At 44.0% G+C, this 135,125-nt stretch overlaps 8 protein-coding genes and 1 long non-coding RNA gene across 22 annotated transcripts; 5 read left to right on the top strand and 4 right to left on the bottom strand.

Annotated features, from left to right (window-relative positions):
* Window positions 1–1,520: 1,520 nt before the first annotated feature.
* tmed6 (transmembrane p24 trafficking protein 6) lies at window positions 1,521–22,609 on the bottom strand. Of its 2 annotated transcripts, none has more exons than XM_040038759.1 (5): window positions 22,437–22,609; window positions 5,723–7,624; window positions 5,375–5,501; window positions 3,416–3,586; window positions 1,521–3,179 (listed from the first exon to the last, which is right to left on the bottom strand). In XM_040038759.1, the coding sequence occupies exons 2-5, from the start codon at window positions 6,146–6,148 to the stop codon at window positions 2,854–2,856; spliced, it is 1,050 nt and encodes a 349-aa protein (XP_039894693.1). In that variant the 5' UTR covers window positions 6,149–7,624; window positions 22,437–22,609; the 3' UTR covers window positions 1,521–2,853. The 2 variants fall into 2 exon arrangements, with proteins under 2 accessions (XP_039894693.1, XP_039894692.1); XM_040038758.1 differs by lacking the exon at window positions 22,437–22,609 and adding an exon at window positions 19,329–20,116 and having other exon boundaries at window positions 5,723–10,189.
* Window positions 11,797–14,130, top strand: LOC120737858 (transcription factor Adf-1-like). The gene is made up of 4 exons (XM_040038760.1): window positions 11,797–12,312; window positions 12,454–12,705; window positions 13,274–13,363; window positions 13,535–14,130. The coding sequence occupies exons 1-4, from the start codon at window positions 12,183–12,185 to the stop codon at window positions 13,792–13,794; spliced, it is 732 nt and encodes a 243-aa protein (XP_039894694.1). The 5' UTR covers window positions 11,797–12,182; the 3' UTR covers window positions 13,795–14,130.
* Window positions 22,610–23,210: 601 nt separating the features above from the next.
* Window positions 23,211–27,468, top strand: LOC120737838. The gene is made up of 3 exons (XR_005696854.1): window positions 23,211–26,100; window positions 26,183–26,446; window positions 26,784–27,468. It is a non-coding gene; the product is annotated as an uncharacterized LOC120737838 (long non-coding RNA).
* A 7,019-nt stretch (window positions 27,469–34,487) lies between these two features.
* Window positions 34,488–45,195, bottom strand: LOC120737844 (mixed lineage kinase domain-like protein). Of its 2 annotated transcripts, none has more exons than XM_040038737.1 (11): window positions 45,074–45,195; window positions 37,697–38,129; window positions 37,449–37,526; window positions 37,131–37,308; window positions 36,865–36,965; window positions 36,560–36,695; window positions 35,621–35,705; window positions 35,399–35,541; window positions 35,094–35,143; window positions 34,857–34,997; window positions 34,488–34,756 (listed from the first exon to the last, which is right to left on the bottom strand). In XM_040038737.1, the coding sequence occupies exons 2-11, from the start codon at window positions 38,121–38,123 to the stop codon at window positions 34,701–34,703; spliced, it is 1,395 nt and encodes a 464-aa protein (XP_039894671.1). In that variant the 5' UTR covers window positions 38,124–38,129; window positions 45,074–45,195; the 3' UTR covers window positions 34,488–34,700. The 2 variants fall into 2 exon arrangements, with proteins under 2 accessions (XP_039894671.1, XP_039894670.1); XM_040038736.1 differs by lacking the exon at window positions 45,074–45,195 and adding an exon at window positions 41,542–41,892.
* On the top strand, window positions 44,484–52,426 carry LOC120737843 (mixed lineage kinase domain-like protein). 2 transcript variants are annotated; one of them, XM_040038735.1, is made up of 11 exons: window positions 44,484–44,583; window positions 45,895–46,327; window positions 46,498–46,575; window positions 46,716–46,893; window positions 47,059–47,159; window positions 50,185–50,320; window positions 51,175–51,259; window positions 51,339–51,481; window positions 51,737–51,786; window positions 51,883–52,023; window positions 52,124–52,426. In XM_040038735.1, the coding sequence occupies exons 2-11, from the start codon at window positions 45,901–45,903 to the stop codon at window positions 52,177–52,179; spliced, it is 1,395 nt and encodes a 464-aa protein (XP_039894669.1). In that variant the 5' UTR covers window positions 44,484–44,583; window positions 45,895–45,900; the 3' UTR covers window positions 52,180–52,426. The 2 variants fall into 2 exon arrangements, with proteins under 2 accessions (XP_039894669.1, XP_039894668.1); XM_040038734.1 differs by lacking the exon at window positions 44,484–44,583 and having other exon boundaries at window positions 45,722–46,327.
* A 2,218-nt stretch (window positions 52,427–54,644) lies between these two features.
* Window positions 54,645–79,434, bottom strand: ankrd27 (ankyrin repeat domain 27 (VPS9 domain)). Of its 3 annotated transcripts, none has more exons than XM_040038732.1 (28): window positions 79,114–79,434; window positions 74,456–74,578; window positions 71,972–72,082; window positions 71,523–71,831; window positions 70,817–70,876; window positions 69,327–69,380; window positions 68,917–68,982; window positions 68,505–68,581; window positions 67,862–67,983; window positions 66,363–66,441; window positions 65,369–65,495; window positions 65,180–65,272; window positions 63,619–63,740; window positions 62,861–62,943; window positions 62,612–62,727; window positions 62,058–62,150; window positions 61,728–61,925; window positions 61,144–61,254; window positions 60,710–60,829; window positions 60,509–60,553; window positions 60,306–60,422; window positions 60,041–60,235; window positions 58,935–59,054; window positions 58,686–58,859; window positions 57,985–58,078; window positions 57,786–57,864; window positions 57,099–57,162; window positions 54,645–57,003 (listed from the first exon to the last, which is right to left on the bottom strand). In XM_040038732.1, exons 2-28 carry the CDS (start codon window positions 74,555–74,557, stop codon window positions 56,473–56,475), a joined length of 3,462 nt encoding a protein of 1,153 aa, XP_039894666.1. In that variant the 5' UTR covers window positions 74,558–74,578; window positions 79,114–79,434; the 3' UTR covers window positions 54,645–56,472. The 3 variants fall into 3 exon arrangements, with proteins under 3 accessions (XP_039894666.1, XP_039894665.1, XP_039894667.1); XM_040038731.1 differs by lacking the exon at window positions 79,114–79,434 and adding an exon at window positions 77,816–79,106; XM_040038733.1 differs by lacking the exon at window positions 79,114–79,434 and adding an exon at window positions 77,816–79,106 and having other exon boundaries at window positions 61,195–61,254.
* Window positions 79,435–79,771: 337 nt separating this feature from the next.
* On the bottom strand, window positions 79,772–112,043 carry tdrd12 (tudor domain containing 12). 9 transcript variants are annotated; one of them, XM_040038727.1, is made up of 37 exons: window positions 111,907–112,040; window positions 111,632–111,794; window positions 110,724–110,885; window positions 110,505–110,641; window positions 105,810–105,929; window positions 105,677–105,732; window positions 105,496–105,581; window positions 105,247–105,409; window positions 104,793–104,860; window positions 104,598–104,707; window positions 104,456–104,521; window positions 104,322–104,373; window positions 103,843–103,868; window positions 103,682–103,750; window positions 102,516–102,590; window positions 101,402–101,462; window positions 101,113–101,220; window positions 98,836–99,018; window positions 98,609–98,762; window positions 98,378–98,505; window positions 96,738–96,926; window positions 92,090–92,218; window positions 91,301–91,418; window positions 91,045–91,184; window positions 90,308–90,525; window positions 89,962–90,043; window positions 89,609–89,790; window positions 89,291–89,498; window positions 88,510–88,602; window positions 88,168–88,334; window positions 87,852–88,070; window positions 87,233–87,297; window positions 86,722–86,794; window positions 86,506–86,619; window positions 83,704–83,857; window positions 83,503–83,566; window positions 79,772–82,743 (listed from the first exon to the last, which is right to left on the bottom strand). In XM_040038727.1, the coding sequence occupies exons 2-37, from the start codon at window positions 111,653–111,655 to the stop codon at window positions 82,661–82,663; spliced, it is 4,146 nt and encodes a 1,381-aa protein (XP_039894661.1). In that variant the 5' UTR covers window positions 111,656–111,794; window positions 111,907–112,040; the 3' UTR covers window positions 79,772–82,660. The 9 variants fall into 9 exon arrangements, with proteins under 9 accessions (XP_039894661.1, XP_039894660.1, XP_039894655.1 ...); XM_040038726.1 differs by lacking the exon at window positions 83,503–83,566 and having other exon boundaries at window positions 104,456–104,518; window positions 111,907–112,043; XM_040038721.1 differs by lacking the exon at window positions 83,503–83,566 and having other exon boundaries at window positions 111,907–112,042.
* A 1,464-nt stretch (window positions 112,044–113,507) lies between these two features.
* faap24 (FA core complex associated protein 24) lies at window positions 113,508–116,874 on the top strand. Its single transcript, XM_040038748.1, has 4 exons — window positions 113,508–113,737; window positions 114,820–114,962; window positions 115,042–115,197; window positions 115,588–116,874. The coding sequence occupies exons 1-4, from the start codon at window positions 113,635–113,637 to the stop codon at window positions 115,834–115,836; spliced, it is 651 nt and encodes a 216-aa protein (XP_039894682.1). The 5' UTR covers window positions 113,508–113,634; the 3' UTR covers window positions 115,837–116,874.
* Window positions 116,875–117,199: 325 nt separating this feature from the next.
* Window positions 117,200–132,966, top strand: slc7a10b (solute carrier family 7 member 10b). Its single transcript, XM_040038741.1, has 11 exons — window positions 117,200–117,465; window positions 122,249–122,453; window positions 123,331–123,482; window positions 127,874–127,999; window positions 128,086–128,239; window positions 129,986–130,109; window positions 130,797–130,900; window positions 130,991–131,087; window positions 131,886–132,035; window positions 132,139–132,316; window positions 132,395–132,966. Exons 1-11 carry the CDS (start codon window positions 117,324–117,326, stop codon window positions 132,523–132,525), a joined length of 1,563 nt encoding a protein of 520 aa, XP_039894675.1. The 5' UTR covers window positions 117,200–117,323; the 3' UTR covers window positions 132,526–132,966.
* Window positions 132,967–135,125: the final 2,159 nt, after the last annotated feature.

Genomic DNA, 135,125 nt, shown 5'->3' with positions numbered 1-135,125 from the left:
GATTAGCTAGTAATAACAATTAGCTAATGGTTTGGCATGAGACCTAAAGTCATCTCAACAAAGCTCATTACCGAACTGCCCTCTTCTCCTCTCCTTCTGATCTAGACTGAAGGTCTTCTAGCCTTTCGGTTAGTTTCCTTTGCTCCATTAGCGATTGTCTCAGCGCGTCATAGGCCACCGCTGACCAGCTTTCAAGCCGGTCAGCCACTCGTGTTTCGGCTTCCTTGAGTTTCTCGCCGTGTTCTTGGAGCTGGCTTGTTAGCCGATAGCTGTTGGTTTGTGTCTTCTTTGAATTTCTTTAGGTCGTCTTTCAACTCACGCCTGAGGTCTTCTTTGAATGCGTCGAAGTCAGCTTTCATCTCTGTCCGGAGGTCAAAGATTTGTTGGCTGATATTTTTAATGCCCTCTTGCAAAGATTCGAGATTGGCCCCCTCGCCATTTTCTTCATCTGACACACAGACACAGTTACTCCTGAGCTCCTAATTGTCCCTCAAACCTGATTCAGGGATCCACTCCTCTACTTCACTGTCCTCACTTTCTGAGGACAGAAAGTGCACATTCCCTTGGTTTCCCTCCATAAAAGGTTTTTTACATCCATGTCCTGTAATTATGAGTAGATTGTAAAGTAAAAAACATTGACTATGATCATATAAATGCACACAAACACATCTCTACACGCAAATGCAAATGCATTATATTGTCTGAAAAAAATTAGGCTAACTGCACAGTGTTGCCTTGAGGCAACGAATGAAAATTAACAGTTTTACTGTATAAATAAATTTTAGTGGCTACAGGAAGAGGGTGATAGACTGTCTGAAGCAGTTAGAACAAGACAAGGCTATTGACCGGACCTCATACCACAGGCTGTACCCAGGGGAATCTACACCAACCACTATGGTTTACCAAAAATACATAAACAGGGTGCACCTTTAAGACCAATTGTCTGCATGATCAACTCGGTCACCTATAACATCTCCAAGTTTCTGGCTTCAATCCTCAACCTGCTGGTGGGCAGCTCTGAACACCACATCCAGAACACCTGGAAGTCAAGGTCAAAACCTTTTTTTAATGTAAAAGTGTTTTCGGAAATATTATTTTGTTGTTGATGTTGTAAATGTGATTTGCACTTCCCAGCCACCGTAGGAATCATACTTGTTATTAATCTCTGTCTCTCTTCCACAGCATGTCTTTATCCTGTCTTCCTTCTCTCACCCCAACCAATCACAGCAGATGGCCCCGCCCCTCCCTGAGCCTGGTTCTGCTGGAGGTTTCTTCCTGTTAAAAGGGAGTTTTTCTCCCTCGTTGTGTCCTTGGGACACTTCACCCACCGGGCCCTCTGCCTACCGGTGACGCCAGTGTTCGGCAGCCTCGCCTCTATCAGTGCGCCCCAGGCTACAGTGTAGCTGCCATCACCAGTGTGTGAATGGGTGGATGACTGGATGTGTAAAGTGCTTTGGGGTCCTTAGGGACTAGTAAAATGCTATATAAATACAGGCCATTTACCCATTTACAATAATAAAGCAACTTGAGGTGACTGTTGTTGTGATTTGTGGCTATATAAATAAGATTAAATTGAATTGAATACAGATGCCTGCAAAATACTATCATCCTCATTTTAGGTTTGACAGCATTTCTAGTAGATAATGGCTTGAGATTGAATTGAGGCTGTGGTTTGGGGAAGGCCTCAGAGGGGACTGGAGGCAGGTCCCAGGCTGTGCAGATACTAATGAGCAGTGAAAGGCTTGAAAAGGGGAGATGGTGTGGGGCATGGAAACAATAACGAACAGGTTATAGTGCCGGCAGGCGAGGGTGTCATATAGACATAGGTAGAGGAAGTGACGTGTATGGAGGTGTGGTCCCACTCCTGAAATTCAGATCAATTATAACTGCAGTGTTCAGTCTGGGTCATTTATTATGTACAAAGTCTGAAGTCACACATAATTCTGTGGATCTGGTAACATTTTAACAGGAAACACAATTCCAGTTTCTACCAGCACCTTTATCAACAAAGTGACATTAACCACTGATTTCTGGACTTTACAGTTTTTCAAACCTCAACCTTGAAATTTTGTTTTGTTAACATTTAGAGACTAACCACCCCTGCATTTTTAAAACATGCGGTCAGTTTTATTATACTTGGCTTCTAGTCTACTTCCTTAAGCAACATCTGCCTCTAGATGAACTTGTTCTGCTCCTCTGTCTTTCCCATCATATATTTTGTGTTCTGGTGGTGGATGTTCATGTGAAACATGGTTTAACATCTTTTATTTTACATTTTTAATAATAATGCCAGTGCATGTAAGCTAAAAGCTCAGGCTTCAGACTGCTCGAAACACTCAAATTTGCAGTTTATTTGGTCCTTGGAGTTTAATGTCATACAGAGCAGATGTGAACACAGAAGCCCCATAACCTACTTGCAACACAGTCTACTCATATTGTGTCACAAAGGCCCAGAGACCTGTAGGAAACCATTGAACCACCAATCATTCCCAACCCGTTGTAAGTGCTTGGTGATTAGCTGCTATTGCCCCGTCATGCTGGCCTAGAGACCGGTCATTAACCCCTCGCCAACCGCCCATTGCTATGCCAACGTGTAGATTCTGCAAACAGCTGATGAATGGTTTCTGGAGAGTACTGGTAGCTATCAGTATAATATGTTTACATATTTTTAAAATAACCATCACATATATGTTATTGTTTTTATTTGTTATCAAACTGTATCAATGCAGTATGTTGTGAAAAAGAAAACGTGTTAAGATAACTGATCGAGTCTGTTTGGAAAAGCATCACAAAGTCTTAACATGATTATTTCTAATATTTATTCATTCAAAGAGAAAGAACCATCACTGCTTTTCAATTTGTTCGTGTCTGCCTTTCCTCCACAAAAAATCCAGACATTTTTATTTTTTTTAATTCTTTTTTCTTTCGGCTTTCGTTTGAGTCTATCAGCATCGAGGCTTCTCGCCCTCTCGTGCACGGTATTGTTGACAAAGAGGCTTTTGAGGAAGAGTAGCTGCAGGTACCCAGAGGTGACGATGAGGAGGCTGAGGGCCATCGACCACCAGGTGATGTACTTTGAGTTGGACTGCAGCAGAAGTAGTCTACGCTCTTCTCATCCGACTGAAGCCGTAGTGCCGGAACATGTGAAAGACGTAGGTCTCCACTTTGTGGGTCGTAGTCTGACACAGCAGAACAGACGCAGGTATAAAAATCTGTTTATTCACTTTTGATGTGTCAAACTCAAACAATCCTGCCTCTGCTACCAGTTACTGTTTTTAATTCATTTTGGGAAACACTTTGAACTTCAGTGTGAAGTTAATACATTTGACTTGTTTTGGCTCACCAACTGCTGTCAGTACTGCCACAGATCCCACAACACTATAAACAAACTATAACAGCAGGTAGCTATGTGTACCTCGATGACGCTCAGTGTGTTGTTCAGCTCTTGCTGATCTCCTCCTTCTTCTTCTCCTCCTCCTCGCTCTTTGGGGATCTTGGTAGGTGTCATAGTAAACACCAAAGCTGAGGGAAATCTGCATCGAGCCGAAACGGTTGTGGAAGTTGCTGAAGCACATCTGATAGAAACCTGGAAGTAGACAAGTCAAGATGTTTTTCTTTTTTCCATATAGCACAGTTAAAGTAACACAGCAAACACAAAAATGTTTCCAGTTAAAGCAAACGTATTACGTATCACAGAATCCTGTGAAAATTGAGTTTATCCTTAATGTTTCCATAGGAATTAAAATCAGTTGTATTTGATTGGTGTATCCAACGGCAGATGTGAGAACCTTTGCAAATGCAGACGTTTTTGCAGTTTGCTGGTCTGCAGCATTTCAGTTGTGTGTTAACACAATACTAACAATCATCTCAGGAGTGGATGTTCCAGCAAATTCAACCTAAGACCATCCAAACGCTCAGAAAAACTGCAAAACCCCAAGAATTCTCATTCTCAGACTCTACAGGCCTCATGTTAAATGTTAAAGTTCATGAGAGTACAAATAGAAACAGACTGAACAAGTGTGACTTGTTTGGAAGGGTTACCAGGAGGACGCCTCTTCTCTTTAACTGAACATTGCAGGAACGCTCAGGTTCCTTTGGACAGACAAAACCAAAGTGGACATGTTTGTCCATAAAGGAAAAAAAACGAAACACATCAGACCAGCTGTCAGCACTGTGGTGGAGGGATGATGATCTGGGCTCCGTGCAGTGACTCAGTAAACCATGAACTCCTCTGTATACAAATGTATTCTAGAGTCAGATGTGAGGCCATCAGCCACAGGACGATGATACCAAGAAGAGTGCCAAACCTCCAAAAGAAAAAGAATCAAAGTGGTGCAATGCTCCAGCCAGTCCAGACCTCAGCCTGACGGAGAAGCTGGTGGGACCTTCAGAGAACGGTGTTGAAACCGACTGAAGAGTTGAGTCTCAATGATGAGACTAATAACATCTACAGCAGCGGTCCCCAACCCCCGGGCCTCGGACCGGTACCGGTCCGTGAGTCGTTTGGTACCGGGCCGCGAGAGTTGAGGCTCAGGTGTGAAATGTATAGTTTTTAGGGTTTTTATCGGTTTTCAGCGTTATTTTGTTATCGTTTTTATCGTTTACTCGGTTTTCCTGGGTCTTTTCACGTGTGTTATGAATAAATTTTCTTTTTTTCGGTACCGGTACTAGTTTTATTTTGTTGTATTTATCCGCGACACCTTAAAGGCCGGTCCATGAAAATATTGTCGGGCATAAACCGGTCCGTGGCGCAAAAAAGGTTGGGGACCGCTGGTCTACAGGGTGCACACACGAGGCATTGACGATGACGTGACCATGAGCAGAGACAAATAAATAATGAGAGGATGAGACACAGGTGAAAACATGGCTGGAAGTAACTAAAGAAACAGGAAGTACACTCCACATAACAAGCACAGGACAAAAGACTATCAATAAAATAACAGGAAACAGACACAGGAAAACTAAACACTAACAAAATGTCCAAACTTAAAACACTGGCACCACCCAGGCACCATTACAGAAAAACATGATGAAAATTAGAAGAGTTTATTGAACATTTCTGTAAAACTCCTGCAGGGTGAGATGCAGTGGGACGACCTGTATCATGAGAATAAAAGATGGAATCTCAATGGAAATCTCAAATGCTAATCTACCAGCTAACGCTAACAAGGTGTTTTAATGTTTTAATAATTATTTGGCTGCTCACCTTTAAAACATGTATCTCTCTGACTTTATATCCTCTATGAGAGTTTGTGTTGTATCAACATTTAATGTTAAAGTGAATATCTAGACATAATTTCCTACAATCTGTTCATCGCATTCAGCTGAAGTGAAATAACAGCATGGAAGAGCTATCCATCAGACAGACAGCTACCTGATTCTGCAGCCTCAAAGTTGATCTGGCCTTTCGCATCATCAACAGTAGACAGCAACAGATCACTCGGAGTGTTGACGGTGACAGACAGGTGTCTGTCATGGCCGACTCCCATCACCCACTGGACCTACAAAACCAATACAGAGTTAAAAACCACACAGAGCATCCACACACTGCAGGAATCACGAGCAGCTCTGTCAGTGTAAAATATCCTGTTTGATGTTACCACTGTGAGCTCTTTTCAACAGATGGTACCGATGCTGGTGTCCATGCTAATCTGACATTTGTGGGAAAACAGACTACATGTCAGGTGGCTTCACTTAGCTTGACACAGAGTTTTCTTCTTACCATGAAGTTCAAGTAAAATCTCTCTCCACGGTGAGCAAAGTGCCAGAAACACTCCAACCCAGCAGCAGGAAGCACTATAGCAAAGTCGTACTGGTCAGAACCCCAGAACAGCTCCTGGTCTGTGACGTCGGGGCGGGCGTTTGTCTGGGGAACCCCATGAGCTGAGCCCCAAAATAAAAAGCCCAGAAAGAAGCAGGGAATCCAGCACAGCATGTCTAAAACATGGAAAGGTGAGAGTAGAGTCTGTGCTGCAGTTAGATCAAAAATGATTAACCAGCCCTGAAATGTCTCCTCCTCTGCTGGGAAAACTGGACGGGCTGCACAGATGGAAGCACTGCTGATAGAGAGGAAAACCCTGCAGGAGGGAAACTCTCCAGGTGATCCAAACAAATGAACCTTGAAACTTCCACAGACCGATCCCGACATCCTGTGGAGGTTTGGACCACCGGTTCAGTAATATTTGACCATGTGGTGGATGTACATTTAGATTATTCTCATGGCCGTCATTCACATTTCAACATATCCATGAATCCATTGATCCACTGGTGAACAGGAAACAGCAGACATATGCCAACAGGAGAGTGGGTGCAGTGCTGAGAAGAAGGTCTGATTGATGTTTTACATGATAAAACGTGTTTCCATTCTAGACAAAGATCATAAAGAGAATACAAACAGTATTGTTTAAATGATGGTTTCATTTATAAAGCGAAAAACTCTCCCCAAACCTGCCCTGTGTGCAAAAGTAACTGCCCCCTAAACCTGATCACTGGTTGTTCCACCCTCTGCAGCAGGAAGTGCAGTCACGTGTTTGTGGTCCTGCAGTGAGTCTTTCACATCACTGTGGAGGAATCTTGGTCCACTCTTATTTGGAGGATTGTTGGAATTCAGACACATATTTAAGGTCACGCTGACGCACCTCAGTCTGATTTCAGTCCAGACTTTGACTCGGCCACTCCAAACACTTCATCTGTTTTTGGACTCATTGAGAGGTGGACGTTCTGCTGATCGTGGTGCTGCTGCGTAACTGGAGTGCTTTTGAACTTCAGGGCACAAACTGATGGTCAGACATTCAGGACTGTCAGGTAGAGAGTAGAATTCAAAAGGGTCAGAGCCTCTCTTTAAGAAATGTCACTTGACATCTGCAGCACTCAGTCTGCTGCAGGAAGCGTGCTGCTGCAGTCTGTTGGGGGGGGGCATCATCAGGAACAAGGGTGCAAGGAGAGGAGACAAACTAGTGAGAAATGCTGGCTCTGTAATTGGAGCTGGTACACACACACACACGCAGACACACACACTCACAGACACACACACGCACACACACAGACTCTGTGTGAAGCTCGTCTATATTATATTTGCTGATCTATCAAACAGCTTAAACATATTCCTGGTTATATTCTGATCAGTGCTGAGCAGTTTAAACATAATTAACTATCAATGAAATCATGTATGAATTATGATTCTGTGATTAACATACACTTCATATCACTTCTCATTTTCAAAATCATGTCGTTTAGCTTTGAAATGTCTGCATTTGTGAATAAAACATTCTCTTAGTAACAACATTTATTTAGATCCAACCAGGCAAAATATGATTTTTGCCATTTTTCAAGTGGTCTTAAAGCTTTAATCAGGACTGCATCTGATATCACTTCAGTTTAATGTGAAAAAGCTGCATCAGTGATTTGCTGGGATGTGTCTGCTCCTCTGGCTTTCCTGTTAGCAGTGAGTGCATCGATGTCACAGAGGTTTTAGTGCAGCATAAACTCCAGCACATATTTTTGTCACTCTGGAGCACATTTCAGGAAAATAACAAGAAGTAAATGAAGGAAAGCGACAGAAGCAGACAGGATAAGACGAGCGTCATATCTGAGACAATAACCAGGGCCGGACCGTTTCTGACAGCTGCATCATTTTTATTGTGCAACACCACGGCAGCAGAGGACGGTTTGATTTTGTCTTGGGAATAAATCACTACTGGAAATCACAGGACTCAGATCAAACACATGTCTGCTCTCCAGAACCAGGACGACGTGCTGAGATCACGGTGGGCGACAAATGTTCATCAGCAGAACGACGAGACAGAAACACAGAAGAGCCGTTTGGAAAGGCAGGAGGTACAGTGCTAACAGGCTGCAAGAAATATGAATACAGACTCACGTCTGTCTCTATCAGTACTTATCATGCAAAAGATACGACACACACGTGTACAAAGAAGTGTCCAGGTTCATCCTGACCATCAACCTTTCTGACTGAAGGGCATTTCTGCCAGCAGGACTTCAGATATAAGCAGTGACGTGAGATATAAGACAATAACACTATCAGTCATGGCCTGGCATTCCCAGAGCACAAAGCTCAGCAGGACATAAACAGTGTGGAGTCATCAACATCATCAACAGAAGGCAGAAGAGCTTTGAATGTCCTTCAAGAAGTCTGGAGAAGTGTTCCTGCAGGTCCTCACAGAGACGCCAGAGAGCTGCTCAGAGAGTTCAGAGTGAGCTGAAGGATGAAGGTCAGACCATAACATTCCTCCAAAAGTGCCTTCATGGACCTGCAGCCGAAAATAGAAACCGATGCAAAGTGTTTATGCAGGTGAGAGAAGTTCACCTGAGGGCTCTTTTTCAGCGTGCATGCCGAGCGCTGAGAGACGGAGGTTGTGCTGCAGGCAGACGTTTGGACGGCGACTCAGACTTCTCTTCTAGACGTCGTCAAATATTTGTCTACGAGATGATGACGAGACAGGTACCGTCCTCCTGAGTGCACAAAAACACACAAGTGAACACAGCAGCACACAAATCCACACGTCTGTGGACACGTCAGTGCCTGCAGACACTTTAGAAACGGCTGTGCTTCACTCCAACACTGAGGAAATGAACAAACTGACAGTTAACAATATGGAAAAATAAAAGGATCTCTCTGCTGCTGAAAAGTGTGAAATAGCTAAATGCCTTGGACACGTAGTGAAAACCTGAGATATTTCATGAAAACTTAATCGTGATCACCGCAACGTTAGGAGATCTGTGGCTGAGTCAGACCACACACGGGTTTGTGCAGATAAAGGCACAACGAGGAAGGTTTCTGCAGGACAAATACATCCCATTAAGAGAGCAGCTGCTAAAAGGCCATTACAAAGCAGCAAACACATATTTGAAGCTGCTGGTGCCTCTGGAACCCCACCAACATCAAGGTGTAGGACATTTTGGACAATCTATAATCTTCTAACACAAAAACATACAAGTGTTCACTGAAGTAAACACACAGAGCAGTAGCAGATTTTTTTAAATGTGTTTTATTTATTTAAATTTGCTGCTAACTGCCTTGTTTTCATTTGTAGTTTTTGTAGTAGGAAGAACTACAAAATCTACAAATAAACAAAGTGCAGTTAACAAATGTAGTGCTCTCCACTATGTGAACCCCTCATCTGAATTTTTAGGTTTTTCAGTTCAAGCCAATTAAATGAAATCCAAAAATTCAGCCCCAACAATCAAATGATCCCCTATGAGCAAGCACTCTGGCAACGGTGGAGAGGAAAAACTCCCTTTTAACAGGAAGAAACCTCTGGCAGAACCAGGCTCAGGGAGGGGCGGTCTTCTGCCATGACTGGTTGGGAGGTGAGGGGCAAAATTAAATCAAACATAAAGGAGAGCACAGCGTATTTATGACAGGTCAGTGGACTGTGGCTCGAGTTCAAAAGATGCTCGAATCCCGCCTGAGGTGGTATGGACACGTGATTCGAAGCGATGAGAACTCAGCAAAAACGACTATTAAGGATCGACCCAGACGGACGCCGGCCTCGAGGCAGACCGAAAAAAACGGTGGATGGACAAAATCAGGGAAGACATTAAGACCATCAACGCGTCACCTGAGGACGCCTTGGACAGAACCAAACGGAGAAACCTTTGCTGAGGAGCGGACCCTGCACCAGCGGGAACAACGCCAGGATGAAGGTGGACTGTGGCTGGAAAAGATCATTACTGTTTTTAAAGGGTAACTGGTCCACATCCACAATGACAGTAGAGCTGTCATTGTGGATGTGGACCACAATCCACAATTGTCGATGGGACGTGCGCATGCAAGCATATGCAAGCGATCCACAGAGCAGGACATTCGCTTCAGCCGAAAATCTTAGAGGCGACCCAGAAAGCTGCAGGAAGCGCAATGACACATCCGGCAACAGTTAAACCTACTTTAAGTAGGTTTACACCCCACGAACCAGGCGATTCTCTTTCTGTTGTCTGTTGTTCATGTACCGCTGGGCGCTGAAGATTTTCCACACTTTGTCTGAGTTCTGCGATCTCTTGCCTCAATTGTGCGTATGCTTGCCCGAATTGTGCGTTTGCTTGCCCGAGTTGTGCGTTTTCTTGACTGAGTTGTGCATTTTCTTCCCTGAGTTGTGCGTTCCCTTCGATGAGTTGTGCGTTTTCTTCCCTGAGTTGTGAGTTTTCTCCACTGAGTCGTGCGTTTCTTCGACTGACTAGTGTGATATGTTGACTGAATTCTATGCACGTTTGTAGTAACCTGTAAATTGTAAATACTGTAAAACTTTTTTCTGTCATTTAATGGTCGGGCATTGTACAGCTACAAGCATTTCACCCCCATGTCATACTATGTATGGTTGTGTGTGTGTGTGACAAATAAAATTTGAATTTGAAACATAACAACATAGCAGAAGTATTGTAATTCAGCAGAAATGTTCATATTTAGCACAAACATGAAAACTTGGAAGAAATGGTGTAACAGTAGAACTTAGTATACAGTAGTATAATTTAGAAATAGAAACTCTTAGTAGAACTTAGTAGAAATGTAATATAGTAGCAGAGTAGTAGAAATACTATGATTTAGCAGAAAAGTAATAACTTAAGCAGACATTTTAGAAAAGCAAAATGGCCAGCAGAAAAAGGTTTTCGCAAAACTACTTGTTTTTCAACTGTGAACAATTGGCAGAAACATTAGAAAAGCCAGAAGGAAAAGCCAGCAAATACACAAGGGTAAGGCAAAACTGACATGCCTAACAATGTTTACAAATATGGAAACACACTCAATAACTCAGTGACACATAAGACATGTCCAGAAAACAACGTGTGCAAACACGGATGCAAACAAACAATATAATAATATAGCTTCATAATGATTACAGGACATCAGACTATTTGTTCTTATAGCTTAATGATGCAGAATTATCATATAGAAATAAAAAACTGAAGTTGAGCGCTATTTGAACACGTTGCCTGCAGCACTGAAGGACTCTGCGACAGACGTCTGTCTCGCCCTAGCAGCACCTGTCCTCTCCTCCGCTTCAGTTCGCCTCAACATAAGCTCGTCATATTCTGTGATATGATTTACTCGGAGGTGTTTGACGAGGGTAGTGGCGTTGCCACAGCACCTCACTGTCTTGCCACATGTAAACATGCAAATCGCGTCTTGGCGGTTTGTGGAGGTAAAATGCATCCTCACATGACTCCGTTTAGGCTCAGCCATCCCATATGGAAAAGATATTTATAAATCTTATAAAGTTTGTATCGGTCTACATACAAGAGTGAAAACAGATATAAGATCCCTTGAAAAATTATATAAATGAAACTTGTATGTTTTGGATACTTACTAAAACAATATATGAAAGTAATAAGAAAGTGGCCACTTTGATGAGTAAATCATATAAGTTTTTACTATTTCTTTTCCATATGGGATTGTTGTGAGCGCACACACCAGGGGCAGTGTTGCCAACTTATTTAGCGAGTTTTCAGAGCCCCTTAGCAACTTTTTTTCTAAAAAGCGACTAGCGACAAATCTGGTGACTTTTTCTGGTGTTATTGGAGACTTATTTATGACAACGTTTTGATGTGAAAGGGCGTATCGCTCTTCTCACCAAGCAGCAGTGCTGCCGTGGGCACCTCGCCCACGCCAAAGCGCTCACTGCTATCAGGACAGGAAATGTTCCCACTAGTGATGTGTCGGTTGTGAACGAAATGGCTCTTAGAGCCGGGTCTTTGACGTGAACGACGCGAGCCGGCTCCTTATCGCGAGCCGTGGGTTGTTTTTTTCCTTTCTCTCACCCTCTCTCTCGCACTTTTTTTCCGCTTCCGAGTCTTGTGCTTAACGGTGTGTTCACACCAAACACGATGGACGCGAACAGAGCGTCAGGTTTACATGTAAAGTCAATGGAAAAGCGCGATGACACACGATTGCGGGTCCCGCGAAAATTCGGAAGCAGAAGCGTCGCGAAAACGCCTGAAACGTGCGTCAGTGTAGCGCGTGTGGCGTGTTTGACTTGCGAAAAAAGCCAGGCACGTGAGTTTTTGTGTTGCATTTTGTGCATACGCGCATTTCGTGTCTACCGCTCAGTTGAAAAAACTGAACTCCGGCGTCAAATCGCGCCGCGACAACCAATCAGGAGCCTGGTGACGTGGCTCTTACCTTGGTCAAAGGGGCAGATCCAGCCAAAGCCCTTCATTCTTCATTCAGTATGGAGGAAAAGCTAATCAGTGCTGTGGCTAATCACCCAGAGCTGTATGATGCTAGCTGCTACTGCTACCGAGACAGGAATAAAAAGGACCTAGCTTGGAGGCACATAAGTGAGGAGATCGGGCAACCTGGTAAGTTCATTCATTCTTCTTTTTAATTTTCAGACTGACCCGATGAAGCTGTGCAAAAGCTTGCAAGCCCGCCTACTGTCCCGCTATTTTCCCACTGATGTACAAATACCTTTCCGCTAACAAGATAATGCATTTATTCAGAGGACATCTGCAGGAGAAAGTGGAAGAGCCTCAGGGACACCTATAATAAGGAGAAGAGGACAGAGAAGGAGAAGAGGAGTGGGTCTGCAGCAGGATCGGAGAGGAGATGGAAGTTCTTCGCGGTCATGGGGTTTCTGGACCCCTTCCTCACCCCGCGGGAGACTAGCGGTAATATGGTGCGGACCGTGGGGAACTTCTCCCCCGAGGACCAGGGACAGCCCGAAGAGGCAGCAGGGGAGTGTCAGTCAGAAGGTATGTTTACAATGAATTAATGTAGGCAGTTAATTTATGCGTGTTGTCATACAGGAATATATTTTGTTTATTAATAAACAGTATACAGTAGTCCCGCTGTTCATCCGTCACCGCCTCGCCTTTTCGCTGATTTTTTTTATTGCACCGTACAGCTTTCAACAATGCGCATTGCATTCTGCAGCCCAAATGACAAATCTCCTCCGTGTCGTGTCTCCTGCGCTTGCCAAACTTATCATGTTTGGTTTTGATAACCATCACGTCCAATAGAAAAAAACAGCACAAAAACACTCATAACTATGCCCCTGATTCAGAAATAGACACCTGCACCGGGAGCGAAAAAGGCGCACAAAAGTGGCGCCGCAGACGGAGGAAAAGCGCGGCATAATACTTTTACGTTTTAAAATCGACAAAGGTTTGCACTTTGAGAATCAACTTGTGAGAACTGTGAATACTGTTCATGTGCTGCAATAAATGAGAGACCACTGTATATAATAATAAATATATAATAATATTATATTCTCTATGACTATTGTCTTCAACCTGTTAACATTTAATATTGTCTTGATAGAGTCAAGTAATCATGCAGCAGAGTCCTCCCCTGTTGCTTCTCCTGGCTCCCCAGTCCCTGGTCCCTCAGCTCCTGCTGCTGCACCCACAGGTATGAACATCAAGCACTGATAGCTTTTTACTTGCTTGGATTCCCTTGTGATCACCTTTACTAAATATCTACAACCAATCTGTTCATATCCTGGTTTTTTTCAATTTTGAAAATGAAAATCTAGTAGCAGCCTTCTCATTTCTTTGTGTTGTTTTGTGCTGTGTTTTACAGGCCCACAGAGGAGGACAGCTCGAAGGCGGGCGAGGGACGGGTCCCAGGACGGTCCATCGGCGGTGGAGCTGGCCATCCTGGAGTCCCTAAAGAGGCCACGCCCGTCTCCAACAGAGCATTTCCTCCTCAGCCTTGTTCCTGCTCTGGAGAGCATGCCGCCTCAGACACGAGAATTCGTGAAATTTCAAATTTATAAATTAGCTTTTGAAAACAGCATAGGTGTGTTAAATTTGGAAACATTGGACCCTAATGATCAGTAGTTTTGTGATGAGGCAGCAGCTCTCCAGGGCAGAAACAATGTTCTCATTTTTCTCCTCCTTCTCCCTGAGGCGCTTCCACTCCAAGCTGGGTCCTTTTTATTCCTGTCTCTCTGTAAATAGTTAAATTTCATATATTTATGTTTAATGTTTTTGTTACTGAATTTATATATTTTTTCAAATAAACATTTATAATGACAAATGTCTCTGTTCTACTACACAGCAAATATTGGCACCCGACTTGACACAAGTAGAATTTATTTCATATTATACTAATGACAAAATATACTGATACAGTGGGATGCAAAAGTTTGGGCAACATTGTGAAAAGTAATTATTTTCCTGTACAAATCATTGGTTGTCACTAAAAATTGTCAGTTAAATACATCATATAGGAGACACTGTAGCAGTCCCCCGGACCAAGGAAGAAATAGAGAGAGCCTCGACGGGTGCAGTAATTTTTACTTTGAGATTCATTCAGAATCTAACAGTGCGCCAGGTGCGCCAATGCACCGTGAAAACTAAACAGAAACACAAAATACATTTTCTTAGACGCTTATTACAAATATGAACTCAAATAAAGCAGAAAATACAACAAAATATCAATTAAGCAAAGAAATACAACTTAAAACATGTACCTCGCTCCGCATTCCAAGGGCTGCAAATTGTTAATTTCGCTAGAGTCCGGTATCACGCTGCTTCACGCTTCATTGAGAGCTGCCTACTGGGACATGTGCGCCACAAAACCGGTCTGAGCTGGAAGTGCAGCTTGCCGCTAACTAAACAACAGAGCCCTCTACTGGACACTACGCGTAGCTGTTCAGGCTTAGATCAATAAACAAAACTGGACCTTTACAGACACACACAGTGATATTTGAGAAGTGAAATGCAGTTCACTGGATTTACAGAAAGTGTGCAATAACTGTTTAAACTAAATCAAGCAGGTGCATAAATTGGCAACACAAAAAAAGAGAAAATAAATATTTAGTGTATATCAATGCGTGTCTCCTATATGATATATGCAAGTGACATTTTTTACTGTAACAGCGATTCATAAAGGAAAATAATGACTATTAATAAGGTTGCCCAAACTTTTGCACCACACTGTATATAGGAACATAGTGAAGACAAGTTACTTAAGAGAGTAAAAAGAGGTTAGTTTATTTTTTGCAGTAGAGCTAAATTTATTAAGAAAATTTTTAAAAAGACAGGAACACTCTTTAGAGGTTGTGGGTGGCTCTTAAAAGAGCCGTTGTGATGATAAATACATTTTACAGTGTTTATTTATCGGATAAAATACGTTAAATGTCACCGTTATTATTAGCCGGCCCGGAAAACAGCGGGGGTGTCCAAATTCAGAGGCTGCTTCCACCTGAGGACGCGGCCTTCGCGGTCTAAAGAAAGCCGGGTAGTACGTCACGAGCTCCCTCAGTGGAGTGAAACTCAGCCGTCTGCTCCTTGCTATCTAAAATATAACCGGGCGCTGGCGTAAACTCTCGACCGTCTCACACTTTGTTCAATTAGTTTTCTGTTTGATGTTTATTCAGCTGTGTGAAAACCCCGGAGGAACCCACCCGAGGGATTAATAAAGTTTAATTTAATTTAATCTAATCTAATAACTTAATCTCAGCCAAACCGATTTTACTCACGAACAAATAAAACACTGAAAAAGCCAAACAATAACATTTTTAAGTTATCAAAGTGACTTATATATCATGTTTAACCCGAGTAGTGAAAGCCCGCGGGGTTTGAAGACGATGTGTCGATCGGCTCAGATATTTGAAGTTTACACAGCTACATTTCTCACCTGAAAACATGTCAAAAGTTGGGGGTTTTTTTGCGACCCAGAAAGAGAAATAAGAGTAATATTAAAGCTAAGTAGCTGCCGCCATTGTTGGAAACTGGAATTGGCTCGGCCGTGCTATGAATTCTGCAATATGGTTTTTGAAACTTAACTACTTCCTCATGCTTTCACGTAAAAACTCCATTCAAACTTAAAATGTTCTCAAATTATTGGGCTATTCATGTATGATTCAGCTTTTTCATATCTTTTACTGTTTTTATGTAATGTTGTTGAACAACAGTTGAACAACAAGTAGTTTTGAGGGAACTTAACCATGTTCACTTTTTTTCAGCTGTCCACTTTGCTTTTCCAATATTTCCACTTACGTTATCTATTCTTTTTAATATTTGTGCTAAATATAGTATTTCTGCTAAATCATACTATTTCTGCTTAATTAGTTTCTGCCAAATCATAGCATTTCAGCTACTTTATAGGATTTGTGCTAATATAGCATTTCTGCTTAATCAGTATTTCTGCTTAATTATAGTCTTTTTGTTAAATTATTCTATTTCTGTTACTTTATAGGATTTGTGCTAAATATAGGATTTCTACTAAATTAAAGTATTTCTACCAAATCATAGTATTCCTGCTAAATCATAGCATTTCTGCTACTTTAAAATCTTTGTGCTAAATACCGTATTTCTGCTGAAACATCCTATTTCTGCTTAATTATAGTGTTTTTGTTAAATTATTCTTATTCTGTTACTTTATAGGATTTGTGCTAAATATAGTATTTCTGCCTAAATTAAAGTATTTCGACCAAATCATAGCATTTCTGCTACTTTTATTTTTGTGCTTAATACCATATTTCTGCTAAATCATACTACTTCTGCGTAATTATAGTTTCTGCCAAATCATAGCATTCAGCTACTTTATAGGATTTTTGCTAAATATAGCATTTCTGCTAAATCATAGAATTTCTATTTTTTAATTTTTGTACTAAATACCGTATTTCTGCTAAATTATACTATTTCTTTTACTTTGTAGGATTTGTGCTAAATATAGTATTTCTGCTTAATTATAGTGTTTCTGCTAAATTATAGTATTTCTGCTACTTTAAAGGATTTGTGCTAAATACCGTATTTCTGCTAAATCATAGTATTTCTGCCAAATAATAGTATTTCTGCTAAGTTATTACGTTTGTCTTAAGTCACAAAATTTTTCCTAACATGTTATGTTAACGCTCTATGTCAGAAACACTTTGCAGACAGCCTGTGTCTCTTTCTGTGTGAGCACTGACTGAGCAAGGGATGCAGCTGCATTGACAGGAACAACTACACAGCCTGATGAAGCAGACAGAAGCAGCAGCTCTGATTGGTGGATTCAAATTGAGCAAATCCAGGCTGTTTGACTGCCATAGATACAGCTGAAAATATAAAGCTGAAAATAGCTGAAGAAGCTGAAGTCAGTATTTGAAAAAGTTTTTGAACTTCTAATAACTTTACAGAAGCACGTCTGTGTGTGTGTGTGTGTGTTTATAATTTTGTGTTTCTGCCGGGTGTTCTTTCTTTTTTTTCTAAAGTTTGTGCCACTTTGCCTTAGTAGCGCAACAAGTAATTTTGAGTGAATTTTACCTTTGGTTAGCTTTTACAGCTGGCAATATTGATTTTCCAATATTCCTGCTAAGTTACTTCTTTCCTACTCTATGAGGACTGGCACATTCAAATCGACATCTCAGGGCCTGCACGGCTTCCCAGGAGCCAATCGTTTGTGAGGGCAGTATTGTGGAAATGACACAGTCTTCACCAGTGGGATAGTTACAAAGCTTTCTTCGTTATGAATTAGTGATACATGTTTTTATTGAACATTTGAAGATAAAAAAAACACTATGATTTGGTAGAAATACTTCAATTTAGTAGAAATGCTATATTTAGCACAAATCCTATACAGTAACAGAAATAGAATAATTTCACAAAAACACTATAATTAAGCAGAAATAGTATGTTTTAGCAGAAATACTATGATTTGTAGAAATACTATGATTAAGCAGAAATGCTATATTAGCAATATCCTATAAAGTAGCTGAAATGCTATGATTTGGCAGAAACGAATTAAGCAGAAATAGTATGATTTAGCAGAAATACTATATTTAGCACAAATATTAAAACGAATAGATAACGTAAGTGGAAATATTGGAAAAGCAAAATGGACAGCTGAAAAAAAGTGAACATGGTTAAGTTCCCTCAAAACTACTTGTTGTTCAACAACATTACATAAAAACAGTAAAAGATATGAAAAAGCTGAATCATACATGAATAGCCCAATAATTTGAGAACATTTTAAGTTGAATGGAGTTTTTTACGTGAAAGTATGAGGAAGTAGTTAAGTTTCAAAACCAGTAAGTTTTTGCAGAACTTTTAAATTCCCATTCATTTAAATGGGACAAAATTGCACAAAAAGCTTATCATGACCCCACAGAGCGTCACGATGATAATCATGACCCCACAGAGCGGGACATTTGCTTCAGCTGAAAATCTCAGAGGCGACCCAGAAAGCAGCTGGAGGAAGAACAATGACCCGTCCGGCAATACTTAAACCTATTTGAAGTAGGTTTCGACACACCACGCACCAAGGGATTCTCTTTCTGTTGTAGATTTGTACCATGTACCACTGGGCGCCGAAGATTTCCACAGTTTGTCTGTGAGTCCTCTGCGTTCTCTTGCCTTGAATTCTGGTGTTTTTCATGCCTGACGTTGTCACGGTCCTGGCCGGCAGACCGTGGGGATGAAGGGGAATGAGGACCAGGTGCGGAGCTCTGTGTGCAAACAGTGCGTTTATTTTACAGTGACGAAACTGATACACAACAATACATTCCCGTGTGTTCCCAACTCGTTAGCAACCTCAATTACACTTGTAAGCTCACACTCACAAACAGACCAGCTAGAGAACTGACGGGAAGTCCCACGCAATGATCCTGCGTTGGTGGGAGCTCAATCGGTTTCTTAAATAGCTCCCCGACGAGCCTGATCAGCAGCAGGTGTTTGTGGGGCTTCAGGCGTGGCCAATCCTCTAGTGGGACCACACCCATCAGGCCTGCAGGTGCTTGACATCCACACACATATACGCACACATACAGACACCCTGTCTACACACACAATAAGTGGAACACCAAACAGAAGCATAGAATAACAAATACATAACACAATATAGTTCATAACTGCTCGGGGACCCTGGGTCGCTCCAACTCAGGACCCTGACAGACTGGTGTGTTTTCATGCCCGAGTTGTGTGTTTTCTTGCCTGACTTGTGTGTTTTCTTGACCGAGTTGTGTGTTAAATTCAACGACGTCTGCGGTTTGTCTAATAACACCACGTAGAACTTCAAATGTCGTACGCTGCAGTGGGTCTGACTGATCTCTGCTTCCAGATGGATTATTCAATGTTCCCTGTGACATTTCTTTAAAGGTTTAAAGCTCGGACAAATGTCAAAAAAGTTAAATACGTTCTCTGAAGTGTTAGCTTTGTCCAAACTGTTAAAGGAGCTCCTCTATTTAACCCTAACCCTTGGTGGGTGTGGCAGAGAATGGGATGTCGACCGTGACGTCACGATGATCCTTTGAGAAGATAAAATGAGCGCTGTGGATCATTCTGCGCATGCTCAGATCAATGAACAGGAGTTGTGCGTTTTCTCGACTGAGTCGTGTTTTCTAGACTGCGTCGTGTGACATCGTGACTGAATTCTATGCACATTTCACTGAGTCGTGCGTTTTCTTCCCTGAGTTGTGCGTTTTCATGCCTGAGTTCATCTCTCGTACGCTGCAGTGGGTCTGACTGATCTCCGCTTCCCTGTGACATTTCTTTAAAGGTTTAAAGCTCAAAAGTGTCAAAAAGTTAAATCTCTGAATGATTTAAATGCAAAGGTTAGCTTTGTCTAAAACAACTGTCTCTTTCTGATGTAAACTGTTAAACGAGCTCCTCTATTTAAGGTCTTGGTGGGTGTGGCAGAGAATGTGATGTCGACCGTGACGTCACGATGATCCTTTGAGAAGATCAAAGGAGCGCTGTGGATCATTCTGCGCATGCTCAGATCAATGAACGGGAGAATTATTTGTAAATACTTTGCTAGCTAACAAAGGTGCTTTTAGCAACAGCTGGTGGTGATTCATCGTTATCAACCCTTAAACTCGTGAACTGGCTCTCTAGCTTTTCGATTGCTACTGTTGTCTATCACATATGTATTATTTGGAACCCAGCTTACCTGTAAAAACAGACAAACAGCAGGTAACAGGAACTACTCTGTGCGCCAGCTCGGCACCACTCTTCTTCTAGCGAGGTGTCGGCTACTGATGCGTAAGACACGGGGCCCTCTGCTGGCGGAACTTATATTACAGACATTAACAGTAGTTTTCCCCAAAAGAAAGTGACTTGAAGCATAAAAATAAAATGGGAGGCTGCAATTTTCATGTACTCATCTATATCATAGTGCACGGGTCGGCAACCTGCGGCTCTTTAGTCCTTATAGTGCGGCTCCACATGTTTTGGGAAAATAAATTAGAAGTATTTAGCTGAAGTGTATTTTATTTATGTTAGTTCTTTTTTAACTTGTAGCTCTAAATTGGAAGATTATTTTGATATTGAAGTATAAAAATAAAATTATATTCTATTATTTTTTAATCGCTCAAAATAAGCGTCACACTGGCGGAAGCCGGTATACCCGCCGAAACGCCGTGCATTTATCAAGACTTTCAACCCCAGGTAGGCTAATGTGGATCTTCGGATCCACATTATGTCAGCTAATCAGCTACTATGATTTAGCAGAAATATTATTTGGTAGAAATTACCATAATTACATAAAAACAGTAAAAGATATGAAAAAGCTGAATCATACATGAATAGCCCAATAATTTGAGAACATTTTAAAGTTTGAATGGAGTTTTTACATGAAAGTATGAGGAAGTAGTTAAGTTTCAAAAACCAGCAAGTTTTGGCAGAACTTTTAAAAATTTCCCATTCATTTAAATGGGACAAAATTGCATAAAAAGCTTAATATTTTAAGAAATATAATAGTCATAACTACCAGAAGTCATAGCACCCATCTCCAGAAATAGCAGAATATTGTGAAATTTGAATGGTGAAAATCACACAAAATTGTAGTAGTTCAAGTCCAAAAAACGTATGGAAGCAACTTGAATAATACAAATAAAGTAGAAAGACAAACAGGAACTCAATAGTGCCTACAGCATCCACACTATAATCCATAATTATGTGGATATGCATATCCACAGACACAGATCAGGGGCCCGTTCTTCGTACCTCGCTAAGTAAGTTAGCTGGATTTGATTGTTGACTTGGACTTGCTGTCATAGCAACAGAGCCGTAAGCGTAAACCTGCTCGGGAGCAGGTTTACTTTATGTAAACAGGATTAGATCGCGGCCACGCAGGTATGTCCGCTTCATTCATACGAAAGCAACAGCGATATTCCACCACTGTGTCACCATAAATAAATAACATCAGTGTAACTAAAGATAATGCAGCACCTGATCCATTTATTGATTTCACACAGATACATACAGGTCATTTCCTAAAAAAGGGAAATGTACTATTAACATTCTATTACATGTATGTGATTATTACAGATGTAATTCATATGTTAGAGTAGTAATTGCAAATTACTTCGTGTAATCAAGATGAGAGACCACGGCTATAAAAGTGAAGGTGGATTTGGGAAGCCTGTCGCAGTCATATCCTGTCCGTTTACGCGAGCAGCCCATTGCGGAAGGTGCAAGATTGATAAGGAGAGTTATCAGAATTCAGCGTATATTGCGGGATAGACAGGATCCTTTAGCTCAGCGCGACAGTGTGCTCATAGAGAGATATCGATATTCCCGTGAGGGTATTATTCACTTAACCAACTTGTTGACGAGGGGGTGCAGGACCACCACCTGTCTTTTTGTGCTCTGCCCTTTTCTTGGTTGCTGTTATGAACAAACAAACAGATTATTTCAGGGTCTCTTTCCAAGAGACGAAAAGCAATATGAGTGATAAATATTACCATTCTGTAGAATATTCTTATATTTCACTTTTACTTGTTCCCATGTTCTAGTGGGTCCTGTTGTGGCTCTAATGTGAAAGGGGATATAATATAACATAATATAATATAATGTAATATAATATTGGATAATATAGTGTAATATAATAAATCTACCCTACCGCCTACTGGTGTTGGCCAGAGGGGCCGATGGCGCGATATGGCAGCCTGGCTTCTGTCAGTCTGCCCCAGGGCAGCTGTGGCTACAACCGTAGCTGCCTCCACCAGTGTGTGAATGTGAGAGTGACTGAATAGTGGCATTGTAAAGCGCTTTGGGTGCCTTGACAGGCGCTATATCAATCCACTCCATTATTATTGTTATTATTAAATTGCTTACGAGTTTAATTTGTCAGCAACTTTCTGCCAGCCCTCTCTCCTTGCTTTTGCAGCCTTTGCAGTGTTCCCTTGCGTTCTGATTAAACTCTGAAACTCCTGAAATCCCTCACTCAAGAGTTCTTGCTCTGCTGCCGAAAAATACCGAGCGCGCTCCTTCGACATTTTCGCCGACCAATCACAGGGTTGCCGATCAATGTTTCTACTATCGATGCGTAGCCCCTTTTACGACACCCAGTGATCTCACATTACTTCATCCAGCTGTACTGATCGTCAACAGCAGGTGTGTTCGGGGAACCGGATTAGCGAGCTCACGGTTAGCGCGATGGTTTGGTCTTGGATGTGTCATTTGATCTTGGATGTAGTAAGCGACGTACGAAGAACGGGCCCCAGATAGGATAAGATGAGCATCATATCTGAGACAGTAACTAGGGCTGACACCTCCATCATTTTTATTGTGCAACAACACGGCAGCAGAGGACGATTTGATTTTGTCTTGGGAATAAATCACGACTGGAAATCACAGGACTCAGATCAACACACGATCTGATCTGTGCCACAGCAAATCTCATGCAGTGCTAATTTAAAAACTCTGACATATTTGGACAATCTATAATCTTCTACCACAAAAACATACAATTGTTCATTGAAGTAAACACACAGAGCAGTAGTGGATTTTCTTTTCTCTTTTTTGATTTGCTGCTAACTGCTAGGTTTTTATTTGTAGTTTTTGTAGTAGGAAGCACTACAAAAACTACAAATAAAAAAAAGTGCGGTTAACAAATGCAGTGCTCTCCACTATGTAAAACCCTCACCTGAATTTTTAGGTTTTTCAGTTCAATTCAATTCAATTTTATTTATATAGCGCCAAATCACAACAAAAGTCGCCTCAAGGCGCTTCATAGATACAGAGAAAAACCCAACAATCATATGACCCCCTATGAGCAAGCACTTTGGCGACAGTGGGAAGGAAAAACTCCCTTTTAACAGGAAGAAACCTCCGGCAGAACCAGGCTCAGGGAGGGGCGGGGCCATCTGCTTAAGACCGGTTGGGGTGAGAGAAGGAAGACAGGATAAAGACATGCTGTGGAAGAGAGACAGAGGTTAATAACAGATATGATTCAATGCAGAGAGGTCTATTAATACATAGTGAGTGAGAAAGGTGACTGGAAAGGAAAAACTCAATGCATCATGGGAATCCCCCGGCAGCCTACATCTATTGCAGCATAACTAAGGGAGGATTCAGGGTTCAGTTCAAGCCAATTAAATGAAATCCAAAAATTTAACCCCAACAGTCAAATGATCCCCTATGAGCAGGAAAAACTCCCTTTTCCTTCAACGCCAGGATGAAGGTGGACTGTGGCCCGAAAACATTTCTGTTTTTAAAGGGTAACTGGCCCACATCTACAATTACCACAATCGTTGATGAGTGATCCCCGCTCTGTGGGATCATTTACTTCATCCGAAAAGCTTTGAGATGGCCCAGCAAGCTGCAGGAACAACAATGGCCGCTGTGGCAAGATCCGAACCTACTTTAAGTAGGCGCTGATTATTTTCGACAGTTTTCATGAGTTCTGCGTTGTCTTTCCTGCTATTTTCGAGCTCTTCCCTGACATCTGCAGTTATTCTACGGTTGTGCTCAAATTTAAGTCCTACGTCTTTGTGAAGCTGAGACTGTCACGGCTGCCGAGGCGAGCCGTGTGGTGTTGGAGGAAAGGAGGACCCAAAATGCGGCAGCTCTGGTGCAGGTGAAAAGGTGGCTACAAACAGAAATGGCGAGGGTGAGCATGAACTAAGAAAACCTAAACTGGGAAAAACTAACAGAACTAACCAGAAACCAAGACGCAGGGAGGTGCGCGGACATAAACAGGGAGACCGAGGGGAACAACACAGACAAACCAGCACTTAACAGAGGCAGACACGAGGTTTAAATACACAGAAGGATAACGAGGGAATGAGACACAAAAGGAGGGCACAGCTGGGAGTACCTGACGAGACAGGGGAAAAGTAAACTGAACATACTGAGATCAGACACGGATCTTCAAAGTAAAACAGGAAGCACATACATGTAATGACATAACCCACAACCTTAACACAGACTGGGGGACACAGAACATAGGAACATGAACCATGAAACAGAAGAGTACAAACACCCCAGGTAACCAAAACCACAGAAGATTCACCTGAAGATTTCTTTAAAAATGCTTTTGTGTGTATGAAAATGTTGTGTTGGTGCCTAATCACAGTCTTCTTCGCCCTATTGTTATTATATTATATTATATTACAGAACCATGTAAAGGATCATTGACTCAATCCGTACCGTATTTCATGCTTATTGCCATTTTGAGGCTGTGACTGACACAGATCACATGTAGACCTGCATAAACTGTGGATTTCACCCCCCCTGTGGTAGTCATGGACTTACACAGAAAAGGGGTGTTCAGCTTGGTAGGTAAGTGTTATGCACATTTGTGTTTATAGTTCATGGAGTATGTTACGTGCATGTTCCTAATGAGTCCATTTATTGTAGCGAGTGACCTCAAAGCCCCCCCTGAAGACTTTGATGCTGAGCATGACAGTGAAGGTTTGTGGAACTCTGTTCACCTGGAAATGATAAGCCGTGGGGTTTTTCCAAGTGAGTGATTGCAAAAACTTATTTACAGTTATTCAGTGTTTTAAAGTAATTTAGACTGTAAGTCAAAGCATACCGTTTTCTGTAGGTAGTGTGAAGAATCCATTTTCAGTTCTTAGCAGCTTAGCAGTGTCACAGAAGACCGTCTGTTTGACGAACTCACCAAGCTAAAGGTAACATTGCTTTGTAGTTTCCAGAATACGTGACATAAAGCTCTGGGGTCGTTCCATGTACAGTTTGCCCTAATGACTTCAGTTTGGAGTGATGAGAAACCTGTGCAAAGCCTGCAACATTTCCAGCGGCGTGTAAGTCTTAGTTTTTTGACACATACAAACTGTTAGAAATTTGCTGTGTCTGAGATGTATTCAAACTTTTGTGACACGTGTTCAAAAGTCTGTTTATGATCACTCGCAATGACAAAGTTTGAAGTCATGAGTAACTGTCTTTTAGGTACTGAAGCCACGTAAAAGAGAAATCCTCTTTCTTGACCCAATAAACACAAAGGCATGATTTGGTGGCCATGAGGTCACATGTTTATAAGCACTTTTGGTTTGTTCCAGTTTTCAGGAACCTGTTCAGTGTTCCAGGTTAAGTGCATCATGTTCTGTTGATCTCGAGTGTTCACACATAGAGTGCATTCACATACTTATAAACTATATCAGCCTGATGCATCACCATTTGATTCTTTGTCTCATCTTCACACTCTGATCAAGTCAGTGATGCTGTCTTTAGCTGTTTCAGACATAAGTAGGCTCTTCACAATGTTCTAGTTTAACATAAAACACTAACATTAAATGTTAGTTTATAAATTACGCCAACCTGAAAATAAAGCTGAAACTGCTGTGTGTAACACACTGACCAACTGTGAGCACGTGACTGTACTTTTTCATTTTGCGTCGAGGTCGTGTTCCTCAGGCTTAAAGTTGGTGCTATTAGCAATTAACATTTGACCCCCGTCATGATGCTGTTAACTTCTCTCCCGGGCAGTGGTCAGTGAAAATAGCTTTGACTTGCAGGTAGTTTGAGTGTATGGTGACATTAATTATGCCAGTCTTTTTTGAAGGGATTTTATTAATGAGTCTTTATTTTCAATGTAATACAGGATTTTCCAGACCAAGACTTTTGAACTGACTGTGGGAGCTTCATGCTAATTGTTATTTTTCTCTTCTGTTTCTTGAGATTCATACAAAACTTAATTTAAGCTTCAAAACAATGAAATTTGTGTTTTTTGTCCAAAAACAGTCTGCTCTGTACGTGGCTGTCACGGCCTGGGGGTTCAGCTGGTCGCTGATCAGCTGTCTCCCCCTCTCTCTCTCTCTCTCTCTCTTCTCCTCTCTCTCACCAGGGCTGAACTCATTATGGGTTCACGCCCTTGGCCCATGCCCTCGGAGGAAGAAACACCTGTGCCTCATCAGTGTGGTATTTAAGACGGGAAGCAACGACTGTTCTTCGCTGGATCGTTGTGAGAATCGCGTCAGTGAAAGTCGAGCGCCCCAGCAAGTTTTTTCCCATGCAGTGTGTGTTTAGCATTTAACAAGCGTCTCTTTGTGTACAGATTCCCTGGACTGTTTTCCTGGTGTGCGAGTAGATTCGTGTCTGGATTGTGTGGAGAGAGACGAGCGTGTTCCCCTGGATCTTCCCCGGAGCCCTGCCCCCCTCACCTTTTGTACATAGCACTGCCCCGTATCTGTGTTTATACACTCATTGGACATTGTTCTGTAATAAATTCTCTTGTGTACATCATCCCCGGAGTCCTGCGCGTGAGTCCACCTTGTACGTCGTGACAGTGGCACTGGATGCACCATTTGATTATACCGTAGTAAGTATTCTGTTTCATTTTAGAGCAATGGAGTCTTGAATCTTTTGAAAGTTGTTAAATATGTTTCACATTGAATTTATATTTTGACTTCTGCACTATGTTGTGTCAAGGTTTAGACACATTAACAATATCAACATTTTCTGTTAAGCACAGAGAGGAAGCACAACATGTGCCCATTTTCAGACTAATAAAAGCACAAGTTCCAGGAAGTCAGTCAGGCCAGTGTTCACTTTAAACACTAGTGTAATTACATGGTTAGTGACACGTGACTCACTGTTAAAATAACTGTCCTGCATCAGAGAATAGCTAAGTTTATATCCCCGTTTGCCCGACACAGGAGCCAGCAGTTGTTGAAGATCTGCCTCCTGCTGTGCAGCAGGTTGTTCAAAATAAGGCACTTTTCTGTGGACACGTAACAATGCCAAAATATCTGTCCTTAAATAAAGAGGACCAGCAGGGGGTTAAGAGACATGTCGGAGGAAGGAGACACTGGAACAAGGGACTTCTTCCTCTTTGTTTTTCAGTTTGCAGAGGACATGGAGCTCTTTTTAAAAGCATGTGCTGACTACGGGTCAATGCGATGTTTGACATGTAACGGACAGATGAAGGCACTGGCTGTTTGGTTTCTTTATGTCTTGTTATTTTTTTTCAGTGTACAAAATCCAATTAAAATTATTTCAAAATGTTGTTCACTTGTTTCCATGTCCATACTTCAAAATAAAAAGCTTGTTGCTATTAACAGTAATGTATTACTGTCGTGGTCCTGAGTCTGAGGACTCGGTGTTGTGTGTTTCTTTATATTCCTCTATATTCTTGTTTATTCTGCCTTGTCTTTTGTTTAGGTTTGCTATGTGTTAGTGTGTTTGTTTCATGCCTGCCTGTGTTCCCTCTGTCTGTCCATTGTGTCTGCTCGTGAGTCTGCCTGCCAAGTTCAGTGTCCTGTCTGGTTCTCTGTGTCTGTTAGTTTCCTGTTTTATTCTGAAAGTTCATGTCTCATGTCAATGTGTTCAGTTTTACCTTTCTCCTGTCTCGTTAGCCTAATTGCTCCCAGCTGTGTCTCCCTCCTGTTGCCCATTTCCTAACTACTCCCCTGTGTATTTAAGCCCTGTGTTTTCCTGTGCTCCCTGTCGCGTCGTACCCTCAGATCCTGCCTGTGTGTTCCAGTTAGTGGTTTCATGTTTGGTTCCTGTTTTATTGGTGCCAGCAATAAAGCTGTGGTTTTGAGTTTCAAGTTAGTGTTTGAGTTCTGCACTTGGATCCACATTCTCCACCTGCCTGCACACAGAGCCCTGACAATTACCTTGTAATCAATAATATTTTTATACATTTTACACATTAACCCTCTGGACTCTATGCTGGCCATTTGTAGCCACCTCACTTTTCTATTTTTGACCATTTTTGCTGTGTTAATGCAAATGGAATTAAACTTCCCAACGGTCTAGATTTTGTTTTTAGCGTTTATAATGTTCAACTTCAGCTTCTTAAATACATAAAAAATATATACACTAAGCATCATATTATCTATCATGGCAACTTTTGGCCAATTGACCCATTATAACAATTTTAAATTCCCTGTTATTGACACTTTAGGTAAAATTACTTTCATTGTAAACTCAGCACATGAAAATTGTAGGGTTTTTTTGTTGTTGTTGTTTTAAACCAAATTACAAGAAGAATCAAAGCTGCAACACAAACAGCAACAAACACTGTTCGTAAATGTGTCCTGGAGTTCATGCAGGTGCAGAAAGGGCTGCTGCTGTAAGTAAGCCTAACAGCTTCCAGATCACTTATTTTCTGGCAAGAAGGCAAGAAGGGCATCACTGCTCTTTTCTACAATCTCCTGGATGATGTGGAAAACAATGCCTTTGTCCCATAAAACCACTTCACAGTAGTAGGAGTCCTCTAAAACCTACAACTGAAGAGTGATCCTCAAAGAAATGGGGCGCACACTGGTGACCTTAACAATTAACAGCCTTGTCCCCGATGCTGAGATGAAAAGAAGTTAGTTTCATCAATGATATGGTGAAAGAATTTGAACTTTATCACCTTTTTATCTGAAAAGTTACTGGTAATATATAATCTAACTGGCATTTAAAGGGTAAAAAATGGATTTGGATAAAGTTTTGATGACAAGGACTGGTGCTAATGTAAAGAGTCAACTCGGTCAAAGTAGAAAAATGTTTTAATAAATATTAATCTTGTAGCATTTTGTGAACGCAAACAAAAGGTGGCCATTTGTGGTCATGAACAAGCTGAGAGGGAGTTTTATCTTTTTTGCTCTCATAATAATCAATGTTGATGGTAATCAATTACATGTCCCAGACTCTACTATTAATAACACAAGTAGCACTGCTGATACAGGGAGTGCAGAATTATTAGGCAAGTTGTATTTTTGAGGAATAATTTTATTATTGAACAACAACCATGTTCTCAATGAACCCAAAAAACTCATTAATATCAAAGCTGAATGTTTTTGGAAGTAGTTTTTAGTTTGTTTTTAGTTTTAGCTATTTTAGGGGGATATCTGTGTGTGCAGGTGACTATTACTGTGCATAATTATTAGGCAACTTAACAAAAAACAAATATATACCCATTTCAATTATTTATTTTTACCAGTGAAACCAATATAACATCTCCACATTCACAAATATACATTTCTGACATTCAAAAACAAAACAAAAACAAATCAGCGACCAATATAGCCACCTTTCTTTGCAAGGACACTCAAAAGCCTGCCATCCATGGATTCTGTCAGTGTTTTGATCTGTTCACCATCAACATTGCGTGCAGCAGCAACCACAGCCTCCCAGACACTGTTCAGAGAGGTGTACTGTTTTCCCTCCTTGTAAATCTCACATTTGATGATGGACCACAGGTTCTCAATGGGGTTCAGATCAGGTGAACAAGGAGGCCATGTCATTAGTTTTTCTTCTTTTATACCCTTTCTTGCCAGCCACGCTGTGGAGTACTTGGACGCGTGTGATGGAGCATTGTCCTGCATGAAAATCATGTTTTTCTTGAAGGATGCAGACTTCTTCCTGTACCACTGCTTGAAGAAGGTGTCTTCCAGAAACTGGCAGTAGGACTGGGAGTTGAGCTTGACTCCATCCTCAACCCGAAAAGGCCCCACAAGCTCATCTTTGATGATACCAGCCCAAACCAGTACTCCACCTCCACCTTGCTGGCGTCTGAGTGGGACTGGAGCTCTCTGCCCTTTACCAATCCAGCCACGGGCCCATCCATCTGGCCCATCAAGACTCACTCTCATTTCATCAGTCCATAAAACCTTAGAAAAACCAGTCTTGAGATATTTCTTGGCCCAGTCTTGACGTTTCAGCTTGTGTGTCTTGTTCAGTGGTGGTCGTCTTTCAGCCTTTCTTACCTTGGCCATGTCTCTGAGTATTGCACACCTTGTGCTTTTGGGCACTCCAGTGATGTTGCAGCTCTGAAATATGGCCAAACTGGTGGCAAGTGGCATCTTGGCAGCTGCACGCTTGACTTTTCTCAGTTCATGGGCAGTTATTTTGCGCCTTGGTTTTTCCACACGCTTCTTGCGACCCTGTTGACTATTTTGAATGAAACGCTTGATTGTTCGATGATCACGCTTCAGAAGCTTTGCAATTTTGAGACTGCTGCATCCTTCTGCAAGATATCTCACTATTTTTGACTTTTCTGAGCCTGTCAAGTCCTTCTTTTGACCCATTTTGCCAAAGGAAAGGACGTTGCCTAATAATTATGCACACCTGATATCCGGTTGTTCAGTGATGACGTGACGAATCCTACTTCCGGGCCTAAAGTAGTCTGCGTTTAATATGGCTTTTGTGTTGTTAACATGTTTAATGTTTTGTATTTTCTTCTATTTAATCTCAAAAAGCTCCTAAAACAGTCAGTGATCACTGTTGACCTCCCTCGGCTTTTATTACCGCTAATCATTTATTTAAGCTCAGTTTTTAAACCCTTAGGATGTAGCTACAGCCCAGCCCATGCAGCAGTATATGAATGACTAACCTCGTATTGTGGATGGATTATCTCAGTTGTTCTCCTGGCTGAAGTTTGGTCCTTTTACAGCATCCTGCCATGCGATTACATTTGTTCCTGACCACCGAGAACACTCACGTTAACTTTTATCGAGTGGAAAAAAAGTTAGCTTGTTTATATTATGCTAACATAGCTGTGTCGCTAGCGGTCATGTAGCACATCATTATATACCAGCTAGCCCAACTTCAGTAACCCTACAAACGTCACTGCTGTTTAGTTTCCTGTCTTCATTTATGCTGGAAGTGATAACAGAGCTGTACGTTTGAATTTGTTTCCAAAACCCCGCAGTCAGGACATGCTATATTGTATTTAGATAGAAGCTAGCGAGCTAACTTCCTGCTAACTTCTAACTCCGTTAAATGTCATAAATTCCGTTTTCATGGATGCCTGGATGTTAAATTCAATTGTTACACCTGGTAGAGCAGAACGCTGATCATTTTATTAAAGATGAAAGACTTTAGACAGTTTTTCAACTCTCAGTAATGCCATAGTGATTGTTTGATATATGGACCTGCAGCGCAGTTTAGACCCAGACACGGCTAGTGACGTCAGACTGAACAACCGGATAGGGTGTTGATGTCATTAGACCACACCCCTTCTCATTACAGAGATGCACATCACCTAATATGCTTAATTGGTAGTAGGCTTTCGAGCCTATGCAGCTTGGAGTAAGACAACATGCATGAAGAGGATGATGTGGACAAAATACTCATTTGCCTAATAATTCTGCACTCCCTGTATATGAAATGGTGAGTTTTGAGGTTTTCTTCCAACAAGCATATTGTACCAAAAAAATGTTGTTTTAAGAATTAAAAATGTAAAACGTAATGACTATTTTATATTTGTGAAAAAAGAACTTTATGCAGAAAAAGTATCAAAAAACCCATAAAACTAATAAAAAATAGACCTAATCTGACATTTTTGTCCACGAACAAGCTGAAGGGATTTTTGAACAAACCCAGAGGGTCGAAAAACATTTAATTGGAACCATGTTTATTTCTCAGCAGCATCAATAGTAACAAAAACACAATTTAGATTTTGCTGGCAAAGTCGATTGTTCTTATCTATTTGAAGTACATCCTATAAACCTTTTTTTCCAAAATATTGCGATACAGGATACAATTTTTTTAAACAAGAACTTTGTTAAACAAAGAATGAGTTTACAACACACACACAGATGAAGTATACAAGAGAATAGAACATGAATACAAATAACCAGGGGTAAAAAAACGATTCACAAAAAATTCCCATATATGTTGTGTTTTGAGAGACTTTTTGCTGGTGGAGTCTGATATTGATTTTATGTACAATTCCACATCCTTAAGAAAATAACATTGGAGGCGGGGTGAGTGAGGGGCGGGGATTTAGCCTGGACCAGAGGCAGAGCCAGACATTTGAAACACCCGGGGCTTAGCCCTAAAGGGTAGTATGCATGTGGGATTTTTTTTTTTGGGGGGGGGGGGGTTAGAAATGACTGAAAGATTAATAGGCTCTGTTTTGAGTTTTGTTCAAAAAAGAATGACTTCATATAGGGAAAAATATATATCACATGTGCAGGACACCTTAAACTAGTTTTTTAATTAAGCAGCAAGGCAGAACAAAGTCGGAGCTGTATCAAGACACGAGGACTAAACCCCAATTCAACCAGACCCAGAACTGATCCGGAATTAAAACAGGACTGCAACAGTTCAAAATCAGGACTACTGAGGACTTAACCAAGACAGAACCAGAATCAGAACTAGATGATAGCAGCACTAAAAATCATCATAGACCTGCACTACACTTATTTTTTAATTCTACCAAAGTCCACTATTTAGATTGAGAAAAGTTTATATAATTATTTATCCTTGTTGTGCAAACAAGCCTGCAAAACTTAATAAATGTAGAATTTGAAAAATAGCAAACCTAAAAAGAAACACTTGGTACGAGATACATGAGGACCTGTGATACGGTGATACTTTTGGTAAACGACCATTTGACTAACATGTGTGTCTCACCTGCTCTTGTTCATCTCTGTTCTGTCCTCATTCTCCATCTCCCTCTCTCTCCCTCTCTGTTCCTCTCTCTCCCTCTTTGTGCTGACAATCATCAAATATACAGTTGAAACCACATATTTACATACTCTTCAGATCAAAACACAAACACTTTTTTAATTGTAACATCAAATCAGACTAAATGTTTATTTTTTTAGATTGATAAATATAAAAAACACATTTGTTAACTTTAAGAGTAAAGAGAGAAACTGTCTGTATTTCTTAATTGCAAATGGCACCAAATTGTATTCAAACTTGAGCCACACTTATGGAGCTCCACAGTTCTTTTCCTGGTGTTTTGGTTGACATCTCTTAATTTTCCCATGTCAAAGAAACAGGCTCTGTGTTTTGCCTTATATGCATCCACAGCTGTGCCACCAGTTTACTCACATGGACTCTACGAACCTATCAGAAGCTTCTTCAGCTCAGAATGGAATCGTCTGGAGTTTTCTTATTAATTAACAATAAACTTAGTGTATATGTACTCCTAAATTTGATCAAAGTGATAAAAAACAGAAAGCTCTGTCTCTCTTTATTCTGACATTTAACTAATTCAAAAGATATTTTAATATTTATCTAAAACAAAAGTTTACTCTAAATTGATGTTGTACAGTAAAAATGTTTTATGTTTTCTCCCTAAAGTGTATGTAAATATCTGGTTACAAATGTGAATATCCTGCTGTGTACTGAAATCCCTCTTGTTTTGCATAGAAATATACTGAACAACATACAAAGCATAATATATAAAATAACATTTACCTGAGTTTTTTCTTTGAAAGAAGCCTCTAATGTCCATTCTTATATTTCAGTACATAACTGAAACCGATTTAGTCGGGGAGGGTAAGAACTGAAAATATGAAATAAACACACGTAAGCTAAGACTCTATAAAAAAAAATAGCATTTGTTCGGCTTTTCATTTCGCCATTTGTTGATTCACTTGAAGAGCAAGTAACGTAATATTGGTCAAGTGATCAGTTTGATATCAATCTTTCGTGATGCACCGTCATATTTACATTATTTGTACAGTACGAATGATTTGCTTTGGTACCTGCTCAAACTTAAGCTCTCCTCAGTATGGCTGGCTCCGTTTCTCCAACAGCGAACTCACAGGCAGTAGCTGCCCCGCCCCCTCGCTCAGTCGCTTAGTGCCTGAGCTCGGATCATACCAATATCAGGGGGGATTCACGCACAGTCGTAAATTCCCACAGTGTGCACTATGTGCTTTGAATATTGTGTGTACTTTTTGTTTTATACAGTTGTCAGCCAGGCATCTAACTATGAAAAAATTACACTCCAAAAGACCCCGGGCTTCTGACAAAACAACCCGGGCTTAAGCCCAGTAAGCCACCCCCACGCTCCGCCCCTGGCCTGGACGCTCTGTTTAGAGCAGAGATGGGCAACGCGTTACTGTAATCTGATTACTTTTTTCAAGTAACGAGTAAAGTAAGGGATTACTATTACAAAATCGGTAATTAGATTACCGTTACTTTTCCGTAGGAACGCTGCGTTACTGCGTTACTAAAACCGTGGTTTTTTTGCGAGAATGTCTCATGACAGTGACGTAAGCGAGTGCGACGTTCGTGACAACAGCTGTGTGCAGATCAACAGTGGATCATATATCGAGTGCGGCAGAGAGTATGAGCGTGCAGAGAATGTTGCATATAATTAAATTTTTGCTTGATGCATAAAGTTAAAAGATTAAAACTAATAAAACAAGTTTTTAAAAAAAAGAGACTTTTCCATTTGATTACATTTTGTATGATGGATTATGCAGAAAAAGTAGAATTGGGCTGAAAGATCTATCGCTTTATCACCTATTCAGGTTGTAAATCGTGTTTTTAAAAAGTAGCTAAGTAATTAATTACTTTTGAAAATAAGTAATCAGTAAAGTAATGGGATTACTTTTTTGAGGAAGTAATCAGTAATTAGTTACTGATTACTTTTTTCAAGTAACTTGACCAACACTGATTTAGAGCTAATAAAACATTGGGGACATGAAGGCTTCTTGCCTTCATTTGTGGAATGAAGGCAAGAGTGCTTTCTGGCACGCCAGATAAAGAACAGAATATGTAGAAAATACAATAATGAGAAAAACTAAAATATTAACGTCAACGCCCACGGATCCTGACAGTTATCTTCCTGTTTTATTCCGAGTTGTGTTTCCTCTTCAGGGTGATTCTAATCAGTCTTGTTGTTCCTCCAGTTGTGTCACCACACTGCGCAGTTTATCCAGCAGCACTGCACAGGAGAAAATATCAAGACTGTAATAATGAACAGAAACTTCAGTCTCACCGTGACAGTAATCACATGTACTCAGTCACAGAGTAACTGAACTCACCTCCAGCTGATGGCCTCTGGAAGCCGTCGTAGGCCCGGCACTCGTTGATCAGCTGTCCCAGTTCTGCAGGACAGTCATCAGGAAGCGGCTCTTGATACTTCTCTTCATACACCTCCTGATAAATTTTTTCATCTGAAAAACCTACGAGACATTTGAAGACACGTCAGGAGGAGAAGTCGATGGAGAGGACTCCAAATCTTAGTTTAAATCTGCAGTGAGTGTAGTTTAGATACAAACCTTCAAAAGGATTCTTACAGGTTACAATTTCCCACAGGATGATTCCAAAACTGAAACAAGTTCAAAAGGAAATTTGATCATTTGACAAACCACAGCAGGTCTGAAATCAGTAAAGTGTTCTGAGGTCAGCCAGGAGCTGTTTTCACACAAACCCCCAACCAGAGGAGTCTCGCTCCGATGGCACATGTAAGTCACCTCTACATCAGCTTCACTTTCAGACCCACAAGCTAAGTCCATCTTTTAGAAAGTTTATGAATGAGGGCCTTTGAGCACACCTCTGTGGACCCACAGCCGTGGGGTCTCACCTGTACATCTCCCACTCTTTGCAGTAGCTGAAGCTGGCGTCGTGGAACTTCTCGGGACAGTGGTAGCACAGCGACCTCACGGCTCTGTCCTCCGTCTGCCTTTTCAGAGACGTCTCTGTTTTCGACAGCCTGAAACCTCCCAGCTGGAAACAACAACCAAACCGTCACATGAAGCAAATATGTTCAGCTGCAAGGAATCCCAGCATGCATTGCCTTCAGTACCTTGACGGTGTAGTCTTTAGTCACCAGGAACTTGCTGCTGTTGATGGACCCGTGAACCCTCCATTTTTCCTCTGTGTTGTGCAGTCTAAGATACGACAGGTAAACTCATCATCACCAACATGACTCTATGAACGACACGGTCACCGTGAAGCTGCCCAACTCTAAAGAAGATGCAATGATTTGCAGACCTCAAACTTTGCTCACAGAACTCAGAAAACATATCGAAGGTTTCAGCTGAGAAACTTTACAATGCAAAGAAAAAGTATTGGCTCATTTTGAACTTGAGGGCAGGAACATATCTCCTAAAAGTCGGGCCGTGTTTCCCGCTGTGTAGAGTTCCTCTTCTTTTAACAACAGCCTGTAACTTTGTGTGAACTGAGGCTGCCGTACTTCTGGGAGAGGAACACTCCCGGGTCTCCTTCGTTCTGTGTTTGGTTTCACGATGCTCCAGATGTTCTCAGCTGGTAGGCCGCTTAGCCACCTGCACTCTTCTACTGAGAAGCCGTGCTGTTGGAACGGATGCAGTCTGTGGTTCAGCATCATCCTGCAGAAACATAAAGGCCTTCCCTGGACGGAGCATATGTTGCTCTAAAGCCTGTATATACCTTTCAGCATTGATGGAGCCTCTCCAGATGTGCCAGCTGCCAGTTTCGTTGATACGATCCCCAACCCATCAGAGACGCAGGCACTGATAACGAGCGGGATGGTCCCTCGCCTCTTCATTAACCCGATTAGGTGCAAAATGTTCCTCCATCTTTTCCTCATAGCACCACTTACTGTTCCAGCCTCCAACTTTTTCTGTGTGCTGTTGTAGATAAAATAACTCTGACCCTGATGAGATCTGCAGATCGTTGCCTTCTGTCTTCATTTACATTTTACACAGGGTCCCAACTTGTTTGGAGTTTAGGTTAGAATCTGTAATAAAGCAGACACACTGACCGATAGAGTCCTCGTGCTGCATCCAAACACATGTGAGCTTTCCTGATCCAGGTCAGAGTGAGGTCAGAGTCCAGAACCTGGCGAAGACTTCCTTTCTCACAGTACTCCATGATGATGAAGAACTGAGGCTTGGGTCCTACAGGCAGACACAAGGACAAGTTATTACAGGTTTGTCACTGAGTGTATTTATCTGTGATGTTTTCACGTATTTATATGTGGGGATAGCGTGTAACAGACACTCTGGTCCACCGTGAGGATCCCCCCCCCCGACATGGACACGCAGACCTCTGTGTTCACACGCTCACCGTTCTCATCCTGGATGCAGATTCCAAACATTCGCAGGATGTTGGGCGACTCAAACTGCTTCATGGTGTCGACTTCCTTGTTGAAAATAGACTTCACGTCTCTGGATGTGGAGAAAATGTTTGATGGCAGTGAATACAGCAGGACACAGAGAGCACTGGGAGCCTGAGCTGGAACAGCATATAAGTGAATGTGTGTGTTATTTTCTAATGGGAAGGACTATTTTCCTGTGTTTCTTCCCAGTATGGGGCTGAACTGTGGCACTGACCGTGCACTGGTGTTCATGGGGTCGAGGTATCTCTTGATGGCCACTGGGAATCCCTGATATTCTCCTTTGTAGAGCTCGCAGCTCGCTGTTGTCTTGAAGGGCTTTTTGGGATGTTGATACTTCAGTTCATCTGGTTTAATCTGTCGCACAGCCACGCTGCTGAAACTGGGCTTATTCACTGTGAACAAAAAAGATAAAGACTCCAATGATAAATCCCACTTTCTCAACATAAGATGTGTGTTTTGTCAGTAAGTCACCATTCACAGACTTGTTTATGACACAACTCTGCGCAGGGCCGCTCAGCGATGTCGTACTCACACATCTGCACCACTTTGTCCAGCTGTCTCAGTATGGTGTTGGTTTTCTCCTGCTGCTCTTTCATGTAGTCCATCAGCACTGAAGAACAGAGAGAAACACAAACTCTGAGTCTGGTCCAAACGCTCTAACAGGATTTATTCTAAGTGTGGAAACACTGAGAGGAACAGAATCCGCTTTGGTGAACCAGGATCAAAACACTAAAGAGCTCTGCTTGAACGTCTCTAAAGACAAATTCAGTTTCTCCTCACATTTGGTCATCTCCGTGTCGTCCTCCTTCCCGTCCATTTCGTCTTCTGTCTCTCTCTGTCTAAACACCTCGTACAGCATCTTGCTCTGCTCTGATTGCAGAGCTAGACACAGGGCCTGGTAAGCATCGTTGAGCCGCTCGCTCACCGTATCAAACTCTTCTCCGTGGCTGCCCGATTTCAGGATGCGCTCCACCAAGTTGGCTGCCGTGTATTTTTCAATTAGCCTCTGTGTTGACTCCAGAGTTAGGGTCAGCTCCCCGACAGCTTTCTTTACCTCTGGAGAGAACTCTGTGATGGACTTTACCACATCCTCGAGGGCTTTGACTCGGATCGAAATCCGCTGGCAGCGCTTTTTGTTGGCCTTCACCTTTTTAGCCAGCTTGTAGATGTTTGTGGCAGCAGAAAAGAAGGGCTTTACCGTTTCCATGATGAGCTGAAGAGACAGAGAGGACAGTTTATAACAGGAAAAATGCAACAAATCAAAGTACATCCATCAATGCTTCAATGCTCAGGAGGCGTCCTACTGAACTCAACTGGCTTCTTTTAATGTGAAAGAGTCGTGTCTCTGCTCTGAGCTGCTCAGAGCTCCTCACCCACTTAGTCCTGCAGACCCCTCACCAACCCATCTGTCTACAGCTCCACTCTCTCCTCACTTGTGAAAAGGAAAGATACTTTTGAGTCAAACATGTAGCTGAAAGCCTGGGACCAAAGCCAGCAACTATGACAATATTACATGGTGTGTAACAAAGTAGGTTTTTAGTCCTTCCTCTCACGTCTCAGTAAGTCTTAGTTTGTTGCTCCTTCATCTTTGGCATCACGCCTTCATGTCTTTGCAGCTACCTCTCAAAGACAAATCAAGATTACTTGGATTACTCTCCAGTGTTGATCCACACACAAAAACCACACAGATTTGCCTTTTGTGGACTCGCTACATCATGAATTTATCTGTTTGGCTCGTTTGGCTCTCAGCGAAGGCGGTCGCACTTTTTCTCCTCTCCTCCTTCCCCTTATCTTCCCTGCTTAGCCTCGTGTGTCCTTGTCCTGTCTCGTGTGCATTACTTTCCCTCGAACAGTCTCTCACTGTCGTTCTCTAAAACCTAAAGAGAATTATGGATTTGATCAACTGGTCTCTGAATGCTATTGACACCCTTTTCTCAACGAGAAGTCTGGGCTCGGGAGAGCCTGAGTGCCCTGGAGGGACTTTCCCTGCCGGATACACGATGGACAGGTGGCAGAACTGGAGGGTCTTGTGCCTGGCGGGAATGTCGATCGAGGACGCTGAAGATATCTACCTATTCGGAACCATGATAACAGGGTTCTTGCTGATCGGAGCTGGCTTGGCCCTGACTTATCGGAGAAATAAGAGAGCGGAACCGGCTGCTCAAACCCAAGGCTGCCTGCTGGAATTGAAGCGATGGGACGAGGCGCGACCTCTCACAACGAACCCAGCATGGTTAACACCTTGGAGACGCTTGCAGCTGCCGTGAAGACTCAAAATAACACCATTGAGCGTTTGATGGGATACATCAAAGAGAGGCCTGCTCAAAATGAGACCCTTGAGCGAAAGTTGGATCACATCGCAGAACGGCTCACTGCAGTTGTGAGGTCTCAGAATCACAAGAATGACAACACCATGGAACAGAAGTTTGATACCATCATGGGGAGACTCGCAGCTCTACAACGGGAGATTGAGAGACCAGTGTCTGAGTGCTAAAGAGTAGCTTGAAATTCTGAGCTGCTCGCATAAAGGAGAAATCAACAACATCAACATGCGGACACCACGGCGCCAGCTGCTCAGGCCCAAGGCTGGAGCCGAACAACAACTCCCTGATAACGACTGTGTGACGACTATTCTACTATTTTCTACTATTGTTTAATTAGCCTGATAGGGCGAAGGACACTGTCTGAACTATGGACACGCACACACATACACTTACACTGATAAGCACTCACACATCCCCCCTCCCCTTCCAACGCCTTCGATGCTTGTTGCCTCCTGGGAACACGAGGCGGGTCTGGGCCCACGCTGGAGAGTCGGCACAGTGGCAGGATGGCTGCTGTGTTGCCTGGGATTACTCCTCATCCCCTACCCAACCCTGTTGCTGGTCACGTGCTCCATAATGTTGTGCTGTGGACATTTATGTGCTTTTCTGTGCAGAGGAGTTTTTTTGTTTCCTGTTCTCATGCCGTCCTCCTGTAGCCCAGCATGAGCAGAGGTCTCTTTTTTTCCTCTTGTACCTTTCCCATTGTAGTGTACATTTCAGTGGTTTTCTGTAATGCAACCGTTCTCTGACTTGTATCCCCATGTGATGTCTGTGTTGTGTGTGTAAGGTCGGGGGGGCGGGTTCATTCCACTGCAGGGCAACCTGCCACTGCATGTGGTGAATAAACTTTGAACTTGAACTTATAAATTTATAGGCTACAGCAGAAATGTCCTTATATCCCAGGTTTCTGTGGCCCGTAGGCCTGGGTATTTTTACCTTTTTAAAATGTAATTATTTTTGTGATAAAATAAGCATTTTATAGTCTAAAAAACTAATAACAGGGACATATTAGGGTTTATAAGAGTGTGGAGAGGGTTTTTATGGCTTACAAATAATAAAATTAACATATGGTTTCTACTTGATGGATTTTCACCTGTCGCGGGGTCCCAGAGGTTTTATCTGTAATGTGTTTACTTGGTAAGTAGAGTTTAGTGAACAGGATTTACAAAGGGGTTATAAAGAAATGACCTTTGCTTTTTTACAATGACTGTGTTATTTCACCTACATTATAACCACCCTGGTTCTTTTTGGCGGATTAAAATATCTTTACAGAACTATTGTTAGACTTGCTGCAGTTTCTGCAGCCCTCTTGGCCACGTCTCTCTTAAGAAAGACATTTTAATGTCAGTGAGACTTTACAGACTTTAACTGGATAAATAAACACATTTAAAAGTGACTTTGCCAAACACTGATTGCAGCGTCTGCCCACAGGAATAATGTTTGGAGCTCAGATGAACTGATATCATTCATGAGAGAAACATTCAGAGCTCAACTGGTAATGTGGCATACCGGGCACCTAACAGCATCCCGTTGTTTCATTCTCATTACTGACACTGGATTGTCCAAAGAAATCTCTTTTATGTGACAGACCCCGCCCCTAACTTCGCTGTGCACTCACTCGCAAAAGAAGTGGCGAAAAGATGGAGCTGATAATCTGAGAGAAAACAATAGAAACTAAAAATAGATGCTGAGAATGTGTGGAATGAACGACAGGTTAGCGGCCGTTAGCTGCTGCACCGCGATCAGCAGGAAAAGCAACAACCAGTAACAGCTGGCAACAACCAGTAACGGGGCCTCCCAGTCACAGCAGGCTGTAGCTGCTCCAGCTGTGGAGAAGTGAGGAAGAGGCGAGGAAGGTGAAAGTAACGTGGTGAGCAAACAGAATGAAGTGTGTAAAACACAGTCAGGAGTCGAACCCTCAACTTTCAGCTCCACAGGCGAGCAGCGTTAAGACGTCAGCATCCAGCTGCTGGTTCGTTACGTCACCGTGTGCCACGTGGAGCAAAAACACCAGCGCGGATTTTTTTGTCCCAGTTCAGCTCGGAATACATCGCATATTGACTGAGAACCTTCACAGACATCGCATATTAAAGGCCAACAAGCCACTTTCTGCGGTTTAAATACGGACAAACGCTTTTTCACCAAACACGAGCTTTCTGGCTTTGTGCTTTCCTCTGTTTCACTGAGAGAGGCTGAAACAAACAGACAGCAAAAGTGTAACTCCGCCATAATCCGGGGAGTACTGTCCAAAAACAGACCAGCTGTGAGCAAAGAGCAGAAAAATGCAGAAAAACCGTTTACCTCTGAGATAAAGTTGCTCTTCTTCACAGGAGTTTGCTGTCAGAGCACCACAAGAAAATGAAAGTAGCTCCCGCTTCCTGTTTATGTCTCCCAGCTAAGCGACCGTGGTTAACGTCTGCATGAGTCACTATGTCCCAGAAGCAGCGCACTGCACAGCCACACCCGAGCCCGGCACTTAAACGTCTTCATGAAAAGACACCAGAGGGATTTCTGTTGTTACTATTAAACAAAATGACCTCAACAGATAAAAAGCTTTTTATTTCATGCAAACCTCGCCTGCCTCCAGGAGTCACTTGAGTTAAGTAGAGGATACTCAGGGCAGCCTGCTGGCTTTCCTGAGCCTCCCAGAACAAACCTGAAAGGTTGAATAATATAACACAACAACAGTCGCATCAAGGTGCTTCATATTGTAAGGTAGACCCTACAATAATACATACACAGAAAGTAGCTCACAAGCCTCCATTGCACTGGAGATTTGTGAGCATACTTTTTTTTACCATGTTGTGCAAAGCAATGAGCAGTAGAACAAAGCACATATTGTCCTCTAGTATAATGAGGAGGAAGAATCAATGTTCAGGAAGATCCAGGGTTAGAAGATAAAGAAAATATTGTCAATATTTAGAGCACATGCTACCCTTTCTCTGAAAAAGCACATCACCCACCTGCAGAAGTGGAAGAAGGCTATGAAGTGAAGGAAAGCGATGAAGAATCTGAACTATGTTCAAGCAGGTTCTCAGGCATCCAGGACATGGTAGTCTGAGGAGCTTGGAAAGAAAGTGACTGGGCTTCTTGAAGTTTCTTGAATTTTCAGAATGTGAAACTGAAATAGAAGATGTGTCAGAGGACTGCACATCTTCTATTTCAATGATGATGAAGACAAAGAATCAAGCAAGAAAGAGGAGTCAGCTGAGACAGAGGAATATTTGCAGTAATGTGAGGAAACACTGATCTGGTCTTCTATCCTTCCCAGTGACAGACGATGCCTGACTCTCTCATGTGCCTCAGAGAAAGATGATCTACCACAGTCCAAGCACATGTGCCAGGTCCCATACTCCTTCAGTGGCTTTTCTACTCGAGTACTGAAAGCATTACACACAGTGTATTCTGCTTGTATTCTGCTTTGTAACGTTCACATGCCAATGGATGCATCAGAGACCAAGTTGGGGTTCAGTAACTTGCCCAAGGACACCTTGGTAAGAACTCCAGACTAGAGCACACAGAGATTGAACCAACAACCATCCAATTAGCAGATGACCTGCTCTACAGCCAACTCAATGACGAACAAGGAGGGACAACGAGAGAGGAAGAAAAATGGACCGAATGCAGCTGTAGGCATATGTGGGTGTGTTGATTCTTACTGCCGCGCATCCAGCAGAGTCGCTACGGCCAGTTTATGACATCCTGAGTCTGGTAGAGAAGTTTTAAAGGTGACAGAAGATTAATCATAGAAGCACCAAAAGGATATAATTTCATGATAAAGACACAATAGATGATCGTCGTTCATGACACAAACGTGCTCCCATTTGAGGTGTATGGAACAAGTGGGTGTTTCTCCTGCTGTGATGTAAGATCCTGGTACTGATGTGACTGTATGAGCACCAAGTCCTCTTCAGAGGACTCTGTCCCCTCCAACAGAACATCCAAGTAAACCAGGGAACTGTGAGATAAAAACATGGGCAGCATGTGATGCAGGTCCAGCTGTACATGGAACATGCTAGTGTGCGATGGCAAACCGTCTGTCCTGCAGTCAGGACACGCGAGTTGTCCCTAACATTGCAGGTTTCCAAAAGAAAACAATCACCTGTAACAGCTTGTTTACTGTATATGACCCTTGGCCTGCAACTGCAGAAAGAAAGCTGTCCATGATGGGACCAGTGCAGAGGAATAAACCTGAGCTTCCTCCTGCACTTGGGTCAAATATGGACACGCCTTTGTCCTCATGAAAGTTTGCCTTCACTCAGACTCATGCCCTGGTGTTCCTACCATGCCAAAATATAGAAAACTGTCAGGCAATGAGTTGGAATAAAGTTGAATAAAACCTTGAAACACAGAGATCGATGATATTTTATACTTGTTGCTTTATAAACAGTCAAAGCAAACAGGGTCATTTTTGAGCCCAGAGGACCACAGGTGTGATTATGTGCTGCCAGTAAAAATCTTGAAGTAGTTTAAAAACAGCTTTCTAAATTAACTTTGACATAAACCCGTCTGTGATCATCTGTTAAAGCGACCGACTCTGGTTGTGAAACGATCCTCATGATAACTGATGATTTAATTTATTGTTTACCCGAAAACAAAGAAAAAATTCATTTTTATGAGGTTTTTATCAGACTTAAATTTGAAATGGAATAAAAAAATGTTTAAAAATGTTTGAATTAAGTTCTAATTAAAAGTGGGGGGAAATCCACTTCATATTAATTAAGTATCAATCCAACCAGATGGGGACATTTTTGTCCCCTGAGGACCACAGGTGTATGGAAATCAGGAGGACATTATGAGGGTTAAGGCCTTTCTGCATCTGCCTCACTTCTTTTATATACAGTCTATACTTGCAGTGGACGAGTTTTTTTTAGAAGTAAAATACTGTTTCCTTGCAAAATACTACACATAGATACTCTACACATGTATGTATGAATGCACGTGGAAGTGTAGAGCACTCCTGCATTGTTGCAGATTCAGATTTGGTTCAGAAATGTTTCAGTGAGAGTGAATCTACTCGTTCACACTGACAGATGGGGAAGAAGCTTTTGTCTGGTTTCTGTTTTGGCAGAGCTGTTTGGATTCAGCCACAGTGAAGGTCTGATAAACGAGTCAAAAATGTCCCTCCTGTGTCATGCACACACTTCCATGATGGAAAACTGAGGAAGTGTGTGGATAAAGTGCAGCTATGCACAGTTTCTGCTTCCTGGATAAAACTGACTGTTGGGGGCGTGGCCTTTAACTGACAGACAGGAACAGAAGGCAAAGAGGCAGAGCAGCAGGCTGAAGAGTCTGCTCCAACAGCAGACTGCCGTGTGAAGAAGAGAAGACTTTACCTGACAGGTAAACCGTCTTTCTCCTGCTTCTCCTCTTTGCTCACAGCTGGTCTTTTTCATTTGATGACTCAGTTAAGACACTCGTTTGAAAATTCACCTAAAAAGCTTCCTGATTTCCTGAGCTTGGTGATTTTTTTGTGTGTGGATCACCTGTGGAGGCTTTCTGAGGTTTTGTGTTTGAGAGGTAGCTGCAGAGGACACACCCATGAGCGGTTATGATGCTGAGACTTTAATTTCAGACTTTTCCTTTGAGAGGAAAGGTGTCAGGTTAGATGGTGGATGAGGACCCCAAATGCAGACTGATGGGCGAACAGGCATCAACTGAAAATGGCTTTTTATTCTAGGCGAGGTAATCACTGAAGCTGAGGCAGACACATAACAAAGGCTGGGATAACGCTGGTAACAGGGTAGAAATGTGCTATTAACACAAACAAGCAAACTAGGGAGAAAGGGAACATCAGGGAACAAGACCGGGGAAAGTAAAACTGAACACTTACCAAAATAAAACCGATGGAGCGTTGTCAGTGCACGGGGAGGCCGGGCAAACATAAAGAAAGAACCGATAAACAGAGCATGGAGGTATAAACTACTGCTTTCTACATCATGTGAACCTTGTCATGGTCCCTGGTTTGAGCTACTTGGACTTTGATTTGAAAAATCATTTCTCGGTGGGTCTTTTTGAGGCTGATGTCCTCCTCCCTTTGTGTTTCCTTGTATTGTGCGTGTTGGTAATTGTGTTTCATTCACATCCTGTTTCGTAGTTTAGCTTGCAGACTGTCTTCCTGTTGAGAAACTCTGGCTGACTCTGGCTCTGAAGCTGAAGCCGTGTCGCAGGGAATGAGATGAGAGCCACGAGTGTTCATCAAGAGTTAAAACTAAATGTGGAGAATCACCAGTTAAACACTGACTGATTAAAAGCTGTTAGTGCTGAACAAAAAAAGGTTTAAAAAGGTTTTTATTTTCTATGCATACACAGAGTTAAACAGAAGACAGATTTTTCATCTTTAGTCTCAATGATGAGTGGTTTTCTTACATCTGCACAGCTGTTTGACCATTTAGCAACAGCAGGAAGGAAAAACTCTCTTTTAACAGGAAGAAACCTCCGGCAGAACCAGGGTGAGGGAGGGGCAGGGCCATCTGCTGCGACTGGTTGGAGGAGAAACAGGACAAAAAACTCTCTTTCCTTGATGAACATTACCCTGAATTCTGCCGTTGCTTTTTACAATTTAACTTCACCAAACATTCAAGCGATCACTTCATAGTTGAGGGAGCAATGTGTTGCATTTCCTGGTATAAACTGTCCTCTCTGTCTCTTCAGCTCACCATGGACACTTTAGAGCCCATCTGGTCCACCTTCTCAGGGATTTACACCCTGGCTGAAAACGTGAAGGCCAACAAAAAGCGCTGCCAGCGGATTTCGATCCGAGTCAAAGCCCTCGAGGATGTGGTGAAGTCCATCACAGAGTTCTCTCCAGAGGTAAAGAAAGCTGTCGGGGAGCTGACCCTAACTCTGGAGTCAACACAGAGGCTAATTGAAAAATACACGGCAGCCAACTTGGTGGAGCGCATCCTGAAATCGGGCAGCCACGGAGAAGAGTTTGATACGGTGAGCGAGCGGCTCAACGATGCTTACCAGGCCCTGTGTCTAGCTCTGCAATCAGAGCAGAGCAAGATGCTGTACGAGGTGTTTAGACAGAGAGAGACAGAAGACGAAATGGACGGGAAGGAGGACGACACGGAGATGACCAAATGTGAGGAGAAACTGAATTTGTCTTTAGAGACGTTCAAGCAGAGCTCTTTAGTGTTTTGATCCTGGTTCACCAAAGCGGATTCTGTTCCTCTCAGTGTTTCCACACTTAGAATAAATCCTGTTAGAGCGTTTGGACCAGACTCAGAGTTTGTGTTTCTCTCTGTTCTTCAGTGCTGATGGACTACATGAAAGAGCAGCAGGAGAAAACCAACACCATACTGAGACAGCTGGACAAAGTGGTGCAGATGTGTGAGTACGACATCGCTGAGCGGCCCTGCGCAGAGTTGTGTCATAAACAAGTCTGTGAATGGTGACTTACTGACAAAACACACATCTTATGTTGAGAAAGTGGGATTTATCATTGGAGTCTTTATCTTTTTTGTTCACAGTGAATAAGCCCAGTTTCAGCAGCGTGGCTGTGCGACAGATTAAACCAGATGAACTGAAGTATCAACATCCCAAAAAGCCCTTCAAGACAACAGCGAGCTGCGAGCTCTACAAAGGAGAATATCAGGGATTCCCAGTGGCCATCAAGAGATACCTCGACCCCATGAACACCAGTGCACGGTCAGTGCCACAGTTCAGCCCCATACTGGGAAGAAACACAGGAAAATAGTCCTTCCCATTAGAAAATAACACACACATTCACTTATATGCTGTTCCAGCTCAGGCTCCCAGTGCTCTCTGTGTCCTGCTGTATTCACTGCCATCAAACATTTTCTCCACATCCAGAGACGTGAAGTCTATTTTCAACAAGGAAGTCGACACCATGAAGCAGTTTGAGTCGCCCAACATCCTGCGAATGTTTGGAATCTGCATCCAGGATGAGAACGGTGAGCGTGTGAACACAGAGGTGCATATTTTTTGGAACGAGCACTTGTATTTGAGCCAAACCTGAAAAATTAACTGCAGCGCATGAAAACGAGAGCGTCAGCCAAGACTTTACACGTAGATAAGGAGGGTTCAAAAAAGAAAGAAGGACAGATGAAAACAGAAATCCACAGCAGGGGCTAACCCTAAAATGAAAACAGGAACTGACAGACAATACTAACACATTTCATCAGCTTAGTCATACCTGGCACAGAAGGAACGGACTTCATAGCTTGCTTGGTCACCAGTGATTTCTTGGCTTGAACTACAGGGTGGGCCATTTATATGGATACACGGTAATAACATGGGAATGGTTGGTGATATTAAAGTCCTGTTTGTGGCACATTAGTATATGTGAGGGGGCAAACTCCTCAAGATGGGTGGTGACCATGGTGGCCATTTAGAAGTCGGCCATCTTGGATACAACTTTTGTTTTTTCAATAGGAAGAGGGCCATGTGACACCCATCCATCCATCCATCTTCATCCGCTTTATCCGAGGCCGGGTCGCGGGGGCAGCAGCCTAAGCAGAGAGGCCCAGACCTCTCTCTCCCCAGCCACCTCCTCTAGCTTATCCAGGGGAACACCAAGGCGCTCCCAGGCCAGCCGAGCGATATAATCTCTCCAGCGTGTCCTGGGTCTGCCCCGGGGCCTCCTCCCGGTGGGACATGCCTGTAACACCTCACCCAGGAGGTGCCCAGGGGGCATCCTTGTCAGATGCCCGAACCACCTCAGCTGGCTCCTTTCAATGTGGAGCAGCAGCGGCTCTACTCTGAGCCCCTCCCGGATGGCCGAACTTCTCACCCTATCTCTAAGGGAGAGGCCAGCCACCCTTCGGAGGAAGCTCATTTCTGCCGCTTGTATCTGCGATCTCGTTCTTTCAGTCACTACCCACAGCTCGTGGCCATAGGTGAGGGTAGGGACGTAGATCGACCGATAAATTGAGAGCTTCGCTTTTACACTCAGCTCCCTCTTCACCACGACGGACCGGTGCAGCGTCCGCATTACTGCAGCTGCAGCCCCGATCCGTCTGTCGATCTCCGGCTCCCTTCTCCCATCACTCGCGAACAAGACCCCGAGATACTTGAACTCCTCCACTTGGGGCAGGAACTCATCCCCGACCCGGAGTGGGCACTCCACCCTTTTCCGGCTGAGAACCATGGCCTCAGATTTGGAGGTGCTGATCCTCATTCCCGCTGCTTCACACTCGACTGCGAACCGTTCCAGTGCGAGCTGGAGGCCCTCACCCGATGAAGCCAACAGAACCACATCATCTGCAAAAATCAGAGATGAGATTCTGAGGCCACCGAAGTGAAAGCCCTCCGCCACTTGGCTGCGCCTAGAAATCCTGTCCATAAAAATTATGAACAGAACCGGTGACAAAGGGCAGCTTGGCGGAGCCCATCACCCACCGGGAACGAGTCCGACTTATTACCGGCAATGCGAACCAAGCTCTTGCAAAGGTTGTATAGCATAGGTGTCAAACTCTGGCCCGTGGGCCAAATTTGGCCCGCAGCTTAATTACATTTGGCCCGCGGAGCCATGCCAAATTACTATTAGAGCTGGCCTACTGGTATTATACAGCTAATATATATATTGTTTAGTATTAAGCTTTGCTTGTTCCATATTCAGTTTTTCAGCAAAACTTGTTTGAGTCCATAAGAAAAGATTCATTCTTATATCTGGAGGAAGTATTTTTTTCCATAAATATTAATGTTAGCCCGCGACTTTGTTCCAGTTTTGAATTTTGGCCCACTGTGTATTTGAGTTTGACACCCCTGTTGTATAGGGAACGAATGGCCCGTAGCAATGGGCCATACACCCAATACTCCCACAGCACCTCCCACAGGACACCCCGAGGGACACGGTCGAATGCCTTCTCCAAGTCCATAAAACACATGTAGACTGGTTGGGCAAACTCCCATGCACCCTCAAGTATCCTCGAGAGGATAAAGAGCTGGTCAAGTGTTCCACGACCAGGACGAAAACCGCATTGTTCCTCCTGTATCCGAGGTTCGACTAGCGGACAAACTCTCCTTTCCAGCACCCTGGCATAGACTTTCCCAGGGAAGCTGAGGAGTGTGATCCCCCTGTAGCCATGTGACACATCCAAATTATTGGAAACCTCGAGGCCACTGGATATTTGAAATGGCTACATGATGATGTGCTTCCCTCTTTATGCACTGAAGCTGGCACGTTCCCTGAGTTTTTCCAGCAAGATGGTGCACCACCACATTATGGGTGCCAGGTCCGAGCATTCCTAGATGAACAGTTTCCTGGAAAGCGGATTGGTCGTCGTGGGCCAGCTGAATGGCCCCCAAGGTCTCCCGATCTGACCCCCTTAGACTTTTATCTTTGGGGTCATCTGAAGGCAATTGTCTATGGTGTGAAGATACAAGATGTGCAGCACCTGGATGCCTGTGCTGGCATTTCTCCTGCGGTGTTGCTATCAGTGTGTGAAGAGTGGGAGAAGAGGGTTGCATTGACAATCCAACACAATGGGCAGCACATTTTATAAGTGGTCAGAAACTTGTAAATAACTCATGAAAGAATAAACTTACGTTGAAACCAAGCACACCATTGTTTTTCTTGTGACATTACCAATAAGTTTGATGTGTCACATGGCCCTCTTCCTATTGAAAAAACAAAAGTTGTATCCAAGATGGCCGACTTCTAAATGGCCACCATGGTCACCACCCATCTTGAGGAGTTTGCCCCCTCACATATACTAATGTGCCACAAACAGGACTTTAATATCACCAACCATTCCCATGTTATTACGGTGTATCCATATAAATGGCCCACCCTGTACATTATCTCCCCCTGCTGGTACTGCAACCGAAGCATGCGTGTCCACGTCAGGGGGGGATCCTCACGGTGGACCAGAGTGTCTGTTACACGCTATCCCCACATATAAATACGTGAAAACATCACAGATAAATACACTCAGTGACAAACCTGTAATAACTTGTCCTTGTGTCTGCCTGTAGGACCCAAGCCTCAGTTCTTCATCATCATGGAGTACTGTGAGAAAGGAAGTCTTCGCCAGGTTCTGGACTCTGACCTCACTCTGACCTGGATCAGGAAAGCTCACATGTGTTTGGATGCAGCACGAGGACTCTATCGGTCAGTGTGTCTGCTTTATTACAGATTCTAACCTAAACTCCAAACAAGTTGGGACCCTGTGTAAAATGTAAATGAAGACAGAAGGCAACGATCTGCAGATCTCATCAGGGTCAGAGTTATTTTATCTACAACAGCACACAGAAAAAGTTGGAGGCTGGAACAGTAAGTGGTGCTATGAGGAAAAGATGGAGGAACATTTTGCACCTAATCGGGTTAATGAAGAGGCGAGGGACCATCCCGCTCGTTATCAGTGCCTGCGTCTCTGATGGGTTGGGGATCGTATCAACGAAACTGGCAGCTGGCACATCTGGAGAGGCTCCATCAATGCTGAAAGGTATATACAGGCTTTAGAGCAACATATGCTCCGTCCAGGGAAGGCCTTTATGTTTCTGCAGGATGATGCTGAACCACAGACTGCATCCGTTCCAACAACACGGCTTCTCAGTAGAAGAGTGCAGGTGGCGAAGCGGCCTACCAGCTGAGAACATCTGGAGCATCGTGAAACCAAACACAGAACGAAGGAGACCCGGGAGTGTTCCTCTCCCAGAAGTACGGCAGCCTCAGTTCACACAAAGTTACAGGCTGTTGTTAAAAGAAGAGGAACTCTACACAGCGGGAAACACGGCCCGACTTTTAGGAGATATGTTCCTGCCCTCAAGTTCAAAATGAGCCAATACTTTTTCTTTGCATTGTAAAGTTTCTCAGCTGAAACCTTCGATATGTTTTCTGAGTTCTGTGAGCAAAGTTTGAGGTCTGCAAATCATTGCATCTTCTTTAGAGTTGGGCAGCTTCACGGTGACCGTGTCGTTCATAGAGTCATGTTGGTGATGATGAGTTTACCTGTCGTATCTTAGACTGCACAACACAGAGGAAAAATGGAGGGTTCACGGGTCCATCAACAGCAGCAAGTTCCTGGTGACTAAAGACTACACCGTCAAGGTACTGAAGGCAATGCATGCTGGGATTCCTTGCAGCTGAACATATTTGCTTCATGTGACGGTTTGGTTGTTGTTTCCAGCTGGGAGGTTTCAGGCTGTCGAAAACAGAGACGTCTCTGAAAAGGCAGACGGAGGACAGAGCCGTGAGGTCGCTGTGCTACCACTGTCCCGAGAAGTTCCACGACGCCAGCTTCAGCTACTGCAAAGAGTGGGAGATGTACAGGTGAGACCCCACGGCTGTGGGTCCACAGAGGTGTGCTCAAAGGCCCTCATTCATAAACTTTCTAAAAGATGGACTTAGCTTGTGGGTCTGAAAGTGAAGCTGATGTAGAGGTGACTTACATGTGCCATCGGAGCGAGACTCCTCTGGTTGGGGGTTTGTGTGAAAACAGCTCCTGGCTGACCTCAGAACACTTTACTGATTTCAGACCTGCTGTGGTTTGTCAAATGATCAAATTTCCTTTTGAACTTGTTTCAGTTTTGGAATCATCCTGTGGGAAATTGTAACCTGTAAGAATCCTTTTGAAGGTTTGTATCTAAACTACACTCACTGCAGATTTAAACTAAGATTTGGAGTCCTCTCCATCGACTTCTCCTCCTGACGTGTCTTCAAATGTCTCGTAGGTTTTTCAGATGAAAAAATTTATCAGGAGGTGTATGAAGAGAAGTATCAAGAGCCGCTTCCTGATGACTGTCCTGCAGAACTGGGACAGCTGATCAACGAGTGCCGGGCCTACGACGGCTTCCAGAGGCCATCAGCTGGAGGTGAGTTCAGTTACTCTGTGACTGAGTACATGTGATTACTGTCACGGTGAGACTGAAGTTTCTGTTCATTATTACAGTCTTGATATTTTCTCCTGTGCAGTGCTGCTGGATAAACTGCGCAGTGTGGTGACACAACTGGAGGAACAACAAGACTGATTAGAATCATCCTGAAGAGGAAACACAACGTGTTGATTTTAACTTTTGTCAAACAAACATTAATCAATACCAAATTCAGGGAGTTAACAAAATCCGCACTTCCTGTATGAAAGAGTGCTGCCTCGAAGGCTCATCCTTCGCTCTGTGCTGTGTGTGATCAACCCAAACAGCTGGAAGATTTAGCTTTGTTTGTTCTGCACGTCTCTGAATTTCAACTGTTTCAAAGATAAATGAGTGGAAGTCTGGACGCTTTGCAGTCTTGGAAACATTTTGTTCTTTGTGTTAAAACACTCAAACCACCCTTTTCTGGCAGAACCTCACAAACACCTCAAAGATCCTTCAAACATCTGCGTTACAGCGTATGAAACAAGTCGGTCCAACCTCCTGTGGCGGTGTCAAGTCAGACTTAAACGTCGCCAGCTCTTCTCACAGCTGTCCTGAACACTGCAGCTCAGATTTCACGTGAAACCAAAGAACGACCTCCCCGCTCAAAGCTGTTCCCTTCATCGCTGTAACGACACCTGTTGAAACAACTTGCAGGAAAATGATTTGGTGCAAAGTGCCAAAAGCTGAACTTGGTTCCAAGATTATTGGTTCTTTCATTTGGGGAGGGAAGCCACCTAGGGTCTCTAAAACTTTGCTGCAGCGATGCAGATTTAGTGGAGGACTTGCATTACCTAATTTTTTAGTCTACTACTGGGCCGCTCACATCCATAAACTTTGCTACTGGCTAAAATCTTCTGGTTCCTCGTGGTGTAAATTGGAGCTATCATCATGTAAGGGCTCTTCTTTACCGGCTTTGCTCTATTCCTCTTTACCTGTGAGACCCTCTCTGTACACTGATAATCAGGTGGTTCTTAACACACTCAAAATCTGGTTTCAGTTTAGACGTCACTTTAATTTTGTAATGCTGTCTTCCTCGGGTCCTCTAAGCGACAACCATTTGTTTCCCCCTTCACTTTTGGACTCGACATTCTCAGTGTGGTGTGACAAGGGTATAAAACAGTCCAAACATTTATATATGGATGGTGTTTTCGATAGTTTTCCCAACTTGTCTTCTCGTTATGATCTCCCTATGACCCATTTGTTTCGCTATTTTCAAATTCGAAATTTTGTTGCCAAGTGTTTCCCAAATTTCCCCTCTTTACCTCCAGAACAGCAGTGGGAAGCTACGTTATCATTTATTCCTCATCACAGAGGAACCATTTCGAAACTCTATGATGCTATTCTGTCTTTTAGTAACCACTCTAATGTTAAGCTTAAGTGTACATGGGAAGAAGAACTGGGAATTCGAATACATGAGGAGTCTTGGGAACAGGCTATAGCGAGAGTACGATCTTCCACCTCCTGTGCTCGTCTTGGACTTATTCAATTTAAGGTCATACACAGGGCGCATTTTTCTATGTCTAGACTTTCTGAATTGTATCCAGAAGTGGAAAATAAATGTGATAAATGCCACGGTTCTCCTTGTCACCTCGGCCACATGTTTTTTCTGTGTCCTGAGCTACAAGGTTTCTGGACAGGGTATTTTGCTATTATGTCAACTGTTCTTGGGGTAACTCTTCATCCTTGTCCTCTGATTGCTGTATTTGGGATTCCTGTTCGCTCACTTACACTTGATTCCACACATAAGGACATTATAGCCTTCACATCCCTACTAGCGAGACGTCTAATATTGTTGCATTGGAAGTCTGTTAAGTGTCCTACTATTTCCCGGTGGCTTAAAGATGTCATGTTTTTTTTAAAACTTGAAAAAATTAAATATACGTTGAGAGGTTGCACAGCCAAATTTTTTCACAAGTGGCAACCCTTTATCTCTTATTTTGCTAGTCTAGAGGTATTGCCTGTTTAAATCTACTTTTGTTACTGTTATATTCCTCTAATATGTTTGATGGTTGTGTTGATCTGTGTGGGACTGGGGGGGGGGGGGGCGTTGTGGTTTTTTTTTTTTTTTTTCATATATATGTGTGTTTATTTACTTAGGAAAATGAAGAAAGGTTGATTGTATTTTGGTAACTGCAAGTACTGTTGTTTTCTTTTTTCAATAAAAATATTTTCAAAAAAAAAAAAAAAAAAAAGCTGAACTTGGTTCCATTTGCTAAATGAAAAACACTGGTGCAGCTGCCACCTTTCATTTAAAACATCTCTGCTTTTTAAAATTCATTAACCAAACAATTCATCAGTCTCACATTAATCATCTCCAACTCTTTTTCTGCAGATTAAATCGATTCTGCTCATTTCCACCTTAAACATTTGAGGCCAACCATCCAAACCTGCTCGAGCAGCTCTGAATGATTCAAAATAACTAAATCATTATTATTAATAATTACACTGGACCCCGGGGCTGGCCCTCAGACCAGGAAGTCCCGTCTGGTTTGATTATCGGCTAATTTTAATGAGAACATGACAGAAAAGCAGCACAGACCGGCTTCAACGACACTGAGAAACAAAAACAACACCAAATGTCATTTGTCTAAATCGCAGGTTTATTCTTGTTTATTTGGGTTTAAATTAAATAAGGCACATTCACATCATCATTAAGACTCGGCTTTGACTTTGACATCCGCTCAGACGAAGTTCAAACATAAAGGTGGTTCCTGTGTGAGGGAGACAGGAAACAGTGACACTGATGGGAGACACGTTTACAGCACTCTGCTCGTAACCATCAAATCGACTCTCGAGTAAAACCGTCAAAACCACAAATATGAAACATTAAACAGCAGGACAGTCGGCTGTGATGGAATACCACAGTTTGTCTTTTTCCTCTGAAGACGCGCTCGTTTCATCAAGTAGCTACAACCGTTTCATGAAGTACAGAGACCGAAACTCAGAAATTAACCTGACAGAGGGATAAAAATCAGACTCATTTGTTGCAGTTTTCAGTCATTCATCAGGCTGAACAGTCTGAGTCGGGTTTTTGGGGTTTGGACTCACAGTTTGTGTTCGATGATGTCATGATTTCATGAGACATCAAGAGGAAGCTCAGACAGTTTGGTTCGGTTCTCGACGTCCTTACTGAAGGTTAATAAACCACCTGAGCTGATGGAGCTCTGACTTCGGACCAAAGACAGTTTAGAAACGCTCGCACTCCACGTTTGTGGCCGCTGTCACGTTTTCTTTGTGCACGGATTTGGTCGAGAGGCTGAAATGCTAAATTATCACCACGGACGTCATAGCATAAAAAACATGGCCGTAGGAAAGTCAACGCTGAAGCGCGTTAAGGTGCATTCGTTCTAACGACCAGCAGGGGGCGACGCAAAAAGACTTCCTGTACAGGAAACCGTGAGTCAGTAACACTTCCTGATGAGTTTATGGCCTCAGCCATGAGGTTCAAGTGTTACATGAGAGTTTGTGAGGAGCACAAACAGTCCACAGGTCCAGTTCAGTGACTGTGACTGAAGCCCATCCTTCTCTGCAAAAGAAGCCACGCCCATCGGTTAAGCGTTACAGTATTCAGATGGATGTCATACGAATTCACTCCATACAGTTTTTCTATCAAACTATAAACGTGGCTCACTCTCCACTCGAGGGGTCAGCGGTGTTAATGTTGGTGCTCAAAAATCATCAGTGCCGGTAAAAAGACGGAAATCCTTCAAACAGCTTGATTTGGAAAACAGCCGGCGGTGGTGTTGGATTAAAATCTGCTGGATAAAAGCTCGCAGCGAGGTTCAGCAGCGGACAGGGAGACACACGGAGCTCCACCCTCCTAAATAAAATAAGATCATCCTGATTAAACCAAAGTAAAAAAAGTCAGCGGCACAAACTACAGTGAGGACGTTCAAACAGCAAGAAATGAAATCAGCTTGCATCCCTTTTTCTCCGTGAAGGCTGGAAGTGGAAAGTGCTTTAAACTCAGCTGAGACGTTCGTGTTGAAGCTCAATGTAAAGAGTTCCCTGTGCGAGGATGGTTTGGATCTCGCTCGCCTCCGCACAAAAGGGCCGAGCAGTTTTCAAACATCTGAAAAACAAAGTTCGGAAACCTGTCAGTGGAAAAAATGCAGCTTCTAGTTTATGTTAACGAGTGAGAAGGGAGCGCGAGCGGCGCCGAGCCTGTGCGGGTTAAACCTGATCCAGGTTTCTGAGTCAGGGCCGTCTCTGACGTCCCACACAACATGGATGGTGCCCGACGCCCTTTCAGTTTGCCTGAGGAGGCGGAAACCTCCAAGCGGGACAAATACAACCCGACGCGCTGCAGTGAGAGGACGTTTGGTTCGTGAGGATCCGGAGTCTCGTGTGCTTTTCTTTCGGCGGTCTTCTTGCTACTCGTGCCGTCTGCGCTTCACGCTCCCTGCATCACTGTGCGCTGGGTTCTGGCTGCTGATTGGCGTTGCTCTCTTCGACTCTTTCGCTCTCGGTCGGGGAGGGCAGGTTAAGGGGATAAGGGGTGGAGCCTTCATCCCTGTGCGCTGACGGTAAGCCTTCAGCTTCCTCGCCAGGCCGAGGGCGGCCGTCAGAAGAGTCTGCGTGTAAATCTCGGTCGGTCTGGCTTTCGGGGTCAGAATGAGCAGACAGGATGTTTGCGAGGGGGACGTCGGCCGAGCTGTCGACCTGCGATGATGTAGTTGACGGTGTGGACGGCGAGGTCTCGCTGCCCGTGCTGCAGCTGGAGGCGTCGGTGGAGAGCGATTCGGCGCCGTCGGGTAGTTCAGGAGCGCACGCGACGTCTGTCGGGTCAGCCACGGTCAGCGCGTGCGTTCGCTCCGGCGTGTGCGCTCCGGTGTCGAGGGTGTGAGAGCGAGCCAGGCGCCGCTCTTTGAGGCTTCCTGTGGGGCTGCTGACCGCCACCGTCTCGCCTCGCCTCAGCCTCCACCTGTCCGGATTCACCTGCAACGAAACGGCAGCAGAACTAAAGTCCGTCCTGCTCCAGACCGGAAACACCGATAAATACCAAAATACATAAGAGAATAAGACGCGTGTACCTGGCTGAGGTTTGGAGAACACCTGGGTGGAGAACCTGAAGAACCCTTCCTCATCTGCTGCATCCTGAAGGTGCAGGTGGGAAAAAGGAAAGAAAAATGGGGCCGAGGGTCGATGGTGGAAGGTTAAAGCCATACATTCATGAGAAATAAACTCTGATATTCTCTCAGACTAAAGCTGCAAATGTCTGTGAAATACACTCAGAAATAAACTTTCTTTTAATCGAATCCTGCAGCTGCTTCCTCTAGGGGGCGCCACAGCGCATCATCTGCCTCCATCTCACCCTGTCATCCAGCCCTCTACATCCATGAACCTCCTCTGAGCTCCATCTCCACCCTCCCTCCTCTGCACACGCTCAAACCATCTCAGCCTCTCCGACTCTGATCCATCCTCCTCCCTCCCAACGAAGACCTGAGCCTCTTCAGCTCAGCCTCCTCAGTTTGTTCTTCTGTTCTAATCTCAGAATATTCCTGAGAAATAAGCCTGAATATCCTCTGAGAATATTCACGAGGAAAAAACAAACACTCAAATACTTTCTAAGAATTTTGCATCGTGAATATGAAAAGATTCACAAATGTTACTGCGATTGCTCAGAGCAGTCACTGCACGTGTGGTTTGCTTTCGGCTCCCTTGATGAGTGCGATGGTTTCTTGTGACTGGTGTGGATTCGTGGCTTGTTTGCGGCCTACCTGCTGATGGACTGAGCCAGCTTCTGCTTCCTGCTGTTGGAGTTATCCTGCAGCCTCAGACGCTGCACGAAGGAATGAGCTGAAAGAGCAAAAGCACAGAAACGATCCTGATTACACGGCTGTGGATCACAGTCCCCATTCTAATGAATGAAATTTAAGTAAAGCCTGCTTTGTAGGATTTATTGCTGGTGTTAGTTACCCAGAGCTCCTTTGGGCACGGAGAGGAGTTTGATCGGTTCATCATCAGGGGAGAGTCCAGACGCTTTCTGCAGAGCTCGCAGGATTTCAGTGTTCTGCACGAGATAACAGGAATATAAGTCTTCAGACCTGCACGACGGTGCAGCGATGAAGAGCTAACAGCTCCAGGAGAACCCCCCAGGAACGACTCCAAAGTAAAAGAAGACGAAGTTTATACTTCTCATATTCAGCAGGTCCCATTCTTAATAATTACAACTGTGCACCGGCCACTGCAAGGTCAGCGAGCCGTTTAAGCTCTCTGTGTTGGCGCTGAGCTCCAGTTACACACATTTGGATTATTTTGAGCTGTGAATCATACAAAGCTACCCTAGAACAGTCCAAAGACATACATTTGGAGTCGAGCAGGTTTACTTTCATGCTTTCTATGAACTCTGAAGCTTTTTGGGAGCTACAGCTAGCTGAACATACTGGAAGGTGCTGTGCAGTTTCATGCTCATCACATTTTATGATTTTAAAATCATGTATCAGACATCAGCATCGGCGTGGTTTCAAATTCATTCTGCTGGACTACAAAGGCGGGACCTGCAAAGAGCCCTGATGTCAGCACCGTGGAGTCGGCCTGGTCACTGAGACGGAGCGACGCCATGACGCTGACATCAGGACCCTGTGGGTCCTCAGATTCAGCGTGAGGCACTCCACGACCTTTCCACCCAGCTCGTAGGCGCAGTCCAGCGGCGTCCTCTGCCTCTTGTTCCTGATGCCAGGAGAGGTTCCGCCCCTCAGCAACAGCTCCACCAGCGCCAGATGCCCGCCCCGCACTGCCTCATGGAGCGCCGTGTTCCCCTGAAGGTTCGCCACGTTCACCAACGCATTACTCTGTGAACACACACACTTTCAGAGTTAATGTGTGTGTGTGCGCGTGTGTGCGTGTGTGCGTGTGTGTGTGTTTACCTGTAACAGGATGGTGGCTGTGTCCAGATTTCCACGCAGGCAGGCGTGGATCAGCGGCGTGTTGCCATAGTGATCCTTTTTATTCAGCTTGGCGTTGCACTCCAGCAGAAACCTCACCACCTAAACATCACCATGACACTCAGAATGACATCATCCTTCACAACGATGACAATAAAATCACTTTTTGCCAACAGACACACACACCACTGTAGTGGTCACCAGCAATTAGCCGGGTCCCAGTCAGAGTCACAGACCGACTGTGTTTCCACCGCTCAGCTCTACACGGGCGTCTAAGAAAGTACAACCCCTGCAGAAACAGGCTGCAAGGTGAAATTAGAGAAAGTGACCGTGCAGAATAAACAGCTCACATTTCCCCTCAGTGAGGAGAAAACCTCTGAGCGGCACCTGAAACTGACGCTTGGGGTTGGACTGCTCTTTCTGAGCCGCTTCTCTGCTCAGCGACACAAGCGAAGGAGCGAGTGGACTCGTGCAACAAATGAACTTTAAGTCAGCTTTTTGCTCTGCAGTCCGGCTTTCTGATTGTTCACGTTTGAGTCCGTCTTTGTGCCCATTGCATAACTTCTATTTCCTCTGGGTGATATCCAGAACAGCCAACAATGAGGATGCTGTGAACTAAAGCTCTGCTGGTGGACACGTGTCCTGCAGTTTACTGAATCTGAGGCAACATCTGCCAGCTGTTGGTGTCCTGAAGTCTCTGACGTCACTGCCTCAGAGATGATGTTGCCCGTCTTCCTTTAATATTGGCTATAAAATAGTTACAGGATGGGCACCAGTTTGTTTCTGGAAAACAGTGAAGATCTGCAGCCAAGAAGAATCTAGTGAGATTATTTTAATAATACTTGTGCACATCAGGCTAATCTAAGCATGTTTTTACCAAACAGCAGCGTAACCTGGAAATCTGCTGCTGTAGAGCCTGGCTTTCTGCTCCTTATGTGACGTGTTCATCAAAATTTGAGTAACTTTTTTAAAACTAACTAACATCAGCCAAAACTTCCGACACGTCTTCCTGACAATGTGGCCAATTTTTCCATGTTTACATCCTGTGCACGGAAAGCTCACACATTCACTTCTCCCTTATCGCTTACCGGGATGTGGCTGTTCTGGCAAGCCAGGTGAAGCGGCGTGGCGCTCTGGTTGGTGCGGGCGTTCACGTTGGCCCCGTGGCGGATCAGCAGGGTGGCCAGCGGCAAGTGTCCGTGGAGGGCGGCGACGTGGAGAGGCGTGAAACCGTCGACGTTGCAGCTGTTTACGCCGAGAGTTCCCGCCTGCTGCACCGATAGCTGCGGGAAGATCAGAGAGTTTAATGGAAATGGCGTCGCATCCACGCTGCTGCACGGGCCGCCGGCGTACCTTCTGAGTGGGGGCGCAGTTTGGGCACTGACACAGAGGGTGGCAAAGCGGAGCCTCCGACCGTACTTCTCCCTGATCCTCCTCTTCCTCATCCATCCACTCCAACAGGTAACGCACCTGAGAAACAGGATGAGCAGACGTCGTCACGTTTCCCATCGAGGGAACGCGACCCTGAGCGTTCAGCACAAATGCAGAAGACTCACCATCTCCACGTCAGCGTCTGCCACGGCTCGCAGCAGCTTCTCCACCTGTCAGTCAAACACAGAGGCGTCAGACACCAACGTTTTCTTCTTCTTTGGTACTCGGAGCTGCACCGACCTACATGAACGCTTTCTCAGAAATAACGTTTGACCGATTGATTGTTGGTGCTAGCAATGTTGTTGTGTTTCCTGGTCAGCGCTCACCTCTCTGTGCCGGACCCGCTCTCCCTCTGGTTTGACCTCCGAGCCCAGGGAGGAGGTGCTGGAGACGGAGGAGCGGCGGCTGCTGCTGCAGTCTGAGGCCAGAGGCGAGCGGCTGGGAGACTGAGAGACAGAAAAGAGATGCTGAAAACACAACCAGCCTCCAAATACTCCCAATGCTAACATAGTTTAGCTTTAGTGTGTGAATGCAGGTCAAATGTGACCACCAGGGTGAACGTTTCAAACATACGTGGTGAAACCAGAGAGGACGCAGAGTCAACTGCGAACATTCGCTCACCAGTTCAAAAGTAGTTCCAGGTTTCACTGGAACTACTTTTCACTGAGTCTCCCTGTTAAACATGCAGCCGCTCTGTCTCGTGAGGAAACCTTTTTGTATTCAATTACACTTTTGTCACATGGATTTTGACAATATTCACTGTGATGTTGGAGATCTGTCCGATGCAAGCGTGAGTGCAGATGAGACTCACGTCGACGCCGCTGCCGCAGCGCTTCCGGCCGTTCTGAGTGGACTGCAGCTGCATGAGGATCTGCAGGAAGACATGAACAACACATTCATTTTACAGTATGTGCGCCATGAAACCAATATGTTTCTTTTTCAGGGAGCACCTGAAGCATCTGTTTACATCCTTTGAAAAACCTTTATCGTGCAAGAAAGGCTGAGTGAACATGACTCAGAGACTCTGCAGGGCTAAAGTCCAGAGCCTGGGGCCTGATGCAGACACAGGCTCTGGTACTGCCTGGAGCAGAGATGAAACAAACATCTGATTTTAAAGTGTATCTGAAGCTGGTTTAGTGGACAGACTGGAGAAAGGGGATCAGTCGACCTGCCGTCAGCAGCTGATCAGATTAGCTGTGACTTACGGGAGCCGTGACACTTATTCTTTCCTGTACTGAGATCAGGAGCTGCTATCCTCATTATGCTACCACAGCTGTGGGGTAAGGGACTCAAACCAGCACCCACACAGTGGAAGCGTCCTCTGCACAATCGAGTGTCGCTGACCTTGGAGTTCAGGGCGCACTGCAGCGGCGACTCCTTGTTCTTGTTGAGGATGTGGGTGCTCGCTCCGTTCTCCAGGAGCACCTGGATGATGCCCTCGTAGCCCCAGCGCGACGCCATGTGCAGCGCCGTGTCGCCTTTGTCGTTCACCAGGTCCAGACGGCACGTTTGGACATCGTAGTACACCAAGGCCTTCACACACTGACACACAGCATTTATTACTTATGAACATGCTGAGTTATTTACTGGAACAGACTAACCCGGTGGGTTCAAACCAACTGGAGCATTTAAAGGATGAAATGTGAGGACAGAACAAAGAGAGCGGCGACGTACGTCCTCGTGTCCGTACATGCAGGCGAGGTGCAGCGGTGTGTTGCCGTTGTTGTCCTGAGCCTCCGTGTTGGCCTTGTAGTGCAGCAGCAGCAGCTGGACAACAGAAACAAAGGAAGGACATCGTTTGTTGTAATGTTCTCCTCCTCTGGAGCGTTCATTCGTCTTTATTCTAACGACAAGTTTGTTTGGCTGAGGTCAGACAGCTGCGGCTGATCCAGAACACACATTTCAGTCCTCACTTTGGAAACTGGTTTAATGACTTTGTTTGCTTATAACTCATCTGTTTGGATTATGTTAAAGCTTAAAGGTAGAGGTGATGTTGAAGGTGATGTTTGAACCTGCCAGTTAAAAATTACCAGACTTTGACAAGTGGGTGGAGACACAGGCGGCTGTAGCTGCAGCTTCACCTCAGCTACCTGGAGTCTCTGAGCTGGACCTCTGCACCGTGTTTGTGCTGCTGGAGCCTTATGAAGCATTTTAATGACATTTTTTTCTGACCAAGTTCAGTTTTTTTAATTTAAATCCCAGGATTTTAGTTTTCTGCGCGTGCTCACCGTTACTCCCTGGTATCCGCGCTGACACGCCAGGTGCAGCGGTGTGAGGGCGTGGTAGTCTGTGGCGTTGACCTGAGCTCCTTTATGCACCAGTATGTCGATCAGCTGGGACTGACCTGCCACACACACACACACACACACACACACACACACACACACACAGGTTAGTTAATACTTTTTATATATAAATTGTGCCTCGCAGTATTAAACAAACTCATGTTGGGTCACTGCGCGTTAGCAGCCACTCACCGCAGTGAGCAGCGACATGCAGAGGAGTGTAACCCCGGTCATCTCTGGAGAACGGCGTGACGATGGACGGGTCGTTGAGCCGCCTGAAACATGGCGCCAACACTCAGAGTCAGTCTACGGTCAATAATGGCTGAACGCGTCAAACAAGGAGCTTATTGGTCAAAGGTTAGAGGGAGCTTTCAGGAAGTAACCAGTGAGGCTCAATCAGACTCTGCGGTCTGATTCTTACTTCAGAGCTTCAGCTGCGACAGGTGGGCGTGGCCGACAGGTGGCGCTTTCTGCTAGGCCTCACTTTAGCTAACAGGACTGCACAGCGTTTGTGGTGCAGCTACATTTTTGAGTATTTTCGTTTTTAATGGGCCATTGCATAACGGTCTGAAATACACTTTTAGTGTGTGTGTGTGTGTCTGGGGGTTTCAGTGGGAAGTGAAAATACAAATGGTTTTTATTCCTGATTCGAAGCTCTGATGCACAAAAATAATGGAGAAAAGGGGAAGTGATGATCAGCTGAACAATGAAAATAGAAGTCGAAGGCATCACATCAGCTTTTCTCTGCATATGTGCAAAGGCAAAGTCAGCCTTAGAGTGAATTTACAGCTTCACAGTCAATAATCAGTGTGTCATAAACTCCAGGCAGGTCATATCAAATCTGTACCGTGGAGCCTTTACTCTTCTTTATTCTTCGTTATTTTCATGTGAATGCTTTGACGTACTCTCTGTACCTCTGCATGTTTGTTTGTGTGAGTCTGGACACTGACCCGGACAGCTGGAGGTCACAGAGGTCACAGGAGCAGAGAGGATGACACATCTTCACATCTTCATCGGCCTCTCCATCACTCAGCAGGCGTTCAACCTCCTCTTCATTTCCATTTGCTATGTGCTACAAAACACACAGGAGCAAACTGAGCATTAGCAAAATCTCGCCACTAGATGTCAGAAGACTGCAGATTGCCGTCAAATGAGTGTTCTTCGGTATAGTGGAGGGTATAGGATAAACATGTTAGCCAAGAGAGATCAAAGACATTAAATTCAGACTTTCAGAGTGCACCCCATAACAGCCGCAGCCAGCGAGCGTGTTGCTATCACTGTTTGGGGAGCGGATCCATCCAGATGCAACCCAGGGGTTTTCCACATCTGTCTGCTGTTTACCTCAGCTGTCAATGCTGGGTGAGAAGTGTCCACCTTTATTTACTCTGGAGGAGTCAGGAGTCACTTTTGACTGCTGACAGTGTTACTGAGGTAAACCTTTCTGTTGGTAAGCTGCTGTTAGCCTCTGTTAGCTGCTGTGTTTTTGCTGCTGTTAGCCTCTGTTAGCTGCTGTGTTTTTGCTGTTGTTAGCCTCTGTTAGCTGCTGTGTTTTTGCTGTTGTTAGCTGCTGTGTTTTTGCTGCTGTTAGCCTCTGTTAGCTGCTGTGTTTTTGCTGCTGTTAGCTGCTGTGTTTTTGCGGTTGTTAGCTGCTGTGGTTTTGCTGCTGTTAGCCTCTGTTAGCTGCTGTGTTTTTGCTGCTGTTAGCTGCTGTGTTTTTGCTGCTGTTAGCCTCTGTTAGCTGCTGTGTTTTTGCTGCTGTTAGCTGCTGTGTTTTTGCTGCTGTTAGCTGCTGTGGTTTTGCTGCTGTTAGCTGCTGTGGTTTTGCTGCTGTTAGCTGCTGTGTTTTTGCTGCTGTCAGCGAAAGTTTCTATAAAGTGGATGTAACTGACACTTAGTGAATAAACTCTCATATCATGTGAGAATGTAATCACACTGTTTATCTGAGGGAAAGTAGGTTTTTCTTAGGACCCTCAAGCTAACAATCTGATACGTTAGCTTGTATTCAGGTGTTAGAAGGGGGGGGGTTCCTTCCTGGCCACTGTACTCAAATATGGTGAGGGGATATGACGCCTTCCACAAACCCACTCCTATGTATTTTTAACAGATTAATTATAAGTTTATCTGAATGTATCAGCTTCTTAGGTCAGAGTAATTATGTCTTCCATGTACAATATAAAAATAACTCCCAAAAATAGTTACTACACATTTAAATCACTTTCATGGCCTGGAAAACACCAGGAAACATAATGAACATAAACAGAAGAAATGCCAACAGAGGGAACAGAGCTGAATATTTTAAGTGCTAAATAACAGTTTTTATTTCACTCTCTTAAATTCTTTCTCCTTCAAACTGAATTGGACCTCGAAGGATCTGTAAAAACATTCACAGCATCAGGAGAAGCTTTTACATCCCACTGTACAAAAAAACAAATACACATCATGTAGGAGCAGTTTTATACATCATGCTGATCTTTTATGGGACATCCGCTAACGTCTCGGGCTGCAGCTCACCTCAAACAGACAATTAATGGGCGTGGCTACACCCTGAGTCAGCAGACTCATCCTCTCCTTGAACAGCGCCTTGTCGCTGAGCTCACCAGAGCCCTGAGGAAGGAGGCAAAAACAGGAGAAAACACATGGATGATCTCCAGCACAGTGAAGCAGCTGCTGAGATACGACAGCGGTGTGTTTGTGTCTCACAGAGTTCTGCAGCTTCCCCAGGTTGATGTACTCCACCGCCGCCTCGAAGGTGCTCAGACAGTAGCTGAGCTCATCTTTACTCGAGTGGCTGAAGCAGAAGTTCCTGATGTAGCTCAGGTTGGCCATCCTGAAGATAAGACAAATTAGATCACCCAGCTACATCTTATTAACCCAAATGATGTTTCATAACTATAGATCATCCTCAGCAGCCTCCAGTTAGGCTGCCTTTCACTGGAAGATTAATTGTGCTTATTTATAGAGGAAAAAAATCATGCGCTGTGGACAGTTTACTGTCAACAAACATTATGAATTCAATAAAGTAATCAAATATTGCAATAAAAAATGATGCATTTGATCATAAAACATTAACATTGATTGTTAAAGTCACTATTGGAGGCCACCGGTCCGCGTCCTCAGCTGCTCAGAGCAGTAAACGCAAAAACTTCACCTCCTGCCTCATAGGGGGCGCTGCAGAGTTCAGACTGAGCAGGTTCTGCTGCAGAACAAACACAGGAACCGCTCGAGATGTTTTTAATATTAAAATGTCTCCAGGTTGTGAAGTTTGCGGCACATTAGAAAATATAAATTCCAATTACAGCAACTTTCTGTACCGTGGCATCGTGGACACGCCCGTTATCGAAAGCTCAAAAGGATCTGATTTAACCTCCAAGTGGAAAGTGTGACCCACAAAAGCTAAAAAAATAAATGAGACGGACACAGACGCTGCCAAAATGAGATGTTAAATTTAAAAAACTGAATTTTTGGTCCGATGGTTCCAAATTTCACAAATGTGGGTGAAGCCAGTGTTATAGTTTAGCCACGCCCACATGCGAGACCTGCAGAATCGAGCAGGGCTGCGATACCATCCCTTTGACCCAAAACTGTAAAACTATGAGTCGTCTTTTTGTTTTCACCGCCTCATTTTTTCCTCATTTCTCTGCATTTTATTCACGACAGAAGGTCAAAGGTCGCAGCCAGTTCCCCTTTCGCTCACCAGTTGGGGATTTCCGTCTTCACCAGCAGATAGAGGACGACAGACAGCAGGTCGTCGGCGCTCACGGCTTCTATGCTCACTGTGGAGGGAGACACACAGTCAGTGAGTGGAAACTGAAGAGTCATTCTTCCCGTTCATCTCTCCCTCAGCTCAGCACTAATGAGTAAACTGGCCTCTCGTCAGCGCGGCGCTGCAGGCTGACAGCGGGGTTGTTGCCGTGATCCAATAAGCTTGGATTACCAAAGCAAACTGCACAAATGGAAGCTCACAGAGTCGGTACTGTCCTTTTCTTTAGGGAAACACAAGAGTCGCACAGCCGCTCTCTGATGAGTCCCGCATTTCCCTGCATTACACGTTTAATAAGGTGGTTTCTCTTATGTCACCGCGAGAAAATAAAGGAATGGTCTCATTTGTCAGACTCCTGGATCTAATGTGATTTTCTCAGAGTGATCCAATTGAAAACTCTTAGATATTTACAGGTTTTTTTTGTCCTGTTTGGGACTTTTTCTACAAACGTGTCCAAATGACATGAACTGAAATTTAATTTGACGTTAAATTCGATTAGATCTGCACCGCATTCAAATCAGCTGGCTAACACTGGGTCGCCCCTGGTGTCACCGAAACAGCTGAAAACAGCGCAGACCTCCCAAGCTCTCAGACTTTGTGTTTTTGCAGCACAGCCCAAGGATGGAAACTACGACATGATCGCAAATATTAAGTTAATATTATCAATAATATGGATTAATGGCAACACGGTGGTTAGCACTGTTGCCGCACAGCAAGAAGGTCCTGAGTTCAATTCCACCATCAGGACGGGGTCTTTCTGTTTGCATGTTCTCCCCGTGTTTGCGTGGATTCCCTCCGGGTACTCCGGCTTCCTCCCACCGTCCAAAGACATGCAGCTTGTGGGGATAGGTTAATTGTTTAATCCAAATTGCCACTAGGTGTGAATGGTTGTCTGTCCCTGTGTGTTGGCCCTGCGACAGACTGGCGACCTGTCCAGGGTGTACCCCGCCTCTCGCCCTATGACAGCTGGGATAGGCTCCAGCGCTGCGACCCTGAAAAGGAGAAGCGGAAGCGAATGGATAAATGGATGGATGGATTAATGCCAATGGACTTGCAACCTCTGTGTCTGTGACAAATTACTTTGTACTGCAAGCCTCATCCACACCTGTGCACGACCCAACATCCATGAATCCACCTGAGGAAACTCGGGGTTCAGCGTCTTGCTCGAGGGTACTTTGGCATGCAGTATGTGGTGCACCACAGACCAGCTGCAGACTGACTAGAACTGGTTCCAATGTGTTGCAAATCTGTCCAATCGACTCGAGGGTGCAAGGGACCTGCTCACGGCGAGCTGTGACATACTTCCATTAAAGCGAGCGCTGAAGCTCCACACACACATTTAAACTGCTTCTCCTACGAAAGAGGTCCGATCGAACACGATGAGCTCACACACTCGTTTCAGCTCCGCACACACAAACCAACAGAGTAAGTACCGGTGCGTCTCGGGGTCTGGGTGGCGGTCAGCGCGACTCTACGCAGGCAGAGCAGTTTGAGGAGGGGGGACGTCTGCTGGTTGAGCTGGCTCAGCTCTCTTTTAGCCCGAGACAAGTTTATGCTGCAGAGACAGAAGAACGGGGGACAGACGATGGGTCAGAGACATCGAACGGACACATTCACAAAGCTTCAGTGGCTCGGGCTAAAGGAAGGAGGCACACCGCTAAACAACAGATTCAATTTACAAAACAGAGACAGAACCAATCACACGGTGCAATGAAACATGACGCAAGTCTTCATGATCGCTCTATTTCACCAGTAACCCTTGGATGGTCTCCACTGTTGGGACCCTGAGCTGTCCCTCGGGTCAGACTGACCAGGACGTATTTAAAAACAAGTCTGAAATAAAATTTGACTTCATAAACCATGAACACGTATCGTGTTTGTCTATGTAAGCTGTTGGAACGCTGCCACGATCAGGTCGCTTTAACTGGGTCCGTGTAAACGTTGAAGGCATTTTGCACATTTAAACATCGTCTGTAACGTGTTCAGAACAGCAAGCGCTGGTTAAACCTGCCAGCAGAACCAGATTTGACGCTGCAGAGGTCTGGGTCTCAAAGTCCGCTCCGGTGTGGAACTGACCTGAACTCGGGTTTGACTCCCAGCTCTTTCTGCTGCAGCTCCTGCAGACTCCTGGTGGTTTTGTTGAAGGCAGCGTCCTGTCGACCGGCAGCACAAGAGACGGGAGAGGAACTTTTGAAACTGTCAAAGCCTCTTTTTGGGGTCATCACAGTAATAAAGAGCAAGAAGGAGAAATATTAAGGCTTCCATCACTGAAACAACGATCCCTCTGCAAAGACAAGTGATCCCTGCAGGCTGCGTGTTTGACGTTATATCTGCAGCAGCGCGCAGCAAAAACACCACAGGGATGTGTGTGTATGCAGGAGGCACGTGAGCAGATCACCTAGGATCTGGTGGTGGAAGAAAGCGGACGAACAGACGGTTTATTCGCTCCCTCGTTACGTCTAATGAGTAAATCTGAGCTCAGACCTACCTGGCTGGCCTCAAGCGTTCCCACAAAGTTAAAGATTAATTCATGGATACCATGATGAACGTACATCTGGGAAAAGAAGAGGAAAACCAATATTTTAATACGTGTCAGAAACAGCTCATCAAAGTTTCTCACCTCACACCAAAATAGCTGCATGTTTGGATTATTAAGCTGCTTCTGTTACATGTAGCTTTGCCCACATTGAGCTCCGTCTTATTTTTTTGTAAATATCTTATTGAGTTATTCGGCTTATTAATCGATTCCTTTACAGTTTCACTGGCATGAAGCAGGAAGTTACTTGTGACAGCTGTGGGAGCTTCTGCATGTGTTTGATGAAATCTGACTTTCTTGCAAACTTAAACTTGCGTCTACGTGTCAACCTTTCTCCTTCACTGAACCCAGACAGACGTTACCTCCACAGCCTGTTTGAGGAGCGTCATCTGAAGCTCCTGCTTTGCCAGAAGTTTCTGCAGAAAACACAAAGCATGCACGGGAAGAGGAAGGCGTTAGAGGATGTGATCAGGCCCAAAACTGCTGAGTCGCAGACGCCACGGCCACATATCATCGAATCATCCAGTCCAGAGGAACTCACAGCATCCTGCGTGTGTGCGTCGGGTCAGAGGTCACGCTGATTAAAGGAAGCTGATTTGAAGCATTAGTTACGGCGGTCACATGACACTGTTTGGGGTTCGATCCTTTTTTTCCGAACCGGAGGAAACGATTCCTCCCCACATGACAGCAGCAAAACGCTCACGTGTGCAAAGCCAACAGATGGACGTAACGTGGCCGCATTAACCCAACATTTTACAACGAGGTTGATCTAACGAAGCATTAACGACCAACGATGTTTCACCAGAATGCTTCCTCTGGTTTACGTGCTGTTTCGTTTCATTTCCCACAAAGAGGGAAGCGACTGCACCGAGGTCACAAATGCCTGAATCAACGAAAGCAGGACTTTTCTGAACTACAGCTGCCGACTCAGTACGGCCCCCGCTTATATGCAACACTCACATGAGCTTCTTCTGCAGTAAAAAGCATGTTGGACTGTCATGATTGTTCACAGCACACTGCTGAGCATCTGTGCCTGCAGAGTATTGAAATACTCACGTCAGCGAGCAGCAGGTGATGCAGGAAGCACCCTCAGACCTGCTGTTCATCTGAGTTCATGGGAAGTTCAGTTCTGGGGGATTATTCCGACAGCGCCTGCAAAGTTTTCCTGCCTTAAGACAGGACGTTGTGAGGGAATCACCAAGTTTGCACACAGCAGAAACAATGAGTGACAGAAATCTGCATTTTCTCCCAATTTTTATGTTATTTTAGAGATTTGAATAAGAATCCTTTTAATACAGGTGATTTTGCTAAAACCTCTGTAGTTGGTGCCACAGATTCAACATCCTGACCGACTGGACTGCTCGTCCTTTGTATGGTGCAAATCTCTTATCCAGCTCAGGCTCACAGCGGACTGGATCGCTGTTAAACTAAAACAGCAGCCTCTCAGTGAGTAATCAGCACTTTCCATCAGCTGCTCTTCCCTCCGGCAGAATCGGCTCTCAAACACAAGCTCACAGTTTTATTAAAAAGAAACGAAGCGGAGACACTGAGAGCTTTAACAGTCACATGCTCAAAAAGCATGGCCGTGTTACTCGACCACGTTTCTCACGCCTTTGATGTCATCGTGCAGCCGAGGGACAAACGAAACAAAGTCAGATAATCACACGAATAACCGTGAACGCACCGAGCCACCATGCAAACCAGAGAAGCACGCGAATAATAAAGACATAGAAGAGTGAATATTGGCCCCAGGTGAAGAAGCCAGAAAGAAATATTCTCCAAATCAAGGAGAGAAAGGCGGATTTTCATTCAGCCAGTTTTAACGTGAGAAATAAAGATTGTTTCTACTCACCAGGTGAGAGTCTCTCAGCAGACACTGAAGACATTTAGTGTAAAGACCGTTCACCGAGTCCTGACAGGAAACAGAACAGCTGTTAGCTCAGCAGGAAAGAAAAAAATCGAACGCAAAAATCCCCTAAAGACTCGAAAACATTCAAACACATTAACGCTAAAAAGATGCACGCTCTCCTGGAGGTGTTGTTTGCATTGTTGTCATGTATTAAATCAAAGTGAAGCTAGCTGGAGGAGCCTTAAACCTGCACTCTTTTTGATGGCCACTGGGGGGCGATAGCTGCAGCTGTACAATGACAAGTTCTGTAGACATGTGACATCAACTTGTCTGCCAATAACAGGCCTCGAGACGAGTCTGCAACCATCTGCAACCAGAGGGAGGATTTCCAACCAGCTGTGAGTGACGCTGGAGACCGATGGTAGCTGCTGGGAAACCATCGCTCAAATCAGTCGGTGGCCCTGCTAACCACCAGACACTAGGGAAACATGGATTGCCCAACCGGCTGGAAAAAGCTTGTGATTGCATCAGTATTTCTGCCTTATCTGAGTCATGGGAGCGCAAACCTGTCTGTGGTAAAAGAATGACGAAACCTGTGAGGCGTGCTATTTTAGGTCAGACACGCCCAGAGCTCTGTTTCCTTCAGCCCCCCGTTTGTCACTCTAGTCCGTTTATCACCAGGGTTGTGTTTTGTGTCTGTCATCCCTACTATGTGGTGCCGGAGTCCCTTCCTCTCCTGCTCCCTGAAGGCCTGACAGAAGCTCTGGATGTGCTTGTCCATCTTCTGGGCGTGGCGGCCCAGGAACTCCCTGACGTCCTCCAGGCTCCTCAGGCTGTAAGAAGACGGCGTGCTGACCTCGGACAGGCTCGGGTCCACCTCCATGGGCCTGGAGATGCACAGGATGCTGTAGCTTTGCTCCCGGTCGTTGTAGAAGGTCTCCTCGAACAGGATGGGGATCGACACTGGAGCCGGGAACCCGGATCCCAGCAGGACCTGCCTGTCCTGGATCCGGACCTCCTGTAACACACACAGAGGAAAAAAGCTGTTAAACAGCCTCTTTTTGTATTTTTAGGACTGTAAAAGTAGGATAGCGGTGCGTTTAAACTCAGCCTCTGGCAACAACGAGCAGCACAGACTGGCTTGTGTTGAAGACAGACCTTCCCGTCCGCAGTCTTATAACCGTCCTCCACGGGCTGCAGCACATAGCTGTCGAAGTGAGAGTCCGAGTAGCTGCTGAGGGTCAAACTTCCACAGCACGGCACCAGAACCTGCAGGTTCAAGGCGACACGCAGGGTATTCCATTTATTAACCTTTTATTTATTGACCTTTCCACACCAACGACAATCAGATAAGGTCTGATCTGTGTTAGGAAGCAGAAAATAGGATCAAATGGTACAAAGAGTGGAGTCTTCACTGTATTAACTGCGGTTAGATGATGAACAGCACTGAGATGGCTCCTGGCCTCTAACTCACTCACACTTTTAAAGTAGTAGATGTTTATCGTGAAGTATACGGCACTTCGGTGTGTGGTGGGAGTATTAAAATACAGAGCCGAGGCTCCACAGTGTTTCTCTGCACATTCGAGTGTCCGATGGTCTGAAAATAGCGCAGAAACACTGACATTAAACAGGCGTCATTTGTTTTTAAGATGTTCACATGAAGTCAATAAATGCACATGACCTGATCGGCAGCATTTGATTAAGGATCTGAAGACGCAGTCACGAGCCAGAGCAGCTGCTGAAGCCCTGACGTATGCACAGCATGTGCACGCTGTGCCATGTAGAACTGATTTTTCCGGCTCTGCTGCAAACTGCAGCTTTAATGCAGTTACACGCATTTTTTTCCCCCCACTGATGTTTTGACGGCGTGCAGATGACCCGACTGGCCAGCGTTCAGACATCTGATTCTCATCTGCTGCTCCAGGCGTCCGATCGTCATCTTTAACAAGCTCAAACGAGGTTTAGAGCGCCGCTTTGCAGCTTGTCAGCTCATCTGATATCTCTGCGCTTCACTGAGAGCCAAATGAAATGTATCAACCCCGCTTTAACAGTCCGACCAAAACAATGCTCCTCTAACTCAGTGAGAGTGAAGGGATAGCAGCAGAGCGCGCTGAAACCACCAGAAACCCCACGCTGACCACCGTGAGGCAGGAAGTGGTGTAAAGGTGTCGCTGTGTTTGAAACCCCGGCTGAGCGCGCTTCTTTTACCTCCTCATTTAAACATTTTAACAGGGATAATGTCCCCGACTCTGATCTTTAACCTGCTTTAAGGGGCTGGTGTGATTCTCAGCTGTTTGTAGGCGCAGCCTTCAACCACTGAGGAGGAAGCGAGAAGCTGTTCTGTGATAGAAACTGGCAGAGCTCTGCAGCCAGCTCACACCTGGACTTATTCAGGTTCTGCTGCAGTTATTTTGAGCTCTGTGCCGTTTCCTCATTTTCACCTCCCCCCTGTTGTTTATTAATGCAAACCTTCCTGAGCAGAGACAGAGACGCTCAGACCCCCAGCCACCTACAGACGAAGCAACACGAGGGTCTCCAGCTGCACACTGATGTGTTCCTAACACAGACGAGCAGCGCCGTCTCTCTGGCGTGTGCTGGATCTGCCTCGCGGTCTCACGCCTGACATCACTTCCTCCGTGAGGCAGCCGGGTCAGATGGACCTGAGCTCCTCACCCTGTCACCGAAGCTCAATTCTTCTGCTTCTTCCCTCCATTCACAATTCCTACTATCAGGGCTGTGCGATATGACCACAATCTCATATCCCGATATAAGACATCTATCGTCCGATAACGATATAAATCAAAAATGTAACATTTTCTGTAAACTCTGTGAATCTCGGGCAGCTCGACCTGCGTGAAGTGTTTCCAGCTGGGCGTCATGTAGCTGGAGTCGAGTGTTTTAACCGATGCATGAAACGATACATTTTTAGACACAAGTTGTAACGGCCGCCGTTTTCTTTGTGAGTATTTATTACACGGTGTGCTGCGGGGAAAAGCCTGTTCTAACGTTTGAGTCTAAGCTTTATTTTTTAGCACCTGGCGACTCCTTTTTGCTTCTCATCCGTAAACAGTCTGCATTCTCTTTCACGTGATTCAGTTTATTTTGAAAAGTCTCAACAGGATCCTGAAGTTTATTGTGAAAGGTTTATGTGGAACATAAACAAGCGGACACACGATGGCATTACCATCGTTGTTGCTAACGACAACGCATAAAAACAGGCGCTTGTCCGTCCGTAGTGCGGTTATATAAAATATAAGAGAAAGAGAGAACTTTAAGAAATGAATATAGCCACTGCTGTGATCAAAACATGAACAAATATTGCTGTAACAGTTTATTTTGCGACACCACGAAACAAACGACAGACGTTTTTATATCGTCATCCGATATATATCGTTATATCGAGCAGCCCTACCTACTATTACATTTAATCACATCTGCTCAGTCTGAAGCATTTTCCACCCATTTTTAAAAAACACTGATCATCTAAGTGAATATAGACGCCACAGACTCACAGCTATGTGACACCCAGACAGAGCGCTCTCTGATTAATCGCTGTCTGATATCGTGATCGGGTACCTGATCCTCACATACATGCAGGTGGGCTTGTCTGGTGACATAAATGAGATGACAGGTCAAACTCACGATGCCGTGGAGCTCTGCCACTTGGCTGCAAAGGTCGGGTCTCTGCTTCTCCAAGGCCAGGTAGAAAGGATTCTTCAGGATGTTCTCATCATATACAGCCATAAGGAGCTGGAGGTCTGGATCCTGCAGACGGGACAGGAGGATGATGGGAGGAAAGACATTAATTATCAACCAAGTACGTGTCAAGGACTTTTATAAGTATGTGACCAGTTAAACCCTTCGTGGGGAGAGGACTGTGGGGTGCAGCCCTGTCAGGACTCATCTTCTGGGGATTATAAATAATAGTAGAGAATAAATCTTCCACATCAGCCTCTCTGAGAGCAGCTGCTGGTTTCCTGTCAATAAGCATGTGGCAATACTGCTCATTGATGTTTGAGAAAATCCAAGCAACAACAACAACAACGACAAAAGATCTCATGATTCCTTAATGCCTCCAAATTTGAATCTTAGGACAAGACCCGAAAACAAGCTCATTTATGGTCTTTGAGGCCACCGGACAAGAAGTCCCTTTCAATCTCGTTTCCAGCCTAATGTGGGTGGGGGTGGGGGTGGGGCTTATGTTCCCATCTCGTTCTGTCAATCTGCAGTGTTCAGGCCCCCCAGAAGTCGCTCACGGTCACGTATGAAGCTGTGCTGCCTGGATCTGAAGAAACCAGGGCTGCTTCTCTCTCAGCTGATCCAATTCTTATTGAACTGGTTTATTTCCGTACGATTGATCTAATAATCCTCCATCCAGACAAAGCTTCACCGGCTCCAACCTGGCCAGGCTGGATGTGAGGCCTCGGAAAAATCTCCCAGAGTCTGTAGTTACTAATGCTGCAAATAAGAGCGTTAATGTCTAATTACAATTCACCGAGCCTAAAGAGGTGAGCAGTTAGTTGGTTTGAACTTTTGACTCCATCTACCTGCAGCTGTAAACCGCGAGTCCTCTGAAGGTGTTACAGGACTGTAGATGCCTTCAACAGAAGACATCGTTTTGAACCTGGGTGTGACAGCGCTTTTATTTTGAAAAAACCCATGCTATCAAAGCTAACTTCTTTTAAGCTTCTGTAAAGCTGGAGCGGTCTTCCAGCTTCAAAGAGTTTAAAGGTTATCTGCTTCTGACCCAGTCTCTGAGGCCTCTTCCTTAGAGACTGGGCGAGAAGTTCAGTTATCCAGGAGGAGCTCGGAGCAGAGCCACTACTCCTCCACCTTGAAAGGAGTCCGCTGAGCTGGTTTGGGGACCTGGCTAGGCTAGGATGAATCCCTCCCGAGTGAAGTATTTCAGGCATGTCCTACTGGGAGGAGGCCGCGGGGTAAACCCAGGACTCACTGGAGAGATTATGTCTCTTGGCTCTCCCGGGAACGCCTGACTACATTCAGTCATTCACACACACAAGCCCCAGATGAGCTTGGAGGAGGTGGCTGGGGGGGCTGATCTTCTCTGCTCGGGCTGCTGCCCTGCAATAAGAGGCTCTAATTTCTGATCTTTAACCCTGCACACTTCCACTGATCACCAAACTGTTTTCAAAATTGTACTAAATGCAGAAATATTGCATATCAGCATCACTCACACCAATGACCAAAAGAATGGTGTCAACTAAAATTGTTCCCATTCTTCAAAAGAACCAGTCAGAGGTGTACACTGGTCAAGCTTGTCTGATTAGAACTGCTGTTACAGCATCTGGATTTACTGAAAGAAGTGGAACATTTTCTAAACCTTTCAAAGGTAAAACACTGAATGCACCAACTGTAACAGAGCCGATTATTTTTTCGTTGTTCCGACTGATTGAAACGTAATCAGCAGCTAGTTGAATAAACAGGTATTTTAGTCCAGTTCTGAAGTAAAAGCCGTTCCCTGTTTGTAGTGTCTGCAGTGTGAGGATCTGAATGATGTGTTTGGGACTAAACTGATTATCTCAGTTCATGCATTCAATAATAAACAACTTTCCCCCACACATCAGTGAGCTGCAACCGGAGTTTTGTGGAAAGAATGCACAAAAACCACCACGCTCCATTTTCTTTCTCGCATTTCTGCAAGTGAAAAGTTAAAAATTCCCACAGGTTATAAAAGTGTGATTTCCTTCGCCGAGGCGGCAGATGTGTAATCAGCCTGATGTGTTCGGCCTGAGGCGAAGCTCTTACACCTCACCCAGAGAACACAGATCGTCACCAGAGAAAAGCAAAAGGGTCTCAGACTCATGCACAGCTCTCTGAGCTCTGCAGCAGCTCCGTTCTTCTCTTCTTCAGTCGTTCTGTTGCAGATCTGCTGCTGTGCTGAGATCTTTGTCCTGTTGATGACCCGGTTTGGTCCAAGCTTCAGCTGTGGGACACACGGCCTCACACTGACTCTACAGAGGAGCTCATGGTCCACTCAGATCATCGTCCCTCCTCCACCGTGCTGACGGCTGTATGAGGTGTTTGTTTCCTCCAGATGTGCTGCTGTGCGTGATGGACGAACATCTCCACTGTGGTCTCGTCTGTTCCAGGAGTGTGGAGCTACACTGTGCTGCTGTTTGTATTTTAGAGAGAAGAGGCTTCCTCCTGCAGACCTTCCAAACAGCCATACTTGCTCACTCTGTTTGTATTTGCACTGCCATAAACTTTAACATTGAAAATGGATAACGGTACAGTCAGAGATGAAGTCTTAAGACGTAACCGAGTCTTTAGCAGTGATTGTAAAGAAGACACACATTTCCTGAGGCAGGTTGTTCCACAATCCAGAAGCCCTAACAGCTCGAACCCTTCTCGCGAACATCAGAAGTCGCACACCAGTTGGAACAAGAACAGCAGGTCGAGTACCTTTACAGGGGCCGTGCAGGGCTTCAAAATATAACAATAAAATTGTAAAAATCAATCCAAACAGCAGAACAGTTAGAAGGGCTGTAATGTGCTCACTTTTCTTGGTTCTTTTAAGAAGTTTGGCTGCTGAGTCCGAGGGTGTTTCTATTAAAACACCATTTACCTTTTAAAAAGTCAGCACAGCTAATAAAACAAAGGCGTGTGATCCACGTAATCTGTTCTTCTTCCCATTTCTAGCCTGAACATCAAAAGGAGAAACAATGCCAACAAAGAAAACTCAGTGAAAACAGAAAGCGGTCTGAGAGGTCTGATAAAAACATGACTGAAATGATACTCTGCAGCACATCCATGAGATTACAAACGTTACTGTACGAGCGCCAAATTTAATTTAAAAACACTTCATTCATCTGCGCACCAAAACCACAACAAACCAGATCAATTCTACAGAAAACACGATCAGTTCTGCCCATTAAAGAGTCAGATTTTTATTTAATGACAGAAAAATATGTTTTTAAACATTTTCTGATCTCTTAAAAATCTCTAAACTGACCGCTCACACCTTGCAGGTGATCCACTCACCTCAGAGGTCAGCTTCATCCTCCCTGAGCTCCCACACACGCACTGGAAACCAGTTAAGCACAGCACAAACAGTAAATCCCCACCCGAGCAGCTCCATGCTGGGAAAAAACATCACGTGACCCTCGTGACCTCCCAGGCTGGAAGCAAAACAGCAGACAGAGGAATGTCCATCCACTCGGGCTTGAGCCACATTCACAGCTGATGTCTTAGCCTCAGGTTGAAGGGAACAACAGCATCACCAACAAAACACCGAGATCACCGTCCAAACTCAGGATAATAAACCCCAGTCACACCAAAGTCCTGTGATCTGAAGACACAATGACTCACAGACTCACTTTCCTGAGTGGATGCTTAGTTGTTTCGTCTAAGATGAGCGGTATAAGCTCCGCCCCCTCTAAGTCAACCACCTTCTGGTTGGCTGCCCCTCACAAGCTGTAGGATGTTTATGCACACACTGGTCTTAGTGAAACTTTGGTCATGTTTAGTATGAATATTCACCACTAGAATAGGAGACATGAAGGAATATGAGGAAAAGTAGGATCATTTCAACACAAAACAAGGAGACAAATCGGGAGTGTTTTATCTTTTTAACTGATTCGCATCTCTAAGGACTTGGATTTTATATTCCAGGTTTCTCCGAAATGCAGCTTTAAACTGGCACACTTGCACTTCACACTTAGCAGAGGTGGCCTGAGGGTTTTCTTCCACTCTTTTAAGTTCTATTATCTCATATGTTCACTCATACTCTCCTTTTCTATTATGATTTTTTTTTACTGTGTTATATTGGGTTATCAACCCATCTGTTTCGAGTAAACACCTAGATGTCCTTCTTCGATTTGCTATTATATATAAACAAATACAATTTAATGTGTATTTTCCTGTTTTGTGGTATAGATATCCATAAAACAAGAAGGTAACTTAAAATGAAACTAAAGTTGTAACTCTTAAATTTGACATTTTGTGAATGGAGTCTGGCGTGGCGCTGGAAGCAGCTAATAAACTGTGTCACGGTACCGTTCACATGACAGGTGCAAGGAGGAGTTTTATGCTGCTCGCTGATAAATTAATATTTGAAGTTAACCATAGTTATCTAACAATTGTTTGTTCGGTTTTGTGCGTCTGTCAGTAAACGGGGACTTTAAGTTTTTAAATTAGCCTCCTAGCTAAAACCAAAAATACAGCCTGTAGCATTAGCGTTTCTGGGGATTTACTGTTGCCTTAGCGTAGTGACACGTTAGCGTTTCCAAACACGGAACTGAGCCAACAGATGTGATGATTTGGAAGAAGACTGATTTTACCTGCTATTAACGAGTCCCTTCGGTCATCCAGGGTTTAGCATGTCAAAGCCAAACAGCCTCAGCAGCAGCAGCCTGCCAGGAGCCGTACGAGCTTATCAAGCTTGCGAGACGAATTGCGATAAATAAGCTGCTAAAACGAGCCGATTCGCCGATTACAGCGTCCTTAGTCCGATTCTGTCCAAGTAAAACTTTTACAGAAGAAGAAACGCGTTCATGTACACGAACGTTTCATTTATGGGATCTGATGTGGACAAATTAAAGGGGAGAAGCGCACCGGGTCACACTGCCCTCTACTGGCCAGTGCAGTGTACTACACAAACACACTGGCTCACACCGACCCCTACAGGCCAGCGCGGTGTACTGCACCTCCATCTTCTGTAGCTCTCCGTCACCACCATTACACCCACACTTCCAGGTCTCTGATAGGATCGGAGCTCAAGACCACACATTTCATCAAGCATTATTTTTTATGTCCCTACTTTATTTTATCTATTTTATGCTTGTTCCCAATTTTATTTACTTCCCCAGCGCTGTCTCCATATTTAATTATTTCCGTAATTTCCATGCACTAACCTGCATGTAAGATGCTATACCAAGTTTGCAGGATGTATATACATTTTAAATAGCAGTGACAGAAGCAGTTTATGTGAACAAATCATTTTTTTAACTCAAAGTGATGAGAATCAAATCTTTACACAACATTTAAAGAAACAGTGAGCCGAGTTACAGCTTCAAACTTTGCAAAATGAATTTTATTTATGCGTGCACGGGAGTCACTGGGAACAAACGCCAGCCTGAGAAACTTCACCTATGCTTGATTACATGAGATTCTTTGACTTTGCTGTTTTTAGTGCAGGTGGAGGTACAGGAGACTGAAGAACAAGTTTCACGCAGCACTTTGTAAAACCAACAGAGAGAACTGGAAACAAATGACCTGCTGCAAACACCTTTCACCAGCAGGAGGCAGATTTACCCAGGAAGTTTAATGTAGTAGCTGAAACTTGAAGAAAGAAATGAGAACAGTTTGAGAGCAAGTTCAGCATCATCATCATCCATTCATTGACTCTCTTATTGGACAAAGGATGATGAAGATGAAGCTGCCAGGCAGCAGGAAAAGAGGAAGACCTCAGAGAAGATTCATGGATGTAGTGAAGGAGGACATGCAGAGGGCGACGCTGGGATAGGAGGAGATGGAGGCTGATGAGTCGCTGCGGTGGGCAAAAGAAGGTGGTGGCGATTCATTCCTCTGCATTTTCTCTTCCCCCCTCGTCTATTTTGATCATTTCATTCTGGGAATTGGTGCTGAGTGAGAGGAGTCGCTTTCCAGGTGCTTCAGCTACAGTTTGGTGCCTCATACATGAGAACACCCATCCTTCCTAAACCTCTCCTCCTAGTTTCCTCTCATGTCACCTCAGTTCAGTCTCACGTGTTTTTATTCGCTAAAAGTAAAAAAAAGCTGAGTGCAGATCTTCTGGGTGTGCAGTTGAGTCGTCTTTACAAATGTCTTAGTTTGAAACTTTCCAAAATTAAAAAAGCTATTCTTAAATGCTGGAATTTACAGTAAATACTGAGTACTTTTACAGGAAACAGAAAAAAATTAACTGACGGCCACTTTGCAACCCGCCTCCATCCCAGCTCCTCCTTTTCAGTGTGACTCAAGTATTGCATTAACTGATTAGGAATTACAGCCATTTACATGCACAGTCAACCACCATGAGACAGCTCCTTCCATGACAACATGAGCAGATGAAATACACAGAACTATTCCATCAAGGAAGCGAGCGAGGCTAAAAGAAAGAAAGAAAAATAAACCTTTAGGATTGGCCAAATAAACAATCTGGATCTTTCTTTAAAAAGAAGGAAAGCACCGAGCAGGTCAGCAGCACCAAAGTGTCTGCGAGACAAATACAGTGAATGATCACAGAGGTATTTCCATGCTTCACGAGATCTAACAAACCGAGAACACGACGAGGAGGCAGAGGTATAACTGTGAAGGTCAACAATCACGCGACGCCTTCACAAATGGAAATGCAAACAGTTTACAGATGAATCATCATCATCATCATCTACAGAGTGGGCCACTGTGGGGAAAATGGGTGTAATTCATAAACAGTTAACACAGAACTGGTGTGAAAACCTGAATTAAAGCTCTAAGTTGGCCCTTCAGTCACATCCAGTGTTTGATTCAAATCGACTGCGATGGGAAAAGTTAAACAGTTTCATCTTCCAGCTGCTCGTCTGTGTTCTTCTCCTCAAAGAGAGAGTTTTGAGGAGAAGAACAAGCCCAGGCTGAACACTATGAAACCAACCCGCACTAAATAACAGCAGTAAAGACTCCCTTTAACACGACAAATGAGAACAAGAATCTCACCACCTGAGTCTGAAATGGAACAAGCGCCGCTCGTATGGGGCACGAATCTCAGCCGGCACCGTCAGCTCACACTGAATATTTTTAATCATCTGTAAAATTAAGCTTAAAAAGGAACATTTTCATTTCAAACTTAAAACAACTCCCTCTCAAATCTCTAAATCTTAGACTAGTTTAAATTCTCACCGTCAGTTTATACATGTACACTTCTTATTGTAAACTTTATATTTAAGACTTTGCTGTTGTTGCTGCTGCACAATAAAAAGCTCCTATGGAGGCGAAGCAACCAATTACAGACGAGAATTTGAAATAAAAAAATCTAAATGCAGTTTTGGCTCAAGTCATTACATTTACCTGACAATATTCCCTGTGACCCAAACACACACACCAGTCTGTTATCAGCATCTCACCGTCATGTGACTGACATCAGGAAGTATTTTGGAGCCCCAGTGTTCGTTCACCAATTTAAAGGGACAGTTGATCCACAAATCTCTGCACATGGTGCTGGTTATCCCTGCAAATCGTTCTACTGTTACGTTTTGTCAGCACGAACATCTTTAGTCAGAAAGTTATCTCAATAAAAAACATGAATTTACAGAAAATACCTTTTAAACTGCTCATAAAAACTAAAGTGGTTCAAGCTTTCTTAAATCAGACATTTGATAGAGATCCTAACCAATCATTTCACGGTCTGTTGGTACAGACCAGCAGCAACAGCCTGAAAGCACGACCACTTTGTTTTTTTAATATTTTGGTTCCATGTTTTTTATCTGTTTGTTGAAGGATGAAAGTTTCAGATCGTCTGTATTTCCTCACTATATGACCTAAAACATCAGGAGGGGCTCTAATGGAGGATGCACGGGTGTCATTTCTTTAGAGGAAGTGTGACAGCTGAAATAGCTCGAGAACGCAAACCTTGGTCGGAGGGGGAACACTACGACTGTTTCAGAACAACGGGGAAAAAAATCAAAGTGAAAACAGAATCCGAATTTTTTTTCCTGTCACTGACATGACGGCGAGAAACGCTGCAGCTGGACTCTCGTGTAAGTAAATCTGGAACCCCTACTCTGTGCTGAAGTTAATTTGCTCCCATTGAAACGGCAGAAGCCTCAAACATTACTGAGGTCAAAGGTCACAGAACAGACACCACGACCCGAGGATGACGATGGTTGGAGGATGTTATATAAAGTCGTCGCTCTCACTGCTGCTCTCCGAGTTCCTGTACCAGTCATCTTCACCCGTGTTCTCCACAAACCACTGACCTGACAACCAAAAAATAAAACAGGGTAAAAACATTAAATCCTGTTTCTAAGAAAGCTGCAGAGCTGCAACACTGAAGGGAAATAAATAAAAACACAATTCAATGATTCAAAAATCAGTTTAAAAAAAACCCACCAGTACAAAGACAACGCATCAAACATCACAAACGCAGAAATTCTCTGGATGATGGAAAATATCTGTTCGTTTTACATGTTGCATCACAGTAGTACCGCACACAGCAAGACACCCGTCACCCTGAATGGGACCAGTGGAAGAAGATCGATGGACTTTGCTTCACTCAGTCTGAACCATGCAGAGAAACGTGTTCCTGAACATTTAAGGTCTGCAGCCTGGCCTGTGCACACGTTTCTCTGCATTATATCAATATTTTAATTTTTATTGTGAAAACCAATAATCATTTGCATTTTGACACCGACAATGTTTCCATAAACTGTTCGACTTCTCGTCTGTGAGGGTGAAACAGCCGGGGGCGGAGCACCGAGGTGAAAGGCAAAGCTTTCCATTTCCAATCCACCAACTTTACAACCATCACTGCTTCTGCTTTGAACATTGCGTTTCTCCAGACCTCTGATGTCCTCATCCAAACTATTTAGAAAGGTTTTAAATATTGGGCTTACGTGATTTGCAAATCATTCCGTTTTTGTGCACATTATCCAGAATCCCTAACATCAGCGTTTCACGTTCTCAGATTCCATCAATAACAGTCACATTCAGACTTCGTTGGGCTTTCAGGATCTTACCATTTGGCACTCCGTCCTCTTCCTCACCCTCAAAGTGCTCCATGTCATAACTCACAAATATATTCTAGGACAAGAAATATCCTATTAGTATTGCTGCTTTTCATAACAAGGGGCAATTACTGCTTTTACTATATTTCCTTACAGTTAACGTGAAGATAATCCCATAGTTCTTCTGTAAATCAAAGAAAACTAAATCAGTACCTTGTTTCTGAGGAGTTTGTCCCAGATTCCCGGCTGCTGCTTGACCAGTTTGAGAACTGGTTCATTGGATTTCATTTCCCAGCAGCAAACGTCAGCTGCGATTTCGTAGCGAAGCTGCAGGTCAGCTCTGTAGAACCGACCGTTCACGCTGCCACTGAACACAATCAGCAAAGAGAGAGCAATCAGCAAAGGACCAGTTCTTCTGTGTAGTCATCTATTGTAGTAAATACAGTAAGACTGTCCCCAGAGGACCGCAATCTGCTGTGAGGGACAGAGTACGTCTGATTTTATAGGGAGGTGGTGGTGAGATAAACGGGGCGCGAAGGATTTTACAGAAGACGCAGGACTTGACTGGGAGCCAGAGGAGGTGCAGCGTGTCCAGGGATGCAGGCTGAGCAAACAGCAGTCCAGGACTGAACGAGGCTTCAGCGGCTGGAGTCTGTTTTAGAGAGGATTTAATGTGTGATGACTGAGAGGGTGGAGTCGTGGATGAATTCCATGTTGTGGACCTCTGAAGTCACAGCCAGGGAGGCCAGAGTAGTTACACAAGCAGTTAAAGACGGACTAAGGAGACTGAAAAACTCCTGAACGGTCCCAGAGGAGGAGGATGCTGATGTGTCCCCAGTCTGCAGCAGTGAGGTCATTTGTTGTATTTATGAGGGCCATGTCCGTTTTTTTGAGAATGGAGGAGACGGCAGCTGTTTGAGAACTGCCAGGCTGGGTCCTAAGGACTTACTGATGATGGAAACACGATGACACAGGGTGGGCAAGAGCTGACCGAGGCAGTCAGCCTGTGATCCAGAGGACAGGTGGAGCGACTTTAATGACCGGCTAAGTAACTTCAAGATGATGGGATGAGAGTGGGCAGGACTTTCTGTTGTTTTGTGAGAGTTTAATGCGTTTTCATCTACACATGTAAGCTGCTCTCAGGCGCTTTGTGTAAAATAGAGCCTGATGACAGCTTTCTTTGCACAGAGCTTGGATTGCATGTTCTTTTCTTACTTATCTAAATGCTTTTTTTAACCGAGACAACAAGTATATCCTACTGCAAATAAACTACCTGCGTTCATTAGGAGGTCTTTATTTCAAGTGTTTCACATTCAGTCCAGCACCTACCGCTGTTTCCACAACTTAGTGTTTAAAACACCGCTGCAGCTCTACAGAAATGTCTTTTTTGGTTGTGTATATACGAGAACGACATTTCCTGTGCTGTGTCGTCTAAAACCTTCTGACAGATGCTCGGTGGAAAATGTCTGTGTTTTTTCATCCTTTGAATCATAAGAATACAAACCTCTCCATCTGCTCAGCTGACTTCTGATGGGATGAGAGTGGGCAGGACTTTTATATGTGACAGCAAAGCAGTCTGGCACCTTGACTTTTAAAATCAGAGTAAGATTTGCAAAGGCTGCCGATTTTGTATTTTTTTTTTTTTACTTTTAATTTTAAATATTCGTTATGGTTCATGTGCTGGTTTTCTTTAAAAAAAAAAAAAAAAAAAAAAAGGTCATGTGAAAATACCCAATCAGAAAGCCAGAAAGGATGGCTGTGTCATCATTTATGGACTAAAATACAATCTGAAAGGTTTCAAACTGAAGACGGAGTCAGAAGTGTTTACAGCACTTTTAGAGGTTTATGTCGTATGAGTGCAGGCAAGCAGAAATGACACACTGGTGCAGTGTCTGCAGTGATGTGGACGGTGACACTGTCCATTTAGTGGACAATTTAGATTCCTACTCTCACCTGTGGCCACAAACACTAAACGAGTAGACTTTAAACGATCACAGACGCAGAAACACTGGGGAAGTGGCAACCGGTCCATGAAGATCAAGAACCTCACCTGGTTGTGCCAAAAGGCACAAGCTCAAGGAGCCACAACAGGACTTCTTGAGCTGTGGTAAGTTAGTGAAAAGATGAGATCTTGGCTACAGGCTGCAGAAAGGTCAGAGAATGGAAATCACTCCGGAGGACTTCAGAGTCGAGCTGCATCGAAACAAACCAGCTGAGGTGGTTCAGTATCGGAGCGGTACACCTGCCAGGTGAGGTGTTTTGGGAATGCTCAACTGAAAGGAGCCCCCGGGGCAGAGCCAGGACATGCTGGAGCGATATCTGGTGGCCATGAAGACGACAAGCTGGACTTGACTGATTAGACTAATGACACAGTGAAGGCAGTGCAGACGAATATTTGACCTGCTAGTGTCACGAATAAGCTTTGAATGCCTTTTAAAAGTAGCACCGTGGAAGCTAATTGCAGAATTATAATTGTAATAATGTGACACTAAACGCTGATATTAAAAGATTTTATTGGGAGGGTGGAATAATTAAATCAAAACAACAGGAGCAGAAACTATTTGCTGAATTATGGGACATAAACTCTGTGATGGACTTTTCCTTGTACCAGCGTTTCAAATGTATCTGCCTAAACATTTTGCACATCTGCTCTAGATTATGGATTTTTAATTAAATGGCTGAGAATTATTCAGAATAGATTACAAAATAACTTCATTAATCCAAAGAACTGATTAACTTTGCGTCAGATACCAAACAGAACTGAGTGTTTTCACAGCTCACGATTAAACTCGAGTGTAATTCACATGCAGGCTGGTTATACTTTTGTTGCCATGATGCCAGGTCTCTCTTGGAAATGAGATTTTTTTACCTGGATAAATAAAGGATTAATAATAAATTATGGTGAACATGTACCCACTCCCACCTGTGTAAAGTGCTCTAGATAACAACCTCCACCGAATGTTGGATGTGATGCCAAATAGGCAAGCGCTCATTGAAGGTCTGAATCTCACAGACCTATAAATGACTCGGTCCGAGCAGAAGTCGCAGCGCTGGTTCTCCGGGTTTGCCAGCTTCACGGTGACAATCGCAGAGTTGGGCGTCTGGAACCAGCGGATCAGAGGGTGGAAACTGAAACAACCAGGAGATGCACGTTAGGACGAAAATCAAAGCTCTGGACACTCAACACTTTTAGGTACTGATGCTGCTGTGGGGAGTTCTTCCAGCTTTTACCTTCGTGATGCATCATCAGAGCCTGTGCTGATGACCTGCTGCCTACTGCTTTGACCAGCACCTTCCTGCACACCTGTATACACGTGCCCCGCCCCCCCCACACACACACACACACACACACTTACTTAACTACATGCTGAGTAGCCAAAAGATTATTTAAAAAGAAAAAAACTTTTTGCATTTACGTAATTTTTTATGGGGCGTGACCTCTGAGTGACAGGTGGATGGCAACATGAGCGGCTCTAGCTGCTAGCTTGCTGCCCAGCTTCACCTGAACTGGACCTCTGGACCGTGTTTGTGCTGTTGGAGTTTTGTAATGCAATTATCTGACCAATAATGTGGCTGCTGTGAGGTTACTGTACTAACAGACCTGTATTTAAAATTTAGGATGGATTTCATGTATTATTTTCGCGTCTCTTATGGGCAAAGGTAACAGCCACACCCATCTAAAACCTGGAAAAGCTCTGATGTCTTTGTTGTTACTCAAGTTTGGACTGAATAAGATTTTTACCTTCTTCATGCAGGTTCAGAGCAGCAGTGTAGCTGGTTGATGGGAAAACGTCTCCAGCTCTGGTGCTGCGTGTAGGAGAATGATAAAGATTAAGTCAGACACAACATCTGAAGGATAATAAGGAAAGCATCGAGTAATAAAGAAAACTGGAAGACCTCGTCCATGGATGGAATTTACAGTGAGGTTTGTGCTCTGAGACTATTTCTGTTGTTTTGTGAGAGTTTAATGCGTTTTCATCTACACATGTAAGCTGCTCTCAGGCGCTTTGTGTAAAATAGAGCCTGATGACAGCTTTCTTTGCACAGAGCTTGGATTGCATGTTCTTTTCTTACTTATCTAAATGTTTTTTTTAACCGAGACAACAAGCATATCCTACTGCAAATAAACTACCTGCGTTCATTAGGAGGTCTTTATTTCAAGTGTTTCACATTCAGTCCAGCACCTACCGCTGTTTCCACAACTTAGTGTTAAAAACACCGCTGCAGCTCTACAGAAATGTCTTTTTTGGTTGTGTATATACGAGAACGACATTTCCTGTGCTGTGTCGTCTAAAACCTTCTGACAGATGCTCGGTGGAAAATGTCTGTTTTTTCATCCTTTGAATCATAAGAATACAAACCTCTCCATCTGCTCAGCTGACTTCTTATCAGTGCTTCTTTGTCCAAAACCACCCTCACTCTCTGACTGGGAGTTCTGATCACACACTGGGACCAGGGACTGGTTTCCTGACCTCATTGGCTCTAGTGGAGAAAGGTCTGGAGCCTTGAGGTTGTTGGCCAGAACTTCTTCCTCAGCTGTAATCCTGACATCCTTCAGAGATGTAATATTATCTCCAAGCCTGAAAAAAATCCACAAACACCTGCTACTTTAGTCTTCTTTTAAGAAAATTGGCTGATCAGACCTCGAGTGAATACTTTGGTTGGTTGTCCCTTCACCTGGACACGTGACCTTCATCCTTGCTGCTGCTGTTCTCCTCACACAGCGCCCTCAGCAGGTCCACATGCTCCGGGTTCCTGATTCCCATCCCGGTCTTCAGGATCTCCGCCTGGACGTTGTATTCATTGATGACAGTTTTCATTCCTGGAATCTGGGTGACCCGAACCTTCAAGGAAGAAAACAAAAAGGGAATCCCGACACAGCTGGCGGTGCTGAAAACCAGTCCAGCTCAGGTAGGACACACTTAAAAACTGAGACTTTTTAAGCTTTGTAAACCGTAAATATTAACAGCTTTGTACAGATGGCTGTATGGAGAGATGTTTTAAAATGTAAAACATCACCATTGGATCAACAAAAACTGTGTTTCCCAGGCTGAGAACTACTCTAGCTTGATGCTGAAGTCCGTGGATCTTCTGGCTGATGGCTCTGGTAACCTGCAGGCGCAAAACAAATAGAAAATTAAACACTCTTTTTCCCTTGTCCCGTTCTTAAGATGGAAAGAGAACCTCTGGTGAAGAATGTCTATCTACCAGAAGTAAAGTCAGAGAATGCATGAATTATTGCCTCCAGATCTCAGAGGAACATTTAGCAGTTTAGCTGTTTGTTTTGGTCAAGGCTGCCATCTCCCTTATTTCTGTTTGTTCTTTGTAAAAAACAATATTTTCATTATTAAACATCTGGTTGACCTTAAACAGCATGGTGGCATCTTAAATCATGCACACAGACTGTAAAACGTTTGGGGGCTCATCCAGGATATGAACCTCTTGTACCCAAAGCAAGATTCACGGCTGCCAGTAGCTCCCAGATCAACTTATAATGAACAGAAATGCAACAGCAACAGAAAGATAACGCCAGTGCTGATGAATGACTGCCTACTCTGCAACCAATCAGCTCTAAGAATAAATCAGAGAGGAGAGAGAGAGAAGTGGTGGAAGCAGCAGAGGAATTAATTGGAATTTAAATCGGAGCTTAATTATAGTTGACACTTTTCGATAGCTTGCTCAGCCCCGTACTTTGTCTCTGATGTAATCCTTTTTAATCCTAACTTAATGAATGATTGTGTTAAATAACAATGCGGCTGTAGCTGTGAGTGTACATGACTTCAAAGTGAGAAAGGGAAACCTTGGGGTGCCAGCTGGTCTCAGAATCAATTGGTTTGACCCGGCAGACAACGATCTCTACGGCCTGTCCAGGCAGAGAGTGAAACTGCTCCGGCAGCTCGAGGATCTGATAGGATTTCACCTCCTCCTCCTTTCCCATGTCAATGAAGCAAGCAACTACGCTGAAAAACAGCCGGCCGCCTCTGTCGGGCACAGAGAGGAGCTTCACCCTGATAGAAAACAGACAGGAGTCGACTTACAGTGATGAACTCGCAGTCCCAGAGTGTGAGGCTGAAATCATCGCCACCCAACGGTGGTGTTTAGATTTGATTTGTCAGACCTGTGGAAGACATCGTCCTCCTGCACAGCGTACAGTCCTCCTTCCAGCAGCTTCTTGGCTCCAAGCTTCTTCTCTGCGTAGTACGAAGCCATCTCAGAGGCCATTTTCTCAAAGCCCCCGTCCTCCTCCTCGACGATACGGCCGTAGAAGACTGACGCTGTCTTTATGTAGAGCGGTACAACCTCGGATACACAGAGTCACATCCACTGTTTGTGTTGTTTTAAGTACAATCAGTGATCGTTAAACAAATATCAGGGTTTCATCCAAGAACTCCACTACTGAGCCAATGTAATATCCTGACAGCTGCACCATGATTTACAACATCACTCTGAGAAAAGAAGCATCATCCTCACTTCTATGACTCCAGATGCCGGCAGTTTGGACTGATCCAGCTGTGAGACGAAGCGGTGGCGTTCAGGACAAATGCCATTGTTTCTGCAGGGGAAAGCACACAGAATAACATACAAGTCATTTTCTCTTTACTGTCTGAAACTCGTGATGTCATAGACAGCGCAAGCAACAATATGGCTAATTAAAAAAAAGGGTAGGTAAAAATCTGATTGGCAAAAGAACCCAGCATGAGAAAGATGGCTGCCAGTAAGTCATCCATGTGACAGACAAACTTATCTGCAGACTAAAAAATAAGGCCCGGACCAGTGAACAAGACTGAAACCACAGAGCCGTGTATAATCTGGAGACCTGCACACGCCAAAACTCTTCAGGTAGCTGCAGAGGGGGCGGTCTGTTTTCTGGTCCTCGCGTGCCATTTGTACCCCCTGTGCGAAGGTCAGCAGCTCGGGGGGCAGCAGGGCATTTGCCCTTTCCAGGTAGCGCAGAATCCCAATGACGTGGCGGGCGTTCCTTTCTGAGATCAGCAGCACCGACCTGGTGACGGCTGAGCTGCTCCTCGTTTGATCCTGAGGAGAAAAATTAAAAAGTCACCCAGGACCTCAAACATTGACGGTTAACATCTGCTTATGTTTCTTAATACTGAGCACTTTATTAAGAACACCAAAATACATATGGCCTCCCTTTGCTCTGAAAGCCATATTTTCCACACAGCTTCACTGTCAGCCCCAGAGAATGGTAGGGTGGTGTTCAGGGTCTTAATCTCCTGAACTCTGCTGCACCAGCTTGTTTCATTTACAGTCTGATCACTTTGGAATATGAGTATTTTGGAGGCCTTGCTGACGGCTGGGCTCATTGTCAAGCTCCTCTTGAGGTTCTTGAGTTTTTGCAGAGACGAGATGATCACTAAACTTTTAATTCTGGGTCAGATCAGAGCACAGCGGCAGAAGAAATATAGACAACCACAGTTTTTCTGTTTGGATGTTTGTGTGAGCATACACTTGTTCTGTAGCTGCAGGACCCTGTGTTACCTGAATAAGCAGGTGTACAGGTGTTCCTAATAAAGTGCATCCGCCACTCGTTCTTACTCGTTTTGAGAAGTTCCTGAAGTTTTCAGCCATGCAGAAGAGTCGGCTGCCAAAGAGCTTAGGAGAGGAGGGGAAACTGTAATGGACGACGCAGGTCGCATCTCTGATATCCAGACCCTTGAGACAATCGTCGGTGGTTACTAGAGGTCAAAGGTCAAACAAGAAAAAGAAATGACAACTGCACGGCTCACGTTCAGGTTCATGTAATCAGGTTAACGGTCACCATCAAAACAAATTGAGAACTATTTTCAGTTACCGAGAATAACGTGAGTGCCGGGGCCGATGTCCTTCTTCCACTGCTCGAGCACAAAGTCCATGTCGTGAGTTAACCCCTCGTGGATCTTGAGGCAGAAAACTGACCTGGTGCTCACAGCCTGACGGAAGAAAAGGTCAGGAGGGCAGATTTAAATTAAAATTATTACTTTTAGTTTAATCAATTGCACACAGTTGAGTGCCACAGAGAACTGGAGCTGTTTTTAAAAGGTGAAGATTATAAAACATCAGTGTGTGTGAGTGAAGCAGGTTTATGTGTCTAGTGTTTTGTTTGTAGAGTATATTACTGTATTACTACGGGGCGACCGTGGTTCAGGGGGCTGGGAAGCTCATCTGTAACCAGACGGTCGCCGGTTCGATCCCCTGTCTCTGTCCTGGTCGTTGTGTCCTTGGGCAAGACACTTTACCCTACCGCCTACTGGTGTTGGCCAGAGGGGCCGATGGCGCGATATGGCGGCCTCGTCAGTCTGCCCCAGGGCAGCTGTGGCTACAACTGTAGCTGCCTCCACCAGTGTGTGAATGTGAGAGTGAATGAATAGTGGCATTGTAAAGCACTTTGGGTGCCTAGAAAAGCGCTATATAAATCCAATCCATTATTATTATTGAAGCAGTAAGGATTGACTTGTTATTTTATGGCACTGGATATCTGTGTTTCACTGCATACATTTATATGAGATCATTGTGTTTGAGAGACAGGATGAAGTCGATATCTTCCTGTCCTGACTTTATGACAAAATATATACTTGGATGTAAAAAGCAGCCTGCGTGTCACCTTGAACACATCTTCGACCTCCTGAAAGGAGTTTGCTACGATCAGCGTCTTCTGGCCGACATCGGGGCTGAAGCCAAGCGTTCCCAACAGGACTGAGATCTTACTGATATCCAGAGTCATGAGGATGACCTGCAGGGGGAACAAAACACAAGCCAGTAGAGACTTCCGCTTAATGTACTGTGCGATTATTTCAGTTGCGTTATTCAGCTCCTGATCAAACTGTATGACTGAATCGTAGGTAGAGCTGGGCCATATCATACTGTTCACGGTAATACCAGTACAATGCTAGACAACGATAAGAAAATGAAATCTCGCGATAGAATATGGGTAAAACACGCAAACGCATAAAACGTGCCTTTGTTTTCATACACACATGGCAGAAAAAGCATGGCGGTAACGGAGAATGAGAAAGGCGGATTGTTGAGTGAAACAGATGAACCAGAATTGGTTTGTAAAAATGCTGCCACTTCAGTGATGTGGAACTGGTTTGGTGTTTGTCCGTCAGATACACAACAAAGCACTTTTTTTTTGTTGAACATGCAAGCGGCCGTTATTGCCGTATCTGTCGGACTGAGGTGCTCATAAATCTGCGAGTAATCTGGGTCCTAAACTCCGTCCCCTTCAAGTCCCAAAGTCAAACGAACACTGCAGCATCACTAAGAGTTAAAAACTGTCTAAATTCTTCCATCTGTAATAAAATGATCAGCGTTGCTGCTTTACCAGGTGTAACTATGAAGTTTAACATCCAGGCATCCATGAAAACAGAATTTATTACATTTAACGGAGTTAGAAGTTAGCAGGAGGTTAGCTCGCTAGCTTCCACCTAAAGATGATATAGCATGTTCTGACTGAGAGACTTCTGAAATAAATTAAAACGTACAGCTCTGCTATCACTTCCAACATAAATGAAGACAGAAAACTAAACAGCAGTGACGTTTGTAGGGTTACTGAAGTTGGGCTAGCTGCTATATAATGATGTGCTATGTGATCGCTAGCGACACAGCTATGTTAGCATAACATAAACAGTGAAACTTTTTTCCACTCGATAAAAGTTAACGTGAAGGTTCCTGATAGTTAGAGACAAATACAGTCGCATGGCAGGATGCTGTGAACGGATCAAACTTCAGTCAGGAGAACAACTGAGATAATCCATCCACAATACGAGGTTAGTCATTAATATACTGGAACAACACGGGAACAGAGCAGCTGTGATAGAATACAGCATTAATGAATCAATGGTACAGAAGTGGAGGAAGCAAGAAGAATGAATAAAGTTTGATTCATCTGACTGCTTTGTTTTGCTTCTAAGCTTAAATTTCAAAACTTACACTAACTACTGATCTTATCTATTTCTGATTTTATCTGTTTTGATTTTATATACTGTTTTGTTTGTTTGTTTGTTAAGCTTACATTTCAAAACTTACATTAACTACTGATTTTATCTACTGTTCTGATTTTATCTGTTTTGATTTTACATACTGTTTTGTTTGTTAAGTGGGTTTAGAGCTCTGGGTAGCTCCCCAGCTGGGTCTAGAGAGTATTTTTAAATCAGGGAATTAAATAGAAAGTAGCTCGTCCACAGAGGACTGGTCAGCTCCCCTTACGATAAGGGTTCAGATCGCGCGAACAGGTGTGAATGTGTGTGTTTAGTTAGTTTGTTTGTTTGCTTGTTTTAATCAATTTTAAATCATGCTTTTTATTTGTTTTTGTTTCTAATGTCTCTGTAAAGCACTTTGAATCACCTTGTTGTTGAATTATGCTATACAAATAAATTTGCCTTGCCTTGCCTTGCCTAATGTGTCTTATAATCCTGTGCACCTTATGGTCTGAAAAATACATATTTGACTTTTTTATTTGGCACACTGCAGTTTAATGCTGCAAAGCACCTCTTTTTAACTTCAGTGGATATTATACATGGTTATGCTCAGGATATGTCAGCACATTTCTACTGGAAATGTTTTTTGGTTAAACTTTCAGCAAGGAATTTGCATTTGCACTGTTACATTTTTATAAAGCTTTAATGCACATAAAAAAAACAGCTGCTTGTTCAAGTGAAAATAAATGGATGGGTTTTTTTTTTTGCGCTAGTAAAGTTGTGCAGTTGTATTTTGTCTCACATCAGTTACAGGGAGTGCAGAATTATTAGGCAAATGAGTATTTTGTCCACATCATCCTCTTCATGCATGTTGTCTTACTCCAAGCTGTATAGGCTCGAAAGCCTACTACCAATTAAGCATATTAGGTGATGTGCATCTCTGTAAGGAGAAGGGGTGTGGTCTAATGACATCAACACCCTATATCAGGTGTGCATAATTATTAGGCAAAGTCCTTTCCTTTGGCAAAATGGGTCAAAAGAAGGACTTGACAGGCTCAGAAAAGTCAAAAATAGTGAGATATCTTGCAGAGGGATGCAGCAGTCTCAAAATTGCAAAGCTTCTGAAGCGTGATCATCGAACAATCAAGCGTTTCATTCAAAATAGTCAACAGGGTCGCAAGAAGCGTGTGGAAAAACCAAGGCGCAAAATAACTGCCCATGAACTGAGAAAAGTCAAGCGTGCAGCTGCCAAGATGCCACTTGCCACCAGTTTGGCCATATTTCAGAGCTGCAACATCACTGGAGTGCCCAAAAGCACAAGGTGTGCAATACTCAGAGACATGGCCAAGGTAAGAAAGGCTGAAAGACGACCACCACTGAACAAGACACACAAGCTGAAACAGTCAAGACCTGGGCCAAGAAATATCTCAAGACTGGTTTTTCTAAGGTTTTATGGACTGATGAAATGAGAGTGAGTCTTGATGGGCCAGATGGATGGGCCCGTGGCTGGATTGGTAAAGGGCAGAGAGCTCCAGTCCGACTCAGACACCAGCAAGGTGGAGGTGGAGTACTGGTTTGGGCTGGTATCATCAAAGATGAGCTTGTGGGGCCTTTTCGGGTTGAGGATGGAGTCAAGCTCAACTCCCAGTCCTACTGCCAGTTTCTGGAAGACACCTTCTTCAAGCAGTGGTACAGGAAGAAGTCTGCATCCTTCAAGAAAAACATGATTTTCATGCAGGACAATGCTCCATCACACGCGTCCAAGTACTCCACAGCGTGGCTGGCAAGAAAGGGTATAAAAGAAGAAAAACTAATGACATGGCCTCCTTGTTCACCTGATCTGAACCCCATTGAGAACCTGTGGTCCATCATCAAATGTGAGATTTACAAGGAGGGAAAACAGTACACCTCTCTGAACAGTGTCTGGGAGGCTGTGGTTGCTGCTGCACGCAATGTTGATGGTGAACAGATCAAAACACTGACAGAATCCATGGATGGCAGGCTTTTGAGTGTCCTTGCAAAGAAAGGTGGCTATATTGGTCGCTGATTTGTTTTTGTTTTGTTTTTGAATGTCAGAAATGTATATTTGTGAATGTGGAGATGTTATATTGGTTTCACTGGTAAAAATAAATAATTGAAATGGGTATATATTTGTTTTTGTTAAGTTGCCTAATAATTATGCACAGTAATAGTCACCTGCACACACAGATATCCCCCTAAAATAGCTAAAACTAAAAACAAACTACAAACTACTTCCAGAAACATTCAGCTTTGATATTAATGAGTTTTTTGGGTTCATTGAGAACATGGTTGTTGTTCAATAATAAATTTATTCCTCAAAAATACAACTTGCCTAATAATTCTGCACTCCCTGTATATCGTTATCGCAAATTTTCAAATATATATCGTGATAAATATTTTTGGCCATATCGCCCTGCTCTACTCGCAGGGGTTAGAAGTTCGTAGGTCACGATACATGTTCTCGCACTATACGGCTCGATGTGACCCAAGGGCTCACACTGTGTCCAGATTTTAGCTTGGTAACATGAAGTGTTACCAAAGCTTACATTATATGGCTAATATACAACACAAAATCAACAATACAACACACACCACCACACCCACACACGATCCAACTCTTTTCACGGTTATTGTGGTTGTGATAATTTTGTGAGGCCACATCGAAAAGGCTCGGACGAGCTTGCCAAAGTTCTACAAGTTGTGGCTCCATCGCTTGTGTCCAGATCACACGCTGCACTGTCGTGTCGCTCCGTCTTTTTCACTGACATTTCTGTGTTTGCGCATCCACAGTGTCAGAGGTTGCGCTAAATCGGCTTGTGGCGCTGCTAAAAATGGTAATTGGCCTGTATTTCTATAGCGCTTTTACTAGCCCCCCCTAGGGACCCCAAAGCGCTTTACACACCCAGTCATCCACCCATTCACACACACATTCACACACTGGTGGAGGCAGCTACAGTTGTAGCCACAGCTGCCCTGGGGCAGACTGTGTGATAGCCTCACGAGGGGTGACCAGGATTTTAAACAGGTTTGATTTTCTTGTAACCATACTATTGCTTATCAGGAGCTGGTCTTATTACCCCGTCTATACTACACGATGCACGACACGTGATTAAGGCGAAACTCGGGCCGATCCCTAAAACGGTAACACAACTGAAAAATCATCTTAAACTGGGCCAAAAATCACAGTGTGTGCCCAGCTTCACACTGCACCCAGCTCCTTCCCCTTCACTCTTATTTTATGCAGATACTTAAAAAAAAAGGTAACTGAGACCACTGTTTAACCCCAATTTGAACAGGAAAGTTTTTACTGACCTGCTGAACGTTACCATAGAGAGCGGCTTCCTCAGGAACGCTTATGACGATGCTGGGGCATGGCATGTAAGTGGATAACAAACCCTCCATGTGATTTGTCCATCTTTTGGCTACAACAATCAGCTGTGGAGGACAGGAATCACTTTCCTTGTCAGAGGTGACCTGGAAGTGCTGCAAGATGGTCGTCATCTGACAGAAGAAACAGAAAAATATTTCAGGCTTGGTAAAATCCAACCATCAAACTCTTTGCAACTACAAACACCGCCTAACTACAAAATAGCAGTTTACTCTCTTAAAAATATTATCAATGGTAAAAATACTTTTTTTTTGGTTTAATGTAGCTAAAGAACACCAGGCCTGAAAATCTGTCGTTTCCAGTTTCAAAAGCCACTTTTGTGTCATGCTGTGTTGTACCTTCTACATTTGTGTTGCCACCTGTGTGACTGGCCGTGCAGACATGTTGCACCTGCTCTTGTTAACCTCAGCTCAAGCTGAGCTGTCCCTCTGATTTCTAATCCTGTCCGTTCTGCTCATTCCCATCAATAATGACCACTTCCCGTCACTACAAAATACTACTTCACAAATAAAACAGAAGATCATATTTTTCCTTGAAACAAACACAGCCATCAGAGAATAACATTGATGTAACTGCAGCACATTCTAGTTTCAATATTAATTTCACCAGATGGATCGCAGAAGAGTTTCTCTGCTAACTGTCACGTAAAATAGCACTAGATGTAGTATTTTACAGAAACTGCATCATCTGCACAGAGCAGGTGAGCTGGGCAGGAAGGGCCTGGAGAATCTAGCCTATTTTCAAAATAAAAGACTCTTATTCTGAAACACTCTCTGTTCGAAGGACACACAAACCTGGATCTTTGACAGAGATTCTGTTCATAGCTGTCATGGATAGAACATCCAGGGGTAGCCAGGAGGTGGAAAGCTTCTGCTTCAGGATCTCACTTCTGGGTTTTACAGATAGCATGGTTCTGTTGGCTTCATCAGCAGGTAGCCTCAGGCTCACACTGGAGCAGTTCACAGCTGCGTGTGAATTAGCACCTCAAAGTCTGAGGCCGGAGCAGGACCATGGCCTCCGGGTCACAGACTAATTATATGCTTTAAGTCTCTTGGGGTTTTGTTCAGGAGTGAGGCAAGAGTGGAGCAGAAGAATCATTAGTGATGTAATCATTGGTTATTTTCCAACCCTCGCTTATGGTCACAAGCTCTCGGAGACGGTGGATACAAGCAGTGGAAATGAGGTCCTTTTAAGAGTGGCAGGATGAGGAGTTCAATGATTCCACATCGAAAGGAGCCAGCTGAGGGGGCTAGAGAGCCTCTCCAGGATGTCCTGGGAACACTGAGTGAGCTGGAGGCTGGAGACCTGGACTTCTCTGCCGAGGCTTCTGCCCCCACAATCAGTCTGCACGTCCTCTGTACCCCTGCACATTGTACTCTGCTTATCTTTTGGATTCAGATTTGTAAGCTTTGCATTTTCTGGAAATAATTCTCTCTAACCCCTCTAATAAGTTTTATTACAGGTTACTATTTGAATTGATCCTATCTGATGCCCGTCAATGAAAACAGAACTAAAAACTGACGCGATATGTGCACATTTACAGTTGTACATCATAAGTCATCACCTCATCTGGAGCCAGACTGAAGAGCTGGTCAGCTTCGTCCAGCACCAGGTGGCACAGCCGCAGGAAGAGGAAGCAGTGGCAGGACAGCAGACGGACCAGACTGAAAGGAGTGGTCACCAACAGCAGGCCTGGAATTAATCAGATTAGAAGATTCTGAATAGTTACTGACGTAAATCAATCATTTATCGACCACCTAGCAGACTGCGATGATGCTCGTTATGCTTAACTCACAGTTTTTGGGGATCTTGACACTCTTAGCCTCGTCCTTGTTGATGCCCAGCAGCACAGTTGTGGGGTAGAGCTTTTGGGAGACCTTACTCACCCCCAGGAGGTCATATACAGCTTGGACCTTCTCCCAACCGGGACACAGCAGCACAGCTATGGGCTACAAACATACGAATTGATAGTGACAAAAGCAGAATTCATCCATGCTTCCTGCCTCCTGTGTGTGCACTCACCCCTGAGCTGGAGGTGTGGGAAGTGAAGATGGAGTTCAGCATGATGTGGGTAAGGAGTGGGGTAAGGTAGCTGAGCGCCTGGTCTGCGCTGCTGGAGATAACAAGGGTATGGTATCCTCGAGCCACAGCTGGCCAGCTGTAACAGTCAGCTGGAGACAAGGTGCTGTACTGCTTCCGCTGCACCTGGAGACAAACGGTCACTGTGAGAGGAAACCACCAAAAAAAACCCGCACTTCCTCTAATGCCCACTAGATGCTGTCTCAGTACTACGACTCAAAAAACACAGATGCTTCGTGAGCCGTGGTGTCTACGTCCACCTTTTCTACTGACTGTTTGACACTCAGATGGAGGTTAAAGAGCGGCGAGGGACTGACACAAGAGAAGACTGAGCAGTCACATGAGAGCGCGGATGAAACGGATAGTTATCAAATAAGATCAGTAATACAGAAAGGGTTTTATTGCCAAATGTTGCCCAGGTTTACAACATTAGGAAAACATACTGTAAGACAACACTTAAATAAAAATTAAAAGTGCTAAGCATATATATATATAGGTTCATGAGTCCAACAGCAGAGGGGAAGAAACTGTTCTCATGGTGAGAGGTTCTGGTCCAAATGGACCGGAGCCTCCTGCCTGAGGGGAGCAGATTAAACAGACTGTGTCCAGGGTGAGAAGGGTCAGCTGTGAACCGAGCTGCACGCCCCAGTGTCCTGGAGGTGTACAGGTCCTGCAGAGATGGGAGTCTGCAGCCAATCACCTTCTCAGCAGAGCGCACAACACGCTGCAGTCTCTGTTTGTCCCTGATAGTGGCCACAACGTACCACATGGTGATGGAGGAGGTGAAGATGGATTTGATGATTGCAGTGTAGAATTGCATCATCGTCCGTGTTGGCAGGTTGAGTTTCTTCAGCTGCCTCAGGAAGTACATCCTCTGCTGGGCCTTCAGCAGAGGATGAGTAATTAGCAGAGTAGTTACTTCCTAGCTGCTCTTTTTTATGGCTATAACTTAACTACTTCAGCTCTAGACACTGAAGGATTACAGTCTGTTGAGACCAAAGGCATGAGTGCGGATTCCTGTCCCTCTAATAACCTTTAGGTAAGCTGACATACACATAAACATCTACTTCCGTCCAGAGTTGCAGTAATTTTTCACCAAGAACTTGAATTGATGATTCAAGAGTCGAACTGTGTGAAGTCTTCTCCCGCACGTTCCTGGGGCTTCGGTCTGACCTCTGTGGTGTTGGATGCACTTTTTGGATTTCCAGAACCATCTTCCACAGTGTGTATGAATGCTGGAAGCACCACCCCAGTTAAACCTGGACTCTTGAGACCATCCAACCACCAAGTGCTTTTGTTACTATAACACAGCAGTTTAGTCTCAGTCCCGAGTCCTCTTCGCGTTGTACACATTTCACCAACATTTGTTATGTCAGATCACGATGATGACCACGTTTCTTCGTCAAAGATGATGGTTCACCTCTGTCCTCCCAGGTTTTAATATGCTGGACTGTTTTTTAAACCCAGTTTCTGTACTTTTAGTTTCTCCCACGTTATTTCTTTGCTTGATGAAGGGCAATAATTTGATCCCAATTCGAGTAAAAGCTTCTCTTCTCCAGGACCATGTCTTCAAACACGGTAGGTTAAGAAATGAGAAGCTACTTACTGGTTCAGGGTTAAATAACCTGTTGCCAGTTGAAACCTACGAATCACTCTTACCTGTTTGCTTAGTTAAATCCAGGTGCTGATTTTTTTTCGGCCAGGCTCTGATGCCTCGAGTCTCAGCATCGCTACGCTCACTGTCTGATCGCTCGGTCCTCATGGACAGCGACAGCGCCTCGTTGAGTTTTAAAAATTATGGCGACAGCAGCACTCCCGTGTCCTATAAGGGAAGCTGATGCTCAAGTGCCTTAAACCTGCACTCGTGAGCTTATGGTCTCACATGATAGTTTAAAAACTTCAAATCAACCCCATGCTCAACGCTTTCATTGAAAAAAAACAAAAAAAAAAAAACAATAAAAAATGTGCGGCAGTGTGTCCATCTTTTAAATACTCTAGATGAAGGAAATAATCAGTAAATTAACAACAACAACTTTATTTGTATTTCTGAACCATTTCTGAGAACATTTCAAATTTGAAATTGAATCTGATGCTGTGTTGTTAATAACGAAACCACTTTCACAACATTTACAATTACACCTGAATGTTCAGGTCACTAAACTCTCGTTTCCTAGCATGTTAAAGATCCTGATGACAAACTCAGGGCGTGTTCTTGTTTACCCAGCAGAGGGTGTCTGCGATGGCGGTGTCATTCACACTGATCCACGGCTCTGCTGGGAAGGTAGCGTGCACCAGAATCCCACTCCGGCAGGGGTCGAGGGGAGAAACCTGAGACATCCAGGTGAAAGGACAAAGGAGGCTTTAAATAACATCATGAGCAGTGTTTGCATGAGTAACAACCAATAAATCTACAGGCTTTCATTTTCATATTTTCTAAGAGGTAAAATAATTATTTTTTTAATTTTATTTGCACTCTATAACTAAATCAGAGTTGTCTGCGTAAACGTACCACAGCGTCTTGGGCGTCGGGATCGGGGTTCAGAGCCTGTGGATTCAACAACTCCAACAGGCTGCATCACAGACAGAACATGAAGAAACTACTTCAGTCGAACAGTCTGGACACAAATTACTGCCTGACATAGTACTACACTACACAGCCACTTCATTAGGTACACCTTGGTAGTGGCAGGTTGGAGCTGCTTTTGTCTTTAGAGCTGATTTCATTTTACATGGCTCAGATTCAACAAGCTTCTGCAAACACTCCTCAGAGATTTTGGTCCATGTTAACAGGACATCATCACACAGCTGTTGCGTGCTTCACCACGTCTCAAAGATGCTCTTTTGGAGTGAGATTTGGTGAATGTGGAGGCCGCTGAGATGATGCTGAGAGGATGCTACGCTGTGGTCATAAAGGGATGGACACGGTCAGCAACAACACTCGGCTGTGGAGTTACAGGCAGGATGGATCCATGCTGTTATGTTGTTCATGCCAAACTTTGACCCTGAACCATTGCAGCAGATATAAAGATTCATCAGGTCGTACAGTGTTTTTCTATCTTTTATTGTCCACTTTTGGTGAGTCTGTGTAAACAGAAGCCTCAGTTTCTGTTGTGTAGCTCTTCTGCTTCAAGACAGAGATGCTCTTCTGCACACCTTGGTTGACTTGCTATTGGCCTTCCTATCAACTCGAAGCCGTTCTGCCCTTCTCTGACCTTAAACAAGGCATTTTCTCCCCAGAGAACTGCTGCTCACTAATCAGCCAATCACACGGGGCCTGATATTTGTTAACAAGCAGTTAGATACAGGTGTGTCTAATACAGTGGCCGGTGAGTGGATTTTACAAGCAAACTCAAAGAAATGATTAACACACCTTTTATCCAAGCCAGTAATTGTATTTTCATCATCAGGTGCAGTTAACACAATTTAAAAAATAAATAAAATTGAATTAAATGAAAAACATTTCATGTCTTTACTCAGTGTTTATGTCTTATGGGGATCGAGGAAAGCTCAAAGACAGGAGCAGTATGGTTAAAACACAGTGTGCAGGAGCTTCTATCCTGTAACGTGTTTTTATCAGGTTGACCTGTGTTGTTGCTTCCTGAGAGAGAAAAACTGCAGCTCACCGTGCACAGGCCCAGTCCTTCTCACTGCTCTGGGTCTCCTCTGCTGGAGCCGAGGCGACAGATGTGCTGGAGCTGCTGATTAAAAGAGAAAATCAGAAACACGATTAAAGTGAAGACAAAGATGCTGAATGTGGAGAAAGCACACATTATTATTAATATTAATTAATCTCATCAGATTTTCCCGGGAATGTGGAACAGTCTACTGGAATTCTGTTTAGGTATAAAAGGATAAAGATGGAAGAACTACACAGAGAAGGAGCTGCACAAATGCCCGACATCACAGAAACGCTAATTTTAACTCTGGTAGAATCTAAGAATATATTACGGGTGCAAAAATTCACGGTTCGGTTCGATACTTTGGTGTCACGGTTCGATATTTTTTTCGATACAAATAAATGTTCATGCCTTTTTAATTTGTCATTTATTAAAGTTATAAAAGTACAGTTTTTAAATTTAATGTTGCTGAAACAAAAAAGTAATAAAAAAATAAATCTGATGGAGGAATCCCTCATCTTTGGAAAAGAGAGTTTATTACAGAGAAATGTCTCTTTCCAAAATAAAAGCTCTACTATACGCTTCTTCTGGGCTATATTCTCAGCAGCATATTAAACATATCAGGTCCCCATAAGGAGAATCCTGTGCTAACGGCTGTCTAAATGACTCGGGTAAAGTTTGTAGCATGCTGCTTGTTGTTTTTGTCTGCTTCCACTTGTCTTTGCACTAGGATGATGTCGGAGTAAATGTGCAGTCATATTCGTTGTGTTCCCACTAGTGCTGTCAGCGTTAATCTGAAATGACGTTAACGCCACAACACGGCAAATCTCCGTTAACGAGCTACCGCCGATCGCCCCGTGCGTGGGGCTGGACGGCCAACACGTCGACAGTGCAGTCTAGGCGGAGCAGTCGAACGCAGATCCACTGAGCGCTCAACACAGACAGCATCGTCAGAAGGAAAGTTGATAAAATAAATTAAAAATGTTGTATTGTTCGATAAATATGCGTACCGAACCGAAAGCACTGTATCGAACGGTTCAATATCGATACGAGTATCGTTGCACCCCTAATATATATGTAAAATGCAGGTCCTGTTGTTGCACTCCAACGTACCCCTAAGAGTACTTAGTATGACCATTTGGTTTGGTTTTTCCTCATGCAGAGTACTCTACCTTGCCTCTTCATCCACCAAAGATTCAGCCTGACAGCTCTGAAGATTCTCAGCTCCTGGTTTCTCACTGCTGGGACAGACTGCAGTCAGTGAGGGGAACCCAACAAATGAAGCAATCAGCTCAGATAAAGACTACTATCTGGGCTAATTTTTGTCTTTTACCTCATCAGAGGCAACACCTCAGCTTCCTGCAGGGAAAACAAACCAAACAAGATTCTGGATTTTAGTTTCAGAAACATCACAGGATGGAACAGAGTTTAGTCACTAACAGCACCAAGTCTGTCCTGAGTCTGACCTCATAGCAGCCGTACCACACAGGCTCAAATGTTCTTACTATGAGCGGGTGGAAATCCAAATCTCAGTCAGGAGTGGGCGCATCATCTAAAAGCTGCTCTTTTCTGTACGAGTGCAGCAAACCTGCAGCACGTCAAGCCGACTGGACATTTACAACAAACAGCTGCTGACTGAGATGTTTCCTCCTGCATGAAGTATCAACTCAAACCTTCAGGAGGATTCATGCCTGCACGACATGTGTACATTAATGAGCGCCCCCTGCTGACACCGCTGGAGTAGACGGCGGGCTCAGCTGTTAGAACCTAGTTGGTCCAACCTGCACCTGCAATGTTGGAAAATGCACTCACCTGGGGAGCTGCCAGCTCGGAACTGCTGCCAGGCTTCATAAACTGTAGAAACCTGTGAGCAGGGGGCGACAGCCCATCACACACGATGATATAAAACATCATGTGCCTGCGATCTGAGACTGTGGCCGACTCACCTGAACAGCTGATGGTTTTTTGTGAGGGCTGCAGCCAGAGACGAGTCTGCGTCGTCTGACGAGCTGCTGAAAAGTGAACAGAGGCCACTTGGTTACTTTTAATCGGAACTCTGCTGAACTGAACAACTGAACGGGCGCTCACCTCTCAGCTGCGTCTGAGCCGCTCCCTGACTGGCTGTTTGGAGACAGCTGTTGTTTTGTGACCACTGACCGATGTTCACCTCCAGCCTTCACCAGCTTGTGTTGTACAATCTAAAGCAGAGACGTGAGAGTTCAGCACATGTGGTTGTTTCATTAGAACACAGCTAAAAGTGAGTGAGCTAGCAGGGCTGCATACCTCAGGAGGCAGGGAAGGAGCTGTAAGCCAATCAGCTGCCCCCCCAGCTTCAACCAAACTCTGCTGATCTGGGACACAGAAACAAGCACCGGAACGAATACAGTCATATGAATAAGAAGGTGCACTCTCTTTCATGTTTCAGGCCATCAGCCCGACAGATAAAGCTCGGCAGCAATAAGATGACTGAAAAGGAACAAATCATGGCACTGCAGCGATCCAGAGCTCAACAGACTGAAAAGCTCATAAGAGCAGAAATGATGGTAGAGAAGTAGCCAATTGTTAAGAGCAGGAGGCGTTAATCATTAATGCAAACTACCAGGTATTTTATTTCCTTTGTTTCCTGAGGGGCCACCGCAGCAGATGGATCCATGTTTGATTTGTGGCAGACAAATCAAACATGGATGAAACCAACATATGCTGAGAGCGGTGAGCCAGAGTTCATATATCCGTTTACCGGGAGGTGGTTGGGTTTGTGCTGTCGGCTTGGGGGAGACGTGCTGGGTTAAGATGCTGTAAGACAGCATCACAGGAAGTCTGTCTCCCTCCTCCAGGCCGTCGCCTGATTTTGTGCTGTAGTAGGCAAACCTCTTCGCCACCAAGTCGTCATTCACACAGATCTGTTTAAGAAAGGTTAATACAAACGTGATCACATGTCTCCAAACAAGTCTGGGTGCAAAATAAAAGCTTTTTAGTCAAACTTCACCTTGATGTCACCAACAGTCACGTAAAGCTTGATAGGGGTAGAGTCTGACTCAGGTTCAAGCAGCACGGCCTCCTTTAGGGTCGATGCTGTGAGATGAAAGACGAGTCAAGCTCAGAGATGCATCGCACCGAAACATAAAAACTAATGTTAATGGCGTTCAAGCAGCAGCAATAACACTCACCTTGCAGCAGCTTGTGCAGGAAGAGCGTGGCAGAGCTGTCCCACCGAGCCGACGGTCTGCAGAAGAACACAAGAAAGATCTGCAAATGTGCTCCATTGTAGCCTCTAAACTACGTGAGATGAGCTCGCCTTACTTGAGCTCTGCCTTCTCCTCAAGCAGAGACACTCGCAGGGTTGTTGGTTTGATTCCCGCCAGGTGGAACTTTTGCACCCAGAAAGGCAGCTGAAGGAAGTTTTCCATCGCCACCCGGATCCTTTCAGAGGGGACAGAGTTAAAAACCAAACAGATGCAAAAATAAATAAATAAATAATAATAATTTATTTATATATATATATATATATATATATATATATATATATATATAGTAAATGCAGCGCAGCTCTCTGCACCTTCACGTCTAGAATCACGCAGCAGAACCTGTTTTAAAAAAGTTTTCTTTCTTTCTTTTTTTTTAAGCTCCCCACAGATTTAGATTTTCAAAATAAGAGCCTAGGGGAATAAATCAGTAATGGATTATCTAAAAATGGACCTCACTCTCCTCCTATCCCAGCATCCTCCTCTGTCATACCAACCGTCTGCATGTCCTCATAAAACTCCCCTGAGTCTTCCTATTCTCCTCCGTAACAGATAGGCCTCCTGTATTTTTGTCTCCAAACCCATAAACCAAGACTAACAGACTAACAGAAACTAACAGAAAAGGAAGAAAACAGGTGGAGGACCACGTAGCTTAATCTGTCACCCCACACTCACTGTAAAGAAGGAAAAAAAGAAAGGAAATACAGGTTCTCCATAGGATAGTGCCAAGAAATTATAATGTAAGTGACATCCAGAAATGATAGGAGCCATTTTTAAAGAAAGACAAGAACATTTAAGACAAAATAATATGAGATGATGGTTATGGAATATTTTAAAACTGACAGATTGGGTCGGCGGTGCAGACACTGTGCACCGGCTCGTTGTGGTAAAGAGAGAGCTGAGTGTAACAGCAAAGTGTTCAGTGTTCCCCAGATAAGCTGGAGGAGGTCTGCACCACCCTCTCATGCACTAACACAGTACCTCTCTTGGCACACAAAGGTCGTGTCCAAATTCATGGGCTGCATCCTCCTGAGGACCCGGCCTTCGCGGTCTACGTGGGCCGGGTCCTCAGAGGGTCGGGTAGGCCGGAAGTAAATGGCTGGGGAAATTGGACGGTCTAGCCTTCAGATTAGCGTCACCGCTGTCTCGGTGGAGTTTAATAAACTCAGCCGTCTGCTCCTTGCTATCTAAAATATAACAGGACACTGGTGTAAATTCTCGACCGTCTCATACTTCTGTTTAATCAGTTTTCTGTTTGACGTTTATTCAGCTGTGTGAAAACCAAGGGGGAACCCACCCGGGGGATTAATAAAGTTTTATTTTATCTAATCTAATAACTTTAATCTCAGCCAAACCGATTTAATCACGAACAAACAAAACACTGAAAAAAGCCCAACAATAACATTTTTAGGTTGTCTAAGTGACTTATATATCACGTTTAACCCGAGTAGCGAAAGTCCGCGGTGATCTGAAAATGATGTGCCGTTCTCGGCCGCATCAGTGACCCTCGAGCTCCCGGCTAGCTATCGAGCTGGTGGGTAACAGACATCTCCGAAAACGTCGAGGCACTTTTGCAAATATGTGATATCTTGATTAACCGAGCAGGTATTTGATGTTTACACAGCTACTTTCTCGCCTGAAAATATGTTAAAAGTTTATTTTGTGACCCAGAAAGATTAGTATGAGTGATTTTAAAACTTAGTAGCGGCCGCCATTATTGGAAACTGGAGTTTGGCTGGGCCGCGCTATGAATTCTGGGATATGGTAGGCCACGAAGGACACACCCGTCGGCTGCATTCGGAGGAGTCTACGAATTTGAACAGCCTTCGGCGCGTCGCTGTGACGTAATCGGTCTACAAATGCGGCCTCAGGAGGATGCAGCCCATGAATTTGGACACGACCAAGGACACCGTGAAGCTCCTTCTATCCTTCTCTAAACAGTAAACATTCCGGTCTCCGTCCCACCTCCACTGGCTCCCCCCAGGGCTGTGTGCGCTCCCCCCTGCTCTTCATCATCTACACCGATGACTGCAGATCCACACAGCTCTGTCACCTGGTGAAATACGACACAGTTCTCCTGTCAGGCCCCTCACAGCACCACGGGCCCACTCTGCAGGAGTTTGGAGCTGTCACACCACTCTACAAACTTGAACTGAACGTGAGCAAAACCAAAGAGATGGTGGTGACCTTCTCCAGTAGGCAGCCACCACCACCATCCACGGGAAGCCAGTGGAGGTAGTTGAGGAGTACAAATACCTGGGAACCATCTTTGACAACCTCCTGAAATTCTCTGCCAAGACAGAGGAGATTCTCAGGAGGTGCCACCGATGGCTATACCTCCTTAGGAAACTCAACTCCTTTGGAGTCAGCACACCCATCATGATGACTTTTTACTACGCCTTCCTGGAAAGCATCATGACCTTCTCCATTACCTGCTGGTTCCACTCCCTCAGCCTTCAGAACAAGAACAGACTGCAGCGCACTGCATCAGTGTGCTCTAAAATCATTGGCCTGCCTGCCAGAACTCTGGCGCAGGTTTTCAACCAACAGGCACTTATAATGATAATGGTTGTAGCCGCTGCGATGCTTTCGACCAAAACAGGCGCAGCTAGATGACATCATCAACATGCGATATCGCGATCTAGTCAAAATCTCTATCGTTGGCCAAATTTATATCGTTCCTATCGTATATCGTTTATATCGCCCACCCCTACTTGAGACTCCAAACACGGTAAACCTCACAAATTTCTCACGTATCAAAACTGTCTCTCTCTTTTGCTCACTCCTAAAACTTCCCCTCTTCCCAAACAACCAGATGCCACATGTTGCCATATCATTTTTTTGATTGGTCAACATGGTACATTTTTCCACCAATAGAGAAGGAGTTTTTGTTTTCTTTTTTCACCAATGACTGTTGTTTTTCACTCACAAGCAAAGCGTGTTTGCTAGCGCTTAGAAAACGCCGTTTTTACAGTTTCTTCCCGGAGTAAACGCCACTGTTTTATTAAAAACAAAAAACATCGGTTTTACGTGGCCTATCAACACAATTTAAACACTGGTATACAGTTTGAAGTCCGCACGTTCGACCCAAGTTGAAATGGAGACTCTGGGCCCGTCGACCCCAGAGGGTTAACCAGAAAGCCTTAAGTTGGCTAGTTATGTATCAGGCTAATGTTTAAAGCTTTCACTTGAGTAAATTAACTCATATTACTGCTAAATAATGTTAGCTAAGTTCACAGCATATTCCATAACAGCGCTGCCATACTGCATCACACTCAGTGCATTTCAATCATTTTTCCAGCGAGTTTGATAGCAAAATAATAATCATAATTTTAAAAAAAATAGCGTGTGTAACGTACACGTACTGGAAAATTATTTACTAGGACTCAACTATCATGCGACTGGAGAGCGCAAACTCCGCCATTGTTGTTTTCCATCAAACACTCATTAAAACAGCGACCTACAGGTATGTTAGCGCAGCGGTCTCCAACCTTTTTTGCGCCACGGACCGGTTTATGCCTGACAATATTTTCACCGACCGGCCTTTAATGTGTCGCGGATAAATACAACAAAATAAAACTAGTACCGGTACCGAAAAAAAGGAGATTTATTCATAACACACGTGAAAAGACCCAGGAAAACCGAGTAAACGATATAAACGATAACAAAATAACGCTGAAAACCGATAAAAACCCTGAAAACTACACATTTCACACCTGAGCCTCAACTCTCGCGGCCCGGTACCAAACGACTCACGGACCGGTACCGGTCCGAGGACCGCTGTGTTAGCGTACTCATCCCCGACTGTCCGAGGGAGGGGCGGGGTCACATATTGAAACAGACACAAGGCAGCCAGGCGGGGAAATTTTGCCTCTACATTTTGCGACTCATTTTATTTCTCTATCTGATAAGAAAACTATTCAATCAGATAGTTATTTGTGGTGAATGAAATACAGTTACACTTTCAAGCACTTTTAAGCACCACATCTGATATTCAAGCACTTTTCAAACCTTGAAAAGACAACATTAAAATCCAAGTATTTTCAAGGATTTCAAGCACCCGTACGAACCCTGTAATTTCAATGCTCCCCTCTGGGCGGCGCCTCCGCTGCATTTCCTGCAGGACTGAGAGGAGGAGCGCCACCTTTGTCCCCAAAGCCCCTCTGCTTTTTAGCTCCAGCCGATAAGAACATTTCCAACACCAGAAACATAAACTACTCTACACTCTTTATACTGCCGACACTTTACTCCATTTTAGTCACTTACAGTTATTTATTCACCTTTCAGTCACTTTAATTTTGAAATTGTGTACTTTTAAAACTGTGTATATACTGTATATCCTGTTTATTTATTATCTCACTCTTTTTGCCTGTTTAGGCACTGTCCTTATCTTCAATGTCATGCTGCTCTGTTGTATCTTAATTGCCCCTTGGGGATAAATAAAGTCTCTCTGATTCTGAAGTCTGTGTGTGGGAAGCCATGTTTTAGCAGTATCAGTTATGTTAAATGTGTTAAATATGAGGATTATCAGTTAGATTTCACCTGAAACCTTATATTTTATTCTGAAGCACTTAAATCTAACCAGCTTTAAAGGCGCTGCAAAGTCTAACTGAAGGCCCAACAGGTTTAAGATTACAGGCTGAAAATGTTCTTGCATGAAGCCTAAAGATATATTGTGTACACTATTCTGACCTGACTGTTGTGTGTGTGATATGAGGTGGAAGCAGTTTTTCCCAAGCTGCTCTGGTCTTACTGCTCTGAGGGGACGACGACTCGCTCTCCGTGGTCGACCAGAAAGCAACAAGCTTGACAGGAAACCGAGTCCACGAAGATCGACTCCACCACGGCCCGAAACCACGACTTCTTTACCGCCCAGTACACCACATACACCTGACAGGAAAGCACACACAAATCTCCTTACTCTATCACCTCGCCCAACACAGGAGCGACAATGTTTCTGACGTCTTGATACCAGTCCTTCCTCCAACGACGTAGGCTTTAGCGTGCACACGTCCTGCGTGGTGTCGCGGTAGAAGAGGTTCATCTGAAAATGTAGCTTTTTGTAATGTTCTGAAGTCTCCACATCGCCGCTGAGACCCCAAATGGCACCCCAGAGACACGATGGGTTCTCCACCTGCAGAGTTCAGTTTGAAGTACACATCATCATCACTGTGCTGCATAGAAAGGTATGTTTTGCACCTCTTGATGCTCAGCTTGAACGTCACTTAAATACCTAACTTACATTTTGACAAATTAAAGGAAAATAAAGTCTTCAGTCTTTGCATTTCATTATTACACTTATTTTGTTTCACCCTCTCCCAGTGACATGTGACAAATTTCCCACGTGGGGAACTAATAAAGGCTATCTTCTGTTATGGAGGTGACAAGTACTCACACCTGAAACACCTTTGTGATAAGTGATATTTTAAAGGTTTAACCCTTTAGCACATGAATCATGACAACCACAATCAGGATTTTTTTTATTCATCTTTAGGCATGAAAAGACGGTTTTTGAATTTCATTTTTTTTTTTTTTAAAACATACTTTTCTAAGATTTTTTTTTTTTTTTTAAAACATACTTTTCTAAGATTTTTTTTTTTTTTACATGTCCACTTAGGTGGCTACCACTCCACGGGCTGACCAGTGGGTGGCAGAGTATGAAGGGACACATATGTGTCCAATGTAGTGTTTTATGTGCAAATATACCATCAACACTGACACAAATACAAGAAAACAGCCTTTGAATAGCTGTCCACTGTAGTGACCACTGTGCGTGAAAGGGTTAAATACACCAACTACATCTGCTGGGCATCAAAACTCAACCCGTGAGCCACGTTTAGCGAATTAAAGCAGTAACACAGCCATTAAAGGCTCACGTACCTTCAGAACAGATATTTTCACCATTTCTTTATTTCGTCAGTCCCACAGCAGCGACACTGGAAGAAAACGGTCGGATTTAACAGATTTACCGTTTCTCGAACGCCAACTGTTTAAACTTGAGCCCCGTTAGCTAACGTTAGCTCGCCAGCTACGCTCCGTTTTACTGAAATTTCAAATGATAAAAAGAAGAAGAAACATTTTTCAGTCTTCGGTTAAAACAACTTTTTCCCTGTAACTTGTTTCTGTTTAGCGTCGAATTCGCAGGTCGAACGTACCTGTTTGTGGGCGAAAGCAGCAGCGAGTGTAAGGCGCGAAGAAAAGCAGACGGAGGGGTCAGTGCCGAGTCTGACCGGTAGAGGGCGCTACGGTGCCAGCATTTTCCTTATTGTAAAATTTTTATTTATTTTGTATTAATTTTATCCATTAAAATATGTTCGTGTATAAAACATGATTGAAGAAAAGGCTGGGAAATTTACCAAATAAATTCCAAGAAAAAAGCTTAATAATTTATAAGAAAAAATAAAATTAATAAATGAGAATAAAAAAAAGATTAAGAAATTCCTATAAAAAATATATTAAAATATAATAATATATAATAATAATATATAATATAATATAAATATAATAAAATAATTTTAATTTAAAAGAAAAAAACGCCATAATACCCGATTCCCTAAGAGGAAAAACCCACAAAAAAAGTTAGAAAAAAATCGTAAAAAAAAGGGGGGGAGGCGGAGGGGGATCTAGGAGAGAAAAAAACACAAAAAATTTTAGCACGCATTTTGTCATTTTTACACTGTCCGATGACAAAAGAACTTCCCTCGGGATAAATAAAGTTCTTATATTATCTAGGCCGTGCAGGTGCGCTCTTCCTCCTGTCCTCCAGGGGGCGACGTGGAGGTGTATGTCCGTCATCTGAACAACGGCAGGAAAGGAGGAAGAGAAATGGGGGAAATGCCATTACAAACTGGCATTGAATTACTGGGCAAGTTTACAAGGACATGGTGAAGATCATCCGACAAAAACTGTTTTCCAACCATGCTGGGATAAAGAGAAAGGTGAACTGAAGAGCTTTAGGTGGACAGTGGGACAGAAAGCAGCTGAACTTAATCTGGACAAGATCAACATAAGTCAAACAGCACCGTTGCCTACAATACCACCATGGATGCTTCCTGATGCAGTAGCATATTTCACATTGTTAAACAAAAAGAACAAGGAGAGGGGCTTTATCTTACATTCACATACAGCGCAGGAATATATTAATCAGTATTGTAGTTATGTCAAAATCTACATAGATGCATCAAAGAATACAGCCAACCAAAGCGGGATAGCATTTATTGTTCCTGAATTTAATATCAAAGTAGGGGAAAGGATCAGTGACGATTTATCAGTGTACACAGGAGAAATGGTTTCATTATTGTTAGCAGTCCAGTGGGTTGAAGAAACAAAACCACTAAGTTCTGTGATATGTTCAGACTCGAGCTCATCACTGGCCGGTCTGCAAGACTGTCACTCAGACTGCAGACTGACATTCTGATAGAGATCCAGCAAACATTGTTCAGAATAATTATGATGGGGCTTGTGGTCACATTCTTATGGTTACCAGCACATCATGGAGTTAAAGGAAATGAAACGGCAAATAGGACAGCAAAAGAAGCAACAAGGAGACCGATGGTAGGTATGGATATTAGTGTTAGTGGGACGGAGATCAAGAGTAGAATGGGATACAAAATGAAGGAAAGGTGGCAAAAGCAAGGGGAGGACGAGAGGAAAGGGCGATGGTTTTACAAAATCCAATTTTTTGTCATTTCGGTCCACACTCCACACCAGCTGGTGGCGGTAGTGCACCATTTTGCTGTTTGCCAACTGCCAATAAACCCTATAAAGAAGAAGAAGGAGGACGCGAGTTAACTTATGGAGGCAAAAGCGAACCCTGGTAGCTAACGTCCTACAGTCATCCAAGTCAACAAAGGCAACTTTAACCCGCTGTGGCGCTCAGCTGCATGGAGAACAAAGCGCCTGAGCTGCTTAACGCGGTTCCTCCTTACGGACACATGATCTGCAGCGACAAATGGAGAAATTCGTCCTTCATTCAGGGTTTGAAAGGTAAATAAGCACCACGAACCCGGAGTAATAAATATTCACCAAAAATCAGACGAGAACCCGCCTTTAACGTTTTATTATAAAAGTACTGACTTTTAATGCTTTTAAGGTTGTGTTTATGGGGGGGGTCAGTGGAGTTCTGCATGAAACGCAAAACGCGTGTAGATGTGAAGCCTTATTTTATAGTTACTGAATTATTTCTACTGTGTTAAGTATAGTTTATTTTCAATAGAACATATTTTTTGATGCCAGAGTTTAATGTTAATGTTCAAATATGATGATAATAATATTTTCAAACAAATTCACGCTCTCAGAATTTATTATTAAACTTCAGCTACACTTTTTAAATGATATATTCATAAAACTCATAGTATCAGATATTTGGCCTAAAATTGAATGACATAGCTTACGTAGCTCTGTAAATATAGCTATTTGATTTCATCACAAAAATCTGTATTTTATGAGCAATAACAGCAGAGGGCTGCAACTTGGCAGTTTTTCTCTTATTAAGATGTGAAGAAGTGAGGTGGTCAGACTGGAAGCATTTGGTGAGTTGACATAAAGTACAGTGCTGTAAAAGCGTCGTGTCGATGTGCAGAACCCAGCAGCACAAACGGCTCAATTTCCCTGTGTTTAAACTGTCCAACAACACTCCTGAGGTTCAGTACGGTGAAATACCTCAGTCACTTTATTACTGATCAAATGAATGATGATGACGACGACATATACAGACAGCGGTGTAAGTTCTATGTGCAGGAAAATTCAGCTTCTCTTCAGTTAAAGCGGCTTTAATTGCACATCGTTATATACTGCCCCCTTGTGGTCGTCCGACGAGCAACGTAGAATGCAGAAGCTTGTTGCATGTAATGATGCAGTGAGGGGGCAGTGTCAGTCAGATGTTTGTAGCTGTGGGTGTTTGGACTTTTAAAGCACTTTTAAGAAATGTAATGTTTGCTTTTAGAGAAGGACTGGATGGCTCTAGTTACAGTATGCTTTTAGCACTCACAGATCCGCACACAGTGAGTGCTTCCCGCTCTGGCTAAAGTGTTTGTGTATTTAGTGCAATGAATTTGCATCTGCTGCAGGTGGAGGTGTGAAAATCATCTTTGAGACTGAGCTCGGAGTGGCAGATTTCCTCCTGCCCAACAAAAGCAGTGTCCTCTACGTCTCTGAGTGTGACATCATCGCAGGAAGCAGCTACAAGAGGAAGGTGGTTCGCTACAGGAACGTAAGTTTGATGTGGAACCTGGAAGCTTCTCGATGATGTTCAGGTTGATATTGGAGGCGCTCCTCGTGTTTGTTTTCAGGCTGGGAGCAGCTTCCAGGAGCTGGTGTTGGTGGAGAAGACCAGACTCAGCGAGCAGTACTTCCCCGCTGTGCAGAAGTTTGTGGTGTTTGACCTCGGCCTGTCTCTGCTGCCCATCAGCGGGCAGGCCGACGCCTCACAGCTCATCACTCAGATGGTAAGATTTCCAGAATGTGTTGATTTTTAGTCCTTAACTCTGGGTTACGGTACATAAAATCATTTTGCGTTGTTTTTCTCTATGATGTCACATTTTGTAAATGTGTGTCATAAAAATATTGCATTAAGTTCATTTTCATAGACAACGGTCTGCTATACAGAATCACATCAGTGAGAGCTCAGTATTAACACAACATAAGGGGAATTTATTCATACATGACTTTTTGTTTTACAGAGACATAATGAAATATGATGAAAACATCTGTGAGTCACAGGTGCTGTAAACCCTGCGTAACAAAAACGATCCAAACCAATCAGAACAAAAGACGCAGATCAAAGCTGGCCTTTTTTTTTTTTTTTTTAATTTGAGGCTTGTTCTTGTTGTCTCCAGGTTCACGGGGAGGGTCGGGAGAACCCCTTCAGGAGGAAGAGCTCGTCCCGCCTGCTAGACCCTCTGGTCCTGGCTCTGGTCCAGCAGATCCCCGGGGTGGGCAAGGTCAAAGCTCTGGTGCTGTTGCGGCACTTCTCCAGCATCCAGCAGCTCTGCAACGCCTCCCCCGCCGAGCTGGAGCCCATCGTGGGCCAGGCTGGCGCTCAGCAGATCCATAGCTTCTTCCACAAACACACTGCCGGGACCTGAACAGCTCAGTTCAGATTGCAGTGGCCAAAATCCAGCCTTGAGACTGAAGTTCCTGCAGCATCGATTCACACTGAGAGACAACAGTCCTGGTTCCCCGAGCTGAGATGTCTGCATGAGGAGGCTGAAGAAACTGTTTTTACTCTGGCTTGCAGTTGCTGGTTAGGTTGAAGCAATAAAACCTGCACGATTAAAATGAGGTAAAGGTTGGCGTTTGGGGGAGAATAACCCCGTCGCAGCAGGAATCCTGATCCATCTCACTAATAGAAAAAAACTGTAGTGGATCAGGTTTAAATTAATGAGTAAATCAGGATTATTTGACACCCCAGGAATGAGAACAGTCACTGGACGATCAGGGCCATCACTCCTGATCAGAGCCGGGTGACCATGACCTGCACAGCAAACAGCACTTTTCACAGTGGTGCCTCAGGTCAGGCACGCTCCTCATCTTCATCGACATTCACGGTGTTTGCGTCCTGAGATGTGTGAGAGCGAAGGCTTCCTGCAAACTGCCTGACGTGTGTCGCTCTAAACCAGGCGCCAGGCTGGGCTGATGCAAGAATTACTCGCACATTTGTGTCTCTGAGACGACGGTTTACAGCGCAGCCTTCAGCGTGAGCAGGAAGCGTTGGAGGCAGCGTTAACCTAACATGTTGCCCAGTGTGTTCCCGTGTGCAGGCGCAGGGAGCACCTGCGAGCTGTCACTGGCCACAGAGCTGAGCATGAGCTAATTCCACGACTCGGTTCATGTGCCGATTTTTACTCTGCATTATTTATTTTGACCTGAATGATGGTTCAGTTTTAAAGGACAGACTCGGACATCAGTTTGCCTCCTGAGCAGAGAAAATTTTCCAGATTTTGAATGCATGCAAAACTGTTTTCTACGACTGTGAAATAAAAATAAAAACAAAGTTTCGCATTTTTTCTTTTTATTGCTTTAAAAATACCTGAAAGTATTCTGATGAAATGAGCTGCAGGTTATTCCTGTGTGACCGACTCATTTCAGTCTGAGGATACTAACACATGCACAGACTGCATATGTTGGGGTGTGTGTTACACTGTACTCTTTGAAATCTGGCACACTCGACTACATTAATATTTTTAACTTTATATTACCTCATCTTTCTTCTATATATTTTCAAATGAGCTAATGACAATACTTTTGAAAATATGAAATGTCTTTAAAACCTTACAGAATTGGGGAGTTTCTTTCCGTCACTTAGACTAAAAGAAGGCTGAGGTCCTTAAACGTCTTGCACTAATCCCTTTCGGCAGGACCGGGAGAAGGTGAGAGTGCTCGGGCCGTTTTCCTCTCGGTGTCCTTGAACGCCTCTTGGTGAGTCCTGGGTATTTAACATTCTACCCTGGACAGCGGCAGGTTGTTGCGCAAGCGCAGCCCATTCAGTCTGCATGAATGCGGAGTGAGGAGAGGACAGGAGCACTGGGAGTACTGGGACTGGGAGGATCGGACCGGACCCGGGTAGGCGGACATGGATGGACAGAACAGCGGCAGCATCTGCTCCCGGCCGCACGGCACCGGGACGCACGGCAGGAAGAAGAAGAAGGAGATCCCCGACAGAGTGACTCTGAAGAAGGAGATCGGGCTGCTGAGCGCCTGCACCATCATCATAGGTGAGGCTGAAAAACAAGGAGATTCCTTCTTCTTTTGATTTAGTGCTGCAGAACTTTACATAAAACTCGTTCTTTATCAGAGCTGTGCTGAAACGGACCAGCTCCTCTGTGGCTGATTAATAAGCTGAAAGCTGCACAGGAAACTCACAGCTTGTGGGGGTAGAAAAATGAGGGAGTCCATATTTGTTGTGGGTTCACATCAAATTGAGTTGTAGTGCTTACGTGGCTGAAATACATGAAGTCCAGGAGCAGGCTGTGGTGAAGCAGAAGATCATTGTCTGCTGGAGCAGAAGGAGAAGCTGGGAGCTTTAAAGAGGAGCATCATCCAGGGGGGATGGAGGGGGGAGGCCTGCAGGAGCTCAAGTCTGACTTAAAACTACTGTCAGCTTCAAACGGGCTCTTATTGTTCCTCCGTTTGATGCTGCGCATGTTTGCAGTGAGCCAATCAGCATCCAAACTGCTTGTGGTGCGCAAAAAAGAGTTTATCTAAGCTAAATGAGTACTTTTTAAAAAATATATAAACTGTGTTTTTCTGCTTGGCACACAGACACAAGGAGGAACTTTTATATTGTACTGAGCCTCATACATGGCTGTAGGTTTCCTTCAGCACTGGCAGACAGAATCCTTCAGGGACTGAGCCTGGTGCTGAAGTGCCAAAAAGTGCAGTTCCTCTAATGTCCACTTGAGGCAGATACTCTCATGTTAAACTGTCCAGCTTTACACGCAGGGAAATAAACTTGTTTACAGCCTGAAGTTTCTGTACAAAAGTTTTATCCACAGAATGTTGGACACAGCCAAGAAGTGGATGCTGCGCACTATGGTGGCCTCAAGATCACTGACGGTGTGCTGTGATGATGAGAGCGTAGTCTGAAAGCAAAGGTGCCGATCTGCATTCTTACCTACGTCTACACTCACAAACTCTGAGTGGGGACTGTGAGAATGACATCACAGATACGAGCAATGGAAATGAGCCTCCTCTCCAGGGTTTCTGGGCTCTCCTTTAGGGATGAAGAGCGAGGAACTGCCCACGCTGAAAGAAACCAGTTGCGGTGGTTCCAGGGGCGTAATTTCCAGGGGGTTAGGAGGGTTATGGCCCCCTCAATAATCAGACCTGGAGGCCTCCTGGTGAGGTGCTTCTGAAATGAGTTCCAGAGCAGACCCAGGACTCTCTGGAGAGTCTCTTGGCTGCAAACATGTTTATTTCTGCACTGTAAAAAAAAAAAAAAAAGTAATATAAAAGTATTTTACTGTGTGCTTTTAATGATATTTTAGAATATCATTAAATTTACATAAATAGATTGTGATTTTACATGTCAAATGTAAAACAACATAAAATCACTGTAAATGTGCTGTAAAATGTGAAGTTTTTACATGAGAGTCTGTGGGGACGCACTCACTGCTGGAGCCAGGTTCAAGAGGACCGCCGTGGTGGCTTTAGATAGCACAGAGGAGCAAAACAGTGAAGTGGATCAATGCAGGGAGGAGGCTGTGGTTGGTGTATATGTCGGCAGAACTTTGGACTTTAACACAGGATTTTGTTGGGTTTTTTTTCCGTTTTCAAACCAACAGACTGACTGATTTTGTTTTTGTGCATAAACCCAACCATACATACCTGTGCCATATTTTACACTCCCATTAACGTCATTTAGGATGTATAGGGATAAATGACCTTTCTCTTGTGAGGGACAGAAAGTAGGCCCACGGCTTAGCAGCGTGGAGTAGCAGGTTTTCCTTAGTAGGTAACGAGGGGCCAGAGCATTAACGGATTTGCTAGTGGAGCTTTGTAGGTGGGGGTGATATGTTCCCAGAGGTCAGCGTGAGTTAGAAGCCTGGCATATAAGTTCTGGACATACTGGAGCTGGAAATCTCTAAAAGAACTTCATTGTAATAATCGAGGTGGAGACAGAGGCACGGAGGAGAGTCTGCTACAGAATCAATGAGTAATGGCCAAAATCGAAAGGTGTAAAAAAGCTGCTTTGGTGACAGATATGATGAGCGTAGAGTCCAGAACAACACCCAGATTGCAAACCTCGGGGTTCATGTCAATGAGAAGATTTTTAGTCTGCCGGAGTCGGACTTTGGGGCTCACAACCAAGAGCTGTGTTTTATTTCTGTTGAGTTTGAGTAGGTTAGATGACATCTGTGTTTTGATTTCATGCAGACAGTTGCAAGTGATTGTGGGAGGAGCTGAGTGGAGGGTTAGGTACTGAGATAAAGAGGTGTATCATCAGCATAGGAATGTAAGCACAAACTATGGTGGCAGATGATCTGACCAAGGAAGAAAGACAAGAATCAGTCATGAGATCTGGAGTCATTCACAGCCCTGAAAGTCTCCTTTTCTATTTGCTATCTTACAAGAGTCACTCTAAGTTATCACGATGGGTTATTTTAACCTTGTGGTCTACTAGCAGGCACAAAATGCCTTCTAACAGTATAGCTTAAATAAAAATAAAATAGCTCAATAAGGTTAAAAACTCCACAAAAGAAGGAGCAGAATTTAATAGAAATGAAATAAATCTTTAATAAGTCACCAAGAAAAAACTGTAATAAGGATCTTTATGATGCAGGGAAAGATTTTCCTCATCTGTCCTTGTGGCAGCAGAAACAGATGTTAGAGGAAGTATTCAGATGTATGTCTAGCTGTTCACCACAGTCGTGTGGATGGTCTCTGCATCAGCTGATGGAGGAATCTAAGCAGTGATGGGGGGGAAATTCCCTCATCAAACAATATGGATGCATTAGCCGGAAGTTTAACATCCGAGCAGCAGTAACGTTCAAATCGATTTTTATTTTATATTTTTATATACAACGCCAAATCACAACAACAGTCTCCACAATGTTCCTTCATGGTCACGTGTCCGGGTTCATGCTGTTATTCCAGTTCCTCAGTTCCTTCTTACCGCTTGGATTAACGTCCCTGTCCACCCAAAAAGTCCAAAGGCCTGGTACCCACACTGTGTCTGTGAGGTGTGAGTGCAGCCATGTCTCCATGAAACACGTCAAACTACACTCATGATGAGACTCTATCAGTTCACCGAGCTCATCCATGTTATTATCCAAGAAGCTCACATGGTTTCACCTCAGGGTAAAAACACAATGAGTAACTAAAATGTGTTTTATAGGCTTAAACAAGCTGCTGTGATAGGCCGACACTCTGCACACAACGAAACATTTCTGTGGTTTAAAGCAGCTGTCTTTCATTTCTTTTTCACCACAAGTGATCAGTTCAGTTCAGTTTTCCGGTGTAATGAGGATTCCAGCTGTTACGGCCGACCTACAGTGGTTTTATTATCGAGTAAATGGAGTGCTCCAAGGCATTGAACCCAGGCTGCTAACCTGCTGCCTCCGTGGATGTTGGTGCAGGTCTTGGCTAACTGGACCTCATCCACACTTGGCTTTATGTTTTTTTCCCTCCAGAACAAGAGGAAGGTTTTGTGTGCAGAATGCTGAAACACCTTTCCATTCACAGAGAGACGGAGGGAACAAACTGGCTGCTCTGCACGCTGCAGGAAGCTCTGCGTCTGAAGTCATGTTTCTGTAGATTAAAACAAACTCAAATCTTTTTTCTTGACCTTTTAATCCCTTCAACGCTGACATGTTTCAGAGAGGAAGCTGCAGGAATGAGCTGCTGCAGAAGGTGAGTCGGTCACTTCCCACCTCTGCAGACTGGAGTGGATAATTTATGTCTGGTTATGTAATGGCTGTGTGTGCCACTTGGCTGCCTTCTGCCACGCTACTGGTAGTGCTGTAGACTGAATGTGTCGGATCTACTGGTACTCCACGCTGCATACTGAGGCTCTGGGCAGGAGGAATTGTTCCCATCCTGAGTTATGGCCTTTATGTCCTTCTCTAACTCACTCTGTTATGGAGCTCTTTGTGTCTTTATGTCCTCTATATAAACTCAGAGGGGACCAGTTTGGACTTTGGAGCAGTAGAAATGTTCAGGATGTTCTCTGACAAAGAAGTCACATGTGAAAAGCACGTGCAAGAAGGATGGTGCTATGTGACCAATAAGAGAACAATCAGGACCCTGTGGGGTCTCTACCTCCAGCTTCATTCTTTGCGTTGTTTTCTGGGTCTCATTTACTCTTTTTTTTAGTATTTGACAGATTTCTGGACTGATAGCAAGCAAAAGCCAAATTCTCCTGAATGTATCTCATAAAGCTTGAGGCTCTTCATCCTTCGTTAGAGCTGATGCTTTGGGCGTCCCCTGCAAAATCAATTCTGACTTCTACCTGACTTGCAGACAGGCACACTAACCCCTGATCCTCATGTCTGTGTCACCAGAATACATGAATACAAATGAATGTACAATGTGTCCCCCGCCCAAAACAACAACAACAACAACAACAACAAAACAAAAACAAAGATGAAGAGAGAGGAGTTGAGGCATTTGACAATATGAGACATTATCCATCCAGCCATCTTCTGGTTATCAAATTCAGGTGTCCCAGGGCAAGGTGGGAGGGCTCACACACCGGACAGGTCACCCATCTATCACAGGCCTAACAAAACCAGGAAATAAAACCATAAAAGACACACAAGGAAAAAAACTAACAAAGTAAACCAGGAAGTAACCAGGAGACTAACATGAAACATGACATAGACAGGACAAGAAAAAAGGCATGAGAAGTAAGAAAACACAAGGAATGATTAAAAAACTAATGGCAACCATAACAGCTCACCAACAAAGCACCCCAAAGTGACACATACCTCATATGACCTGGGTTATTCAACATACAAGATATTAAAGATCTCGACTCCTGTTAAATGTGTCTGATAGGGAACATCATCGGCTCCGGGATCTTCATCTCTCCTAAGGGTGTCCTGGAGCACTCGGGCTCGGTGGGAGTGGCTTTAGTGGTCTGGGTGCTGGGAGGCTGCATCGCTGCGTTGGGCTCCCTCTGCTATGCTGAACTGGGCGTCACCATTCCCAAATCTGGAGGCGACTACTCCTACGTCACAGAGATATTTGGAGGTCTGACGGGGTGAGTGACCCTTTGTGTGTCCAGTACTCTTCACTGAATTAGGATTAGGATGATGAAAATCTAAATGTCAGGGGCCTGAGACTAACCTGAGACCGCTATAAGTGCTTTTAAGTTCAAATGTGGAAATAACATAAAAGAGAAAAGGAGCAAACTCTTTGCCACAGTACTGTACAATAAAGAAATATGACTTTTTATCAGGGTTAATGCCAGTAAATAACTTTTTTGACCAATGTAGGTCAGTCTACATGGACAGGTAAAGGGTGTAGCTTCATACTACACATGGAGACAGATATGGAAGACATGAATTAGCACAGCTAACCAGCAGGTTCTTACCATCAAATGAACATTTACATGTTCTGCCGTCATACAGGCAGGTTGTGTACCAAAAACTTTCTGAGTTGTTGTTCGTGTAAATTTTTCTAGTTACGACACTTCGTTGGAAGGACGCAGACTCATTAACTCAAATGTGTGTAGCAGAAGCGTCTCGTTGTGGTGGATGAAGGTGATGCCATCAGGACGCTGCTGCTGCTGCTCGCTTCACACCCCAAATCAAACTGGAGGATGCCCTAAAGTGGTTCATGATACAGAAAGATATTTCGCTGCAATAGAAACCCGTTTCAGTCCTTCTGTCAAAGACATGACGAACAAAAGGAAACAGTTTGGGCCACAGAGCCCGGTTATTCTGGACTGTCTTACGAGTGCCATGAAGACTCCAGAAGTCTAGAGGTTCTTTAGCTGCACTCACACTGGACGTGGTCTTTTTTATATTCACCAGTGAAATCCGCGGCGAGGGCTTTGCCTCGTGTTTTGGTGTCCTGCTGAGTTATGGAGAGTTTCTGAATCTGTGTTTGTCACTGAAGCTCCTTCTCTCTTCCAGATTCCTCCTGTTGTGGAGCGCCGTCCTCATCATGTATCCGACCACGCTGGCCGTCATCGCGCTTACCTTCTCCAGCTACGTACTGCAGCCGGTCTTCCCAAACTGCGTTCCACCGTACATGGCGACACGGATGCTGTCTGCCACCTGTCTCCGTGAGTGATAACTTTATCAAACACACTTTGATCAGTGTGAGGCCAGTTCATCAAGTCAGAAGAATTGCTTCATTATTTTGTCTTCTGTGGAAAACTTATAAGGTCGATCCTTCAGGCCCACAGGAGATGCAGTACGAATCGGGATGTATATAACAGGCAACACCTCGGACGCTGTAGTGATGAAACACATTTCCAACCAAATTCGTTGTCCCAGAAACTTTTTCTAAAAGGTGCCTTTAGACTGTTCGATTCAAATGGCAGATTTTCGTGGCGTATCAGAATATACATACACCTGCATTAATATTTGTTGTACCTCAACCAAGATCCTTTTGGTATCCATCAACAGGCTTCTGGTATAATTCTGGTGACCGCTCTTCTTGGAAAAGTCAGTAGAGTTCATGTATATTGTTTGGTTTCCTGTCACAGACTCAACTGTTAAGCTTATATCACAAATTTTCAGCAGCGTTGAGGTCGAGGCTTTGGGAGGCCCATTCCATTCAAATGCAGTGTTTGGGATCATTGTCCTGTTGGAACCCAAGACTGTGTCCAAGTTTCACCCGTCTAGCTGTTGGTTGGAGAAGTTGAAGATTGTGGAGGTAGTCCTCCTTCTTTATTCCATCCATTTTGTCTAATGTACCAGAACCACTGGCAGTGAAACAGCCCAGAGCGTGATGCTGCCACCGCCATGCGTCACAGCTGCAGTGTTCTCAGGGTTGAAAGCCTCACCTTTGCTCCTCCAATCAGCTCCATCTTTGTCTCGTCTGCCCATCAAACTTTTCTCCAGACGCCGTTTGGCTCGTCTACGTGGGCAGCTGCAGATTTCAGTTGAGCTCGTTGATTTTGGAGCAGGAGCTTCTTTCTTGGTCCATGGAGATGTGAGACTGGCTTCACTGTGGAAGTGACACTGGTGTTCCAGCAGATTCTAGTCCAATGGCAGGCTATGTTCCTGAACATAACATAATAATGGCCCGGGTAGTTCCTGAACATCCTAACAGTTTCCTGTCATCTGAGGGGGACAGTCTGGGTGTCTCCCAGACCTCAGTGGGGACAGATCTGAGTAACTTGTGTGATCTTGGATCCTTGCTCAGAAACGGCTCAGAGAGACTTTCCCAACTTGTGTAAATCTGCACTTCTGCTTTTCAGATCTTCACTGAGATGGCTGGACTTTCCCCATTGTTCCCAGTATTGGTCAATCCAGTGAATGCTGTCAAACAAATCCTTTTTATGCTGCAGAGAGAATCTGTCAGTCGTAATTAACCATGATCACTAATGAGAAGCTAACAGGCCTCGGCCAAGTTTAAAGACATTACAGAACCTCCAACATCATTTATCACAAGCTTTCAGCATGTGCACGTAAACATCAAAATCAATTCAGACTTGAGCACCCAGATCCTGTTTTTTAAAACTGTCCATCCTGGAAGAAGAACCGTTCAAAGCAATCATTAAAAGCCCAAAATGACTGTGAGGTTCAAGCCTGTGACGAGTGGATGGAAACCTCTGACCTCAGCTGTGTCCCATGATACTGCTGCTCAGCATTCATCTTTAGAAACAGTTGTGCTGATCAGAAACATACTGGTTGCTCTTTTTAACAGAGCTTGAATGTGTTTCCAGATTTGGGGGGTTTTGTCTGGAGCGGCCAACGGGAAGAATGAATAAGGCAGAAATTCTGTGTAAAAAAAGCTGGAGCTGCAGATTGCGGCTTGCGAGTCTGCCGTGCTGCTCGTTGTGTGCTCATCTTCCCTCTGTGCTCCAGAGAGCAGTGATGCAGCATTACTTTAATGTCGGAGGAGAGTAAAGTGTGTTAAAATGCTTCTAATAAAAAATGCATTGGAATCCTGGAGGAGGAAGAAGAGCAGGACCAGGAGATGAGATGAGCTAAAATCATTTAAACCCTCCGAATCAAAGATTATCCATGTTTTGTCTGTCAGTGTGTCCATTATTCAGCGTCATGTGTGTGGCAGTTTACAGTTTCTATAGAGCGGTTTGGTGCTCAGGGTGTGAATGAACTGAAGAAGCAGCAGCAGAGGGATGTTTGTTTCACATTCTGCTTGAAAGCAAACAGTTTGCACAAAGCTGAGTGTTTATAGCTGCTCTGAAAGGCTACACTCCAAAGCAGAGTCAAAAGTCTGCCTTCATAGAGAGCGACAAAGTGCAGTGAATGGTAGAAATGAGCATAATGGCACACACTTTTGAACAAACCCTCGTTGAAGGCTTTCATGCTGTTAAACTCAGTTGTTCACACATGAAGTGAGCTCTGTGTAAAGAACGAGAAGAAAGACGGCGAGAAAAGTGACCCGGCTGCTTTCTCTGCTCTTCGGCTCTGCAGATTTTCTGCCCTCTCACGGCTGTCCAGCATTTCTGTTACACAGTTCAAATCATGGCAGTTTCATGTATTTATAAACTCTGTATAAAAGTGCACTTAAAGTCACACGTGATTGGTTTTGGGAGGTCCAGTCATGGAACCTCAGTGCTGAAATTTTGGTCACCGTGTGTGTTTTATGGAGGTAGAAGTGACAACAGCACAGACACTCCAGTTAGCTGAGCGAAGTCTGTCTATAGAGAGCAAAACTGTGTTTGTATCAGCTGCAAACATTTGTTTTTCTGCGGTAGTTTGAACTTTGGACATCAGAGGAAGTGCAGCTCTTTTAACACTTGCCAGTTTTTATATACATTTGTACTCCAGCACATAACAACAGGAATCTAATAGATGGCTGTAAACTGTCAGTACAGGGTCATTTCCATGTTACCTGGAACTTTACAAAGACTGTCTGAATGTCTCAAACAGTTACTGCTTGTCAGCACTGAATTAAGCTGTTAGACACATTAACATGGAGGGCATAAGCTAACTCTTTGGTCCCATTCCTTTCACTGTGAAGTTGTCCGTGAGGGGACTGTCTCCTCCTGGGTTTGGACTGATGACCTTGGCTTGTTAGGTAAATGTGTAAGCTATTACACTATGGAGTGACTGGAAAGGCTGGCTATAAAAACTCTGTAAGTTCACTAATCCAGTGGGGTAAAATAAAAACTCTTAGATGTGAGAAAAAATCTTAAAAACAGGGTGTGACTTGAAAAATTCAGCTGTTTTTATCAAAAATTGATTCAAAGATAGCGAGTGTCATTAGACGTTTAAGGACAGTCAGTGAGGACGACAGAAGAGCCCGAGCAGAGGTCACGACCCCTCGGGCTGCCTAATTGGTTGATGTCTTGTAACCGGCTGCAAATGCCTGATCAATGAGTAAATAACGTCTGAGCTGGAATCTGAAGAGAGACAGCTGGACTCCTGACGCCCTCCTTCACACTCGTTCTTGGAACGGGATCCTGAAACGTGAGCTCGATCCGGCCTCCTCGGAGGGTGGCCGAGGGGCACCCAGACGGTTTTGTTCGCCCTTCGCAACGGAAGTGGTTTGTTTTGTGTGGCTGACAGCCTGCCTTTGTGCCGGAGAGCGAGGCCACCATGAGAGCGAGCAGGGGAAAGCCGCTGACAGTGATAGACGAGGTGAAACAATCACGCCCTCTCTCACTCGGCCTTTTCCCACATTCCTGCCTCCCAGGGTAACCGGCTGCTGCCGCCCACTGCCGGTGAGAGCACCAGCACTGGGACCGCGGGATGGGGACCAGATACTGCTGCTGATCTTATTAAAGGAGCACTCCACCGGCTTTACGTGTTGATCTCAGTCCAGACCAGCAACCTTTGGTCAGTCTCCAGTGATGTCCAGCTCAGTCCCAGTCAGACGGGGACTGGTAATCCAAACCTGTGTTGTCCTCTTACCCAGACAGGTCTTACTCCAGGAGGCCTTTACTCCTTGCCTTGAGGAAAGGCCATCGCTAGCAGCTTAGAGGTTCCACTCCAGATGTTTCTGTCTGGATTGACTTCCATAGCCTTTTGCTTGACTCTCAAAGAAATCAGAGTTGTCCTTCCCCCCGATCAGGGCTGTCAAACATAAGCCCCGAGGGCCCACCATAGGGCTTTGGGAAATGTGAAGAAGGGCTTAAATTTTAAACTTTTCAACTTTTTTCCTTCATTATTCTTTAACTCTCAGCCCAGACGTGGCTCCACAGAGCGGTGACCTCCAGCATGCAGCTGTGAACAGGAGCACCTGAGCCCAGAAGGATTGAGCTTGGAGACACGTTACTGCTTATTGGTGGTTCATTTAAAAGTCTCATTAATGTGTGGAGGTTATTTAGCTGTGCAGAAAGAAAATAACAAATCCTAAGCATTCATTTCCTGAGGAGAGCTTTCTGCAGTAATAACCCCCCCCCCCCCAGAATCAGCTGATAGTTTTTGATCTTTAATGGAGACGTGCCAAGTTTGACCTTTAAACTGTAGAGATGTTCTGAGCACTCTCTGTCCTCCCGAGTGTGTCGTTAATGAGGTTCTGTGCTCGGCTCAGTGCTGCTGACCTGGGTGAACTGCTCCAGCGTCCGCATGGCCACCAGGATCCAGGACGTCTTCACGGTGGGGAAGCTGATGGCGTTGGGCCTCATCATTGTAGTTGGTCTGGTCCAGATCTTCAATGGTAAATCTGCCAGCCCTCAACAGATCTGACGCTTTTCCACTTCCTGAGGTAAAGCTAAAAGCTCTGATGTCTCATGTAACCACCAGGAAACTACGAGGCGCTGACGCCTCAGGTGGCCTTCTCTCTGGAGAGGACGCCGTCGGTTGGGCAGATCGCGCTCGCCTTCCTGCAGGCGTCCTTCGCCTTCAGCGGCTGGAACTTCCTCAACTATGTGACAGAGGAGGTGGTCGAACCCAGACGGTGAATATTCACACTTCTCATCACCGTGGTTTTGCTTTCACAAATTATTGGGAACGTTCTGAAGATATGTAAGTGCCCAAACACGAGAACTTCATCCAAATGAAACTTTAAAGGAAACGTCAGACATCAAGGAAAATCAAGGAGACTGGAAAGTGAGAAACTAGCCTGCTTACAGTAACCAGATCACCACCAACTCATCAAAAGGTCCTACTTAGCAAATGAGATTGTTAATGTGCTGCAAAATTTAATTTTGTTCTGCAGATTTATCGACAACTGCTGAGACCAAAATATAATCTGAAAACTAATCTTGCACTTTTGTAATCCTCCGTCAATCAAACCAAATGATGTCTAACACTTCCTTTAATGTTTGTTTTTGGCTGCTACAACTTTCTTTTTTCAGCAGAGTGATGCTCCATGATCCTCATTATTTCTCCGTTTTTATTCACCACGACCGTGTTAAATAAGACGTGGTAACACTTTATAAAAACCGGCTGTGAGGCTTATAGGTTCACGCTTTTCTTTATTTCTTTATTTATTGCTTTCTGTTTGCTAAGACACACAAGAACAACAGAAAAATGACATCTAGTAGGAAAGAATGAGGCTTAAGGTCATTGCTGATGAGACCTCACAGGGTTAATAAATGGAAAATTTCTAGTTAATTAACTTTTATGTTCAGTAATAGGTAAATGGATCGGAAACCATACAGCTGGTGTACATTGATGAGTCAGAGGGACTTCTGTTTCCTTTTGTCTGCCCCTCGGCTCTTCACTGTTGGAGTTACTCAAAAAAGTAATGTATTACACACAGGACTGATGCTGAAGGCCTGTGAGGCCGCAGCAGTTTTCATGTAAAATAATTATTTAACTATTTATTATTTTATGATTTTTCCACTGCTTGGAACAGTACTACAGTTTAGTTAACTGTCAGGTTGCCATTTATCACTGATGCTTATTATGAAGTGTTACCAAATATGTGAGTAAAATATAAATATATGCAACTTCCTTTAAAGTGGATCCTTTCTGCTCATTTCCATGTTTTCATTCTTGGACTCTGCTAGAGGAGCTTTGCATGAGTCACAGTTCAAAATAATCCTCCTCTGAGGGTCTCTGTGTTGCAGACCCTCAGCTCATCCTCTGTCTGAAACGAGACGTTTAGCTCCTCCCCTTTTAAATCAACTTTCTTCTGATCGGTTGATGGAAAATTGGAAGAGAAGTGGGTGGGGCTCTTTGCCTGAGATGATCAAATTAGGGACATCCCCTCTCCGTGACATCATACAGAGCTAGGAGTAAAAAAAACAAAACTGTGAAGCCTGAGATTCTGTCTCACAGGGACTTCCTGTGCAGACATTGATCTAAAACTTTAATTTCATGCTCTACAGTAAAGGTTTCACAGGTTAGAGTTAAAATATATTAGTGCTTTTTCTTAAATCTGTAAACTTTGTAAAGTATTGTATTATTTAATTAGTTAAGTCTGTTACCGTTAATGTCTTGGAGCAACCACATAATTTCCTTGGGGATAATTAAAGTATTCCGAACATGCACCACAGGGACGTGCCATATATGACGGGAAATAAGCCGAATATTTCCACTTTGATAGGAGTCTGCTGTCTGGTGGTCAGCTCACTCGTTTCAGTGAGCTGACCACCAGACCTTCCTGCTTGAAAAGCTCATCCCTCAACTTCACATGTGGTTGTAAATGTTTTGGTTTGGACTGTGTCGTTTGTGCATGGTGCGTGGCCTCGGTCAGGAATCTACCTCGTGCCATCTACATCTCCATCCCATTGGTGACCTTTGTGTACACGCTCACCAACATCGCCTACTTCTCCTCCATGTCGCCCGAGGAGCTGCTGTCATCCAATGCTGTGGCTGTAGTGAGTAACATGGAAATCATGGTCTCGATGTCCAACTCTGTCTGCTGAAAATGACGTGTTCATGCAACCAAACTGGTTTTTAAATTGTGTTTCGAGGGGAAAGGTAGAAAGGGAGCAGTCATGTGTAACACAAAGACAGACAAAGCCTGCATTTGGAGACGTAGCCTGATGAACCAGGTAAAGTTAACCACTATTAAAGGGGTAGGCCCTCCCACAGCTAAATTTACACATTTTTCCTCTGACATGTTGTGCTGGTTATGCAGCTGAGTTATATCCCCCAGTGTTGGAGAGAGCACCACATACTAAATACCCTATAAAATACATTAACATCTAGGATTGACAAAGTAGTCAAATATGCACACACAGACTGAAAACCCTCCCACAACACATTGTAAAACCTTTACATGTATACATGCAATCAGTAACCAATCAGTGTTAAGCTTTGGTTGTGGAGAGGACTCAAAGTCAAGAAAACAAAACTCAACAAAAAGTGTCTTCATATCCCAACGTTCTGATGAAAAAGAAAGTTTGGTTGATTCTGACTAAATCAGACTCATGGGTACCTGTCCCTTTGTTCCAGTGTACTTAAAAGTGAGGCAATCTATTTCAGCTTAGCTCAGCCAATCAGAGTCTGCGGGAACAGTTGGTCAAAGTGTTGGTCAATCTTTCTGTTGTTCTGCTCTCCAGACGTTTGGTGAGAAGCTGCTGGGAATGTTCTCCGTCATCATGCCGATCTCTGTGGCTCTGTCCACCTTTGGAGGAATCAACGGCTACCTGTTCACGTCTTCCAGGTGAGCCGGACTTCCTGTTTTTCTGTGGTTTTAAATAATGACCCAGCTCTGAAGCAGCTGCTAAGTTCGGGCTGGTTTTCCTATCAACAGGTTGTGCTTCTCGGGAGCTAGAGAAGGTCACCTCCCCAGCCTGCTGGCCATGATCCACTATAAGAAATGTACGCCCATCCCCGCCCTGCTCGTCTGCGTATGTACACATTGATATTACAGAAGTCTCAGTTTCAGTGCTTTCTACACATAAACAGTATTTTAATTGTTTTTAACTGCACAGTGCTGTTTTTAAGTATTTTTATAAAATTTCTCCCTAACTCTGTGAGCTTTAAGTCCCATTACCTCTAACCCTGAACCCAGCGCTATCAGCGTATCAGATTTGTAGCTTTTAAAAAATCAAACAAAGTCAAAAAGTGTTTGCATATTTAAAAAAAATAATCATTTTCTTTTCCTCCAGAACCTACAGCTACGGTTAAATAGATTTCCACAAACAGATGTGTCAGTCTGCAGGAGAGTGACCAATTTTGGTACCAAAGGTTTTTAAAACCTTTTTTTTTTTTTTTAATTTAAACAAACTGCTTGTGTGGACTCCCTTCTTTAACCAGTTTGGGGGTTTGTCCGGGACAAAAGGAGCTGAATTGGGGAGGCACAGTGTTGTGAAAAAACTTGGCATGGTTTCTAAAACAAGTGTCCATAGATGGCAAGAGAACCTGTTACAATAGCTAAACAAAGGTAAACAAAAAGAAAACGATCAAATTTTTCTTATTATTTTTCTGATTTTTTGTTTTTCTTATAACTCTCAGAATAAAGCCACATCCTGGTTTAAGCGGACATACAGAGTTATATAGACTTAAAATGTTAAAGTTGGTCACCAGATTGACTTTGCTGGGTGTTACCAAAGTGGCCCGTCCAACCAAAGTCTGCATGCGGGAAAAACTTTCAAAAACTCTTCTTCAGTCATGTTCACGCAGTCACGTCTAACCTTGTGTTACAGTGCACAGCCACCATCATCATACTCTGCATTGGAGAGACACACAATCTGATCAACTACGTCTCCTTCATCAACTACCTGTCATACGGTGTTACCATCGCAGGCCTGCTGCACTACCGCTGGAAGAAACCCAACTTGTACCGACCCATCAAGGTGAACCCAGCAGGCTTCTACCATCTGTTACCTGTTAACTGTTCATATCTGCAACTCGTCAGGTTTCACTGACTTCCCATCATGTACTTGCTGTCTTCTACAGGTGAACCTGCTGGTTCCTGTGTGCTACTTGATGTTCTGGGCAGTGCTGCTGGGATTCAGTCTTTACTCTGAGCCAGTGGTTTGCGGTGTTGGACTAGTCATCATGCTTACGGGTGTACCTGTCTACTTCCTGGGTGTGCATTGGAAAGAGAAACCAAAGTGTATCTATAACTTCATTGGTGAGTTTCTAAAGAAATTACTTTGTAGGGTTTAATTTGACTTGTTTTAATACAACTTGTGATTTTATCTTTCTGCAGAGAGGGCGACACATGTGGGCCAGAGGTTGTGTTTTGTGGTCTTTCCTCAGCTCGACCCCATCGAGCTCGCCAGTCCTCCAGAGTGGACTGACCGCTCATCAGGCAGGGGAAGCGTGTCTGTCAATTCTTAAAACTCTTATCTGGAAACAAAAAGATCTTCTGGGTTTTTTTTTTTTTATCCTGTTTTTACTGATCCTCAAACAAGTCCAGACACCTGTTCCAGTCATGGGAGCTCTGTCTGATTTTTGAACCTTTGAGACTCTGATTTTTGTTTTTCTAAAGTTGAGTGGAATGCCCGCTGTTCTGTGTGGGCTGCGTACAGTTTTTTCTCTCCATCTACTTTTCTACTAAGTCTTCAAGTACACCATCCTAATGCCAACAGTTTCACACCGTGGACGGACTTTTTATTTCCACTTTGGAACCATCTGTTCCTCCTTTGGTAACACGACAGAACAGTGACTCCCTCTGAATGTTGCTGGTATTTTATTGTGCCTTCAGGTCTTTTCACACCAAGTTTTTCCTACAGTCGGAAAACTGCAAAAAAACTTGCACATTGTTTGTTAAAGTCACTATAAACAGCCAACTCCTTTCTCATTTTCAGATCCATCCATGCCACCAGTGTGTCACGGGGCTCTTTTAAGATACACCAATAAAGAAGTGATACTGGAACAGCAGGCTAGATGCTTTAGATTTGGCTAGATTTAGAACCTAGGCTGAAGTCAAAGATAGCTGTTGTGATAAATTTTGTTTTTTTGTCTGTCTTCTAGGATATTTGCCCCATTTATTTTCATTTGCCTGAGCAAAATTTTTCTTCAGACCAATCTACTATCTGCTGATTAGTTCCCATGCATTAAAAATGAAGATTTTACATGTTTAAATGGGGAAAATGATCCACATTTGGAGGCAGGAGGCGTTGGCAGTGGCATTAATCATTTCGCTGCTCACAGTTTGAGTCCTGGGAAGGGATTTTTTTTCCTTGCTGCTCTAATAAAGTGGACTGATTCTGCTTTTCCTTATTTGTAGTCATACATCTGCTGTGCTGGACGTTCATATGAAATATGGGAAATTTGGGAATGGCACACACATGGCTCTGTATGATGTCAGCAAGCACAGATATTCCTAATGTGGCCATCTTAGACCTAAACTCCACCCACTTTCTGTTCAAACCTTCTATTTGGGGCAGCCAATCAGAAAAAAGTTACTGTCTTGTTTCAGACAGTGAACGAAATGTGGGGCTTCACCAAGGCTGAGCATAAAATAAAGGATTATTTTACTCTAGAAGAGTCCTTGAATGTAAATATGGAGCTGCAACATTAATAATAACACCTTCTCGTTGTCCCAAGGAGTCACCACAGCAGATGGAGCTGCATATTTCCATTTGGTGAAGCGGCAGCCCCCCCATTAATCCAGGTTTGGGATTGGTATAATCTTAACCCTGTAGGTTTGTAGCTCCTCCTCCTGGTCTTGAACCAGGGAGCTTGTGTGTGTAAGACAAACGTTAAACCACCACATCAGCCCCCAAACTGTTACGTGTTAATCAGAATGAGTTACAGATTTTACTTTTTAAATAAATAGAAAAGTAACGTTAGGAAAGGATGACATTACAGACTGTGTGCAAGACGTCAGAGTAGGTGTTCAGTGAAAATTTCAGACTTGGTGTGAAAAGCTCTTTATTTGGTGAAATGTGTATAAAATGTGGTGTATTAACTGATTCACTGTTAGAGATTTTAATATATTTGTGAGTGCCTTTTTGCTTTGTTTGTTGCATAGATTGTCTGAGAATTACTTTGGTGTCCTGTTGACTGTTTCTGTGTCACTATAAAAAGAAACCTGCTGTAAATAAACCAGACGGAGCACAAAGCACTGGCACATCCAAAAGACCGAGGGCAAACTCAAGCTTAAAAAATGTTGCTAACAAACTAGTTGTGCTCACGTTACCTGCTGCTCTCATGGATGGATCACATGATGCTGTGACCGTGAGTGCATTCAGACATAGGATTTGTGTAATCCACAGCAGTCTAACACGCTGTGGCACTTTATGTTGTGCATGTAAAGTGTTGCTAATGCAGGATGTTACTGAGACAGAATTGGCCCTTCTTGCAGTCACATCTGCTGGTCAGGTTGGAGCTGTACTGTTAGCAAAGCTTCTCACCTTTGCTAACAGTACAAAACCATCTTTCTTCAATTTCCTGCTCTGTGCAGTTTCTGATTATGCAACATGTTATTCTAAGAAACTGTGAACAAGACCCTCTTTCAGTTCTAAGGTTTTCTGGATTAGGACATAAAAAATCATCTGGTCTTTAGCAGGTTCTAAACATATTACACTGTGTCAGCAGCACGAGGCAGCATGCAGAAACGGGCCTCATGCATTCAGCAGCTTCGAGAAGCTCCTTTAGCAGTAATAAGTTGCAGTGATGATTTCCTGTGTGACTTATCAGTCTCTCACATCACTGTGGAGGAGTTTTGGTTTCTTTGCCTCATTGAGGTTTGCAGCATTAAGCTCTTTGAGGACTGGACTTTGGACCGTTGCAGCAGCTCGATGCTTTTCTTCTTCAGCCGTTCTGCTGCTGTGCTTGGATCATCGTCCTGCTGATGACCCAGTTTGGTCCAAGCTTCAGCTGTGGGACACCCGGCCTCACACTGACTCTAGAATACTTTGGTATACAGAGGAGTTTGTGGTCTAATCAGATCATCATCCCTCCACCACCATGCTGACAGCTGCTATGGGGTG

This window comes from Simochromis diagramma, unplaced genomic scaffold (assembly GCF_900408965.1).
Source record: "Simochromis diagramma unplaced genomic scaffold, fSimDia1.1 OVJJ01000366.1, whole genome shotgun sequence".
Taxonomy (NCBI): Eukaryota; Metazoa; Chordata; class Actinopteri; order Cichliformes; family Cichlidae; genus Simochromis; species Simochromis diagramma.
Note: the sequence above shows the minus strand (reverse complement) of the source record. Positions and strands in the feature narration are given on the sequence as shown.

Coding starts and splice junctions, on each gene's coding strand:
- tmed6 (XM_040038759.1), bottom strand. CDS start 6,148: ATGTCGGGATCGGTCTGTGGAAGTTTCAAGGTTCATTTGTTTGGATCA. Junction 3,587..5,374: donor CTTTGAGGCTGCAGAATCAG/GTAGCTGTCTGT, acceptor GTCTACTTCCAG/GTTTCTATCAGATGTGCTTC. Junction 3,180..3,415: donor ACACACTGAGCGTCATCGAG/GTACACATAGCT, acceptor CTGCTGTGTCAG/ACTACGACCCACAAAGTGGA.
- LOC120737858 (XM_040038760.1), top strand. CDS start 12,183: ATGGAGGAAAAGCTAATCAGTGCTGTGGCTAATCACCCAGAGCTGTAT. Junction 12,706..13,273: donor AGGGGAGTGTCAGTCAGAAG/GTATGTTTACAA, acceptor TTGTCTTGATAG/AGTCAAGTAATCATGCAGCA. Junction 13,364..13,534: donor TCCTGCTGCTGCACCCACAG/GTATGAACATCA, acceptor TGTGTTTTACAG/GCCCACAGAGGAGGACAGCT.
- LOC120737844 (XM_040038737.1), bottom strand. CDS start 38,123: ATGGAAACGGTAAAGCCCTTCTTTTCTGCTGCCACAAACATCTACAAG. Junction 37,309..37,448: donor GGACAAAGTGGTGCAGATGT/GTGAGTACGACA, acceptor TTTTGTTCACAG/TGAATAAGCCCAGTTTCAGC. Junction 34,998..35,093: donor CTGTAAGAATCCTTTTGAAG/GTTTGTATCTAA, acceptor AATGTCTCGTAG/GTTTTTCAGATGAAAAAATT.
- LOC120737843 (XM_040038734.1), top strand. CDS start 45,850: ATGTGTTGCATTTCCTGGTATAAACTGTCCTCTCTGTCTCTTCAGCTC. Junction 51,787..51,882: donor CTGTAAGAATCCTTTTGAAG/GTTTGTATCTAA, acceptor AATGTCTCGTAG/GTTTTTCAGATGAAAAAATT. Junction 52,024..52,123: donor CCAGAGGCCATCAGCTGGAG/GTGAGTTCAGTT, acceptor TCTCCTGTGCAG/TGCTGCTGGATAAACTGCGC.
- ankrd27 (XM_040038731.1), bottom strand. Junction 68,983..69,326: donor TCCTCAAACAGGCTGTGGAG/GTAACGTCTGTC, acceptor TTCTTTTCCCAG/ATGTACGTTCATCATGGTAT. Junction 65,496..66,362: donor AAGACGGAAATCCCCAACTG/GTGAGCGAAAGG, acceptor TCTTATCTTCAG/GATGGCCAACCTGAGCTACA.
- tdrd12 (XM_040038721.1), bottom strand. CDS start 111,655: ATGGTGAAAATATCTGTTCTGAAG. Junction 86,795..87,232: donor TCTGAACCTGCATGAAGAAG/GTAAAAATCTTA, acceptor ACGTGTATACAG/GTGTGCAGGAAGGTGCTGGT. Junction 82,744..83,703: donor ACAAACTCCTCAGAAACAAG/GTACTGATTTAG, acceptor TTTGGTTGTCAG/GTCAGTGGTTTGTGGAGAAC.
- faap24 (XM_040038748.1), top strand. CDS start 113,635: ATGGAGAACAAAGCGCCTGAGCTGCTTAACGCGGTTCCTCCTTACGGA. Junction 113,738..114,819: donor CTTCATTCAGGGTTTGAAAG/GTAAATAAGCAC, acceptor CATCTGCTGCAG/GTGGAGGTGTGAAAATCATC. Junction 115,198..115,587: donor CACAGCTCATCACTCAGATG/GTAAGATTTCCA, acceptor TGTTGTCTCCAG/GTTCACGGGGAGGGTCGGGA.
- slc7a10b (XM_040038741.1), top strand. CDS start 117,324: ATGGATGGACAGAACAGCGGCAGCATCTGCTCCCGGCCGCACGGCACC. Junction 128,240..129,985: donor GAGGTGGTCGAACCCAGACG/GTGAATATTCAC, acceptor GGCCTCGGTCAG/GAATCTACCTCGTGCCATCT. Junction 132,036..132,138: donor ACTTGTACCGACCCATCAAG/GTGAACCCAGCA, acceptor TGTCTTCTACAG/GTGAACCTGCTGGTTCCTGT.